Source organism: Artemia sp. Qi Xiang Cuo, chromosome 1 (genome assembly GCF_049724085.1).
Source record: "Artemia sp. Qi Xiang Cuo chromosome 1, ASM4972408v1, whole genome shotgun sequence".
Taxonomy (NCBI): Eukaryota; Metazoa; Arthropoda; class Branchiopoda; order Anostraca; family Artemiidae; genus Artemia; species Artemia sp. Qi Xiang Cuo.
The window spans coordinates 51,187,937-51,332,115 of record NC_142794.1 but is presented as its reverse complement, the minus strand read 5'-3'; the positions used below and the strand labels follow the sequence as shown (position 1 = coordinate 51,332,115).

The window sequence follows — 144,179 nt, the reverse complement described above, 5'->3', positions numbered from 1 at the left end:
TACACACTTAGAGGTGGGAAGACCCCCACTATGGTCAACACCATGAAATACGAGCTGATTCAGTAGTTTTTACTGCACCATATAATCAATACGGGTTTCAAGGAGTTCAACCCTATTTTCCAGGGCTAGGTTTGCGTTTTGAAGAGCCCGCAGTTTGTTTTCAATCTCATCAAACTTATCCGAATACTGAACGAGTATAGAGTCGTGAATCTGAGAAAAGATAGAGTTAACCATATCCGCACTATTTGACATTCCAACTTTTTTGCAAACTTCTTTTTTCAATATCATTCCGGATACTTTATTTAAGTGTGTCCAAGTCCGATAAAACAGAGTTTACTGAATTCACCGATGTATTTGGTAAACTCGAACCAGTAATCTCAAGATGCTTATGAGGAAAATCAGCTAATTCCAAAAAAGCGTTCGCAACGCCTAATTCATTTTTCTTCTTAGCCTCCTTTGAAATGCTAACAAAGTTCGAAAGCTGTGAGGCTGTTGTTGTCACGATTTCATGGCTTCCGTAACAAAATACAACGTAAGATATTTTATTGTTCTTGGCCTTAATTATGTCCAACACTCGGCAGGGCCATGGCGGATAACTTCTGAATTTTGCTAGAACAACAGCATCCTTTTCGAACTGAACCATTGAAATGTATTATCAAATAGACAAAAAAATTCAATATTTTCTCCATTGCTACAGCTCTTTGTAACTTTCTTATTTAAAAAGAACGATTTTCTTATCGCCCTGATCTTAAAATTCAGTATTTAAGGTCAAAGAATGAGCAAAACGTTCTCATTTCTGTCAAAACATAGAGTGCCATAATCAGACAGATGAGAGATTTCAAGTGAGTTTTATCACTTACAAAACTCTTTCTCACGCTTTATAACACTTATAAGCGCTGTTGGTGCTTTTATAAATACTTTGCATCGCTAAAGAAACTCTTACTGGTGGCTTATAACACTTACAAACGCTTTAGGTGATTTGATAAATGCTTTGTATCACTTGTAAACTTTTACTGATGCTTTATAACACTTACAAACGGTTTGGTGCTTTTATAAATGCTTTGTATCGCTTATAAAACTCTTACTGATGCTTTATAACACTAATTGACGCTTTTGCTGCTTTTATAAATGCTTTTTATCACTTATAAACTCTTATTGATACTTTATAACACTTAAAAATGGTTTGGTACTTTTATAAAACCTTTGTATCACTTATAGAACTCTTATAGATTATTTATAACACTTAAAAACGCTTGAGGCGATTTGATAAATGCTTTAAATCACTCATAAGCTACTACTGACTCTTTATAACACTTGCAAACTTTTTGGTGCTTTTATAAATGCTTTTTATCCCTTAGAAGCTCATACTGATGCTTTATGACACTTACAAACTTTTGGTGCTTTTATAAATGCTTTATATCGCTTATAAAACTCTTATTGATGGCTTATAACACTTACAAACACTTTAGGTGCTTTGATAAATGCTTTGTATCACTCATAAACTCCTACTGATGCTTTATAGCACTTATAAACTTTTTTGTGCTTTTATAAATGATTTGCGTCACTTATGAAACCCTTACTCAGGGTTTATAACACTGACAAACGCTTAAGGTGCTTTGATAAATACTTTGTATCGCTTATAAACTTTTACTGATGCTTTATAACCCTTACAAACGGTTTGGTACCCCTACTTATCAGGGCTAAAAATTTGGTAGCGTGTTGTTACTGAGGCGTGTTGGTAAGATTGGTACTCAGAATCCTATGATAACTGGAATTGATCATATAAGGATATAAAGTGAAAGTATTCTGAGCCAAATTATTTTGAATACTTCTAAGCCTCTCTTAGGTATGTTGTCTAATATTGTGTGGATGTGCTTGTTCAATCCACGTATGTTTACTGAAAAAAAGGATTAAATTAATTCTAGTCTAATAGGTAATAGTTAATAGCTATTATTTAATAGCTTATAATTCTAGTTAATAGATACACTTGAATAATCAGAAAAGGTTTGGGTACCAGTGTAATTAAAATTCTTTGCATCAAATTATTGTTTCTCGGAACCTAGGAACAATCTTTTTATCAGATCTCACATTAGTTGTGTAAATTAAACTAAGTTTCAGGTTTATATCCTGAAAAGGAAGTTATTATTCTTCGGAACTTTGATAAACTTCGTTTTCTAGAGAAAATTGGATCTCGGGACGGAAGAGATTGAAAATTTTAATCTAGCAAATTAATTCCTCTTTCTTCCCTAGCCGATCTGTAGAACATCAGGGCCGACTCTATATAAAAACAAACAGGAAAAAGCCTACGGTTTTTTCTTCTTTGGAGTAATAAGAGAATACTCTCAAAGAATCAGGCAGCTAACTAAGTCCAATGTATGCACTGGTTTGTTCTTCTAATGATAGTCTTTTAATATAACTTTAACACGAACTGTTTGATTGCTTCAAAAATCAAATATCTTTGAAAAGACTGCAGTATGAAAAGACATCAAAAATGCAGTTTTAGTGGAAAATTTATTCTGTTTTAAAAACTAATTTGTTTAAATTATAAAAGGTTTTTAACCCAATTAATTTCTTTCACAATGAGCTATTTTTGAATTATTTTGCTCAGTATCTAGAATATCGCTAGTAGGGCTATTGCACTAAGTGTTTCTGGCCTTATTTACGATGAACTTATTGTTCTTCAGCTCGTTGGGCAGGTGGAACAATTAATTAGTTTCAATTTTTTTTCGGCTCTAGCGAAAACAAGAGTGGACTTGCAGTTATGGAGTGCACCTTGATAAATTCAATTCAAAATCAACGTATCACTCATAAACTCCTACTGATGCTTTATAGCACTTATAAACTTTTTTGTGCTTTTATAAATGATTTGCGTCACTTATGAAACCCTTACTCAGGGTTTATAACACTGACAAACGCTTAAGGTGCTTTGATAAATACTTTGTATCGCTTATAAACTTTTACTGATGCTTTATAACACTTATAAACGGTTTGATACCCCTTCTTATCGGGGATAAAATTTTGGTAGCGTGTTGTTACTGAGGCGTGTTGGTAAGATCGGTACTCAGAATCCAGTGACAACTGATATTTATTATAAAAGAAAATAAAATGAAAATATTATAACTAACTAGTTTGAATGCTTCTAAGCCCCCTGTAGGTCTGATGTTTAATATTGTTTTGATCTGCTTGTTCAATCCACGAATATTTACTGAAAAAAAGGACTAAGTTAATTCTAGGCTAATAGGTAATAGTTAATAGCTATTATTTAATAGCTTATAATTCTAGTTAATAGATACACTTGAATAATCAGAAAAAGTTTGGGTACCAGTGTAATTTAAAATTCTTTGCATCAAATTATTGTTTCTCGGAACCTAGGAACAATCTTTTTATCAGATCTCACATTAGTTGTGTAAATTAAACTAAGTTTCAGGTTTATATCCTGAAAAGGAAGTTATTATTCTTCGGAACTTTGATAAACTTCGTTTTCTAGAGAAAATTGGATCTCGGGACGGAAGAGATTGAAAATTTTAATCTAGCAAATTAATTCCTCTTTCTTCCCTAGCCGATCTGTAGAACATCAGGGCCGACTCTATATAAAAACAAACAGGAAAAAGCCTACGGTTTTTTCTTCTTTGGAGTAATAAGAGACTACTCTCAAAGAATCAGACAGCTAACTAAGTCCAATGTATGCAATTGTTTTTTCTTCTACAGATCGTCTTTTAATACAGCTTTAAAACGAACAGTTTGATTGCTTTAAAAATCAAATATCTTTGAAAAGACTTAAATATGAAAAGACATCAAAAATGCAGTTTTTAGTGGAAAAATTTATTCTGTTATAAAAATAATTTGTTTAAATTATAAAAGGTTTTTAACCCAATTAATTTCTTTCACAATGAGCTATTTTTGAATTATTTTGTTCAGTATCTAGAATATCGCTAGTATGGCTATTGCACTAAGTGTTTCTGGCCTTATTTACGATGAACTTATTGCTTTTCAGCTCTTTGGGCAGGTGGAACAATTAATTAGTCTCAATTTTTTTTCTACTCTAGCGAAAAGAAGAGTTAACTTGCAGTTATGGAGTGCACCTTGATAAATTCAATTCAAAATCAACGTATCACTCATAAACTCCTACTGATGCTTTATAGCACTTATAAACTTTTTTGTGCTTTTATAAATGATTTGCGTCACTTATGAAACCCTTACTCAGGGTTTATAACACTGACAAACGCTTAAGGTGCTTTGATAAATACTTTGTATCGCTTATAAACTTTTACTGATGCTTTATAACCCTTACAAACGGTTTGGTACCCCTACTTATCAGGGCTAAAAATTTGGTAGCGTGTTGTTACTGAGGCGTGTTGGTAAGATCGGTACTCAGAATCCTGTGGTACTCAGAATCCTGTGAATGTGATATTTATTATAAAAGGATATAAAAGGAAAATATTCTAACTCTAATTATTTTGAATACTTCTAAACACCCTGTAGGTCTAATGTTTAATATTATTGTGATCTGCTTGTTCAATCTACGAATGTTTACTGAAAAAAAAGGATTAAGTTAAGTCTAGGCTAATAGGTAATAGTTAATAGCTATTATTTAATAGCTTATAATTCTAGTTAATAGCTACACTTGAATAATCAGAAAAGGTTTGGGTACCAGTGTAATTAAAATTCTTTGCATCAAATTATTGTTTCTCGGAACCTAGGAACAATCTTTTTATCAGATCTCACATTAGTTGTGTAAATTAAACTAAGTTTCAGGTTTATATCCTGAAAAGGAAGTTATTATTCTTTGGAACTTTGATAAACTTCGTTTTCTAGAGAAAATTGGATCTCGGGACGGAAGAGATTAATTCCTCTTTCTTCCCTAGCCGATCTGTAGAACATCAGGGCCGACTCTATATAAAAACAAACAGGAAAAAGCCTACGGTTTTTTCTTCTTTGGAGTAATAAGAGACTACTCTCAAAGAATCAGGCAGCTAACTAACTCCAGTATATGCAATAGTTTGTCCTTGTAATGATCGTCTTTTAATATAACTTTAACACGAACTGTTTGATTGCTTCAAAAATCAAATATCTTTGAAAAGACTGCAGTATGAAAAGACATCAAAAATGCAGTTTTAGTGGAAAATTTATTCTGTTTTAAAAACTAATTTGTTTAAATTATAAAAGGTTTTTAACCCAATTAATTTCTTTCACAATGAGCTATTGAACAACTCTCTACGATGTTCCAATGCCAAGTTATCTGTGGAAAAGAAAAAAAAAAAGAAAAAAAGATGCCATTTAGGCAGAATGCCATAGTAGCTGCCACTTTTCTTGATTTTCAAGGCAACATATTTCCCTTGCTGTTCAATCCAAGGGAGAGAATGTTTCCTATACAGGTATACAAGGCGGTTCTAATGTTTTTTTTTGTTTTGATCTGACTATTTTTTTTTAGGAGCTATGGGTTTTTATATTTCTTAACATTGGATGTGATCGTCTCTTACTTGGTTGCTAGCTACCGCTGCAACCCGGATTAGCACCGGTTGAAATGCAAAAATGGCTAAAACAGGAAACAGAGTCCCTCTTTCGTATAACGTCAGAGAATTCGTCAGGGGAGGAGTATAGTTTTGTCCTCTAGTTCCAATCTTCTTATATATAAGATTTTAATAAACGCTAGGTAAATTCCAAAGGTCACTAAGCTGGAAATAGGAGGCAAAAGGTCTTTAATTTATTCTGTAAGGTCAAGGGGTTTATCTTTTACTTAAACCTTAGGTTATTCGCAAGTTCCAGTTTCTAAGACACAACTAATTTTATTTGTATTTCAATCCTTAGAAAAGGCTGTATTTCATCTAAGGTCCTCAAGTCTTTCTTACCAAATATACCCCAAATCACCAAATTATAATAAAATGTCGTGCTTTGACTTCAGCACTAGTATATGTCTCCAATATACGTATTAAATTTGTTACATAGCCTGGTCTATCCAGGTGACATAAATCTTTCAGAAATTTACTTCTTATCTCAAGTTTATCCTCAAAGGGGAATTCAGAATCCAATTGATAACTTAATTCAACACGGAAATGGGATTTTCTCGCTATGGTCTAAAGTGACGAAAAGGTTTAATATTATTATTTTAACTTTACATTTAAAGAAATTGAACCAAGGCAGATACTTGCCATAATTCGCTAAAAGGTTACTTACAAAAAGTTCCTTTCTAGTCCCCTCTTCTCACAAGATAACCACTATTTTCTCTCCCCCGTACATTTTATTTATTTGCTACTTGATTCGTTTAGTGACCTTCCCTTGCTCTTTCAGCCAATAAACAACTTTTTGTTCAAAGGTAGTTTTTTTCCGGTATTTCAAGGCCTTGCGTTCTCTTTGTTTTATACCGAAAAATGGTCTAAATTAGGTCTTCAATATTTATCACGGGTTCAAAAGTCGTTCGATTCTTGAACAAAGAAGTGTCACTACAAGATTTATGACTAGTTACGCAAAGTAAAGTTGTTTTCAAATTCAAGCTAATTTGAAATTCTCGCTTTATTTCTGATCTATTGAAGCAAAGGGAATTCCAAATTTTACTGAAATTGAGTTACCAAATTTACACTAAAATAAGGCCTCCTTACAGTTTATATCACTTACAAACGCTTAAGGTGCTTTGAAAAATGCTTTGTATCACTTATAAAACTCTTACTGATGCTTTATGACACTTATACACTCTTTTGGTGCTTTGATAAATGCTTTGTAGCACTTATAAACTCTTACTGATGCTTTATAACACTTACAAACTTTTTGGTGCTTTTATAAATGCTTTGTATCGCTTGTAAAACTCTAATGCTTTGTAGCACTTACAAACGGTTTGGTGCTTTTGTTAATGCTTTGTGTCGCTTAAAAAACTCCTACTGATGCTTTATACCACTTATACACTAACGGTGCTTTTATAAATGCTTTGTATCACTTATAAACTCTTACTGATGCGTTATAGCGCTTATAAACGCTTTTGGTTCTTATATAAATGATTTGTATCGCTTATAAAACTCTTACTGATGCTTTATGATGCTTACAAACGGTTTTGCTACTTTTATATATGTTTTGTATTGCTTATATTCACTATACAGTTTTGTAAGTGATACAAAGAATTTATAAAAGCACCAAAAGCGTTTGTAAGTGTTTCAAAGTATCATTAAGAATTTTATAAGTGATATAAAGCATTTATAAAAGTACCGACTTGTGGTGTCTGACACCTCACTTGAAATGTTTTATATGTTTGATGATAGCACTCTACATTCTGACAAGAATAGGAACCTTTTCCTCATTCTTTAACCTTAAAGACCGAATTTTTTAAATAAGAAAGTCCCAAAGGGCTGTGGTAATAGAGAAAATGATGCATTTTATGATAAAACCAAGGGCTATTGTTTCTCACATAATAAAAACTCTCTTTTGGACATAATAAGCCACAGCAAGGCCATTATCCGTTTTTTTGTAAGACAAGGATTTTGAATTTCATAGAAAACTTCATTTGGTAACTAAATTGAATTCAGGCTTCTTAAACACGGTAAGACGTATATATTATGAATCAGAGAAAAAAGAGAAAAAAGGGCTTTAAAATGAGCTAGTCAAGCAGATATGGTTTAGTTTCAAAATATAGTATCTGACCCCTTAGAATCTCCTCTGTTCTGAAGTAATTGTGTTTTTTAATAAACACAAAATACTTTTAATAAGCACAAAATACTAATAAACACAAAAGTATTTTTAATTGTTCCTTAGGCTATAGGAGACAAATTTGGCAACACTGTAATCAATTTGAAAGATTGGGCGATCGGCGAATGGTGTTTTTTATTTTAAATTTGCCAACACTGAACATAGCGCGATCGCCCAGGCGATTGGCTGTTACTTCAGGCTGGTAAGCTCTCAATCATCGTCCATTCAAATGATTTTTATTTGAACTGGAGAGTGAGTATGTTGATCGTCTGCTTCATAATAAGGTAGGCTAAGTTGGTTATCAAGAAGGAACATTTTAAATGCGTCGCGTCCCTTTCTCCGAAATTAAAGTTTTGTCCATGAAAAGGACATTCACTATCCAGAACTGACTGAAGATCATTGGATTCAAATCTTGTATCTCATGGTAGACGTTATGTCTCATCTAAACGAGCTTAGTATTAAACCACAAGTGTGAGGAAACTTAAATGCTTTTGATATTAGAAGAAATAGTAACATTCGGACAGAAATTATACATTTTCGCTCAGGATTTTGAGAGGGGAAAGTTTTTTTTCATACTTTTTTCATTGATAAACACAATTTGCAAATAATAATCTTAACTATAAGGGAAGCATTCCTTGGCAGGTTTCGGGAATTTATAAACAGCATAGCAACTTAATGTTCGTCAAAAATCCTCTCAATGTTACGATTACAGGGTTGACATTTTCTCCTTTGAAATTGACATAGCTTTTGAATAGCATGATATTGACATTTGAATTTGAATAGCTTTGAAACAAAACTTCTGGATGAAAAAAATAAGAGATATGGGGCTCTAAATTTGAAAATCTTTGCTTTGAAATGGAAATATTGGAGAAGAAGAATTATGATCTTAGTTCACAACACAAGTGATTTGCTTCTAATGGCCTGGAGAAGGAAGAGATAACCATTTTCAACGCTCAGAATACTATTCCTAGCTCTTATTATAAGCTGAAACATCTAGTGTATATAACTTTTGCTGTTATTTCCCTTTTCGATTCTACACATATCTCTGAACAGCCTTTTTTCAATTATGAGCATTACTAAGTGTAAACTGAGAAGTGGCCTTAACTAAAGCTAAACTAAAAACAACAACATACAAACCTGACTTACTCAAACCTTCTAGTGGGATGGATACAAGGACATTTTTAAAGTAAAAAAAATTATTAAGCATGAGATTTAGTTTTATTTATGTATATTACTTATTTGGTGTAATAAAAGTTTACTAAAGCAGATTTGGATCCCATTTATTTATTTTTGTAATAGAAATACTGCTGGATAATGCTGATATGCCCTTTTGATAACCTGCTTGTACAGAGAACTTTTTAACCTGTCCTTAGCCTCAGTAATAAAGTAGTTGTTGCAGCAGTAGTAGTAGTTGTAGAATGCAGAGTGCTCCCTGAAAGTTTCAGCCTTATATCCAAAACTTCAGCAGAAGTAGTAGTCTTATCAGTCTTAATGTAAGCAATAGTGGCAACATGCACATACTGCCTTTTGGCTTTTTTAACATCCCTCCAAATATGCTCTTGGTCAATCGGTCACCCCCCTCATCATTCCCCTAAAGTTCCAACTTAATAGCCTCAGTCACTCTTCAGTTTCTCTCTTTGACAACCAGTATGCCTGTATCAAACTTTGATTTAGTTCAATTCTCCTCTCAAAATTCTCTGAATTTTGTGATGCTGGAAATGTCAACCCCCACAGCCCTTAGAGCAAGGGATATAAGCTATGTAATTTGCCCATTGTATATATAAAGTATTTGTTATTGGGAAAGAGGGCACACACTTTCCCAATAAAAAACACTGGTGTTGAAAAGACCAACAATAACCTCTTCCCCAATAAGAATACTTCACATAAACAATGGGCCAATTGCTTAGCTAATAGCCCTTGCTCTGAAGGTTGTGATGGATTGATACCCCCAAAATTTAAGCTACAGATACGTAGTTACTAGACTTCAGCTATGCTGAATAAAATGGCTGTCTCAAAATTCTCACTGGATGTCTTTTGAGAATTAATTGACTGCAAGGGCTTCAAGCCGTCCAATTTGTTTAATCTTAAAGAGGGAACTAGAACTTGACATTTTCAATCGAATTAGCTTCTTTAAAAGTTTATATAATAGTTCTTTCTATGATTTTGCTTATATGTCCTTTTGAAAAACTACAGATAGTTGTTATAGTAGTAGCGCGCAAATACAGCCTATTTTGTTCATTGGTCTTCCCCTTATGATTTCCTGGATGTTCCAAATTAATATATTCAGTTATTCCTTAGTTACGCCCTTTTGACAACATATATATGCATAATATGCTTTGATTTATTACAACACTCCCCGCAACATTTTCTGAAAGGGTCACCCAAAAGCTTTTCATCTTTTTGGACACTAAAGGTACCCAAAAATACCCACCTTTCCCAATAACACATACAATATGAAAACAATGGTCAAATTGCATAAAAAATGCAATTGCAATTGCCTATAATAATTGCAATTGCCTATAATAAATTATCTATGTGAAAAATTGACAAATTATACAAATTATACCTCTCTCCCTAGGGGCTAGGGCGGGCACGGCATCCCCGGACGGATATTTATGGGACCTTTTGACACTGTTGGACATAAGGCTATTTCATAATTTTTCAAGCAATGAGGGAGGAAGCCATCTAAAAAGGACAAGGGGAGCATTTGGCCTCCAAGCACTTTCCAACATCTCCACCAATATTCCCTGAGAGTTTCAGCTTAATACCCTCTGCTGTTCCTAATATATTGGTGATGCTTCCTCTGGATAACCAGTATGCAAATTATTTGTTTGGATTTTGTTCAACATTTCCTTCAATATTTCCTGAAAATAGTTGCAATTGGTCGCTGATTCAGACAGTCACTCTCAAAGTCATGAGTTGTCATAGCTACAAGCAGTTATAGTCAAAATCATAAGTAGTCACTGTTGCATGTAGTCTTAGTTGCAAGTATTCCTAGTCACATTTACAAGTAGTCGTCGTTGCAATCGCAAGTAGTCGTAATTGCAGTCACTGTAGTAACAGTGTAACATTTCCCGATGTGTCACTTAAATACCCTTTGCTTTTTTGGACTAACCAAGGATATTTACAATCCTGTTATTGGGGCTCTAAGGTGGATGAAATTTCTGGAGGCATAGTCTTATACCTTTTGGCTGTTTTAAACAAAATGCCTTTTTCAAAATTTCGATCAGTGTCGAGCAGTAGAGTCATATAAAAAGGGCAACAAGGGGGAGAATGATTGGCCTCAAATCTTTCTTTGACATCACCTCTTAAATAATAAACATTCTCAAACTAACATAGATACTTTTTTTGATAGACTGGATGCCTATAGTGCCTTTTAATTTAAAATGACATATCCCTCAACATTCTCCAAAATTTCACCCTAATACCCTTAGCCTTTTTTGGGTAAACCCAGAATCCAATGTTTCTCGAATTCTAAACGATAAAACCTGTATTTGAATCATGGGAAAACTGCATAATTTCTAATTCTTTCCCTGGGTCTATCGGGGGCATTGCATCCTGAAAGTGTAGCAATTAGATCTTTTGACCAGTTAGGAGAAAATGATAGTTTCAAATTTTTATCAATGTTGGGCCAACGGCGTATGCAAAAATGACAGGGAAATGGGAGAGGGTCCTGGTTGCCTCCCATCTCCCTTCAACATCTCCTATAACATACCTTGAAAGTCTTGACTTAACACCTTACTTACTCATTGTTCAGATATTGCTGATACTACTGAGAACGAATTATATTACAAATATTTTCCTTTATATTTATGACATTGAAAAATATATATTGCAATAAAGTAAAACCTTGAACGTCTGAGGTTTCAGTAATTAATATCCTTGTGTATCAAATATCCAGTTTAATTTCGCAAGTTCTTTCCAAGGTCTGTTCGAGAAACATGTAGTTTTCATTAAAAAGCAAATGACTCAATAGGCTAATAATTTTACGGTTAGGGGAGGGGAAAAAGAGTAGTAGCCAAACTTTTCCTTGTAGTGATTTTTGTTCGTTTTAAATTGAACTTAAATAGTCAATTTAAGGTTTACTCGAGACTTACTGATTCATTTATGCTATCAATTAAAATCTTTTTCCACGAAATAAGTTTTTCAAAAAAGTAAAGAACTCAATTAAACAAAAATGTTGCAAAAATAAAATGAAATAATCTACCAAGCGTGAAACTACCACAAATCAGTATCGATAAATGAATGAAACCCAAAACGAACAGAAATCATAGGCAGCGCAATAGCGCAGCCTAAGTAAAGAACAATGTTGGCACAATGTATTATTTTTTTTTTTTGGTTTCCATACCCGGGCACTTCTTATCGAAGGAGTTGTCGTAGAAACTTCGAAAAGGCCTTATTCGATTGGAAATTGGAGTGGCTAGTGCCCTTTTTAATAGTCGAAAGTGATTGGAGGGCAACTAACCCTACTTTTTTGCCCACCTTTTCCCCAAACACATCCAATTAAAATTTTTAGATAGCCATATTGTACAGCGTTGTTGATTTCCAGATAGAAATTATGTTTTTGAGGAGGACACTCCCCCACAGCCCTCATGGCATGGGTTGGAAGTTATGCCCTGGGGGCATATAATGTTTTTAAAGAGCGCTTTGTCGTAGAAACTTCAAAAAGGGCTTATTGGATTGGAAATTGAAATGGCTAGTGCCCTATTTAATAGTCGAAAGTGATTGGAAGACAACTAACACCTTTTCTACGCCCACCATTTCCCCAAACATATCCAATCAAAATTCTGAGATAGCGATTTTGTTCCACGCATTTTAAAGTTCAGGAAATTATACCGTCGAGCAGGACAATCACCCACATTCTCCAGGGCAAGGGTTAAAAGTTATTCCCTGGGGACATACAAGGTTTTTATTGAAATCTTTGTCGTAGAAACTTGAAAAAGGGCTCATTCGATTGAAAATTTAAAGGGCTAGTGCCTTTTTAATAGTCGAAAGGGATTTGTCTCAAGCCCACCTTTTCCCCAAACACATTCAATCAAGATTTTTAGATAGCATTTTATTTAACGTAGTTGAAAGTTTTGGAAGTTTGGTCTTTAAGGATGACAACCCATCCCCCTCACAACCCTCAGGGCAAGGAATGTAAGTTATGCCCTTGGAGCATGTAAGGTTTTTATAGAAAGCGATGTTGTAAACATATCAAAAAGGACTCATTCAATCGAAAATTGAAAGGGCTAGTCCCTTTTTAATAGTCGAAAGTGACTGAAGGGCAACTAACCCCCCCTCTCACTCCAACCATATCCCCAAACACATCCAATCAAAATTTTGAGATATTGATTTTGTTCAACGTAGTCGAAAGTTCTGGAAATTAGGTATTTTAAGATGATAACCCCCTCAGAGCCCTCAGTGCAAGGGTTGTAAGTCATGCCCAGGGCACATATAAGGTTTATATAGAAAGTTGTCGTAAAAATTTCGAAAAGGGTTCATTTGTTTGGAAATTGAAATTCCCCTTTTTAATAGTCGAAAGTGATTGGAGAGTTATTAACCCCCCTCTCACGCCCACCATTTCCCCAAACACATTCAATCAAAGGGTAGAGATAGCCATTTTGTTCAACGAAGTTGAAAGTTCTAGAAATTATGTAGTTAAGGATGATGACCCCCTCAGAGCCCTCAGTGCAAGGGTTGTAAGTTGTGCCCTGAGGGCATATAATATTTATATAGAAAGTTGTAGTAAAAATTTTTTGGAAATTTAAATTGCCCTTTTTAATAGTCGAAAGTGAGTGAAGAGTAATTGACCCCCCTCTCACGCCCACCATTTCCCTAAACACATTCAATCAAAGTTTAGAGATATCCATTTTCTTCAATGTAGTTGAAAGTTATAGAAATTGTTTAAGAGAGCCAAAAGGTCTAAAGACTATGCCTCCAGAAATTTCTATTTGTATCCAGGTTATCCAAAAAGCGTACATACAATATTTTAGGAACAGCTAAGACCATTATCTTGAAACATTCAATCAAACATATTCAATAAAAGTTTAGAGATACCCATTTTCTTCAATGTATTTGAAAGTTATTGAAATTGTTTAAAAGAGCCAAAAGGTCTAAAGTTTAGAGATGTCCATTTTCTTCAATGTTGTTGAAAGTTACAGAAATTGTGAAGTCTAAGAGCTCAAAATTGTATTCTATGGCCAAAAAAAATGTATTCTTTTTCTTTTTAATTCTCATATAGTAATTCTTTTAAAAAAATTCTTTTTAATGTTTCCACTTTAACAACTTTAAGAAATTAAAAATTAGCTAAGATTTTAAGGAATAAATAAAACTAGAGTATATTAAACTGACAATGCAGATTTTTGTCAGTAAATTTATTTGAATTTTTTTCAGTAAAGTACAAATTATAGTCTGGATTTTTGAAGGCATAGTGTTTAGAACCCTATTCACATTAAGTCTTGGTTACATCATGTGTTGGTTAAGCCTGGGCATAAATTTAAAAAACGATCGAAATTAAATTAAAAAAAAATTATTTTCAACTATAACTGGGGGAGGGGGTAATTTTCCTCGGGGAGTATTCTTAATGGGGTTGGAGAATTTTCCAAGAGAAAACACCTAAACCTATAGATAATAAATTTTACTCTTATAACTACTCTTATAAATACTTTGTATCACTTATAAAATAATTAATGATACTTTATAATACTTAGAAACTCTTTTTGTGCTTTAATAAAAACTCGTATAAAACACTTACAAAACTCTTATTGATGCTCTATAACGCTTATTAACACTTTTCGTGCTTTTATAAATGCTTTGTATCACTTACAAAACCCTTTCTCGCGCTTTATAACACTTATAAGCGCTGTTGGTGCTTTTATAAATGCTTTGCATCACTTATGAAACTCTTACTGGTGGTTTATAACACTTACAAACGCTTAAGGAGCTTTGATGAATGCTTTGGCTCACTTGTAAACTTTTACTGATGCTTTATAACACTTACAAACGGGTTGTTGCTTTTATAAATGCTTTGTATCGCTTATAAAACTCTTACTGATGCTTTATAACACTAATTGACGCTTTTGGTGTTATTATAAATGCTTTTTATCACTTATAAACTCTTATTGATGCTTTATAATACTTACAAATGGTTTGGCACATTTATAAAAGCTTTTTACCGCTTATAGAACTCTTATTGATTATTTATTACACTTAAAAACGCTTAAGGTGATTTGATAAATGCTTTGTATCACTAATAAAGTACTGCTGACGGTTTATAACACTTACAAACTTGTTGGTGCTTTTATAAATGCTTTTTATCCCTTATAAGCTCATACTGATGCTTTATGACACTTACAAACTTTTTGGTGCTTTTATAAATGATTTGCGTCACTTATGAAACTCTTACTCATGATTTATAACACTGACAAACGCTTAAGGTGCTTTGAAAAATACTTCGTATCAGTTATAAACTTTTACTGATGCTTTATAAAACTTACAAACGGTTTGGTACTTTCGTAAATGCTTTGTGTCGCTTACAAAACTCTTACTGATTCCTTATAACACTTATACAACCTTTGGTGCTTTTATACATGCTTTATGTCACTTATAAAATTTTACTGGTGCTTTACAACACATATACACCCTTTTGGTGCTTTTTTAAATGCCTTTTTATCACTTATAAACCCTTATTGATGCTTTAAAACTCTAAAAAATGGTTTGATGCTTTTACAAATGCTTTGTATCGCTTTTAAAACTCTTACTGATAGTTTATAACACTTAAAAACGCTTATGGTGCTTTGATAAATGCTTTGTATTGCTTATAAACTCTTACTGATGCTTTATGATATTTAAAAACTTTATAACACATGCTTTATAACACTTACAAACGGGTTGTTGCTTTTATAAATGCTTTGTATCGCTTATAAAACTCTTACTGATGCTTTATAACACTAATTGACGCTTTTGGTGTTATTATAAATGCTTTTTATCACTTATAAACTCTTATTGATGCTTTATAATACTTACAAATGGTTTGGCACATTTATAAAAGCTTTTTACCGCTTATAGAACTCTTATTGATTATTTATTACACTTAAAAACGCTTAAGGTGATTTGATAAATGCTTTGTATCACTAATAAAGTACTGCTGACGGTTTATAACACTTACAAACTTTTTGGTGCTTTTATAAATGCTTTTTATCCCTTATAAGCTCATACTGATGCTTTATAACACTTACAAACTTTTTGGTGCTTTTATAAATGCTTTGTATCACTCATAAACTCCTACTGATGCTTTATAACACTTACAAACTTTTTTGTGCTTTTATAAATGATTTGCGTCACTTATGAAACTCTTACTCATGATTTATAACACTGACAAACGCTTAAGGTGCTTTGAAAAATACTTCGTATCAGTTATAAACTTTTACTGATGCTTTATAAAACTTACAAACGGTTTGGTACTTTCGTAAATGCTTTGTGTCGCTTACAAAACTCTTACTGATTCCTTATAACACTTATACAACCTTTGGTGCTTTTATACATGCTTTATGTCACTTATAAAATTTTACTGGTGCTTTACAACACATATACACCCTTTTGGTGCTTTTTTAAATGCCTTTTTATCACTTATAAACCCTTATTGATGCTTTAAAACTCTAAAAAATGGTTTGATGCTTTTACAAATGCTTTGTATCGCTTTTAAAACTCTTACTGATAGTTTATAACACTTAAAAACGCTTATGGTGCTTTGATAAATGCTTTGTATTGCTTATAAACTCTTACTGATGCTTTATGATATTTAAAAACTTTTTGGTGCTTTTATAAATGCTTTGTATCGCTTTTAAAATCCTTACTAATGCTTTATAGCACTTACAAACGGTTTGGTGCTTTTATAAATGCTTTATATAGCTCATAAAACTCTTACTGATGGTTTATAACACTTAAAAACGCTTAAGGTAGTTTGATAAATGCTGTGTATCACTCATAAACTCCTTCTGATGCTTTACAACAATTACAAACATTTTGGTGCTTTTGTAAATGCTTTTTATTACTTACAAACTCATACTGATGCTTTATGACACTTACAAACTTTTTGGTACTTTATAAGTGCTTTGTATCACCTATAAAACTCTTACTGATGCTTTATAACACTTAAAAACGCTTAAGGTGCTTTGATAAATGCTTTCTATGACTCATAAACTCCTACTGATGCTTTATAACACTTATACACCCTTTTGGTGTTTTTATACATGCTTTGTATCACTTATAAACTTTTACTGATGCTTTATAACACTTACAAAGTTTTTGTGCTTTAATAAATGCTTTGAGTCACTTATGAAACTCCTACTCAAGGTTTTGTAAAGTTGCCCCTACTTATCAGGGCCAAAAATTTGGTAGCGTGTTGTTACTGAGGCGTGTTGGTAAGATCGGTGCTCAAAATCCAGTGATAACTGGTATTTATTATAAACAGAAAAAAGGAAAATATTCTCACTCTAATTATTTTGAATACTTCTAAACCTCTTCTAGGTCAGTTGTTTAATATTGTGTGGGTCTGCTTGTTCAATCCACGAATGTGTACTGGAAAAAAGGATTAAATGAATTCTAGGCTATTGAATACTTCTAATTGAAAATAGATACACTTGAATAATCAGAAAAGGTTTGGGTACCAGTTTAATTAAAATTCTTTGCATCAAATTATTGTTTCTCGCAATCTAGGAATAATCTTTTTATCAGATCTCACATTAGTTGTGTAAATTAAACTATATTTCAGGTTTATATCCTGAAAAGGAAGTTAATTTTCTCTGGAACTTTGATAAACTTATAGTTTTCTAGAGAAAATTGGATCTTAGGACGGAAGAGATTGAAAATCTTAATCTAGGAATTCAATTCCTCTTTTTTCCCTAGCCGATCTGTAGAACATCAGGGCCGCCTCTATTTAAAAACAAACAGGAAGAAGCCTTCGGATTTTCTTCTTTGGAGTAATAAGAGACGACTCTCAAAGAATCAGGCAGCTAACTAAGTCCAATGTATGCAATGGATTGTTCTTCTAATGATCGTCTTTTAATATAACTCTACCACGAATTGTTTGATTGCTTCAAAAATCAAATATCTTTGAAAAGACTGCAGTATGAAAAGACATCATCATTTTTATAAACGCTAGGTAAATTCCAAAGGTCACTAAGCTGGAACTAGGAGGTAAAAGCTCTTTAATTTATTCTTTAATGTTAAGGGGTTTATCTTGTACTTAAACCTTAGGTTATTCCCAAGTTCCAGTTTCTAAGACAAAACTAATTTTATTTCTATATCAATCCTTAGAAAATGCTGTATTTCATCTAGGGTCCCCAAGTCTTTCTTATCAAATATACCCCAAATCACCAAATTATAATAAATGTCGTGCTTTGACTTCAGTACTAGTTTATGTCTCCTATATACGTATTAAATTTATTACATAGTCTGGTCTATCCAGGTGACAGATATCTTTCCAAAGTTTACTTCTTGTCTCAATTTTATCCTCAAAGGGGAATTCAGAATCCTATTGATAACTTAATTCAACACGGAAATGGGATTTTCTCTGTATGGTCTAAAGTGGCGAAAAGCTTTAATATTATTATTTTAAATTTACATTTAAAGAAATTGAACTAAGGCAGATGCTTGCCATTATTTGCTAATAGGTTACTTACCAAGAGTTCCTTTCTAGTCCCCTCTGCTCACAAGATAACCACTAGTTTCTCTCTCCCGTACGTTTTATTTATTTGCTACTTGATTCGTTTAGTGACCTTCCCTTGCTTTTTCAGCCAATCAACAACTTTTTGTTAAGAGGTAGTTTTTTTGCAGTATTTCAAGGCCTTGCGTTCTCTTTGTTTTATACCCAAAACTGGTCCGAATTAGGTCTTCAAATATTTATCATGGGTTCAAAAGTCGTTTGATTCATGAAAAAAGAAGTGTTATTACAAGATTTAGGACTAGTTACGCAAAGTGAAGTTATTTTCAAATTCAAGCTAATTTGAAATTGTAGCTTTATTTCTGATCTATTGAAGCAAAAGCAATTCCAAATTTGACTGAAATTGAGTTACCAAATTCACACTAAAATAAGGCTTCCTTACAGTTTATAACACTTACAAACACTTAAGGTGCTTTTATATATGCTTTGTATCGCTTGGAAACTCTTACTGATGCTTTATAACACTTAAAACTTTTTTGTGCTTTTATAAAAGCTTTGTTTCACTTATAAAACTCAAATACTTTATAGCACTTACAAACGGTTTGGTGCTTTTATAAATGCTTTGTGTCGCTTAAAAAACTTTTACTGATGCTTTATACCACTTATAAACTATTGGTGCTTTTATAAATGTTTTGCATCACTTATAACCTCTTGCTGATGCTTTTTAACACTTCAAACGGTTTAGTGCCCTTTACAAATGCTTTTTATCGCTTATAAAACTCTTACTGATGCTTTATAACACTTACAAACGCTTTGGTTCTTATATAAATGATTTGTATAGCTTATAAAACTCTTACTGATGCTTTATAATACTTACAAACGGTTTTGCTGCTTTTATATATGCTTTGTATTGCTTATATTCACTATACAGTTTTGTAAGTGATACAAAGCATTTATAAATGCATCACAAGCGTTTGTAAGTGTTTTAAAATATCATTTAGAATTTTATAAGTGATACAAAGCATTTATAAAAGCACCGACTTGTGGTGAGTGACACCTCACTTGAAATAACTTACAATAATAATTCTTCTCATGTTAAAAATTACCTTATTAGCAGTCATGTTAAAATTACTGGGAATTAAAAAGTTGAATCGGAGCTCTCAGGCAGGGATGTAGCTTCAACATTTTATTAGGGGGGGGGCAAGATGGATCTCAATCTGACAAGTCAAGAGCATCGGCTATAGAATAATTTTCTTAGAATCATTACCCGGCTGAAACAACGCCACTGCTTTCAAGGTTATTTTTAGAAATAGAATTAATTATGAATACATTTTTCAGTAGATTACTTTGAGTTTTTTTCAGTTCTTTACTGACTTTAAAAGCTCAAAATCTTATTCTATGGCAAAAAAATCGTTCTTTTTCTTTTTAATTCTTATATAGCAATTCCTTAAAAAAAAATATATTTTTAATGTTTTCACTTTTGTAGCTTTAATAAGTCAAATATTAATTAAGATTTTAAGGAATACATATCAGCATATATATATATTAAACTGACAATGCAGATGTTTTTTCAGTAAATTCATTTGAATTTTTTTCAGTAAAGTACAAATTATATTCTGGCTTTTAGAAAGCATAGTGTTTAGAACCCAATTCAGATTAAGTTTTGGTTACAGCCTTGGCATGAATTTAAAAAAAAAATCGAAATTAATTTAAAAAAAAAACTATTTTCAACTATGACTGGGTTAATTTTCCTCAGGGAGTATTCTTAATGGGATTGGAGAATTTCCCAAGATAAAACACTTAAACCTACAGATAATAGCCTAAGCAATTAAAGTATTTCTGAAGAATAGATTGTCTTTGGACTCATCAAATTATCAATGTTTAAGCTTTTATAGACGAAAAACACGCCGAATCTAATGAACTAGCTTTGCTTATTTTTTGTACCGTAGTAATTTAGACGAAAATGTAGCATTTCCCTTTAAAATTTTGAATAAAAATTCTGTGAATGTGGAATAAAAACAAAATTGAAAAATTAAAATGAAAAAGAAAAAGATTAATACCGTTTTTGACACATTTTCTTGACTAATTATAAATACATTCATAGTGGGCGTGTAGTAATAATTTAATCTCGAAAGATGACTAACTTACAATATTAATTCTTCTCGTGTTAAAAATTACCTTATCAGCAGTTAAGTTAAAATTACTGAGAATTACAAAGTTTAATCGGAGCTCTCAAGCAGGGGTGTAGCTCCAATACTTTATTAGGGGGGGGCAAGAAAGATCTGCATCCGAAAAGTCAACAGCAGGTGCTATAGAATCCTTTTTTCTCCAAATCATTGCCCGCCTGAAACAACGCCACTGCTTTCAAGGTTATTTTTAGAAATAGAATTAATTATGAATACATTTTTCAGTAGATTACTTTGAGTTTTTTTCAGTTCTTTACTGACGTTAAAAGCTCAAAATCTTATTCTATGGCAAAAAAATCGTTCTTTTTCTTTTTAATTCTTATATAGCAATTCCTTAAAAAAAAAATCTTTTTAATGTTTTCACTTTTGTAGCTTTAAGAAGTCAAATATTAATTAAGATTTTAAGGAATACATATCAGCATATATGTATATTAAACTGACAATGTAGATGTTTTTTCAGAAAATTCATTTTAATTTTTTTCAGTAAATTGCAAATTATATTCCGGCTTTTAGGAAGCATAGAGTTTAGAACCCTATTCAGATTAAGTATTAGTTACTTCATGTCTTGGTTATGCCTGGGCATGAATTTAAAAAAAAAATCGAAACTAATTTAAAAAAAAAACTATTTTCAACTATGACTGGGTTAATTTTCCTCAGGGAGTATTCTTAATGGGATTGGAGAATTTCCCAAGATAAAACACTTAAACCTACAGATAATAGCCTAAGCAATTAAAGTATTTCTGAAGAATAGATTGTCTTTGGACTCATCAAATTATTAATGTTTAAGCTTTTATAGACGAAAAACACACCGAATCTAATGAACTAGCTTTGCTTATTTTTTGTACCGTAGTAATTTAGACGAAAATGTAGCATTTCCCTTTAAAATTTTGAATAAAAATTCTGTGAATGTGGAATAAAAACAAAATTGAAAAATTAAAATGAAAAAGAAAAAGATTAATACCGTTTTTGACACATTTTCTTGACTAATTATAAATACATTCATAGTGGGCGTGTAGTAATAATTTAATCTCGAAAGATGACTAACTTACAATATTAATTCTTCTCGTGTTAAAAATTACCTTATCAGCAGTTATGTTAAAATTACTGAGAATTACAAAGTTTAATCGGAGCTCTCAAGCAGGGATGTAGCTCCAACACTTTATTAGGGGGGGGGGGGCAAGAAAGATCTGAATCCGAAAAGTCAAGAGCAGGTGCTATATATCCTTTTTTCTCCAAATCATTGCCCGCCTGAAACAACGCCACTGCTTTCAAGGTTATTTTTAGAAATAAAATTAATTATGAATACAAATTTTTGGCCATAGAATAAGATTTTGAGCTCTTAGTGTCAAACGTTTTCAGTAAAGAACTGAAAAAAATTAAAGTGAATTTACTGAAAAAAAATATGCATTGTCGGTTTAATGTACATATGCTGATATTAATTCCATAAAATCTTAATTAATTTTTGATTTCTTAAGGATAGAAAAGTGAAAAAATTAAAAAAAAATGAATAAAGAACAAATTATATTCTGGCTTTTAGAAAGCATTGGGTTTAGAACCCTACTAAGATTAACTTCTGCTCGTTTTGATTTTGACATGTTTTAATTTCTGTTTGTTTTGAGTTTCATTTATTTATTGATATTGATTTGTGGTAGTTGTATGCTTGATAGATTATTTGATTTTATTTTGTTCATTAAACTGACCATACACATTCTTTCAGTAAATTTATTTGAATTTTTTTCAGTAAAATGCAAATTACAATTTAGCTTTTAGAACGCATGGGGTTTAGAACCCTACTCATTAATTTCTGCTCGTTTTTAGTTTGACGTATTTTAATTTCTGTTTGTTTTGGGTTTCATTTATTTATTGATATTGATTTGCGGTAGTTGTATGCTTGGTATATAATTTGATTCTATTTTTGTTCATTTTTGGTTTAATGGAGTTCTTTACTTTTTTTTTAAAAACTTATTTTGTGGAAAAACTTTTTTTAATTAATTGAAATAAACAACCGAGTCAAACTCAAAATGAGCAAACATTAACATAAGTTGGGCTCAAAACCCCTATGCCTTCCCAAGGCCAGAACATAATTTGCGCTTTACTGAAAAAATATAAATGTTTTTACTTTTATAACTTTAATAAAACATGTAATATTAACATTTGGATTACTAAATATGAGTATATGTATATTAAACTGACAATGCACATTCATTTGTTTTTTTCAGTAAAGTGCAAATTATGGTCTGGTCTAGGGAAGGCATAGGGGTTTTGATCCCTACTCATGTTAATTTCTGCTCGTTTTGAGTTTAACTCGGTTGTTTATTGTAATTCCTCTTCGTTTTGGGTTCCATTTATTTATCGATGCTAATTTGTGGCAGTTTGACGCTTGGTAGATTATTTTATTTATTTTTGCTCATTTTTTGTTAAATGGAGTTTTTTACTTTTCTTTGAAAAACTTATTTTTTGGAAAAAGTTTTTTTAAGTAATTTCTGTTCGTTTCATATTGACATAGTCTTTTCAGGGAAAAAGAAAATAATACTTCAAATCTTTTCGTTTTTTTATGACTTTATAGTTTGGCCTACTATTTTATGCTGGAGAAAAATTTTCAGCAATTTTTAATAACATACACCCTTTTAAAAATCTGGACACAAATAGTGGTGTTTAATTTACTTTCATACCTCCTCTAGTTGACCTAAAATAGAAAACTGGATACTATTCGCAAAAAAATCTGTTTACTTTCTTTGATAGCTTGGATATACTTACGCTATTTTGATTTGGTTAAACTTTAAGAGCAGAAGTAGCCCCGAAAGTTTGAACAGAATACCCTCAGATGTTCTTGGGATACTGCTGAGATGCCTTATTGGGAATTAGCATTTACACAGTGCATTTTGATTTAACCTTAAGGCAACATTTAGTTTTCAAACATGATGGGCAAATAGGAGGGTGGGCGTGGGAGGGGGATTATTTGCCCTCAATTCGCTTTGTAATATTGAAAAAGGCATTAGTCCTTTCTATTTTCTATCAAATGAGCCCTTTTCGAAGTTCTTAAGACAACTCCTTCAATACAAAGTGCTCTGGTCTAAACAACAACAACAACAACGAAATAATACATTATACCCATATCGATCTTTACTATGAAAAATGTCAAGCCTTTCAATCACTTTCGACTATTAAAAAGGGGACTAGGCCTTTCGATTTCCAATTGAACGAGCCCTTTTTGAGTTTCTACGACAACACTTCTATAAACACCTTGTATGCCCCAAGGGCATAAATTACAACCCTTACCCTATGGGCTGTTAGGGTGGTTGTCATCCTCTCACATCTTATTTCCAGAACTTTCAACTACGTTAAACAAAATGGCTATCTCGAAATTTTGATTGGATGTGTTTGGGTAAATGGTGGGTGTTAGAGGGGCGTTATTCCCTTTTCAATCATTTTCAACTATTAAAAAGGCACTAGCCCTTTCAATTTCCAATCAAATGAGCCCTTTTGAAGTTTCCACGACAACGCTTCCACTAAAAAACTTTAAATTCCCCCAGGGCACAACTTACAACCCTTGGCCAGAGGGCTTGGGGGCTTTAATAAATGCTTTGAGTCACTTATGAAACTCCTACTCAAGGTTTTGTAAAGTTGCCCCTACTTATCAGGGCCAAAAATTTGGTAGCGTGTTGTTACTGAGCCGTGTTGGTAAGATCGGTGCTCAAAATCCAGTGATAACTGGTATTTATTATAAACAGAAAAAAAGGAAAATATTCTCACTCTAATTATTTTGAATACTTCTAAACCTCTTCTAGGTCAGTTGTTTAATATTGTGTGGGTCTGCTTGTTCAATCCACGAATGTTTACTGGAAAAAAGGATAAAGTTAATTCTAGGCTATTGAATACTTCTAATTGAAAATAGCTACACTTGAATAATCAGAAAAGGCTTGGGTACCAGTGTAATTAAAATTCTTTGCATCAAATTATTGTTTCTCGCAATCTAGGAATAATCTTTTTATCAGATCTCACATTAGTTGTGTAAATTAAACTATATTTCAGGTTTATATCCTGAAAAGGAAGTTAATTTTCTCTGGAACTTTGATAAACTTATAGTTTTCTAGAGAAAATTGGATCTTAGGACGGAAGAGATTGAAAATCTTAATCTAGGAATTCAATTCCTCTTTTTTCCCTAGCCGATCTGTAGAACATCAGGGCCGCCTCTATTTAAAAACAAACAGGAAGAAGCCTTCGGATTTTCTTCTTTGGAGTAATAAGAGACGACTCTCAAAGAATCAGGCAGCTAACTAAGTCCAATGTATGCAATGGATTGTTCTTCTAATGATCGTCTTTTAATATAACTCTACCACGAATTGTTTGATTGCTTCAAAAATCAAATATCTTTGAAAAGACTGCAGTATGAAAAGACATCATCATTTTTATAAACGCTAGGTAAATTCCAAAGGTCACTAAGCTGGAACTAGGAGGTAAAAGCTCATTAAATCATTCTTTAAGGTTAAGGGATTTATCTTTTACCTAAACCTTAGGTTATTCACAAGCTCCAGTTTCTAAGACAAAACTAATTTTTTATTTCTATATCAATCCTTAGAAAATGCTGTATTTCATCTAAGGTCCCCAAGTCTTTCTTACCAAATATACCCCAAATCACCAAATTATAATAAATGTCGTGCTTTGACTTCAGTACTAGTTTATGTCTCCTATATACGTATTAAATTTATTACATAGTCTGGTCTATCCAGGTGACAGAAATCTTTCCAAAGTTTACTTCTTGTCTCAATTTTATCCTCAAAGGGGAATTCAGAATCCTATTGATAACTTAATTCAACACGGAAATGGGATTTTCTCTGTATGGTCTAAAGTGGCGAAAAGCTTTAATATTATTATTTTAAATTTACATTTAAAGAAATTGAACTAAGGCAGATGCTTGCCATTATTTGCTAATAGGTTACTTACCAAGAGTTCCTTTCTAGTCCCCTCTGCTCACAAGATAACCACTAGTTTCTCTCTCCCGTACGTTTTATTTATTTGCTACTTGATTCGTTTAGTGACCTTCCCTTGCTTTTTCAGCCAATCAACAACTTTTTGTTAAGAGGTAGTTTTTTTGCAGTATTTCAAGGCCTTGCGTTCTCTTTGTTTTATACCCAAAACTGGTCCGAATTAGGTCTTCAAATATTTATCATGGGTTCAAAAGTCGTTTGATTCATGAAAAAAGAAGTGTTATTACAAGATTTAGGACTAGTTACGCAAAGTGAAGTTATTTTCAAATTCAAGCTAATTTGAAATTGTAGCTTTATTTCTGATCTATTGAATCAAAAGGAATTCCAAATTTGACTGAAATTGAGTTACCAAATTCACACTAAAATAAGGCTTCCTTACAGTTTATAACACTTACAAACACTTAAGGTGCTTTTAAAAATGCTTTGTATCACTTATAAAACTCTTACTGACGCTTTATAACACTTATACACTCTTTTGGTTGTTTGATAAATGCTTTGTATCACTTATAAACTCTTACTGATGCTTTATAACACTTAAAACTTTTTTGTGCTTTTATAAATGCTTTGTATCGCTTATAAAACTCAAATACTTTATAGCACTTACAAACGGTTTGGTGCTTTTATAAATGCTTTGTGTCGCTTAAAAAACTTTTACTGATGCTTTATACCACTTATAAACTATTGGTGCTTTTATAAATGTTTTGCATCACTTATAACCTCTTGCTGATAAAAAGGCACTAGCTCAAGGGGCTGTCATCCTCAAAGACCTAATTTCCAGAACTTTTTACTACTTTGAACTTAATGGCTATCTGAACATTTTGATTGGATGTTGTTGGGGGAATGGTGGGCGTGAGAGGGGGGTTAGTTACGCTCCAATCACTTTCGACTATTAAAAGGGCACTAGCCCTCTCAATTTCTAATTGAATAAGCCCCTTTTGAAGTTATTACGACAACTCTATCTATAATAACCTTATATGCCCCCAGGCCATAACTTACAACCCTTGCCCTAGGGGCTCGGGGGGGGGGGGGGGTTGTCATCCTTAAATACATAATCTCCAGGATTTTCAACTACGTTGAACAAAATGGCTATCTCTAATTTTGATTGAATGTATTTAGGGAAAGGGTGGGCGTGAGAGGGGGTTAATTGCTCTCCACTCACTTTCGACTATTAAAAAAGGCCCTAGTTTCAATTTCCAATAAAATAAACCCTTTTTGAAATTTCTAAAACAACTTTCTACATAAACCTTATATGCCCCAAGTGCAAAACTTACAACCCTTGCACTGAGGGCTCTGAGGGGTTATCATCCTAAAAGACCTAATTTCCAGAGCTTTCAAAAACATTGAACAAAATGGATATCTCAAAATTTACACTGGATATGTTTGGGTAAATGGGGGGGGTGAGAGGGGGGTTAGTTGTCCTTCAACACTTTCGACAATTAAAAAGGGCACTAGCCCTTTCAACTTCCAATTGAATAAGCCCTTTTTGAAGTTTCTACAACATCGCTTTCTATAAAAACCTTATCTACCCCCAGGGGATAACTTATAACCCTTGCCCTGAGGGGTTTGCGAGGGGGAGGGGTCGTCATCCTTAAAGACCTAATTTCCAAAACTTTCAACTACGTTGAATAAAATTGCAATCTAAAAATTTTGATTGTATGTGTTCGGGAAAAATGTGGGCGTGACAGGGGGGTTAGACGCCCTCAAGTCACTTTCGACTATTAAAAAGGGCAATAGCCCTTTGAATTTCCAATCGAATGAACCCTTTTTCAAGTTTCTACCGCAAAGATTTCAATAAATACCCTATGTGTCCCCAGGGCATAACTTATAACCCTTGTCCTGAAGACTGTGTTGGGATTGTCCTGCTCAAAGGTATAATTTCCTGAACTCTATACTGCGTGGAACAAACGGCTATCTCAAAATTTTTATTGGATGTGTTTGGGGAAATGGTTGGCATGGAAGGGGTGTTAGTTACCTTCCAATCACTTTCGACTATTAAAACGGACACTAGCCATTTCAATTTCCAATAGAAAGAGCCCTTGTTAAAGTGTCTACGCCACCGCGTTAAATAAAACCTTAAGCGCCCCCGGGGCATACTTTACCACCCTGGCCCGGTGGGCGGTGGGGGGGGGGGGTTGTCATCCTCAAAGACCTAATTTCCAGAACTTTCAACTACGTTGAACAAAATGGCTATCTCAAATATTGACTGGATGTGTTTGGGGTTATAGTGGGCGTGGAAGGGGTGTTAGTTGGCTTCCAATCACTTTTGACTATTAAAAAGGGCACAGACCACTCCAATTTCCAATTGAATGAGCCCTTTTCGAAGTTTCTACGATTCGATACGAAGTGCCCTGGTATGAAAAAAAATATTATTACATTGTGCCAAAATCGTTCTTTACTTAGACATCGTGATTGCGCTGCCTATGAGTAACTGTTATCTTTAGGTTTGCTGTGATTGTTTATTTAATTTCTGTTCGTTTTGGTTTTTACTTATTCTTTAATAGTGATGTCTGATCATTTTTATTTTGAATTATTATAGGAATTTATTTCGAATGGTTTTAAGTTTTATATGGCTCTTTATTTTTCTATAAAAACTTCTTTTTCAGAAAGTTTTTTAATTAATATAAACAATAGGCAAAAAGTATAATTTACAACCCTTGACCCGGAGGTTTTAGGGGACATGGTCTCTTAAGAAGCATAGTTGTCTGGCGTTTTTACTATTTAGAATAAACTGGCTTTTGAAGTTTCAATCAGTGTTCAAGTGGATATAAGAAGGACAGGGTGGCTGTTGGCCCTTCAATCCCTCTTCAATACCCCCCTTAACATACCGTATAAGTTTCAACTTAATGCCGTCAGCTGTTCCTTATGTATGGCTGATACAACTTTTCGAGAACCTACATGCACATAGTTTATTTTGGTTTTGTTCGACATCCCTCTCAACACTTAGTGAAAGGTTCACTTTCATACCCAAAGTATTTTTGGAGAACCAGTGTCAAACATTCCCACTTTTCCCAACAACATACCGTACATGTAAACAACGGGTAACTAGCATAACTTACAGTCCTGGGGAAGTGGCTCTGGAAAAAAAATATATTAAAGCCTTTAGGTCGTTTACTATAAACAACGCTGACAGGAAACTTTGTACTTTAGACTTTTTATAATCCCCCAGATTTCATTTCTGGGTATAGTGTAAAAAAGTGTCAATAAATAGACTGGCATGGCAGAAGGTCTGTACTAAAGACAATTGAATAGGTAACGCTCGAGCGTTGCCTATGAAAAGCGAACAGGAAACTTCGTGGGTTTAGACTGCTTCTACTGCAAGAGTTTATATTTCTTGGTATAGTATAAAAAAATTTCAATAAAAAGACTATAAGCAAAGCAAACTGCTTGCCAAAAGAAATCCAGTGAAAATTGTAACTCAGGTTGGAGTATATCAGAGACTAATTTAATGAAATAAATCCCAGAAAAATTGATACGGCAAGGGGGAATCAAGGTACTACAGATTTGAAGTTTTATGCCGGTTTCATATTGGCTAATTAGTCCTCCCGCAGTGGTTCACTTATGATATGGAAACCCAATAAAATCAGTAGTATAAGCCACGTGAGCTCCGTAACTTAAGCCGAAAACAAAGTTGAAAAATTTCAACTTATGATCCGTAACGTAATCAATAAAGAAAATTGAAGGTTATTTGAAGAATTTGAGCCGAAAACGGATGATTTACATATCATAATAAGAGATTTTATGAAGAAATGAGCTCACGAGTTTGCCTCACTGTGGGTCATTAATTTGATAGTTTCGTGAAAATATTTTTTTTCATTGATTAATAAAGAACATGAACTTGCGCAACTTGCCTTACCTAGACTACTGCTACCATAGACTTCTACACATTTTAAATTTTCATTCAGTCAATGAAACAGCCAGCAGAAAAAAGTCTTCATCAATACCTAGAGTCATAATAAAAAAGCCAATTGTATTTCTTCTTTCAGAGGCTTCTCTTTTGTCAGATAAAACATACATTATAGACAATTTTTTTTTATCTTAGATAATTTCGGAGACCACACTGCCTTTCCATGACGATAAAATAAAAGATCAAAATAGGGATAAAATCCTTTTTAATAGACAGTGTATAATAAATTTCACAAAAAATAGCAGTTATTTCCTTCACATATACAGTGACCGTGACTAAAACTAAACTAAAACAATTTAAAACAAAAGTTTATATACTAAATCAAATAAAACTACATATTGTCTAAATCCCTAATTCTTTTCAAAGCAAAGGCGGAAGCTAACCTCTTTGAACTTAGTAGAACGCATCTATGGAATTTGCTTGCTGCCATAGGAATTACCATGCTATTTGCTTGCAGCACGTTCCTTAGTACCTCGTCATGCTATTCTAAGGGACCTCTACACCTTTTCAAATGAGTGAGTATCCTCTCACACCTATGTTCCCTTGGTACCCTTCCAAGCAAAGTGATCAAAAGCACGTCTTTAGCAACTTCGTTCATCATAACATGTTTTTTTTTTTAACCAAAAACTAGAAATTGTCAAATTGCGTAATCAAAGAATGGTCTCATTGTAGAAATACCGGTTTACAGCTACTTATAATCATGTTTTTTTTGCTATATATATCGAACAAATTGATCATTCTGGGATATTTGATTAATAGAAGTTGTAATAAGCTTATAAGAATCACTTTATCGACTCGTTCTAATGGACACTAAAAGAATTAAATTGGTAAATAAATATACATTATTTGTAGACAAATATAAAAAATATCCTTTTTTTTATTCCTATCTATCATTACGAGTTTCTCACAGACTTATCTATCATTTTGAGTTTCACATAAAAAGGGAACTTCTGTATTTATGTAAGCTCTTGGAGCTATGACAAAATTCACATGTTCATAACAGCTGTTTAGATATTTTTGATTAGAAGGCTGTTTTCTCGTGAGATTATATGTCACTGCACTTCTTAATTAAGCCAAATTAAACAATCGTTGTTTACTCGGCTAGTAATTTCTAATCAGCTACTTGTATGTATGCGTGTGTATTTACTAAAGAGGGTAATGATGGAAGGGAAAAAGATAAGATGGGGGAAGGGGCACCCACCATTAATATTCTGAATAAATTTGAAATTTAGCTATTAGTTGAAATTGTATTTTTTTTCATGTATCGTATTTAAAAAAGTGCTTTATGACATTCCGGTGGCTCATTGTTGTGGCATTGTTGGGGGGTGTGTGACTGATGCGTCAAAAACTGCACTTTTATGCCTATATGCATTCATAGCTTAACCGAACTTAATAATTGGGGTTGAAAATAATACAAGGAGGGGGGATTTAGTTTTGAAGAATGTGTAAAAATGATACTTATTTAATACCCAGTAAACATCTGACTTAAAATACTTCGGACCGTGTAGTTGTTGCAAGTTTCAAAGAAGATGGTCAGGTATAAGGATATTTTGGTAAAATATCATTCGCAACAATGACTATTTTTAACTCAACAGATAGCAATCATCTTCCTTGTCATATATAATTGAGAGACGATCATTGTTTACTCGGCTAGTAATTTATAATCAGCTAGTTGTATGTACGTGTGTCAATTTACTAAAGGGGTTTTTTTCTATGTGTTTTAGGATGATTTAAGCCTATAAGAATACAAGCTACCTAGTGAATAACTAAAAATTGATTTTTATTTCCAGGACTCTGATATTCAAGCGTCAAGTCAAAAACGACGAAAACTCAATGACAAAGAAGAGTTCAATTTCGAAGATATTTTAGGGGAAGGTGGCATACCATCTCCTGATAATTTGGATATATCGACATTAGACGATTTATTGGTTATGCTAGAAGATATTCAAAATCCTCAAGAATTCCATTCGTCCCACAAGGACCCATCGCATAAAACACAAAAGCACGTTGGGGGGACTAGCATGAATTTGAGGAGAGATAGCGTTATTCACTATGCCCCACGAGCGGTTTCTACCGAGCTAGCTGGAAGTTCCACTTTAAGCACCATTTACCAGAAAGCATTCAACTTTATAGCGCAAATTGATCGGCATTTTACCCGCCTTTACTTCGTGTATCCTTTAATGGAATAAGGACCTTCTCGTGAAATTTTTTGTCGATATTTCATTTGAAGTCTTAATTTAAGCAAAATTAAACGATCATCGTTTGTTCGGCTAATAATTTATAATCAGCTACTTGTATGCGCGTGTGTGTATTTACTAAAGGGGGTAATTATTGAAGAACAAAAAAATGGGGGGAGGGGGCCAAAAAAACTTAATCGGATAGTGCTTTAGTATTGATACATGACTTTAGTAGGTGGTAAGCATCTGACTAGACATGAAATGCTTCTTTCTGAACCAATGGCAAATATTTTTATAATGCACTTGTTACCATTGGCTCTTAGCTTTTTTACTGCCAACACAACAGAGCTCATAACCTGTTGTTTTCGGACGTGGAGACTTGTCGATGTCATAATGATATTTTCATCAGGTGCTGAAGGAAAGGTTTTTCTCAAAATGAAATTCGACGGGGCCCGTTGCAACTTTATGTCAATCTTGACTTTGGGGGGTAACCATTGGGATATATTGAATATCTCATGATTGAATTTTCCAACTAGATGATACTCCTGGGTCACTGCAGTAGTCAACTCACCGTCAGTATCAACACCTGGTCGATATTCATAGCCCAATGACTGTGCTCTCAACTCCTTATATGCCTTTGGTGTCATCCTCATAAATTGTATATAGCTTGCATAGTTGGATAAGTTATTGCTACTGCTTACCAATGTTCCATTAATAAATAGGCCTACATTAATTTGTTTGAACAGGTTTTGTAGAATACAGTTTTCGTAGGACAGACCATCGGCAGCAGTTGGAGTTGTATTATCTGACTTTTTCTTCACCGCAACATTTAAATCAATAAATGTTGATGACAAATCAATGAGATAGTCTTCATTTGAAAATGTTTGAAAGTGTATATTTTCCGAGAGGGGTTGCTGGGGATGAAATTGTTCATAGTAGCCATACTTGACTCTGACATCAACATTTTCAGCATTGAACAGATCCAATGAGGAACTGATTGATGGGTGTGATTCCTTGTGAGGGAGATAAGTCATCTTAAGAGAAGAAATCCTTCTTTGATCTAACAATCTTTTTCTTTTTCTTCTTATTGGTCTTCGTTGTTTTCTTCCTCAAAGTCCTTATTGATGTCCTTCGCTTCCCGCCTGGGTAGAGACTGATGAGTGAATGACGCACACGCATCCTTTTCAATCCCTTCCCATTTTGCTGAGATTTTAATTGCTCACCAACGGCTCTGGCTGAGAGATCTAATATTTTCCTTAACGCTCTCGATGAAATTTATGCCCGACCTCCAGTCCTGTAGTGTGGAGGCAGCAAAATTTGATGCAGCCGGTACAGTGTATTTTCCTTGCAAATGGTAGTGAAGAACCAAATGGCCTAGTAAACCAGCTACCAAGACCATAGCTAGACATTTTAGTACGCCCCTTGTAGTTGTCTAATCCATTGCCTATTTGACGTGGACTCAGAGCACCAACATAGCAATTGATATTGGGACAGACAAATGGAATTCTTCTATTGTTCATTTTAGGAGGTGGTGTCGCCAACAATGGGTCGAAAATGACATGTAATCACTGCTAAGCCTTTTGTTATTGCTAGAGGCTCGCCCAATTCAATTCTTAGTGTTAACTGACAGTGTTCCAAATATGAAGTGTTTACAGGAACATACTGACGATGCTTTAAATTATAGTAATGAACAAGTTCATGAGTTGTTTTTCTTTCAAGAACACGTAGGAGGGGGACATTTGAATTACCAACTCTCGATGTTTCCACAAAAGATGCATAGAGAAATCTGCAAGAGTCCGAGGCGAAACCAGGTGGATAATCAGCAAAAATCACTTGATCCATCCCGTTAACAGTGCCAGCGTTTTTCCCATTGATCATATTCTGTTTAAAACCAAGAACGTGTCTCAGATTATCATTCAGAATGATCATTTCAGTGTCAACAGGTGAGGTAATGTAAATCCTATCGTGTTCCATTGAATAATTAAAATGGAATGTACCATTCCGACGATATGAGATTTTTCTATTGATTGTACGACACAAATCTGTCATATTATCATATTCAATATATTTCAATTTGGCATGTGGATATTCGCTAGATTTATGTGCTTCAACCCATTCATAGCAGAAAAAGATTAAATTCTTAGATTGTATGTTTTTGAAGTCAAATAAGCGTTTCTGTTTCAGGATATCATAGACGTTTCTGAAACTACAATCAAAAAGAGTCACTTTCCGTGTATCGTCTTCGCCAATAATGGCGGGGGAGAGTTTTGCCCATAAATCGTTATTCTCAATAGAATCATTGTAGAGAGGGTCTCAGACATTGGAAATAAATGTTGGATAGACTTGATTGGGCATTATTAATGTCTCCACAGCCGATTCAAGAATCAAAGTCAGAGGTGTATCCTAGCCATCGAACAAGTAACTGTTTCCAACCCCTGTGAGTACGAGTCTTTAATATCTTTTCCATTTGATAGATTTCAGTATTATTTTTAACTTTTTGTAGTTAATAGTCATAAAAACCGCCGAGAATCTCTTCATCTTTGGTATCACGCGAACGATAAGTTATGGGTTTAGTGTCTAGGATTTTTGCCACTTTAAAAAGTTCTGTGGACAACAAGTAAATACCCTTTTCAAAAACATTAGTTGTTCTATTAATTCGAACAGTATCGCCAACATTAAATATTTTCTTCTTGACAATCGTTTCATTGGAATATTGTTTAAGAAAGGTATCAATTGTATCATGATCAGAATGATGAATGATGTATCATGATCAGGGGTTGAGTTGGACAATGATCGATGAGGTCGTTGATTATAAATCAACATGATTTTATCTAAATCATGAATAAAACCAGATGTATTTTTCAATGTAAAATATCTTGAAATTAAAAGTCGAATAGTTCTTATCAATCGTTGGGCCAATGCAGCCTTTATACGACTATGACTATGATAGAGCAGTGTATTATATTTCGCTAGTACTTTTGCAACATGGGGAGTAACAAATTCACTACCGCGATCCGTTTGAATTTTTTTTATGAATCCTGTTCGAGAATACTTTCAACGGCTTGAGCAACTTCAACACCTCTCTTCGAGCGCAATGGAATGGCATATGCATAGCGACTAAAAACACTGATTGCAAGTAGAATGTACTTGTACGGTGTATTGTGACGTCTTTGAATCTCATCTAGAGTTAAGAGATCTGCTTGCATTATATGCAATTGGGAAAAGGCTTTAGTTTTTCGATAATGATAAGCACGAAGCCTATGATTTCTATGCAGAGTGTAACTTAATTCATTTTGTAGATAGTCTTGTACACTTTTAGCGTGAACACCAGTGACTTTGGAAAGAGTGGTGGGGGACTTAAACTCCCCACTTCACCAATATTTTCATAAACATGTTTCAGAACTTCAACCATTTTGAATGTGTCACGTAGTGTAATGTCCGCTACCCTTTTGTATACTAGTGGTTGGCGGTGGTTGTGGTGACATTGACTTGATACGTCTTCGCTTTTGTCTAGCTATCAGTGGTGTGCTGCTCCTCCTCCTCACCATTGTCAAGTTTCCACTAGATGTACTAGTATTTTCGAGGATTGAGTTAAAATCTTCTTCTTCATCTTCTTCTTCTTCATGTTCATATTTTAATGGTGTTGGGGGTGCATGTTCATTTAATTTTTTTAGAATTTGCCTATTACTAATAAGGCTTTTGGGGAAGTTTAATGTATTTAGAAAGTTGTATAGATGAGCGTCAAATGATAATAGTCCTTTACGATTTGTAACCATATCATAGATTAAATCAAGTAGATTATAGCTCTTGCCCTGAATTATAATCCCCTTCCCACTGCTATTACCTTGAATATGATCTTGACCACTTTCCATGTGATATGTTATGAGTCGTTTACTTTGTTAACGATATGAGTGGGGCATTAGATTTCCAATGCTCGGCTCAATTGAATACAATTCCTCCTTCTTTAATTGTGTTCCAGCAGCAGCAGCAGCAGCAGAAGAAGAAGAATCCCGAGGTGATGGTGCTTTTTTTTTATCAACACCACCGGTCTTCGCAAGATAGGGCTTATATTTGTCCATTCGACGAAGTGCATCTTGAATTAAAAACAGTTTTTTATCATCCTCAATATTCTTGTTGTCAATGAATTTACTCAGATTCTTCTCAAAGTGTTCCACGGGTGAGAGAGCGAGTTCTATTGTAGTCAATATATAGGGTTTGGCCATTCTCTCTCTCTAGAGAAAACTATATACAAGTCCTGCAATTATCGATAGTAAAAGTGTGAAAAAGCGACCGCCCGCCTGAAGAAGACATTTCCTTTTAAAATTCTTTCCTTTGTTTTTAAAGGCCAAAGTACCTACAATGGAACGATGTTGCTTTGCCTGTTGCTTAACTACTTCTGGCAGTTGAACATTGCCCTCGGTCAAATTTAAACAAAGTTTGGATATTAGATTAATGAAATCATTGTCAACAGTATGTTTGAGTATGGCTTTCCTAAGTGGGGGTTTTGAAGTGCTTAGGACTGAAAATAAATGTCTATTTTCATGTAGTTTCTTCAGTGTCATGATAGGAATTAATAGGTATTTTTACTGTTCACGGGGAGATATACTGTACTTTCATTGTCAAAAATATCTGTGACTACACGCAAATCCTCAGGTGTATTTTGATTAAGATCCAATAGGATGTAGCCTGATTGTAAGCTGAGAGCAGAAATTTAGGGGCCCCGGGTATATTTGTTTATTGAGGGTTATTAGCGATCTAGAATCACGAACAACTCTGTAGATGATATAGTAGATGCAGTTCAATGCAAGTGTTCGGATACATTTGCTCTGATGAAAGAGGTTGTGTAGAACCAGAGTAATGGAAATCTGTTTATGATGAGAGCGAACGATGAACAATTGCAGCATTTCCTGGAACCATTGTTCAATAGATTCAGCCAGATCGTCAATAATCAGTCAGGAGTTTGGTTCAATAATGTTGAAAACATCAAGTCCCTGTATGAATTGTATCTGCACCAATCCCGCTATGCCAATTGTTTTTAATTTATCGTATGAATCCTGCCAAAAACTGTAACAATAGTAGATTTTTTTTGGCTTTTCCATAAAAATTTTGCCGCAGTTTTTAATAATTTTGGTTGAGAGTGTCGTTTTGCCTGACACTGATGGTCCACACAGAAACGATCTGAATGGTGTTTTAAATTGATACATGTTCCCTTCGACAAATCACCTACAACTAACTGTAGACTATAGTTGTCTAATGACTAAATAATTTCCCAACTAGTCCGTTCAAGAATAATGAGAAGAAGAAGAAGAAGAACAAAATCAATAAAGAATCATATTTCTTGTATTATTAACATAAAAAAAACAGCACTTTACAAATAATACATTACAGAAAAAAAAGAAAAATACACTTAAGATTTTTTAAAATTTATTTATAATAAAAAACATTTATTTAAAAAAATGCACTAAAAAAAGCACTTTAATAAATATTCTTTATTTATTTATAAAAAAAATTAATGAAAAAATACACTTAGAATAATATCACTTTTTTTACATCATTTTTTTTATTTTGAATGCAAAAACAACATGTATATTTACCAAAAAAAATCTGCTCTAAGTAAACAAAATAGATACCGTTCGTCGTGGCGGCGCTCCCCACTGACGGCCGAGCGCCCCCTCCCCCAGAACGCGAGCCCCCTCCCCCCCCCCAGGCCGCGAGCCCCCCCCCCCAAGGTTTTGGGAAATTTATTGGACTTTACTCAAACCGAGACTTTCCCTATGGCTAACACATTCGGCTTAGTCGTAAGTTAAATAGTGCCCCAAGGGGAGGGTAGTCACACCGTCTTGACAAACATAGACCTTGTTGGAAATGGTACTTATGGCAATTTTTTCTATATTTACAGTGAGGTTCCTGTAGTTCAGCGAACGAATTGCCAACAATTATGCTCGTGGAATTGTATTTTCAACAATACAATTCCTATAGACGTCCATGTCGAAATTCTTATCCACATAGCGCGTGGGTACTCCTTTGCAACGTTTGTTGACTTCCTCGTCGTGTGTCTGTATAAAGTACACCTCCGGACTTACAAACATACCACGGGAAATCATGTCACTTCCCGTTTCTGATTTTAAAAATAAAAGCTGATTTAGCGCCCGAAATTTCACTAGCTTTGGGTAAAGCCCACCCCAGTTGGTGTAGTTCTTCTGCGAGTTGATGATTCACCGTTCGCCAAATCATCAAATAGGTTTGGAGTTTTTCTTTTAGTCGTAGAGAATTTGTGTCCCCGTAGCAGACCTCTACTTGCTCCTTCTCCGGCCACTGTACCCTAGCCACATTGTAGTAGAATTCCAACATGAGGTTTTTAGAGATCTCCAAGATGGCACTGCCTGCAGAAATATTTTTATTCAGGACAATGCTTCTTTTTTTCCTATTCAATAGTACCATGTCCGGGCCAATGATTGTAAAGGAAGTGTAATTTGGATCAGCAATAATTCGAGCACATTGTTCAGGATCGGTCACGACGTCACAACGATTCCTATTGCGAACACTTTCGCACATTTTACCAAAAGCCGAATTCCAAATGAGCTTATAGATTTCTTTTTCGGCTTTTGTCTGCATTTCAGAACGTTTCTTGACAAAAGTGTCAACAAACCTTTTCAGATAGGGTTTCTGACTAAACTGGAGGGCTCTATGAACCTTTGTGACGTTGAAACCGTTGTTGATATCCATTTTAAAGCCACATGATGTACAACAATATTTTTCTTCGGCAGAAGGCCGGCAATAAGTTTTTGTTTTGAAGGTGACCAATGTAATCCCTCCACCTCGACCAAACGTCTGTTGCGGGGACTCAAAGAGTCCCTAGACACAGGTCTATTGATGCATGGAAAAAAAATCCTTTACCGATTCGTGAAGCTCAACTGGTATCTCCCCATCAATTTCAAAAAACCATCCAATCGGTCCATTCTCCTCAACACTGTCAATGTTGGGGAAATGGGAGGCTTGAGGGTCATTGAGCCATTTATAGTCATCGCAGGGTAGTACATAATGGGACATGGCCGAGGGGTAGAGGGAATTCATATAAAGGAAAACTGCATCTGATTTTGTCCCTGTCTTCTCTCCAGTTGGATCAGTTTCCAACATACGATCCCCGTGAAAAACGTATACACCCCTCATTGACCTCTCGATGAACAGGTACTGATCGATGTCGGTGATCAGCCCAATTTTTTCCCCGCTAATTTTTAGGATGAGGTCCATTACCAGATGAGGAGATGAAAAATAATATCCTAAACCAAGATTAAATTCCCCATTAATTTTGTCCGTATTTTTACACACAATGTCTAACAAAGTTAACACATCACTCGACAAATACAGCTTGCAGTAGTCAGACCCATTTTTACACCCTCCCTCTGTCCATACTTTTTTGGCAAAACTGTATTCATTAGGAGTACACCTACGTCGTGTAGACTGTCGTAAAACGATTCGATCGAGGGAATAGTTTCCTCGGTGAATCTTGACATGGAGCAGTAATAATAATAAGGATATATGCCATTGACCGTCAGCAAATCATATAAATCATTTGGAAATTGTTGCTTGAGAAGGGGGAAAGCGTTGCAGCCGTCATGGTTTTTCTGCACTTTAATTAATTCGCTCAAAGATCTGGGGAAAAAACTGTAGGAATCTAAAAAGTGAATTTTATTCGTGTAATCAACGTCGTCTTCAACATATCTCCACATAAATTCCAAAACAAGCGACTTTTCCGACGATTTAGGAATGATTTTGTAGGAAAAGCTGTCTATCACCCATGCATCATTCACAGCTCCATTTCTTTGAAGATGTGCCATTGCTGGTAACACATACTTCAGATCGTAGTTAGAATTATGTATAAAAACCGGAAGAAAGAGTTGCTGTTTAATTTTTAAATTACATGAATTGTTAGCCCACCCCTAAAAGTTACTTTTTCCCGTTGAATTAGGGTCAATAAGATGATTGTGATTCTGGACAGCGTCTTTTGGAACAAGAGCACCCCTACAAACCCAAAAATTGTCCCCTTTTCTAGTGCCCGTTGCTCCTTATCTGATAATGACATTGGGTAGTTGGTGTGACGCAAACGTGAAATAGATTTATTTGCTGTTTTTATCATACACGCCAATAACTTCTCCATGCTACACTCCTCATCCATAGTAAAAAAAACTCTTCCAATTGCTTTTTATTATTGGAATCGTGTCGGGCATGCGCATAGGAAAACGCAACGAGTTTGTGTTCATTGACTATATTCGGCATTGATGGGTCCAATACCTCCACAAGTCTAGATTCACAGTCCTAAGATACTTTATCAATCTGTAGCCGGGAATTTAGGAAGTTTTTAAATTGTTAAGTATCTTTGCCTTCTGCCGGCATTTCTATTCTCCGATTGCCATGAATTTTGCAATATCATGTGTGATCCGTGAATGTTCTTCCAGATCTAAATGAGGAAAGGCACATGGGGCAATAGTGACATTCCCCTTTGTCCGTACCTTGAGATAAGAGTCGACTTATTGCCGTAACGGGGAAAAAATGACCAAGGGAATTTACTTCTTTGGGAGGCTCATAGATAATCCAAACCCAATTTTTAACATTATCCACCAACGGTGTCCTAACTGAATATAAAACCTCTTTTTTATTTGGTTTCTTTCCCCCATTTTCAAATTCTGTGTCATACTGGAGAACAACCACCCCCAACCCGAGATTTTCATTTGCTTTTTCAAATATGGTTATTTCTTTTAAGGACACCGGATATTTTCCCTCTAAACAATCAAAATTTACTTAGGGAAATTGTCTCCACCGTTACGTGCAAGTCCGTCAAGATTTTTCATTGATGAATCATTTTTCAATGTTTTATGGGCTGCTGCTAAAAATGCATATTTAAAGCTTTGCCGCCAATTTTAAAAATTGAAAGCCTGAACCCCCCCCCCCCCCGCTGTAGCCAACAAATCTGGGTGACATTTTATTCGTCAATTACTACCCACATCTGTTAAAATAAAGTTTTTTTTAAATCTATTGAGATTCAGATCCATATATTCAATGTATAAAATGGTGGACCTGCTCCCTCTCTCGTTGAACGCGTCAAAAGTTGATATTAATTTATTGACCCAATTGCAAAAGTTACCCTCAAATTGTCTTAGACCAGGGTAAAAGGTTTGGTTGCCAGTTGAAAACTGAAAATCAAAAATGTCCCCAGATGTCCCCTTTTGTAAATAAACTTTTTGATTGACCGATGCCTTAATCCCCCCTGACTCCCCCAATTCTGAATCTGAATCTTAATAAGCGCTCGAATTTGTTCGATGTAGGTGTGAAGAACATTTAAAGGGTCTGTTAAAATGAAACTCCCAACAACCAAGTTTTTCTCAGGAGGATTAAAATTTACCCAATGAGTTTGTAAGTGTCCTAGAGCAGATTCTAACAAATAAAATTACGTAGTTCCAAGGACGCGACACTATTTTCATGTCCTGCACCTATTTGCACAGGACCCAATTCACTAATAATAAAGTCATCGTCAAAAATGTCCCCGAAAACATTAGATCCAACAATTTCCATATGGGTATTCATTTCTTCCATTGTAAACTGGAAATCCGGGGAAATAGTAAACGACGTACCTTCACTAACATCATCCGATTGTTCCGGCGACAGGGGACAATTACCCATGATATTCTGAAGTCCTGGACAAGGGAAGGCAGTCGTTTTTGTAGCTTCCCCCTGAAACTAAAATGAATGGATTGAATTTTTTTCTTTGAGGAAAGTTTTATTACAATTATAACACATTATTTTTTTTCTTAGTCGGATTTGTATTCATATTATTTATCCAACAAATGTTTTTTTTTAATTGGATTCGTATTTATCGAACAAATGCATAATAAATTACAAATTTTGCTTATAGCATTATTTATAAAAAAAGTGCATAATAAATTACAAATTTTGTTAACAGCACACACACACACACACACGCTAACGCGCACGCTCACGCACACACACACACACACACACACACGAACACGCGCACACGCACACACACACACACACACACACACGCACACGCACACGCACATACACACACGCACACGCACACGTAAACGCTCACACACACATCGCAACGTTTGACTAATAGCAATAAACTACAATAAAAAAAATCAACTCCATTCTTCTCTTAATACCCCATTAAAAAAAACTGAATCTTTTTCCTACAAATTTAGTCGTCCATAAGACCTAGCGGTTAGACTAGAAGCAGATTCCTTTTCCTACAAATCCACCCGTTTACAAGTCTACTATTTGTAATAGCAATCAAGTAAAGTACATTATAAAAATATTTGCCATTGGTTCAATAAAAAGCATTTCATGTCTAGTCAGATGTTTACCACCAACTAAAGTCATGTTTCAATATTAAGGCACTAACTGATTAAGGTTTTTTTTTTCCCCCTCCCCCATTTTTTTCTTCAATAATTACCCCATTTAGTAAATACACACACGCGCATACAAGTAGCTGATTATAAATTATTAGCCGAACAAAGAATGATCGTTTAATTTTGCTTAAATTAAGTCTTCAAATGAAATATGGACAAAAAATTTCACGAGAAGGTCCTTATTCCATTGAAGCATACACGAAGCAAAGGCAGGTAAAATGCCGATTAATTTGCGCTAAAAAGTTGAATGCTATCTGGTAAATGACGCTTAAAGTGGAACTTACAGCTAGCTCGTTAGAAACCGCTCGTGGGGCATAGTGCATCACGCTATATCTCCTCAGATTCATGCTAGTCTCCCCAACGGGCTTTAGTGTTTTATACGAAGGGTCCTTGTAGGAAGAATGGAATTCTTGAGGATTTTGAATATTGTCTAGCATAATCAATAAATCGTCTAATGTCGATATATCCAAATTATCAGGAGATGGTACGCCACCTTCCCCTAAAATATCTTCCAAATTGAACTCTTCTGTGTCATTGAGTTTTCGTCGTTTTTGACTTGACGCTTGAATATCAGAGTCCTGGATATGAAAATCAATTTTTAGTTATTCACTAGGTAGCTTGTAGTCTTATAGGCTTAAATCATCCTAAAACACATAGAAAAAAAACCCTTTAGTAAATTGACACATGTACATACAAGCAGCTGATTATAAATTACTAGCAGAGTAAACAATGATCGTCTCAATTATATATGACACGGAAGATGATTGCTATCTGTTGAGTTAAAAATAGAAATTGTTGCGAACGATATTTTACCCAGATCTCTTTATACCTGGTCATCTGCTTTGAAGCTAGCGAAAAATATACGGTCTGAAGCATTTCAAGTCAGATTTTTACCTGGTATTAAATAAGTACCAATTTTACACATCCTTCAAAACTGAGTTCCCCCTCCTAGCTTTATTTTAACCCCAATTATTAAGTTCGGTTAAGCTATGAATGCATATAGGCATAAAAGTGCAGTTTTGACGCATCAGTCACAAACCCCCCAACAATGCCACAACAATGAGCCATTGGAATGTCATAAAACACTTTTTTTAAATACGAAGCATGAAAAAAAATACAATTTCAACTATTAGCTACATTTGACATTTATTCAGAATATTAATGGTGGGCGCCCCTTCCCCCATCTACTATTTTTTCTTCAATAATTACCCCCTTTAGTAAATACACACGCGTACATACAAGTAGCTGATAATAAATTACTAGCCGAGTAAACAATGATCGTTTAAATTGGCTTAATTAAGAAGTGCAGTGACATATAATCTCACGAGAAAACATACTTCTAATCAAAAATATCTAAACAGCTGTTATGAACATGTGAAATTTATCGTAGCTTCGAGAGCTTGCATAATTACAGAAAGTTCCCCTTTCTATGTGAAACTCAAAATGATAGATAATTCTGTGTGAAACTCATAATGATAGATAGGAATAAAAAAGGTTATTTCTTATATTAGTCTACGAATAATGTATATTTACTTACCAATATATTTCTTTTATTGTCCATTAGAACGAGTCGATAAATTGATTCTTATAAGCTTATTACAACTTCTATTAATCAACTGGCCCAGAATGATCAATTTGTTCGATATATATAGCAAAAAAACATGATTATAAGTAGCTGTAAACCGGTATTTCTACAATGAGACCATTCTTTGATTACGCAATTTGACAATTTCTAGTTTTTGGTTAAAAAAAACACGTTATAATGAACGAAGTTGCTAAAGACGTGTTTTTGATCACTTTGCTTGGAAAGGTACCAAGGGAACATAGGTTTGGGAGGATACCCATTCTTTTTGAAAAGGTGTAGAGGTCCCTTAGAATAGCATGGCGAGGTGCTAAGGAACGTGCTGCAAGTAAATAGCATGGTAATTCCTATGGCAGGAAGCAGATTCCATAGACACATTCTACTGACATTCTTGGAATGGGTTCATTTGCGTTCAATGATATAACATTTGGACAAAGGTCAACTACATTGGCCGAATTGAACTTTACTCTGTCAGATTTTAATAAATTATCATAGATAGAGTTCAGCCCATATTCACCTGTATCCCGATTCAAAGCAATATTCTTGAATAAAAATATTTTATTACAAATGCCTGCCAAGCAGTTCCTTGTGCCCTAAATTATATGTACTTCCCAAAATTCATAAGCCTAACCTACCATTACGACCAATTGTGTCAAGTGCAAGGTCACCAACAAGTGTTTTGAGCAAATGGTTAGTGTCAATCAGTAAACCACTTTTGTCTACACAAATTTCATATATTAAGAATTCTTCGAATTTGGTTGAAAAACTGAAAAAAGTAGAAATTTCTTCGAATTCTTTGCTTTCAAGCTTCGACATTGTATCAATGTACACAAATATTGATGTAGAAGCAGCCGAAACTCTTCTAGAAGGAAAGCTGTTAAGAAATTTGGACTTAATTAGTGACAAAACAGATTTGGAATTTTATGTACTTATGAATTTAGTAAGGTGCTGCAATAAGTTCTCTTATTTTTTTTCAATTTAGAGTGGAGTATTTCGAACAAATAAATGGTTTACCCATGGGGACCCCTTGATCCCAGTTATTAGATAATATTTGTGTGGAGAATATTGAAACAATTTAGTTGGATTCATAATTTTTAAAACATATTTTCTGGGGCTGGTATATGGATGACATTATTTCAGTATGGGATTATGGGGAGGAGGAATAAAAAGAATTTTTGGAACATCTTAATTGTTTGGGGGGGGGGATTTAAATTTTACTGTTGAATTGGAAGATGATGGAAAACTTCCTTTTCTTGATGTTCTTCTTTTGAAAAATCAAAATAGTCTGGATTTTAAAATTTACAGAAAACAAACAAATAACAATAGATTTTTGTCCTATAGTTCCGGTCACGCTCGCAAAGTAAAGATTGGTTTGATCATTTCTTTAACTGATCGGATCTTTAGTATTTGCTCTCCAAAACTTGTTGAGGAGGAGTTGTCTTTTCTAAGGAAAATACTAATAAACAACATGTATCCAGAATGGTAAATTAACCAGACTGTTTCAAAAAGAAGAAAAAGGTTTCTAGAGATTTCTAAGGAAGTCTTGGAGACAACTCAGGAGAAGGATGTCTTTTGTTCCTTACCATATGTACCCGGGCTAAGTTAAAAACTTAAAAGAATTTTACAAAGCATTGGTCTAAGGGTAGTTTTAAATAGTAATAATACTTTGGGTAGTTTTCTAAATTCTGGGAAGGATCTAACTTCATTGGGGCAACAAAGTGGGGTTTATCAGATCCCATGTACTTGCGGAAGCTCATATGTGGGATGTCTTTTGTTCCTTACCATATGTACCCGGGCTAAGTGAAAAACTTAAAAGAATTTTACAAAGCAATGGTCTAACAGTAGCTTTAAAAAGTAATAATACTTTGGGTAGTTTTCTAAATTCTGGGAAGGATCTAACTTCATTGGGGCAACAAAGTGGGGTTTATCAGATCCCATGTACTTGCGGAAGTTTATATGTGGGACGTAATAACCAGAATTTGGAAATGAGAATGTTAAAGCATAAGGATTCTATTCCTTCTGCTTCAAAGCAAGATTCTATGTCTGAAGATTTCACTTCAGCACTTTCAGAACATATTTTTAATTTTCCAGACCATTTTATTTTGTTCAAGAATGTCTCTTTGATTTCTAGGGATCGGGGTTTAAAGCGAAATTTTCGTGAAACGCTTGAAATAAAGAATATCTTATTCAAGAATATTGCTTTGAATCGGGATACAGGTGAGTATGGGCTGAACTCTATCTATGATAATTTATAAAAACCTGACAGAGTAAAGTTCAATTCACCCAATGTAGTTGACCTTTGTCCAAATGTTATATCATTGAACGCTAATGAACCGAATCCAAGAAGGTCGAAGAGGCTAGCTTCCGCCTTTGCTTTGAAAAGAATTAGAGATTTAAACACTATGTAGTTTTATTTAATTTAGTATATAAACTTTTGTTCTAAATTGTTTTAGTTTAGTTTCCCTACTGAGGACGGTCACAGCATGTGGGACCGAAATATCTCGTATTCTTTGTGAAATTCATTATACACTGTCTATTAAAAAATGATTTTATGCCTATTTTGGAGTTTTATTTTATCGTCATGGAAAGGCAGTGTGGTCTTCGAAATTATCTACGTCATGTTTATGGGGATGATTTGACCAAAATTGTGTATAAATATATAAACACTCAGAAAAAACATGCAAATGTTGTCAACCAACAGGATTTTCTTCTACGATGTAAGAAGATGAAAATAGTGCCACCTTTACTAAAATTCAATTTACATTTGGGCACTTTCAAGGAAGAAAAGTTTGAACGAAGATTATATTTCACGACTTTAAATCACATTATTAAGGATAAAAGTCTAAAAAGAGCTTTAATAGTGAGAGATAAACTTTCCGTGGAAAATCTTGTATAAAGAAACGTTAGTGTAAGTGACTTTTGTTTTATTCAACAAATAGGAAAAAATCACTTCAATCATGACTTTCGCCTTTCCAGAGAAAGATTGCTAAAAATTTTTCGAAATTATCAACAAATAAAGTGGTAATACCTTCGTCAATTCTTGGACCAGGTGTGGTTAATTTTTCATCAAGTACTTTAACGATACTAGAACAATCAGTGCTTGAAAAGGGTCCGAAATTTCGTTTTAAACCGGATAAAGTCCCCGTGGAAGATATTATCTCTTCAATAAAAACATCTTAGCATGAAAACGCAAATCTAATAAAAGATGTTAGCTTAGTAAGAGCTTCTCCAGTAAAAACCCTGTCTAATTTTGTATTGAAACCGGAATTTTTTAGTACGACCATCAAAGACATAAGAATTCTTAAAAACTTGAAAAGGGATGGTTCAATTACCATAAAAAAAGCAGATAAGAGTAACACTTTAGTTTTGATGAATACTGAGGACTACGAATCAAAATTAAGAAGTTTACTAAATGGTGAAAAAACATACAAGAAGCTATCGTATAGTCCAACAGACACTTTTAAAAATAAGTTTAAGAACGAATTAAAGTGCTTAAAGGATGAAGGAAAAATTACACCTCAACTTTATTACAAATGCCTGCCACGCAGTTCCTTGTGCCCTAAATTATATGGATTTCCCAAAATTCATAAGCCTAACCTACCATTACGACCAATTGTGTCAAGTATAAGATCACCAACAAGTGTTTTGAGCAAATGGTTAGTGTCAATCTGTAAACCACTTTTGTCTACACAAAGTTCGTATATTAAGAATTCTTCGAATTTGGTTGAAAAACTGAAATAAGTAGAAATTTCTTCGAATTCTTTGCTTTCAAGCTTCGATACTGTATCAATGTACACAGATATTGACGTAGAAGCAGCCGAAACTCTTCTAGAAGGAAAGATGTTAAGAAATTTGGATTTGATTAGTGGCAAAACAGATTTGGAAGTTTCTGTAAATATGTATTTAGTAAGGTTGTGCAATAAGTTCTCTTATTTTTTTCAATTCAGAGGAAAGTATTTCGAACAAATAAATGGTTTATCTACGGGGGCCCCTTTATCCCCTTTATTAGCTAGTATTTTTGTGGAGAATATTGAAACAATGGCGTTAAATTCATATTTTTTAAAATATTTTTTTGGGCCAGTATATGGATGACATTATTTCAGTATGGGACTGTGGGGAGGAGGAATTAAAAGGATTTTTGGAACATCTTAATTGTTTGGGGGGGGGGATTTAAAGTTTACTGTTGAATTAGAAGAGAATGGGAAACCTCCTTTTCTAGATGTTCTTCTTTTGAAAAACCAAAATAGGCTGGATTTTAAAATTTACAGAAAACCGACAAATAACAATAGATTTTTGTCTTATAGTTCCGGTCGCGCTCGCCAAGTAAAAATTGGTTTGATCATTTATTTAACTGATTGGATCTTTAGTATTTGCTCTCCAAAATTTGTTGAGGAGGAGTTGTCTTTTCTAAGGAAAATACTAATAAGCAACATGTATCCAGAATGGTTAATTAACCAGACTTTTTCAAAAAGAAGAAAAGGGTTTCTAGAGATTTCTAAGGAAGTCTTGGAGACAGCTCGGAAGAAGGATGCTTTTTGTTCCTTACCATATTTACCCGGGCTAAGTGAAAAACTTAAAAGAATTTTACAAAACAATGGTCTAAGGGTAGCTTTAAAGAGTAATAATACTTTGGGTAGTTTTCTAATTTCTGGGAAGGAACTAACTTCATTGGGGCAACAAAGTGGGGTTTATCAGATCCCATGTACTTGCGGAAGCTCATATGTGGGACGTACTAACCAGAGTTTGGAAATGAGATTATTACAACATGAAGATTCTATTTCTTCAGGTCTAAAGCAAGATTCTAAGTCTGAAGATTTTACTTCAGCCCTTTCAGAACATATTTTTAATTTTCCAGACCATTTTATTTTGTTCGAGAATGTCTCTTTGATTTTTAGGGATTGGGGTTTAAAGCAAATTTTCGTGAAACGCTTGAAATAAACAAAAACTTATTCAAGAATATTGCTTTGAATCGGGATACAGGTGAATATGGGCTGAACTCTATCTATGATAATTTATAAAAACCTGACAGAGTAAAGTTCAATACACCCAAAATAGTTCACCATTGTCTTAATGTTATATCATTGAACGCTAATGAACCGAATCCAAGAATGTCAAAGAGGTTAGCTTCCGCCTTTGCTTTGAAAAGAATTAGAGATTTAAAAAGTATCCAGTTTTATTTGATTTAGTATGTAAATTGTTTTAGTTTTGTTTTACTACTGATGACGGTCACTGTATATGTGACCGAAATATTTGGTATTTTTTGTGAAATCTATTATGCACTGTCTATTAAAAAGGATTTTATCCCTATTTTGAACTTTTATTTTTTCTTCATCTTTATTTTTGAGACTTAAATAATGCATACAAAAGCTGACGTTATGGAACTTATGGGAACGTCAGTGTGATTGACATAATTTCAGCGTGAAAGCAATTTCAAATCTGGGGCGTAATCCACTTAGTGTAAGTGATAAAGTGGCAATGTGAACCGGCACTACTTGGAAATAGTGGAATTTTTGGGTGAAATTCCTCTGGTAGGTCCAAAACCTTATTTTAAAGCCTGACCATCATAAAAATATCACACAGCTACATTTTGATGTCCTGAATTTGTATGGACTGCAACAATTCCCCTCCTTCTCTTGTTTTCGGTGGCCGGTGTTTACACCCCCGGTGTTTACCCCCCCCCCGAAAATATTTTCCCCCGGAAAATACCTCCACGGAAAATGCCCCTTCGAAAGATACACCCCCCCTGCGGAAAACACCCCCAGGAAAATCCCCCCCGGTAAATATCCCCCCGTGGACAATAGGACTTTCCAAATTTGCGAACTTTATTTGACTTTAATTTTTTTAATTTCCGTTGAGGGAAGGAATTTTGGTATTTTGTATTATGCACAACTCACTTAAGTCTACATTGTGTAAAACTCAAGAATAAACCTGTTTCTTTGTTAGTTTTTTTTCAGCTTAGCAAGAGACAAGACAAAGACAAGTGACAGAATAAATGGGAAATATTTAATTTGGGCTCTATATTTGCACATAAGGGGGCGGGTAAAGTATTTGGACAGTTAGAATTCAGAAAACAGTTTTTTCTAGGTATATGGCAACTAAGAAATTACAGAAGAATTGTGAGGTGTCTGGAAATTTTATTAACTGAAAAAAAAAACAAAAAAAAACAAATCCCAGTATAAAGTGAATGTAGTGTTTCATTTCAGTGTTTTTTCCAAGCGTTAATTTTTTTTTTCAATGACCGTATTTCCAAGTATTACGTACTAATATCAGGTTAATTTAGTGTTTTATTTCAGTGCTTCATGATGATCGCTTATCAAAGTTTTTGTTATTTATATTATTTTCCAGTGTTGATGGTCGTATATTTGGCTTTAAAGTACACTTATCTATTTATCTATCTAATATACAGAATAATTGTACCAAACACATTTTGCATGCGGACCCGCTATACTTTACCCCCCCCCCCCCTAATACGCAAATCTATAGGCCAAATTTATTTATAAAGTAACGAAGAAACTAACATAAAAACTGGTCTGTTCTTGAGTTTTACACAGCGCAAACTTGAGTGAGTGGCGCAAAATACACATGTACCAAAATCCCTTTCCCCTACCTAAATAAAAAAAAACTCCAATAAAACTCTCAAATTTGGAAAGCCTTATTCTGTACGGGGGGGGTGTTTTCCACAGGGGGTATTTTCTGTGGGGTATTTTCCGTGGGGGAGGGGGGTATTTTCCGTGGGTGGGGTATTTTCTGGAGGGTGTCTTCTTTAGGGTTTTTTTTCGCAGAGGCACTTTCCCGGGGGTAATCGCCAGGGGAGAGGGTAAACGCCTAGAACCCTTGTTTCCTATCCCGAAACGCCGAATGAAGTTTGCCCGACAACGCAGACCGTAAATGCGGCATAATGCCCTTTTTGGCAGAAATTTTGAATTGTTGATGTATCCTGTAAGTTGATGATACTCTGATTTATAACTTTTTATGTATATAAAGTAACAATTTTGTTGTTTAAATGTTTCCTTTAGGCCTAGTTTTTTCATATAGACCTGTGCTAGGCCATTAGCTGGGTATAAAAGGTTGTTGATGTGAGAAGGTTTGGAGTCTCTTCTGTCATAAGTTCCTTTCCTATCCCCGACAGGGAAATGCTTGCTTACGTGGCCTCAGTGTGGAAATTTCACCTGTTTTTCTTGCCTAATAAAACTCTGACTGTTAACAGTAGCCTACTGCAGGCTGATCTTGAGAAGTGGTGCTGCTTGAGGAGATGGTAAATTTTTACCAAATCATATTATTGGCTTAGCCTACAAATAAAGTGAATATACCACTCAATGCCTTTTTTTATACTCTTTCCAAATGTAATAATCATTTGATAAATTTTTACCAAATCATATTATTGACTTACAAATAAAGTGAATATACCACTTGATTCCTTTTTATGCTCTTTTCAAATATAATAAATTTTTTTCAGAAATGAATTTTACCCCCACCCCTACATACCAATTCAGGGTATATATTTGCACATTAGGGGGGTGAGGGTAAAGTTTAAACTTACCTCCCATTTTGGTAAAGTTCTGCCAAATCATATTATTGAGTTAGGACTAAAGTGAATACACCATTCAAAGCCTTTTTTATGCTAATTACAATTATAATAATCATTTCTATCAGAAATGAATTTCAGCCCCCCCCTTATATATGCCAATTCAGGGTTAGGTTAGGTTAGGTTGGGTTAGGTATATATAAGGGGGGGGGCTGAAATTCATTTCCGATAGAAATGATTATTATATTTGTAATCAGTGTAAAAAAAGGCATTGAATGGTGTATTCACTTTATTCCTAACTCAATAATATGATTTGGTAGAACTATACCCCCATTTCCATTACAAATAAAATTTGCCTCTAGCCCCCCTAATGTGCAAATATATACCCTGAATTGGTATATATAAGGGTAGGGGTAACATTCATTTCCAACAAAAATGATTATTATATTTAGAAAGAGCATAAAAAAAGGCATCAAGTGGTATATTCACTTTATTTGTAAGTCAATAATATGATCTGGTAAAAATTTACCAATCATTTTTGTTGGAAATGAATTTTACCCCCACCCCTATATATACCCATTCAGGGTATATATTTGCACATTAGGGGGGAGGGGGCAATGGAAAATTTTATTTCTGATGTAAATGGGAGGTAAGTTTAATCTTTAACCCCACCCCCTAATGTGCAAATATATACCCTGAATTGGTATATAGGGGTGGAGGTAAATTTCATTTCTGGCAAAAATGATTATTATATTTAGAAAGAGCATAAAAAAATGCATCAAGTGGTATAGGCCTATTCATTTTATTTGTAAGTCAATAATATGATTTGGTAAAAATTTACCAAGGAGATTATAGCTTAATAAATGACAGCATTTGGACTGGATTCTGATTAATGTCCAATTTTTCTAGGTTTAGTTTTTTCTGGTAGACTTTCTTGGGCTGAAAAACTTCTTCCTAGCTAATTTATCTATTATGGATTGCCCCCCTGTGGTAGGCTAGCATAATAGGTATAGGTCTAGATTAGAGGCTATTGAGAAGGAAATACATCAAGAAAACAATTCTTGGTAAATTTTTTGCAGTTTATATTATTGACTTGCAAATAAAGCAAAGATACCACTCAATGCCTTTTCTTATGCTCTTTACAAATATAATAATCATTTTGTTGCAAATGAATTTCATCCCCACCCCTATATATACCAATTTGGGATATATATTTGTGGATTAGGGGGTGGGGGTAAAGTTTAAACTTACCTCTTATTTGCATCAGAAATTTTTTTTACCCCCACACCCCTAATGTGCAAATATATAGACTACCCTGAATTGGTGTATATAGGGGTGGGGGGTAAATTCATTTGCAACAAAAATGATTATCATATTTGGAAAGAGCATAAAAAGTATTGAGTAGTATGTTTCCTTTATTCATAAATCAATAATATGAACTGTGAAAAATTTACCCAATTCTTACTTCTTAATACACATAATATTTTTAGCTAAAACATTTTGCATGCAGCTCTTCTAAAATTTACCCCTCCCCCCTAATATGCAAATATATTTGCAAAATTAGATATTTCCTATGTATTCTTCCAAGATGTTTCTCATGGTAAAATTCTACTTTAGCAACTTTTGACTATCTTGGAAAGAGGTTAGGTTAGGAGTGGATGGGTCTACAATCTAAAGTATGTCCTGGGAAGGTATTTTGAAGTACCTTCCTCCACTCCTCTCTCTAGAGGATCCTGACCTTTGATGACTTTTAAAAATCTATGTGTTATAAAAGTGAAACTTTGCAAAATAGATCTTCTGCTTAAATGAAGTAGAACAAAATTGTTTTCAGCTTCATAACTTTGCTCAATCCTAATTTATAAGGTTTTAAAGATATGCAAATACATTTAATAAATTTTGAAAAAAAAACATTGATATAGCTTAAAATTGTACACAAATAACAGGAATTGCATTTTTCAGAACTAAAACCAAAGAAAAAAAAACGGATAACTAAAAATTAAAGTGAAATGTTGTTTTGTCAAAATTTTAATAGGCATAGACATGTCATGTAGGCAAGTTTCAGGACCCTCTAGGGGGAGAAGGAGTGGAGGTAGGTACTTCAAAATACCTTCCTGGGACATACTTTAGCATGTAGGGTAAAGGCACCAATGATTTGACAGTGCTATTTTGGAACCACTGTCAAACTTTTCCTTCAAAACAGGATAACTCTGCTTAATAGTGACTTGGAACACCATCTCTTGAATTTTTCATTACATTTTGACAATGCAAAATGTGGTCACTATATCCAATACACCCAAATATGAAAAGACTATTCAATTCAATCAGTTTCTTGTTCTCGACACAAAATGAGCTCCCAACAATTTTTTAGCTGTGTAATGTTCAAACTGTCATTACTTAATTATTTTTTGGTAAAAAAAAAGTTAGGATCAGCACCACTGCATCAAGATATATCTAACATTCTCTAAAATGTAGCCATATTGGCTTTTTCTTGATAAAATTAAGTTAAAATGGCAGCTAACATTATATTGATGAAACTGTGTTCCAAGTGTCTCAAATGTAGATAGGCTACTGGCTTCTATTACAATATTCATTCTTTTGAGAATATCTTGTAGTAATCTTGTTGAAATTTTTGACATACGGCAACAGGCCCTGTTGAAATATAGGCAACTCTGTCAAAACTTCACTGAACATGTAAAACAGATGAGAAACAGTTGGTGTTGAAATTCAAGGGTCCTCTGACAAAAACATAGTTGTCACATTTACAGATACTTTCTCAACAACAAGAGGTTTTGATGATTATTATTTTTAATAATATTTAACATGAAAAAAATATTAAAAAAAGTTGTTTTATTATTGTAGTTTTACTGGTTTTATGCTAGATGCTAGATTATTCAATCATGTGAGGAACTGTCGCTTGGCCTCATGCTATGTTCATATTTTTAAGCATTTGACTTGGTTGATCACAACACCCTAATTCATTTATAACTGAATAAATTTGAAGTACACCCTCTTTTAGTAAATTTTATAGGCTACATGTTTTCTTTCAAATATACCCCAAGCTGTAAAATACGAGAGATTCTCTCTGAACCCCTCCCTAATTAAAATGGAATTCCTATCCCACCCAATCCCACCCAAAATGCTAATGAAACATATAACACTCCTTGGTGTTACAAACTTCTAATAATCTTAAGTAGGACATGCATATTTCAAGAATTCTGGACTTTCCAAACAAAATTTTTTTAAAGTTTATTAAACTGGTAGATTAACTTTTAAATGGCCAAATATTGACAACACTTTATCTGTGAACAACAAAGAAATATTTGCTGGACCATCAAAGCTCAGACAAAGTGAGCTATTCCAGGTACCATCTATAACGAGACCTATATAACACTATTATATCACACAATATATTATAGAGACCTAGGTCACACAATTACACTCCATATAATTATCCAATTTTGTCCCTATACTTGAGGCAATTTTTTAGTTTTGCTGAATAGTATTTTATATATATACACATTTAAAAAAGTTGAAGAGAAACAATGAAATAAAGTAAAAATAGGCATGTCAAATCCACCAGGATCTGCCCACAAGTATTTCAACACGTGTTCAGTAGGGTTCTGACTTACATTGAAAACAGGTAACTTTTTTGTTCTGTTGAATTTGTAGGTGAAAACACTCCAATTTAAGAAAATCAGAGTTTTGTACCCTTCTCTGATAAAACCTCAAACTTCTAATAAAACAGTTAGATTTGTAGTTATTTTTTCTACATACTGAAACCCTTTTTAAACCAAAAGTCTTTAAATTAAGCCTTCTGGAGTAGAAAAAGTGCTTTTTTACAAAAACTGTTCAATCATCAGTACCTTTCACCTAGACCCATCTCTGAAAGTTTCATTTTTCTAACCTAACCCCTTTCCAAGATAGGCCAAAGTAGAATTTTACCCTTGCTTCAACCTTTGTACCCATAAATTGAATCAATTGTGACAAATAAGAACCAGAAAAAATAAGTGATGGGTCATGGATTACACTAGGAATATATAATTTGGACTATAGGATATATTTGTATGCTAAGGGGGGGTGTCAAGTATAGCAGCACTGAATTCAAAATGTGTTAGCTACAAATATAATGCTTATTATGAAATAAGAATTGTTTTTCTTAACATATTTGATTCTCAACAGCCCCTAATCTAACCTGTACCTCATAATATTTATAGGTATAAATATATCATGAGTTAGAGGTAATAGATTTTGTAGCATTCCGCTTAATTCCCGCTTAATACTTGTGCTTAATTCCCTGTTTGTGCCTATACCATGCTTGTGCTTACTTAATGCTTGTGCAGTGCTTAGATGTTGCTTTTCTTTGTAGTCAGTAAACCTTTTCAGTAACGTGTTCAGTAAACGTGTAGGTAGCCTGGGTCAGTAAACCTTTATACTAGAAAAGTATTACATGGTGTCAGAAGTGGGATCTCATGGATGTACTACAGCCATCAATCAGCTGGGAAGTCAGCTCCCTAGTGGAAGAATGGGACCGTTTCCAAGAGCATGCCCAACTGATGTTTGCAGGCCCACTGGCAGGTAAAACAGAGAAAGCTCTCTGTGCCTACCTACTTATCTAGGCTGGAGCGAAAGAACAAGAAATATTCAACACCTTCACCATTGCAGACGAGGAACGGAACAAAATCGAACGATACCTTGAGAGATTTAAGCAGTATGCATCACCAAAGAAGAATACAGTTTTTGTACGGTATCTGTTCCAATAACAAGACCATACTAAGGCAAAAAGCATAAAAAAATATATTACAGAGCTTAAGATACTAGTGAAACCATGTTGTTACTCGGACCCAAACGAAATGGTCTGCAATTGCATAGTTTGCGGAATACTAAACCAAAACGTGCATGAGAAGCACTTGGCTGAAGGTGATGAACTTACGCTTGAAAAAGCATCCATCATGTGCAGAACCCAAGAAGCGATCCAGGCACAGCTTAAGACATTCCATGGAACTAAGTCTATTCCCATAAAGCAAGAGATTGATGCCATCTCACGCTACCCAAACTGGAACAGCAGCAGAAAAAAACAGGAAGCCAGTGGCTTAAAGAGCAAATCATGCTACTTCTGTGGCGGAACATACTCCCCCTCCCATATCTGCCCAGCAAAGGGGAAGTCATTCTCCATCTGCAAAAAGCTCAACCATTTTGCACAAGTTTGTCAAAGTAAGACAGTAAATGCAGTGGAAGAAGACACCATCAAAGCAGACTCTGGTGATGAAACCATATTCCTGTACTCCATCAAACAAAGCAAAAACAAAGACAAAGCAGTGATACCTTTGATCATCAGCATTCAGTTCCCTGTCCTGTTCAAATTCAATCCAGGGGTCCAGGTCAATATCTTTCGAAAGAAGTACTTAGACTTCATCAACCCAAAGCCCACCGTGAAACCCACTAGCCAGCGCCTCACCAGCTACTGTGGAGCAAGGATCCCTGTAACTGGAGTCTGTGAATTATCATGCAGCTACAAAGATAACCTCAGCAGCAGGCAACAATTCTTTGTAGTAGAAACTTCAGCTGCCCCCATCATAGGCTACCGTTCAAGCCTTGATTTGGACCTGATTAAGCAGGTACTGAACGTAAGCTCAACATCTTCAAGAGTACCATTCCTGAAGGACAAACACAAAGAAGTGTTTAAAGGAGTCGGGAAACTCAAAGGAGAATGCAACATATATCTGGAAGACAATACCACCTCAACTGTCAACCCAGCAAGACAAGTACCCCCAGCCATGCAGGATAAACTCAAGCAAGAACTCGGCCGCCTAAAAGACCTAGGGATTATCGAAAAGGTCGTTACCCCAACGGAGTGGGTCAATTTGATGGTTATGGTTGAGAAGAAGGACGGGTCCATAAGACTGTGCATAGGCCCTGTGGACCTAAACAAGTCCATCAAACGGCCCCACTATCCCATTCCCACTCTAGACGACGTCACCTCCAAGCTATACGGAGCGAAAATATTCACAAAACTTTATGCCCATTCTGGTTACTGGTCACTTCTGCTCTCCGAAGATTCGTCTTACCTCATAACATTCAGCACAATATATGAAAGATATCGTTTCAAGCGAATGCCCTTTGGAATCATCTCAGCGCAAGATGAGTTTCAGAGGAGGATGGAAGATGCCTTTGAAGGCCTGGAGGGTTTCTTCATCATCATCAATGACATGATCATGTATGGTGCAACGCAAGAAGAGCACGATGAACGCCTAGCAGCGATACTCGAACGTGCCCTAGCTAAGGGTATCCATTTCAACAAAGATAAGTGAGAGTTTTTGGCCTCCAGTGTCAGCTACTTCAGACACATAATCAGCTCCACGGGCATGCAGCCAGATCCCAAAAAGATTCGCGCCATTAACCACATGCCAAACCCATCATGCCGAGAAGAACTGCTAACCCTCCTTGGGATTATCAACTATCTTGCCAAATACATACCAAGCCTATCCACAAAAAAAAAAAACCACTCCATCACCTGACCAAAGCAAAGCCATTCATCTGGTCAGAGGAACACACCCAAACACTCAAGGACCTGAAACGCTCTATAGTGTCAAACACCCCTTTCTTCAACCATCAGAGCAAGATCGTCGAACTCATTGTCGACGCCTCCAGGCACGGACTCGGCGCCCACCTTGTTTCGGAAGGGCAGGTCACAGCGTATGCATCATCGTGTATGGCTGTAAACACTTCCACCATTATCTGTACGGTCGCCACGTTGACGTCACAACTGACCACCGCCCCCCTGAATCCATTGTAGCAAATCCTATTCACAAAGCTCCACCACGAGTGCAACGATTAATGCTTCAGCTCCAGCCTTATGACCTGAGTCTGAGGTTCCGACCAGGATCCGAAATCCCAGTTGCTGACGCTCTATCACCCAATTAGCGATACAGATTCAAAACTGGAAGAAGATCTGGATATCTATGTACATCACGTAGTACGGAACCTTCAAGCCAGTGACCAGAAGCTTGAGCAGATACGGACGGAAACAACACAGGATGAAACCTTGAGCACCCTAGTCAAAAGAATTCAAAAGGGCTGGCCGAGTACTAGAAAAGAGTGCCCAACCAACATCCTAACCTAATGGAATGTCCAACACAAGCTGTCTTTCACAAAAGGCATTCTTCTCAAGGGAGAAAGATTGATCATTCCCAACAGCCTGCAGTTAGCCACACTCCAGCCGCTACATGTAGCCCACCTTGGAACCGAGAAAACCAAACAGCGAGCAAGGATGTTATTGCACTGGCCAGGCCTCTGCGCATACATTGAACATTACATAGCAAAATGTCAAACATGCTCCAAGCACATGCTGAACAACTTGAAGGAGCCAATGATCAACCACAGCATAGAAACGCTCCCTTGGCAAAAGATCGCTACAGATCTGTTCGAATGGAATGGCTCCAGTTTCCTAGCAACTGTCGATTATCACAGCCATTTCTTCGAAGTCGACAGACTTACGACGACATCGTCCAACGCGGTCAGAACGCGACTTAAGGCCCACTTTGCCCGGCATGGCATACCATCACAGTTAATGTCTGACAATGGCCCTCAGTTCACTTCCAGGGAATTCATCAATTTTGCCTAAGTCTGGAGTATATCACTGAGCACATCCAGCCCTGGGTATCCCAAATCCCATGGACTTGCCAAGAAAGCTGTAAAGATTATAAAAAAACATTATGACCAAGGCAACAAAAAACAGAGAAGACCCTTTTCTGGGTCTACTAGAATGCCGGAATACACCAGTTGATGGGTTTGCATCTCCTGCTCAACTCCTTATGTCTCGCCAACTAAGATCCATCCTACCATGCACCACACATCACCTAAAGAAGAAGATCGTCCCGCCCAAACAGTTCACTCAGCAAAGAACTGAAATGCACAAACGCCAGAAAATTTACCACAACAAGTCAGCCAAGGCTTTAAATCAGCTCAACCCCGGCGATGCGATCCACATTCAGAAAATGCCCGACGGACCGTGGGAACAGGCCGTTGTAGTTTCTCATGCAAAACAGCCACGATCGTACCGGAAGCAGACAAACGAAGGTACGATTCTGCGGAGGAACCGCAAGCACCTATCAGCCCGCCCACACGAAAGTCCGAAAGGAACGAGTTTGGTTCGCGAAGGACTTGACGATGCCATAGCTTCATATGCAACTGCCAAGCCACCACCCCTGCCATTGCAGGCAGACCAGTTCATGTCCCCGTTGCCAATCCAGGATCGGAATCACATCCCTAGCCCCCGCCAGAGCGCTACCGCGGTGCCGCCCCTAGAATCAAGCGCGACACCAACGACAGCATGCACAAGATATGGCCGACTTGTAAGAAAACCCCTGAATATGAACCTGTAAAGAGTGATTTTAAAAGTAGACCTGTAAATAGAGACATTATGAGAGGAAGAAGAAGTGAACTAGTTAGTGAATATGTAAGAAGCATTTCCCCCCTCCCTGGCCAAGATCCTCCCTCCCAAAACTTAGGAATTTACCTTAAAATTACTCCTACTACCCCCTTTGAAATAAAAAAGATTACTGTAATAAGAGTTGCAATTTTCAAATTGATAAAATCGATGTTCTCTCTTAATATTCACCGTGATGGATCTCTGCTAATAGCTGTCCAAGATCAGAAATTATCAGACACAATAATTAACCTAAAAACCCTTCTGAATACCCCAATTAATGCATCTAAATGGAACCCAAAACAATCACCAACAAAAATAGTAGTTTATAATGTTCCCCCAGAAATATCCATTCAGGAGTTAAAAGAAGGGCTCTCAGATAGGGCCGGCAACACAATCCCAGTTGAAGATGTTACCCAACTTGGTAAACCTAACTCTAATGGCCTAAAAACAAATAGATCCTTCTTATTTACACTGAAGGAAAAAATTAATATCCCAGAAAGGTTGTTCCTATTTGGGCAAATCAAACCACACAAGGAATACAAACCTAAGCCTATCCAGTGTCAGAAGTGTCTCAAACTGGGACACACAACAAACAAATGCAATGAAATTCTCCTAGAGTGCAGTAATTGTAAAGCATACCATCCTAAAGAGTTGACAACTTCCAACAACACTCAGCCTACATGTATCAATTGCAAAGGCCCACATGAATCTACAAATAAATCACTATGCCCTACATATAAGAAAAGAGCTCTAACACTCCAAATAGCAACAGAGAAGGCCATCCCATACCCCTTTGCAGCAATGGAAGCAAATGATGCCCAACAATACCAAATAAAGCCTGTAATGAAACCAATCAAAACCCCCAAGTCAAACGCCCCCAATGCATCAAGTACCCCGTATAAAACACCATCTTCTAAGCCCTCTAGCTCACATCCCTATCAGAAGGAATCAACAAGTCAACAAGCCTCCTTGTCCGGTGAGATGAGGTCAGCCTGCCCCCCCCCTCCCATGAAGAAACAAACCAGAAACACTACCAGGAATTAATCCCTTAACTGACAAACAGGATGCACAACCAAAAATTGCAATCCCCAAACATATGCTTATTCATTCTAAACTGTAATGCAGTTCAGGCCATGAACATACATCAACAACAGAAAACAAAAATCATTGCAGAATTGGCAAAAATCTACATCCCTGATGATATGCTCATTCAAGCAAAAAAAGATCTTGCTTTACTTTTGACAAAGCTGAACATTGATACACAGTCATATGAAAAATAAATCAACAACACAACACATATCAATACTCCAGTGGAACATAAGATCACTCACAGAAAATAAGCTAAATGAACTAATATCTTTTATGAATAATAATTCCATTAATATTGCTTGCCTCCAGGAAACTCATTTAACCCAAAATCAACAAATTAAGTCTCTGGGATATACTATCCTGAGAAAGGATAGATCATCAGAGGGAAAAGGAGGTGGAGTAGCTTTATTAGTTAAAAATAATATAAAATTCCGTGGCATCAATTTTCCAGATTTCGCTAATGATGTTGTTGATGCAATTGGTATCAGTGTTTGGCTGAATAATATAAAACCTACATAATAAGCTCTTATAACCCTAATGGCCAAGCTACAGATGCCATGGATTTCTTTAATTATATAAATAGTTCTAATACGTTAAAAAATATCACTATTTGTGGAGATTTCAATGCCCACAGCCATTTGTGGGGGAATAAACCAGCAAATAAAGCTGGTAAATTGATTGAGCATATGACTTCAAATAATAATGAATTAGCTGTTGCTACCCCTCCAAACCTGAATACTTATTTCAACCCCAAAAGTGGCAGATTCTCCACAATTGACCTACAAATTGTGTCATTAAATATTTTGAATAAAATTTACATAAATAAAATTGATAGTCTATGTACTGACCACTTTGCTATAGTGTGCTCCCTAAATGAACCTGCTGGAACTCTACCACATACCTCCAAATATATCAACACTAAAGCAAATTGGTCTATGTTCCAAAATAAGCTAAATGATGAAATCACAAGTTTCACCCAAAATTCATACATTTCAAACACAACAGTTGACACATGCTGAAGTATTGACATCTTTACTAATAAATACAGCTAATCATGCTATCCCCATGACAACACCTAAGAAAACCTACCCTAAACACATCCCTAAAGCATGGTGGACAAATGAGTGCCAAAATAAATGGAGAATAAAAAAGGCAGCTAGGACAGAATTCATAAAAAAAACATCACCTATTGCATATTCAAAAAAATTACAAGCAGAATCTAATCTAAAAAGGACTATAGTAGATGCTAAATATAATTACTGGAATAATTTTCCAAATAATCTCTCCAGAGAAACACATGAGCCAATTATACATAAAATCATAAGCCACATCTGTGGGAAAAAGATTTTCCCCAACCCACTCCTGTATGAGCTTATACATAATAATACCCATTATGACAATGATAATGAAAAAGCTAAACTATTTGCAACTCTTTTTGTTAATAAGCTAACATCAAATAATCGAAGCAAAATGTCCCCAATTCCTATGAACCCAAGTTAACAACTACGTCCAGGATCCGAGTATATAACTAGTCCATTTTCAATCCAGGAAATGAATAATGCAATACATCATATTAGGACCAAAACTAGCGGCAGCTATGACAATATACACCCTACATGGATAAAGAATCTCACCCCTTCATACAAACAAGAACTGCTAAATTGTTATAATCACGCTTGGGCATCTTCTATGTTCCCCAATATATGGAAATGTTCGTCCCTCCTACCAATCCTAAAGAAAAATAAACCCAAAAGATAACCCTGAGTCCTATAGGCCAATAATGATTACTACTGTGATGGGGAAAATAATGGAGAAAATGATCTATCACAGACTCCTCTGGTCTGTTGAAAAAAACAATATGATCCCTCACACTCAAACTGGATTCAGGAAACACCACTCCTCAACAGATGCTTTCATTTTGCTAACAGATGCAATAAATGAATCTTTCTAAAAAAATAATGTCCTAGTTGCAGCTTCCCTAGATTTTGAAGGGGCATATGACAATGTGAACCACCAAATCCTTTTAAACAAACTTGCAAACCTTGGACTACCCCCAAGCTAATATCTTTTATAAAATCCTTCATAGAAGTGCGAAGTTTCATCGTTTGTGTTGGTTCAGCCACTTCACCCCAAAAGACAATAACCAAAGGCCTACCGCACGGACCAATCCTTAGTTTCCTCCTCTATGTTCTATATTTCTGGAACCTGAATCTCCCCCACACAAATCTAAAATATGCTGACGATCTGGTGCTATGGTCGTCTGGCTACACCTTTTAGATAGCATAGTCAAATCTGCGAAAGTCACTTTTCCAATTTGAAAAATTCTCTCAACATTCAGATTTACCCATTGCACCTACCAAGTCAAAAATAATCCAATTTCACCGGAAGCGAAACCATGTCAATGCAAAACTAACTCTAAATAAAACAACTATTCCAGAAGATAATCATATTAATTACCTAATCTCATGCTTGACCCAAAACTTAATTTCCAACTCCACATTTCAAACACAATAAAAAAATGCTATGAAAAACAAATATACTAAAAAGACTTCTTTCCACACCCTGGGGATGTAAGGAGAAAACCTTACTCCAGTTTTATAAATCACATATAAGACCCCATATTGACTATGGGCTCATCGTATATGGTGCATGTGCAAAGACCCAGATGCAAAAAATTTAAACAACACAAAATGATATAATACGTCTCATATTTGGTCTTAGGAAACCCACAAGCACCAAGTTTCTGCTTATGGAGAGTGAATTAACAACAATAAGGGAGAGACGTAGCTTTCTCTTGACAAAAATTGAATCAAATAGCTCACACACCCTACATAATTGGTTAAGAAATCCAGCCATGTATAGAGGCATTGCAGATGAGTATGCCAACATTCAAAAGAAGTTCCCCGTACCAGCAAAGTCTATTGCACCCACTTCCCCTCAATCCGCCCCATGGAATTGGTCAAGTCCCATAATAAATACTAATTTCTCAAAGTGTACTAAAGATTTAACCCCCATCGCTTTTGTCCAGAAAAAAATTCCTGAACTTAATACAATTACATATAAAAATCACTTCTAAATATTTGTTGATGGGTCAAAAATGAATGAGAAGGTAGCAAGTGGTGCTTTCCTTCCTCACCTGAAAATTGCAGTGGGCGAGAGAATATATAATAATTTATCTATAATGTATGCTGAGTTAATTGCGATAATCATGGCATTAGAACACCTTAAGGAAAACCAACCTTTGATTGCAAATTCAAATAATATTATTGTATATTCTGACTCTTTATCCAGCCTTGAGCTGCTGGCCTCAGCTCCTCAGTATAAGTTGGACATTGACACTTATCATTGTCTCAGTATTATTGATAATCTTGCTTCAAGTGGCATAAAAACTTATTTTCAGTATATTCCTAGCCACTCTGGCATAAGTGGTAATCATCAGGTTGATGAAATAGCAAAAAATGCTATAAATATTGACCAGCCAAGTGGGAGACCAATCCCGATTAGAGATATTTACCGATGGAGGCTATCAGATATTAATTTTAATAAGATTAATCCTATCCTCTCCCCCTTTCCCAATAAGTATCTTTCTAAAATTTATCATAGAATTCGTTCTGGAACAAATGGACTAAATTTTCTTGCATTCTCAAATAAGTTTTCTAATTCAAGTGGTTCAATTCCCCTGCCCCCTCTTTGCAAGCATTGTAATATGAATAATGAAACAATTGATCATTGCCCATTTGAATATAATATGCTGACGTCTGCACAACATACCTTGCTTTGCAAACTGTTAAAATGCTTCAAACACCACAAAATCTCACTATCAGCCAAGAGCCTAGCCAACTATACCTGCACACAGAGCAGAGAAATTAACATCTATCAACTCATAATTGAACTCCTAGAGTCGAAAGATCTACTGAAAGATATCTGAAAATATCTAATAATCATGAGGCAATCAAGCAAGTAGCTCTGTAGCCCACAGAGTGAAGCAAAAGGAAAAGGGCTAAATAGTATCACTGAAAAGCCCGCCTGCAGTTAAATAGAAGAAGAAGAAGTGAGCCTAGTGCCTTCTTACACATACCTTTCTGAAGGTACTTATTACCGTGTGTGATTTCAAAAGCAGACCTGTAAATAGAGACAGTATGAGAGGAATAAGAAGTGAACTAGTCAGTAAATATGTAAGAAGCGAGCCTAGCGCCTTCTTACACATACCTTTCCGAAGGTACTTATTACAGAGTGTAAGCCCGCTCACAGTGGATGAGTGGGAGCGAGTGTGGAGTGTCGGTGTAAGAGGAAATGCAGGCAGCTTAAATGACAAAAGAAGGAAGATGTAGCATTCCACTTAATTCCCGCTTAATGCTTGTGCTTAATTCCCTGTTTGTGCCTATACCCTGCTTGCACTTACTTAATCCTTGTGCTGTGCTTAGATGTTGCTTTTCTTTGTAGGTAGCCTGGGTCAATAAACCTTTATACTAGAAAAGTATTACAGATTTAAGATTGTTTGAGCAGGATTTTGACTCTTAATGATAGAAAAGCATCACCAAGTGTGTAAAACCATATTGTGACCAAGATAGGCCCAGGATTGCTCAAAGCCTTCATTCAACTAGAGAGCACAGGTACTTCTTGCTAACCAGGTCTAAGCTAGCTTAAGTGCTTTTTGTAGACTTGAGAAGTTCTATTTTTGATCTTGTTGCTGGGAAAACTGAATACTATCATTAGGCAACTTAAAAAAATAGCTTCATCAGCAATGGTAAGAATCTTGCCAAGGAAATGAGGCACATGGTGGGTTATCTCTATCTTGATGGGATCATATGGGTTACCAAAGATGGGATTGTACTAGAGTAGAAAATAGGCAGTTCCTCTTATTTTTTTAACTATGTCCTGCAACAGATGGCAGATGTTGCAGAACCACCTACATGTTACCAGCAAGAAAGACAAGATTGAGGGGGGGGTGCACTGTGAAAACTTAAACCAGTTGTTGAACCTGTTCAACAAAATTGTTAGAGACTGGAACTCAAAGAAAATTTGAAATTGGATGAAGAGGTGATTCCACTCAAAGGAAAGACTAAAATGAGAAAATATATCAAATTTATTAAATAGCAAAAAAGCTCAAGAACATTTGCTCTGTGGTCTTCAGGGAATATGTTCAACTTCAAAAATATCAAGGAGTCTCTATACAGATTGACAAGAATCTGTGAGGAGATGGAGGAGCTGTGATTCTTCATATTAAAAGTCATGTTTGATGAATGATGAATTTTTGGGTGTGTTTTGACAGCTTTTTCTTGTTGCTTACCTTGATTGAGACTCTTAACACCTGCTGGATTTCTTGCAGGTGATACCATACAAAGCAATTGTATTGCAAATATTCCACTCCTTGAAGAAAAGCTGTTGAAGAAAAAAAAAGCAAAGGTGCAGCTGATGAAATTGTTGGAAGGAACAAAACAATTTTCCTTGTATGTTGGCATCACAACAGGACCATGACAGTTTTTTCAAACTTTCTGGGAATTGGGGATCACAAGGAAGTGAAACAATTGGACTAAGGAAAAAACACACACATTTTTGTGCCCAGATCAGAATCTGTACCACTTTACAATTTACATATTGCAGGCATTACCTTAATTACCTTACCTTAATTTGCATTTTGGAGTGAAATAAGGTCCAATGTTGGATCTGTTCAGCTCTGCTGTTGAGATGGCGGTTAAGACATTTTACACAGAATATAAAAGAACAGGGTTGTGACTGTGTTTATGGCCCGGTGACATGCCTTCCAACTAAGAGTGTGCTAGCATAGATGCAATTTAAGCCCACTTGATAACAGTGACCACACATAGGTATGATCAAGGGGATCATTCTTCTGCAGTTTAAAGTAGACACTGCCATAGCCCACAAAGTATACAATTTGGTTGGGTATGACAAGCAGTATCAGCATCCTTGCACAACTCTGTTGTATATACACATATATTAATTACTATTTATGAGACACAGATGATGGGCAGCTCCAGTTGTATCTTCAAGGTTTGGCCTCCCTGTCATTGTTAAGTCTCCTTTTAAAAACTTCTGCTGGTGCTGAAGACACTGTATCCTTGCTTAAACAGTTCCAATCATTAATGACCCTTTGGCTAAAGAACTCTTGTCTCATTCTACTGTTAACTCAGGTTTTATGAAGCTTCTTAGAATGATACTGTGTTTGTCTTTGGTTGAGCAACTGGGTAAAGAGCTTATTTTAGGGTTGGTTGACAAATTTACATGTGAGTAGTATGTTACTCCGCTTGCAGTGGAAAGTCAAAGATGGGAGTTTTAGGTTAGATAGCCTTTCACTATATGGCTTATCACCAAGTCCAGAGATTCACTTGATGGCCCTCCTTTGTACACCTTCAATCAACTGTATATCACCTTTGTAAAAAGGACCAGCAATGCAGGTTCCGAAGTCAAGAACTGGTCTCATAATTGCCTTGTATAGCTTCAAGAAAATTCCATGTGGTTGGCTAGTAAGTGTTCTTTTAATAAGTCCAAGGCTTGAATTTGCTCTGGAAACCGTTAGTGTGGAGTGTTCATGGAGCTTTAGAAGATTATCTATAGTGACTCCCAGGTCTTTGCCGCTGGTGCAAGTTGGGAGAGGAATAAGGGATGATGTCTGGTTATCATTCATGATGTATTGGTGCAGAGGATTATTGTGACCAAAATCAATTGTGATGCATTTTGATACAGTGAAAGAGAGAAGCCACCTATCTGCCCATGCCTGAATGTGTTCAAGGTCCGATTGTATTTATGATTTATCAGGTGCACCAAATAATTAGTACAGTTAGTATTGTAGAGTTAGTATACACCAAATAGGGAGTAGGTACATTTGCCATCTGTTGTGAAGAGCAGTACAGTCTGAGATCTACCAGTCAGGAAGTCTATTAGCCAGTCTACTATTTCATTGTGGATTCCTGCTGCTTTTAACTTAAAACAAAGCCAATTATATGGAACCTTGTTGAATACTTTGGCTAAGTCTGAAAGAATCAAATCCATAGAAAGGCCTTTGTCCAGTAACTGGGTAGCCTGTTCATAAGTGTCTAGAAGGTTAGTTTCTACAGATTGTCCAGGGAGAAAGCCATGCTGCCTGTTGGAGATAATTTCATTAGTAACAAGGTGTTGAAGAAGTGCATCATTAACAATCCTTTCAAGGACTTTTGCAACAGCAGATGTGAGGCTGATAGGTCTATAATTTTCAGTTTTGGGTCTATTCCCCTTTTTTAAGATAGGTGTGGTATAGGCTAGTTTACATCGGCAGGGGACATTCTTAGGATCAAGGGAATGTTGAAAAAGTATAGATAGTGCTGGGGCAAATTCACAAGCAGCTTCTTTTAGCAGACAAGGATCTCGTGTTCTCATGACCAGCACTTTTGTTGATGTGGAGGCTTTTGAGTTGTTTTACCACCATAGAAGCAGTAACTGTACTGCAACTCATTTGCTTCTGGATGTTGTACTTTAAATTGGGAATGGGAACATTATCAGGTTCATTTGCGAAGACTAATACAAATTGCTCATTTAGAAGATCAGCTATATTTTGGGTGTCAATGACTTCGTTTCTGTCACTTGTTGTTAAACTCTTTATGGATCTCTGGTTGTGATCTCTGCTTGATACATAGTTCTAGAGTTTCTTAGGGTTTAACTGACTTTGGTTGGCGAGTCTTGTCTCAAAATTACAGTACATTTCTTTGGTGAGATTCCTTAATTTATTTTGTGCTTTGACATATTTTTCATAATGCCCTGGTTTATCCTTTTTTCTCCGAATCTCTCCTACTGCTTGTTGATTCCACCCTGAAGGGTCAACTCCCAGTTAATCTGCCTCAATGTGAGCCTAATCACCTCTTAGTCTTTATATATATTTTTTTTGTTTCTATTTCTTGCTTGGTGTCTGTGGGTAACTTATTCAATGTCGAGGTGGTCACTTTTACCAATAGGCGGGAGATAATTTATCCTTTAGATCAGTTCACTATTGTTAACAAAGACTAGGCCAAGTAATGTTGGTTGCTAGTGGGAGCAAAAACATGTGGGTTGGTTGATTGCTTGGAAAGAAGATAGATCATGAATACAATCAATAAAGGGACTGATGGTGGATGAACTACAAGTAACTGGGTTATATGGAAACCATTCCTTCCACAAGAGATTGGGAAAATTGAAATCAAATCCTATAAGAAAATCACCTTTGAAATTTTCTGTGGCTTTGCAGAGCATATGTGAGAGTGTATACTCAGCATCAATGGAGGAGGGAGCTGAGGGACTACAGTACACACATTCAATCCTGGTTTGGCATAGGTCTTGGCCTTGGTCTGTGATATCACACCAAATGGTCTCCACGAATGGCAAGCTAAATCCTATATAAAATTCCTGGGCAGTATATGCTGCTTTTTACATTGATGGAATTGATCAGTTCATTTCTTTATACCGAATTGAAACCAAGATAAGAAAATGGATTGTAAAGACTTTTCTGTCTTATTGATATGATAGCTCGAAATTCATGGCTTGAATACTGTGGATTTGGAAAATCTCAAGACCCAAAGGTGGAACAAGTACCTTTGTTGGATTACCAAGACAAAATAGCTGAAGTCCTTCTTCTTCAGGAACCCCCCCCCCCCCAAGCAACGTGGTCATCCAAGGACAAATAACTGGAACGAACATGCTGTTGCAGTGCCCCAATCAAGGCCAATCCCTGTGACCTGGGTTAATGAAAGCATACACTATGATACTGTGAATAACTATTCACTCAATGTCAATGAATGGGAACCACATTGTATGCTGGAAGTTTTTAAGGAGTAGATTGCAGGATATGTTTGGAAAATGTGGCATGTCTTTGTGTCTTAACAAGAACCAAAACTGTTTTGAAATTTCATGTTCATTAAAATACTGTCTGACTGATTTTGTAACGGTTATCATAGAAATAAATGTTTTAATGATTAGTACTTTTTACTATGCTGCTGCTGGCTGCTGTCAAATTACAACGTTCCTGATTTCCGTATTTAGGTTTAGGCAAACTCCTGAAAAGATAGAGTAGATCTGGAACTCACAGACATTCAGAAACTCAATTATTCTGATTTTTTTGTACTGCCAAGAACAACTTGGATTGGAAAGGGATAAACATGTGTTAAATCAATGTACTAAAGAGGCTTGTTCTGTTAAATGCAAATACTGTTCTTTGGCGAAAAAGAACCATAAATTGTGGGAAGGTGGGTATAGCAGCTTAAAATAGAAAATGTTGAAAAAAGAGAATATGTTGAAATATGGTACTTTTGAAATAAATCCACCAACATCATGTTAAGAGTGGAGTTCTCATAAGATCTTGCTCACATTAACCCATGTTGTAAGTCTTAAAATGTAAACAGAGATTCATATGCCACAAAGAAAAGAGGAAAAAGATGCCAAACTTGGGTATACAGAAGTTTTCTGACAAAGAAATGACAAACGTTGTTTCAGTGTAGAACTCAGAAAATTAAACACACGCAAAATAGGAAAAACCAAGTTTTTTTTTACCATTAACCTTGTTCTAAACCTATCCAAGACAAGGGGATCCCCAGATAAATACATTTATTTCACGTGTTAAGTCTAAAAGAAATGGCAAGTTTCCACTGGAAGCAGATAGTCTTTTTCAGCTGCTAAATCAACACCCTTAATAAATATTTGTTTACTCCTGTCTAGTAGTTGATTTTTGCTAGGTAGTAATGGCTGATTACAAGGCGCAATGTTCTGTTTTAGGATGAGTAAAATGTCACCAGAACCAGGGCACTAAAGTTTAAATGGCAATATCTTTGCAAATCCAACCGTGTTCTTAAGTTTTTTATTGTTTCAATAAATTACCAAGATTTAGCTATTGTACTGCATTATTATTGGTTTTACTCGTGTTTATGTTTCATCATACAATAATTCGTTCCTTCAACTGTAAGGTTGATGATAGAATATACAATTATGCTTTTAATATAGCCTACTTTTTGATGCTTGTTAGCAATACAGCCCTTTGTGACATAAAATCGAAAGTCCTACCATATCATATTGTATGACAGAGTGGGTCCTGTCCAATAGTCTTACGGTACATTTGGCCTTGGACAGTGTTTTATAAAACTTCCTGTGTACTACCTTCTGAAATATAAAAAGAAAGACTTTGTATTAAAAAAAAACCATAAAAACTGGTACATTGTTAGTTGTTTTCTCCATAAATTAGAGCAAAATATTGACCTTTTGTTGCTGAAAGAAAATATTTTACACACTGTAGGCCGAAATTTAATTTTACGAGTGCTTTAAATGCCATAAAATTGACAAGACAAATGCCAATAATTTGATGTTCAATAAAATAACCAGGTCAGCCTATATATGGACGGAAGTGCACAGTGAGGGTTTTGTTTGTAAGGGAAACATTGTTAGGGAGTCGTAGGTGTGCAAGTAAATGATTCAACGTTGTTTTGAATCAGTTTTGCAGTAGACAGTCGGAAGATGGGGATTTGAGGGAAACGGCTACTTTCTATATTGTTTTGCACTTGCCCTATCCGAGCTCTACTTTTGACGTCTCTCTTTGCACTCATCTTATTGGAATTGTTTGTTTTTGATTTGACTAAATGAAGAATAAATAAATCAATGATATTGGTCAGTTGCGTATAAAGAGTAGGCTAATTGCCGCCACCAAGTTGTTGGCACAGGAACAATAACATGAGTTATAAATACTTTTTATATAAGTTGAAGCCAAAAGCTAGTGCTTTTAATTATTGTTCTTTACTTCAAATGATGCTATTTTTTTTTTCAGGGAATTGAATCAAGTCGCAATGCAGGTTGTACTTGTTTTTTCCTGCTTATAATGCTTTAGTGAAGAGGTCTGTTTGATCTCATCTTAATATACCCGACAGTCGAGTAAAATGAGTGTTGAATTGAATATATCTGATGATTTCCAAAAGTACCTTCTATCTAGTAAGCAGAGTGTTGGCTCAGGAAGTCTTCATCCAATGAAAAACAGTTTTCAAAACTTCTCTTCGAAATTCTCGTTTGGTCCAAAAGCTGGTGTCTTAGATTCTCAGCAGGAAAGCTTATTATCAAGTGATGGATCGTCTGCTGTAAGACAATATTTCACTATACCTCTCCTTTCAAATCTCTACTAATTTCTTTAATCATTTTTTTTGTATTTAATTGTAAAGCTTGGAGTTAAAACAGGAGTTGTTTTGCTGAAATCACGATTTTAAAACAGATATTAAGAGGAGAATATTTTGAAAAACTTCTGAGCAGGGACATCAGACATTGTCGTTAGCATGCGCCCTTTTGAATTATATTGACTGATCTTGCTTTAAAATATATTGTGAGATCTTTGCTAAAAATGTTACTTTTTATGCTGCATATCAGCATATCAGTAGCCTACATAAATCCTGGATTTTTTTTTCAATAAAGTTTTGTGAAGGAAGTTACTGTCAAAGTATAAACTTAAAATGAACAATACTATTGTTTCACAGCCTATGCAACACATATCCATAAAAATAGCTCAGGTAAATTGACTCATTAAATTTCCCTATATTTGCAGAATTTTGGAAAACTAGCGCTTCACTGAAAACAAAAAACTCGGGGAAAAACTGGATGTTGTCTTAGGATCTACGAAAATGACAGACTGATTTATAAACCAACTCATTGGTCTCACGAGCCGTACTATAAATATCTATCAATATGAATTTCAGACGTGGAATGCACTTTAGTAGTTTTCGGAATAGAGAACTAATTAAATTGTAATATGAATTCCAGAAACCTAATTATTTCTGCCATTAGTACAGAGAATTTCAAATTATAATGTGAATTTCTGAAGTTAGTCTAAGGCTCCCAAAACAACTGGAACCCTTCACTTCAGATACGTCTACCAAATAATAATCTATTTGACATACTAAATTAAGTGAAATTGAGATCTTATGAAAATATCCTAAATGCTTTATTTTCTATTTTAAAAGACATCATAAAGTTATTTTTTAAACAGTTGGTGGTAAGGAACTGTAATTAAGGAGCGACCCAGCTCAATAGTAACTGAAATTCTAAAAAACAGAATTTTGATATCAATAGATATTACACAAGAGTCGGCTTTTGATGCTGACTCCAAATATATAAGTTTAATCAAGTTTGGTCTGACCCATCAAAAACTATGATTCTAAAAAAATTTTCCTTATTTTTGAAAAGAGGGGAAAACACCCTCTAAAAGTCATACATTCTTTATGAAAATCATGCCATCAGATTCAGTGTATCAGAGAACCCTACTGTAGAGGTTTCAAGCTCCTATCTACAAAAATGTGGAATTTTGTATTTTTTGCCAAAAGAAAGCTCAAGGATGCGTGTGTTTAGAGTAGAGTAGAGTAGGGTAGTAGAGTAGAGTAGAATATTTTTATTTATAACACGTACATAAATAAATGTCACAAAACAGCGCACATCTTTATTTGTTTTTTTTCTATTTTGTTTTTCCCAGGTGTGATCTTATTGACCCAGGGGTCTTAGAATATCGGGAGAGGGCCATTCGAACGGAAATTAAAAGTTCTAGTGTCCTTCTTAAGTAACAAAAAACATTGGAGGGCAACTAGGACCCCCTCTCACGCCCTTTTTTCTCAGAATCGTCCGATCAAAATTTTCAAATAGCCATTTTGTTCAGCATAGTTGAAAGGCCGAATACCTATGCCCTTGGAGTTATCATGACCCCCACAACCCCTGGGAAAAGTTCTTTAACTTATAAAATTTGCCCATTGTTTACGTATAATATTTGTTATTGGAAAATATGCATTTATTTTTCGGGTGGGGGAGAATTTTTCATGGAAAGGGAAGTTTGCAGGGGGTGAATTTTTCAGAGGAAACATCACACTGGGGGTATTTTCCAGAATTCCTATAAGAAATTCTTCTTATGTCTTGCTGTCTCTGTGCTGACTAAATTTTTTGTGCAGAGATGTTACCAGGATTGAATTGTCTGGAGAAAATATCCGTGGGGTGGAGGGATTTTTCCGTGGAGATGGAGCCAGATTTCCTGGCATTACTTAAAAAACGATCAGAAGTAAAAAAAAAATTCAACTGAAAGTAAGGAGCAACATCTCGCGCTTTACGCCAAAGTTTGGATTTTTTAGAACGACTTCTAAAACATAAGGTTTGTTTATATTAGAACAATAAGAAGCTTTTTTTAAAAGTACTAAAAAACTTTAGCGTAAAGAGGGAGGTGTTGAGGAGAAGCAACCTTCTCATATACGTAGTAATTTCTATTCGTTTAATCTTACTAGGGTCCCAAAATCATACAATGTTTTGTGTTTTAAATAGTTCGTTGTAGCGTACCGCAAGTAAGGAGCGAAACGGCTCAATAGTAACCAAAACCCTAAGAAACAGAGTCTTGATAACAATAGATATATAAAGAAAATAATCAAATTTTTATGCCTGTTCAAAATATGTGAAATTCCTCAAGTTTAATGTCACCCATCAAAGTTACGAGCCTGAGAAATTTTGCCCAATACTCGAAAAAGGAGGGAAACATCCCCCAAACATCAAATGATATTAATGAAAATGACATTATCAGATTCAGCATACCAGAGAATCGTACTGTTAAGGTTTTTAGCTCCTATGTACAAAAATGTAGAATTTTGCATTTTTTGCCAGAAGAAAGATCACGAAGGCGTGTTTATTTGTTTGTTTTCCTCGAGGGTGATAGTATCGAGCCAGTGATCGTAAAAGATCGGAAGAGGGTTCATTTGATCGGAAATCAAAAGTTCTAACGCCCTTTTTAAGTGGCCAAAAATATTGGAGGGCAGCTAGCCCTCCTCCCACGCTCATTTTTCCCAGAAGTCGCCCGATCAAAATTTTTAAATAGCTATTTTTTACAGCATAGTCAAAAAATCTAATAACTATGTCTTTGAGGATGGCTTGGCCCCCCACAGTCCCGGGATAAGGGCTGCAAGCTATGAACTTAGCCCATTGTTTATATATAGAATTGGTTATAAAGAGTTTTTTTTTAACTTTTAAACGAGCTTATTATTCTAATTGAACGGCCTTTGTGATTCAGGAGTCATTCTTAAGTAACTTGGAAAAAAAAAAAAATCAAACTTTAGCGTAGAGAGCGAGGCATTGAGCAGTGGGCGACCCCCTCATATACGTAATAGTTTCTATTCGTTTCAAGTTTTAATGTTGCTCCTTAGTTTTAGTTGAAAAAACTGTTTTTTTATTTACTTTCCGATCGTTTTTTAAATAATGCTGGGAAAACCGGCTCCTCCTCGATGGAAACTCTTTTCAGTAATTTCTTTTTGTTGCAGATTGCACTTGTTTATTCACAGCAAACGAAACGAAATTTTGTAATTTCATACAATGTTTTGTGTTTTCAGTAAAAGACTAGTTTTTCATAATTCTACCAATAGCCTAGAAGGCAATAGCATGAGCCCTATCTGCCCCCTTTCGCGCCCCGTTTTTTGGAGTGGGGCTGTGCCCCAAAATTTTCTTGTACATTAAAATCTTCTTGGCCCAAGGACTTACAGCTATAAGTTTCAAACTGATCAGAGATAATAAGGTTCCTGTTCCATTTACGGGCCCTCTACCCTCTCCGGCAATAGAATGTTTGATCCTTCGTAACCAGAGAAGGATCCCGAAAAGTCCCAAGTCAATCACACACCCAGCATTAAACAAGCCCCTTGTTTTTACTATAAAACATGTTTAAACAATCGAAAATTTGCATTATTTATGACCCTTGTCCAAGGGACTGTGAGGGTCACATCATTCCGGAGGTATATTCTAAGGACCATTCGCTATTTTTGACGAAATAGCTATTTTTGATTGGACGTCTCCGGAGGTTACGGGGAAGGGGTCGATAGGACAAAAGGATACGGGGATCAGAGGGGACGGTTGCCCTCCAATCACTTTTGATTCTAAAAAATGGCACTAGAACTCCCAATCTTCAATCGAACAAGCCCCCTTCGAAATTTCTAGGACCAACGCTTCAATACCAAGTGGCTGAGGGACAACATACATTGCAGAAATATGGCTCTTAACTCTAGGCATCGCTATGGTGTTGTTTCTGAAAGTTTTGACTAGTGCTGTAATCAAAACATATAAATTAGCACATATAACCAGCTGGTTATTTAAACATTTTTGACCTACTTCCTTTCACACCATTTGAACTGAAAATTTGAAGAAATACTAGCTAAATTTGTCCCCTTCAATCTAAAAGTGCCAGTTGAACATTTTTATCACATTACCCTTGTGCTGTAGCATTTGTTCTTGAAGCATTGAAATAAAAATCAAACTTAAGCGTAACGAGGGGAGGGTTGAGATGGGAGGCAGCTTCCCTCATGTATAGGATGTTTCCTATGGCCTAAAACTATACTTTCCAGAGTTTTGGCCCCCTCCTCCTTCTTTACATAAAAATGTCGACTTTGCTGCTGCCTAAAATTTTGTGCCTAACTATGTAGTACTGTCACTTTTTACCGTAAAAATTGTCTATTTTAATTGTTTATTGAATGTGTGGGGACCACTAACTACCTTTATTGGTAAATGTGGGTACCGCACTTCAACATATATTAAGACCTCTCCTAAAATCTGCGTTCTCTTATATGCTAAAAAGCTTCCGCATATGATTGCCCGGCCATACATCGGCAAAAGAAAAACGCTGCTATAATATTCCCACCTCTCCCACCTCTACTTGGGGAATATCTTCGATAAAGCTCTGGTAACAATGCCCCAACCCAACTCGGGTGAAAGAATAATTTAACGTAATATATAGAAATAAACTCTCTTTTAACTATCAACTGATATAATCAGGTTACAAAATTCAGGGTAAACTCTATGGAAACTCAAGGTGAACTGTGACTGTAAACATTATTGCCTGGTGTTTGGCGTGAAGTTGCGCCATCCTAAAAGTGAAAATGAGCCGAGTAAAGGATCCCCCCCTCCCCCAAAAAATGCGTCGATTTGAAGAAATGAACGCACAAGTGCTCCAAACTGCCGCAAATGCGCCCCAGCTGGCCACTCTGACTGTAAAACGCAAACAAGTTAAGTAAGTTAATATGGTGGACCATATTTAAGGAATGTTCACAGAGAATGTTAATGCTATGAGCCAAAATATTTTTTCGATCAAAATAAGGCTTTGAAAAAGCAATGCATAAAATGGATGATATGTTATTTTATCCTACTCCGTTCATTTTGTATGACCTGTATAAACTTTCTGGGGCCAATATGCCACCATGTGGCAGTATAGTTCCTGAAAGTGGAAGGTAGCATAAATAGTATTTGATAGTTTTAACCATTTAGCTGCGATAATCTATTTGTTACTTATACATGGAAAAATTCAATTATTATTTGAAGGAGTCCCGTCCCGATGTTCTACGACCACTGGTTCAATACGATAATCCCTAGAAAAAAAATGAGTAGACACCTAGTTTCTTATGCAAATTCCATAAAAAGTAGACTGTTTTTATGTAGGCTATTCATGGTTAACAAAATTTTTCTAATGAAACTTCTTAGGTATTTTAAAGTTATCGTTTTCATATGTTATATTCTATGGACGGTATTTGGCACAATAGTGACCTGTCTCATTAGTTCGTTATTATGAAAGTATTTTCTTAGATACATCTTCAAGTCGATTCATTTTTTTTCTTATTTGATTATCAGATTAGTAATTTTAATTTCTGTTACCATTGCTCTCCACTCTTTTTTCCGTTTTTTTCCCTTTTTGAAGCGTTTTATCATTTCATGTAGAAGACCTTTGAGCTTTCTTAGTCTGACAACTCAGTCTATCTGTTTCTTTTCCTTGCAGGATGAAACAGATACTTCAAGCTATATTTTCTGGACTAGAAAGAAGGAACAATCTCCGTCTTTGTGTCCTTCTCTGGTAGGTCAATGTTTTTTTATGGCTATAAACGTGGGAAGTATTTTGAAAGTTTGACTATCTTTATATGCCAAAAAAAAAACATACCAGCCAGAGGCGTAGCTAAGGTTTTCAGCGCCTGGGCGTAATTTTGGTTTTTGTAAGGGCAAGTAAAAGACTGAACGTTTAGAATAGTATTTTTAGTGAGAAAACCTTAGGGTAAATTAAACTAGGAACAAGGTTTTTATAAATAAAAGCAATGAGTAACTTTAAAACTTAAGCGCCCCTTTTTGGGGACGTTTTCTCCTTTTTTTTGCATTTTTTCTCATGCTAATAACTTTCCATGTGTGAATCTATAATTAATGAGGTTTGTGTTTTTAAAATCAGCATAAAGACAAGTTCTTTTTTTATGTAGGTCTGTAATAATTTTTTATTTATTTTAGAATTTGAGTTTCATTTCACAAGCGTTGCTTTTAAGCTAGCAAAAATTACGATGATCCGTTTGGCAAAAAAAACTTTACAAATCTATATATTTAAAAATGCTAACATGCACAGGAAACTGCCATGCATAAAAGGTACCACCATACCTCAGTGCTATTTTTATCCATTGGTGCGTATATTTGTGTTCCAATTCAATTGTTCACAACAGTATAGATTAACCTAATCTTTTAGAATTAGGCAATTTTAATCTCAGCAGAACTAAACAGCAAGAAGAAAATTTACTATCTTACAGTATTCATAGAATTTACTATTCTACAGTATTTTTAATTTAAAATGGAACTGAAATAATTTGAAATACATATTTTAATTTTAAAACCGCTATAAGAAGCAAACATTAACAAACTTTCAGATGACGTGAAGCCAGTTTGCGCCTATAACGGCATCTACGACAAGTAATTCATTGGATTTGAATCAGAGACGCAATTGTTTTCTTATGTAAAAACTGGTGAACGCATCTTCTTCAACATTGCTATGAAATTGTGCAGGGGTGAGAATGTATAAAGCTCTTTTACGTGGTTTATTTAGATTTACTAATCAAAGGGAGGATATAGGAGAGGCCCGTACGCAGGGAGAGCCCACCTCCCGGCTGGTATCCTAAATTCTTTCGTATATCTTCTTCAAACTATCACAAAAATCTGTTTTTTTTATAATTCCCCCCCCCTAAAATAAATCCCGCGCTTATGCCTGGAATGTAACATTAAAATTTGAACAGCCAGATATAATTCTTATCTTGGGCCTAAAGGGATGGTATTCGCTTGTTCAGAGATTACGGAAGGGAGGCTGAAGTGGAGCTTTACTTTTGTGAATAATAGATTTATCTGAAGCTGTTCCGCTAGGGTGACGTTTCTCCAAGTCATATTTCTGATTTCAAGTGGAAAGTTCCGTAATAAAAGGCATGCTGGCAGGGACCAATTTTAAATTGAAGTTAAATTAAAGCATGAAATTGCTTAAGAAAAGGGGCCGTCTTGGAGCCCTATTATCAAACTTTTTCTTCTAGTAATAAATAGGAGGAACATTTTTTGACCAGAAGCCCTGTGGGGGGGGGGGTGATAGCTGAACTCGTGCAGTTTTTTTTCTGTTTTGGTGATATAAATTTACATCAAACCCTGTTATTCAAATTCATCAAGCTATTACTATGTAGAAACTTAAAATGTTTCCGAGTATCTTACAGTTTTATATATATATATATATATATATATATATATATATATATATATATGATACATATATATATATATATATATATATATATATATATATATATATATATATATATATATATATATATATATATATATATATATTTATATATTTATATATTTATATATTTATATATATATATATATATATATATATATATATATATATATATATATATATATATATATATATATATATATATATATATATATACAAAGAACAAAAAAAATGGGTGTCTAAAGCTGTGAACTTCCACTGACTTGATTCACGATAATTTTCAAGATTGTATGTTACTGAAATGCAAGAAATTTATTTTTGCTTCTTTCAGACTCGAATGCAGCGTATCACAGGATTCGTAACATGTTTATTTCTTAGTGTATTCTGTTTTGGCTTCGCTACTTTTTACATTCCGCTTTTGGTTTTCAAAGCTAGGAAATTTGTTGCATTATACACTCTTGGAAGTATTTTTTTAATGACCAGGTATGTTTTATTTTAACATGTTTTCTTCTATAATATGTTTAAGCTCGTCTAAAAATTAATCACTTGTTAATTTGGCGTTGCTGCCCTTATCAAATTCGTTTCATCGCGGTTTTAGAAGTTGGACTTGGGCAAGAATAACATCAAGCTTCACTTCTATTGGTAGTAGTATAAACATTAGCCTAGTTTTCTTTGTAAGGGGCTAGACTGCAACATTACTGCTGATCTTGGGTGTTTTTGCACATCAGAGGGAAAGCGTTGATCAGAGCAAAGGGATGTGGGGAAATACGATTTTGGCTTTTAATTCCTTATAGAAGTTGGGCAACAGAAAATGCTGGCATGATTTATTTTTTTGTTTATTCGTTTGTTGACAGGTTGAATGTAGATCGACAATGTTAAGAGCCAACGTCGGTTGTTAAATAAATGAAAAAACGGAGCGTGTTTAGTAAAGATATTTAGGTAATTTTATAATATTTTAAGGAATTTGTTCCTAAAAGACTTCAGTCTTAGCAATGCATTATTTCCGAATTTATTTCTACTGGCGAGATAAATCCAGGAATGGATATTTCGTTTGTACGTTTTCTGGATCTGCTTTAAATGAGGAACCCAGTTGAAAATTGACTCAATATTTTTAAACCAAATAAAATCGTATGATTATATCTAGAAAACAAAACGAAGTTTTCTGATCTCATGCTTAAGTGTTTGAAATAATTGAAGAAAAGAATAGCACATATGCCATAGATTGATGTATTGAGGAAACATACAAAGCTGACTGAAGCGTTTCTTGCTTTTGTTGATTAGTTACAAAATTATACCCATACAGTCCATCCGTCAGCATTAGCGTCTTCTGTTTGCGAAATATATTTTCAAGTCATATTAGTTTATCTAGTGTTGAGAAAAAAAGAAAAGAGGTTCTGGTACAAAAGGATTCTTTTTAATTATTCGGCGCGCACAGCCTATGTTAAAGAAGGTGGCTGGCGTTTACCCCCGGCGATTCCCCCCCCCTCAAAAAAAAATCCCCCGGGGAAAATACCCTCCGGGAAATAAAGTTCCCCCGCGGAAAATACCCCCGGGAAATAAATTCCCCCTCGTAGAAAATAAGGCTTTCCAAATTTCAGAATTTTATTTGATTTTTTTTTTTTCGTAGGGGGAAGGAATTTTCATACTTGTGTATTATGCGCCACTCACTCAAGTTTACGCTGTTTAAAATTCGAGAACTAACCAGTTTTTTCGTTAGTTTTTTCGTTACTTAAGAAATAAATTTGAGCTATAGATTTGCATATTAGGGGGGGGGGTGGAGGTAAAGTATAGCGCGTCTGCAGGCATAATGTTTTTGGTACAAGTATTCTGCATATTAGATAGACAGATAGAGAAGTGTGTTTTAAAGCCATATATGCGGCCACGAACACAGTAAAATAATATAAATGAAAGGCACAAATAACATAAACTTTGATCACCAATCATCATAAAATACTTAAATGAATCACTGCATTAACTTAATAATAGTGCTTAATACTTGAAATACGGTCATTGAAAAAAAAAAACACTTAGCACTTGAAAAAAAAAAGCACTGAAATGAAAAACTAAATTTACTTTAAACTGGGATTTTTTTTTTTTTTTTTTTTTTTTTTTTTTTTTTTTTTTTTTTTTTTTTTTTTTACTAAATGTCCAGATACCTGGACATTTTGGACAAAATGTCCTAAAATATCCTATTCTTCTGTAATTTTTTAGTGGCTATATACCTAGAAAGAATTATTTTCTGATTTCAAACTGTCCAAATACTTTACTTCCTCGGTAAATACCCCTCCTCGGAAAATACACCCCCCCCCCGTGGAAAAGAAGGTTTTCCAAATTTGAGAATTTTATTTGAGTTTTTTTTATTTCGGTAGGGGAAAGGAGTTTTGGTACTTGTTTATTATGGGCAACTCACTCAAGTTTACGCTATGTAAAACTCGAGAACAAACCGGTTTCTTCGTTAGTTTTTGCAGCTTAGCGCGAGACAGTTTTTGCAGCTTAGTGACAGAATAGATGGGAAATATATAATTTGGGCTACATATTTGCACATAAGTGGGAGGGGGGTGGAGGTAAAGTATTAGGACAGTTTGAAGTAAGAAAACAGTTTCTTATAGGCATGGCCACCAAAAAATTACAGAAGAATAGGGAAGTATCTGGAAATTTTGTTAACTAAAAAAAAAATAAATAAAAAAAAAAAAAAAAAAAATCCCAGAATAAATTAAATGTAATGTTTCATTTTTGTGTCTTTTCCAAGTGTTAAGTGTTTTTTTTTTCAATGACCATTTTTCCAAGTATTAAGTACTATTATTAAGTTAATGTAGTGTTTTATGATGATCGGTGATCAAAGTTTATTTTGTTTGTGCCTTCATTTATGTTATTTTACTATGTTCATGGCCGTATATTTGGCTTTAAAATACACTTATCTATCTATCTATCTAATATGCAGAATAATTGTACCAAACACATTTTGCATGCAGACCTGATATGCTTGACCCCCCCCCCCTAATATACAAATCTGTGGCCCAAATATATTTCTAAAGTAACGAAGAAACTAACTAAAAAACTGGCTTGTTCTCGAATTTTACAGAGCGTAAACTTGAGTGAGTGGCGCATAATACACAAGTACCAAAATCCGTTCCCCCTATGGAAAATACTTAAATAAAACTCAAATTTGGAACGCCTTATTTTCCACGGGGGGGGGGGGGAGGAGGTATTTTCCGGGGGGTAAACGCCTAGAACCGTTGAAGAAGGACGACAACCTTTGCAAATATGGATTTTTAATCTAAATGTTTGTGGGCCTATGAGAGAATCCCTGGCTGATTCTCCTAGTCGTACACGTATGTTTTCAGGTGTTTCGTAGGGTATGATTAAAAAGAAAAATATGTTGTCATTTTTTTGTCATTATCTCGTGACATCCAGGTTTTCAAAAATCTTATTTCGTGCTCCTTACGTCTCCCGCAACGTTTAACTCATCACCAAAAATTTAGGGGACCTTTTCCTTTAGACGTTTACTACTGCTAAAAATCCCTTGTTATAGCATTTCTGTTGTATATATATATATATATATATATATATATATATATATATATATATATATATATATATATATATATATATATACCAAGTATTTAAGTTGGTTACCTGCTTAACCCGATGAAGATGGCCAATACTCGACGATATTGCGCAATATTTCCTCAAACATGCCCTTTCCTTCGTGTCTCCACCTCCACAAAAACTCACACATAGGAGTCAAACAATGACCAGTGGTATAGGCTCAGCGTGCGTGTCGGTGCGAGTCTCGCTTTTGTCTCGCGCAGACAGATATAACGGTTATCAGAGCCATTGTAGGCATTCTTTTACTTAATCCACAGGTAAACGGCTAAAAATATATTTTAAATAGTGTTATACGTATATAGCGGAAAACTCCAAGTGAGATATGGACAAAGTTCACTGGAAATAAGCAAAAACCTTAGGTGCAAAAGCCTGAGCTTTAAAGAGAAAAACTTTAAAAATAGATATCCTACATTTATTTTCCAAAAGAATGATTACTGAGGATGTAACGTCATTTTTAATCAAACTAGAAAAAAATAGATGCTTTGTTGGACGCTAAACTTTTCTTTCTTTAGTATTCTTTAAAAATTAGTAAAAGTTGTACATTCAAAAAGTAGTCAACGAAAAAGATCTAGTCAAACAGTCCGTGGTAACTGTAATCAAGGAGCGACCTGGGCGAATAGTAATTAAAACTCTAAGAAAAGAATTTTAATAACAATTAATGCATCAAAGAAATTGGTTTTCAATCTGATTTTGATGCAAATATAAAACCTCGTTAAATTTAATGTTGCCCATCAAAAACTATGAAGCAGAGAAAGTTTGCCTGATTTTTGAAAAATGCGGGGAACACCCCCTCAAAAGTCAAGTAATCTCAATGAAGATCACACCATTAGATTCACCACACCAGAGAACCCTACTTGTTAGGTTGCAAGCTCCTATCTACAAAAATGTGGAGTTCCGTTTTTTTCGCTCAGAATAAAAGAAAACGTGGATGTGATTTTTTTTTTCTCGCTCCATGGATAATTATATGTAACCAATTGTCCTTGAAGGTTCAGGAAAGGGTTTATTCGAACGAAAGTTAAAAGTTCTAGTTCCCTTTTTCAGTGATCAAAAAGATTGTGCCAAAAAAAGTGGCGTTTCCTGCCATATTGTGGCACCAAACTATGATTTTGTTCCAAAGAGGACCAAGTTGCTATCGGTTGAAGATTCTGAAATATTCAATCGATCTAAAAGTGTCCAAACATTATAAAACTGAGCTTCCCAGTTGCAGAGGAAGTATTGCTGCACAATTTGCCTGAAAAGTCACGTAGCCCATACTAGATATGGTAATTGGTCATTTTGTTTGTGGGGGGGGGGTCGATGCCCCAAAGAGTGCTTTTCAATGCTTAAATATCCTAGCACTCATTGATCCTTCAGATTAGTATAGAGTGAGTTGGGGAAAGGGGGGGGGGCTAATCCCTCCTAGTTCCCAGATATTTTAGTTTACTTTATTATTGGCGGTAAGGGGGAGGGGGTGATAGTATCCCTCCCATTGTGACAATCTTTTTCTACGTAGCATGAAGTATTGCATTTACTCATCAGGACGGAGGTGGAGACTGTGAGGCGGGGAATCATAAGGGTACTCGGAAAATTTCTCGGAGGAAGAGGGAGAATGCGCTACCAGGAGTTTTGTTATCAGCCATTTTAAATGGGGTTTTGAGCCCAACTTATGTTAATGTTTGCTCATTTTGAGTTTGACTCGGTTGTTTATTTCAATTAATTAAAAAACTTTTTTCCGACAAAATAAGTTTTTCAAAGAAAAGTAAAGAACTCCATTAAACCAAAAATGAGCAAAAATAGAATGAAATTATCTACCAAGTGTAAACCTACCACAAATCAGCATCGATAAATAAATGTAACCCAAAACGAACATGAATTAACAAGAGTAGGGCTCAAAACCCCTATGCCTTCCCTAGACCAGAATATAATTTGCACTTTCCTGAAAAAAAAATACAAATGAGTGTGCATTGTTCGTTTAATGCACATATGCTGATATTTATGCCTTAACATGTTAATAATATTTGGTTTATTAAAGTTATAAAAGTGAAAACATTTAAAATTAGTTTGTTTTTTTTTTCAGTAAAGTGCAAATTATGTTCTGGCCTTGGGAAGGCATAGGGGTTTTGAGCCCTACTCATGTCAATTTCTGCTCGTTCGCTATCTCATAATTTCAATCACATGCGTTTAGTGAAAAGAGGGGTTGTCGGGGAGGGGAGGGGGGCTAAATGCCCTCCATCACTTTTGACTCCTAAAAGAAAACTAGAAATTCCAATTTTCAACCAATGAGCCTCTTCTAAAGCTAAACGACCATCCCTTCCGTAAATACCTTAAATGCCCCCGCGGCATAACTTACAACCCTCGTCCCCCGGCTCTGGTGGTTTGCATCGACCCCAAAAGCATTGTTATATGATCTTTGGACTATTTTGAATAAAATGATTGTCACAAAATCTCTATTGGATGCATTTCGAGAAAACACGACGTGTGTGTGTGTGGGGGGGGGGGGTAACTGCCGTCTGATCACATTGACTTTTAAAAATTGCACTAGAAATTCGGATTACAAATCAAATGAGTCCCCTCCGAAGTATGTACGACCACCCTTTCTATAAAAACCTTATATTTCCCCAGGATATAACTTACAACCCTTGCCCTGAGAGCTGTGGGGGCGGGGGTGTCTTCCTCAAAGACATAATTTCAGGACCTTTCGGCAACAATGAACAAAATTACTATCTCCAAGTTTTGATTGGATGTCTTTTAATGCACAGATTGGGGCACGGTTACCAGGTTTTCGGCAGAACGTATAGCCCAAAATCGGCGTAATCACTAGCCCCAAAAAATAGCGAACGCTATTATAAACCTATTATGCCGTATTATAGCGCTGTTATGGGTAAACCGAGGAAGAAATACAATTGGCATATCAGATAACCTACACATAAGCATAGGTCAAAAGCAAAATAGAGCTCTGTGAATGAACAAAAATGATGAGCGTGGGGGGGGGCTGGTTGCTCTCAAATCACTTCGAATCTTAATGGGGGCACTATAACTTCCAATTTCAAATCAAATGAGCCCCATCTGAAGTTTATACGACGACCCATTCTATAAAAACCTTGTTTGCCCCCAAGGGCATGACTTACAACCCTATCCTTAGGACACTGGGGGTTGTGTCAACCCTAGAGGCATTTTCATATGTTCTTTGGATTATTTTGAGCAAAATTACTATTTCACAATTTCAGTCAGATTCGTTTGGTGGAAAGAGGGGCAGTCGGGGTCCAGGGTGAGGCAGTCGAGCTACCCTCCATCACTTTTGACTCTTAAAAGGAAATTAGAACTTCCAATTTTCAACTGAATAAGCCTCCTATAATGTTTATGCAACCAACCACTCCACAAACACTCTAAATGTCCCAAAATCCCAATTTTTACCTCCTGCCCCATGCTCTGGGCTTTTGTAGCAACCCCAAAGGTCTTTTTGTACAACACTCGGACTATTTTAAATAAAATGGCTCTCTCAAAATTTCTATTAGATGCATTTCAGGGAATGCGACGTGTGTGTGGGGGGGGGCGCAACTGCCCTCCGATCACTTTGACTCTTAAGAGGCTATTGTGCTGCCTATGATAAAATGTTTCAATGCATTAAAAATGCGTATACAATGTATTTAAACATCAAAGAACCTCATTGTAGAAGTTGCTATCACATCAGCCGGAATAATTGTTTATGTGTGTATATATATTTTTTTAAACGGCTCCATTTCTTTTTTTTTTTTTTTGAAAATTCACACCCTGGCAGTTTCTGGCCTAAAAAAAACGGTCTAGATAGGTCACGAGTTTGAAAAAATCCGTTAAGAGACTTAATTTTTTGGGGAAAAAAATTCAAATGAGTGACATCATATTTATGAGCACCTTTCAAGAGCATAAATTACATCATATCTGCCCCAGGAGTGGTAATTTTTTTGTATCTATGACGCATGCAACATTGCACAAAATAAAACTGTAGCTGTCGGTTTCAACCTCAAAGGATACTCTGATAAATCCCTCCAACTTACTGAAACTTGTATCTCCCTCTCTAAAAACCTTATTTACCTGGGAATGCCCATTGGAAATTCAATTAAGGAGACTATTAAGCTTGCCATTCAAAATCTTGAAAAAAAGGCAAGGTTAGCTTATGTGTCAATGGTCTCTAATGTTACAAACCTTAGTCATTTCCCTCTTTACAAACTTTCTAATAGTACAACTGTGCCTCACATTCTTGCTCTGTATAATATTGGGCAAATTTTTCCTGTTTCAAAAAAAAAAACTTGCTAACCGTATTTTATTTTAAATTGGCTAAATTCCTTTACATGTTCCCCCTTGGACCAGTAACTCATTCTTGTCCCTAAAAATTAAGCTCATTTTCCCTTCGATAACTACTGATAAAGGAGTAGAAGATTTTAAACATTCCGCCAGTAAACTAAATCATGATTGGTGCTCTTTATTTTTATGAGTTTTTTTTTATGTCTTTTGATTTATTTCTTATCTTGTGATTATGATATATGATTTGTGATTATGTCTATGATTATTATTATTGTAAAAACTATTTGTTTTTGTTCAGTGTATAAGTTTTCTTGTCTTTTTTCTTTTGTTTCTCTTATGTACTCTGTCATTTAGGGGACTTGTGCCCTTTTCTGTTTTGACAGGTTATAAATAAATTGAATTGAATTGAATTGCACAAAATGACAAACTGCTTGACAAAAAATTACAATTTAATGAAGCACATGTTATTTTAGAGTCTGTAAAGGATAGAAGGAGGAATTAATATTTAGCATCTATGACACTTGTTAAATCACACAAAATGACAAATGACTCTGAACAGCTAAAGAAAAAGACACGGAACAAGAAACAGCCATATATCTCATTGAATTGCAAAGGAAATTGTGACTTTAAATTAAATAATAACACGATAATTGTGCTATTGTGGAGTCTAGATATTTCAGAAAATTACAATTGAATACTACTACTAACAACTCACCGCAGCATCAACCCGCCTGAGGCCAACACAGGTACGCACGCTCTGCCTCCATCCCAGTCTGTTCAAAGCATCCCTCTTTACACCCTCCCCGGAAGTTCCCATTTCACTTAAATCTTTCTTTACGACACCCTCCCATCCCAGCAGTGGATGACCTGCTTTCCGTTTAGCATTAGACGTGGTCATGCGTCATGCAACAATTTATGTATAAATTGTTTTATTCACAATTTTCAAAAAGAAATGGACTCTGCCAGCAGGATTGTATTAAATACAAGTCGTCGAGTTCTTTTTCTGAAAATAGAGCTTAAAAGTATTTTTCTGTCACTTGATGTTTTTTTTTTTTCAGTTTTATCTTTCTGAAGGGACCAACCACGTTTGCTAATTACATTTTTGCACGGGAAAGATTGCTATTTACATCTGTGTATGGAGGCTCACTAGTGGCAATCGTATATTTTTCCATGTTTCTTCAGTCTACTGTTTTTACTGTATTATTAGCAATATTACAAGTAAGTAGAACATCTTTAACTGAATATTCGCTTAGTTTTGATTTAGAGCAAGCATCATGTAAAGCTGAGCTACTTTATATTATGCATTACAGTCTAATGAGCGTGTGCGTAATAAAAGGTGATTGAGGCCACTTATTTACTTTTTTCCATTTTACTTAATATAAATTATTAACAAAAAAACTTACCATAACCAAATCCCCTCTAAATGCTCGGGAATGGTCTGGAGGAGGGATGATTAATGACATGGAGGAGGAAACCTCTCTTTACTGGTACTTCAATTGGCCACATCGCTCCTCATCAAAGTGTCCAAAACCGAGTAGGTCGCGCAGCAATTTCTAGCAACTCTGATGCCTAACCCCTGCAGTTGATCCTGAATCGTTTTTACGTTTCGTCTATGTTGATGTTGTACAAATACATGCATTGCCCTCCATCTGGGGAGGTTATCAGAACTGGTTCCAGATGGAGTAGAGCGTTTTCGATCAATTAGCAAAAATACATCACGGGAGGACTACTTTGTGGAGGGTACACGTCGCCAGGAATACTTGAAAGCGAGTTTCATCTGAAAATCCTTGTATCGAGGCGTTCAAGAGAAGGTATATTTAACACCTCAACAATAAAAAGCGGGGCAATTACCGGGAATAGCGGCATACCATTACTTGTGATGGAGCCGTGAAGCCTGTAATAATGAAAAAAAAATCTACAAGGTCGGAAAAATTAAAATTTACTTTTACCTCAGAAGGGGTTTAAAAAATAAAAACAAAACATATCTACAATATCATGTATCCTGCTATCACTAACGGAATACTCAACACTCAGCTCCTTCCTTAACACACATTAATGAAAATTAAAATACAAAAAATAAGAATACTAATACTCATGATTTAATACCATTTTATCAATTTTATATCCTATTAATTTTATCATTAAAATTCATTTAGAAAACAACTTATTTTTCAACAGCCTTTTTAATATCACTTACAGCACAACTACTTTTAATTTGCCCACTCTCGTTTTAATTTCAAAACAAGTGTGTATCATTTGCTTAAGTCTATATTGCTTTGTGACTATCTTATTAGATGAGGTCGTAGTTATCAAAGTAGAATGTCTTCGAAAAGTGTGAACACGGGATTGAAGTTGTCATCCTGTCTACTCCAAACTGACGATCTTCTGCTAGAACCCCTTTGAGGCTGAATGTTACTGATCAAATAACACAAATAGGATGCTTCTATAACTTGGGGAACAAGACCAACCGTAAACATTTATATCCGAGGAAACCTGTGATTAGATATTTATCCTAAATCAATGCAACCTTTTGCTTTTTTTTTATTCTTCTGTTTTTCCTTGTAAAAAGTGAAAACAAAGAATTCATCATTAGAGGTAAGCTGTATTAGGGCCCTAACCTACCTTTCTTACTTCTACGATTTTTTATTGCTATTATATTTACTGTCCCTTTAAGGCTAAAGTAGTACAATTCATGACATACAAATTCCTCAACTCCATATTACCAGTTTCTATTAAATCTGATTTTCCCGTCCTTTGCCTAGAATGTCATTTCATGGCCTTGAAGCTGTTTGGCGATCATGTTGATGATAATTTACTTATTGGTAAGATTTTAAATGACTTAGGTAGATCGTGATCATTTCTGTAAGTCCTTGCCAATGTGTCAAATTCCAAAATAGTTGCTTTAACTTTCTCCTAGTTTTCTGCGGGTTGTCGCATGGAGTCTAACTTGTCCTTTGTGTTGTCTTTAAAGAGCAAAGGATATTTTTGTTTACTGTTCCTTTCGTGTGGAATAGGTAATCATAAACACTTGACTGGTTTCCCAGCAACCAGTTGGACAGTTCAGTGCACCAAATGTAGTCAATGGTGGCATCCCAAGTGTGCAAGGATCACGCTTGGAGCAAAAGAGAAAGTACCAGTATGGTTGTGCTTAAATTGTGACTTCCCCACTTCACCTTCAATTACCAGCGGTATGAAAATTTCGGGCAAAGTTACGCCACGAGCGAGCCCTAGACCTAGATTCTTTGTCAAAAACACACCCATAGTCGCACCAAGGACTTCTAGTCCCCAAAATAAGACAGTAACTAGGCCCAGCAGTAAGGATAAAACCCCATGCACGAATTGTTCTGAACACGTTAGTGAAATCTCAGCTTTAACTAACAGATGTTCCGTTCTTGAGAATCAACTCTCAGCTATTCAGAATGATCTATTACCATTACGAAATGCCCACGAATCACTCCAATCTGATATATGTTACCTTCAGAAATTAATTGACAAAAAAAAACAGCTACTACTGACACCCTAATAATGTAGTTAAATCAGTTGCGAATCCTTTCTCCCGTGCCACCCGTGAAATTACGCTCGTCTCCTTTTAGCTCTGATATGAATAATTCTATACAAACCCCGAGCAATCAGATTTGTAACTCATTAAGTGACGTAAAATTAAATATAAAAAACAAGTTTTTTTAACTGAAAGTAAGGAACGACGTTAAAACTTAAAACGAACAGAAATTATTGCGTATATGAAAGGGGCTGTCCCCTCCTCACTGCCTCGCTTTTTAGCGCTAAAGTTTTTTGTTGTTTAAAAAAATAGAGTTGTGAGAAAGTCAAACTTTAGCGTAAAGAGCGAGGCGTTGAGGAGGGGACAGTCCCACTCATATACGGAATAATTTAAGTTCGTTTTAAGTTTTAACGTCGTTCCTTACTTTCAGTTAAAAAAAACTTGTTTTTTTTAATTTAATTTTTGAAAGTTTTTGAATTAATTGCAGGTTTGGATTTTGCCTCACCGTGCATGGATAATTAAAACAAAATTTGCATATTAATTTTACTTTTATTTGGTTAAATGGTTTTCTCGAAAGTTGTTTAATTTTATTTACGAATGTTTTTATTAGTAATAAATATACGTAACTTATGAATTAACTTACGTAACGAAATTCTTTATTCATAGAATTTGAATACGTATATTAGGGGGTTCGCCCCCTAGTCAATACCTTACTCTTTAAGCTAAAGTTCAAATTTTGTTCCAATTCTTTAAAAATGACCCCTTAATCACAAATACTGTTAATTAGAACCAATAACTCTTATGAAAATACAAAAAATCTTTGGCCTAAAGAGCGAGATATTGACTAGGGGGCGAATCTAATTATATGCGTAATAATATCTGTTCGTTTTAAGTTTTGATGTTGCTCCTTACTTTCAGTTGAAATTTTTTTTTTCTTTTAAATTTAATTTCGGATTTCTTTCTTTAATTATGCTGGGAAATCCGGCGCCCCCTTCATAGCAATGTCCCTTCCCCCATGAAAAATTCCTTCATGGAAAGATCCTCCCATATAACCAAAGCCCCACCCCACCCCCACTTACTATAAAAAATCCCCCCCTGAAAACGTCTGTATACTTCCCAATAACCAATACTATATGTTAACATTGGGTAAAGTTCATAACTTTCAGCCCTCCCCCCGGGGACTTCATGGGATTAAGTCATCCTAAAAGACATATTTATCACATTTTCGACCATGCTGAACAAAATGGCTATCTCAAAATTTTCATCGGGGGACTTTGGGAAAAAAATGAGCGTGGGAGAGGGCCTAGTTGCCCTCCATTTTTTTGGTCACTTAAAACTTTTCATCTAACGTCACTAGAACTTTTAATTTCCGTTCCAATGAGTCTTCCTACGATATTCTAGGACCCCTGGGTCGATACGATCAAACTTGAAAAAAAAAAAAAAAAAAAAAAAATTACGCATCCGTGATCTTTCTTCTGGCAAAAAATGCAAAATTCCACATTTTTGTAGATAGGTGCTTGAAACCTCTATAGTAGGGTTCTCTGATACGCTAAATCTGATTGATTGATTTTCATTGAGGTTCTATAATTGCTAGGGGGTCTTTTACCCTTTTTTCTAAAACAATGTGAAGTTCTGCAGGTGCGGAACTTTTGATGGGTAAGACTAAATATGATAAAACATTTATATGTGAGGTTAGTATTAAAATCTGACTATTTTGGTGTGTATATTTATATCGAAATTCGGTTTTTAGAGTCTTGGTGAGTATTGGGCCAGGTTGCTCCTTACTTACAGTTCGTTACCACGAACTGTTTGAAAAGTGCACACAGTGTGAGAATGATTCTCGGTGATGAGGTTCAGGAAAGTGTTAAACTAGCTGACGTAAGTGTAACTGACGGGAATAAGTATCGTGACCTTCAACTGACTGAAGATGAACTGCTGATTGTTTTCGAGAAAATAGTTCAACAAAAAGTTACGCGCAAGTCCTTTACCAATAAAGTACGAAATATTATATGTAGGTTTTTCGAGCGTGGTTTTTATAGGAAAAAGAATCGTTGTCAGTATTTAAATGTTTGTAGGTATTTTATCTCAGGATGTTACAAAAATAATACCTGTTCTTTCGATCATCTTAATTTATGTGCAGATTTATCATGTGTCGACAGTGCTTGTATTTTGGCCCATGCTTCTAGGTCTCGATCCCACTTAAGAATTTAAATTCGTCAAAAAACAGAAAAGCTACCCTGACCGTGGGCCAGGCTACGTCCCCATCGCTCCCATGTCGATCCCTGAATCGGTTCCCTGGTCAGTCCCGGTAAACAAACTTCAAAAACCTATCAAAAACGATTTGCATCAAACCTTCCCACCTTTCCCACCATTACATCAAAGGTCCACCCATTATTTGCCGAAACAAACCCGACCCCTCCCCTCTCAGACACCCTCCACTTTACTTCCCTCTCCCAGTATCATCTTGCCTTCCCATCCCCCCTGGCTACCCTACCAGTGTGAGTCTGGTTTGAGAGTTCCCACATGCGAAAATTATCCTGTAATAAATAGTCCGTCCCAAAAATTATCCGCTCCATCCAATCGACCAGTTAAAGCTTCGCTCTTAAAGTCCAATCATAAACCAGTGAATGCTTCACTGATCACCCATGATTATTCAGATAAAAGATATGGTTTCCCCTCTAATAGAAGAAAATTTTACAAAAGACTAAAGTTTTACCCGCTGCTCTCTCAATTTACCCCCCAACTTTTAAAAGTGAACCTCTTCCCCTCCCACTTCAAAACCGGTTTAATAGTCTCTCTGTTCAGGGTGTTGAGTTTGAGCCTTACGGCAAACCTCCCTATAATAACACGAAGAATAATATTTCACTTTTGGGGGACGTTCGCCCCACTCCCAGTATTAATTTTAATATTTGCACCCCGACAAAGTTGTCTCAAGATATAGCTTTTTTGAAGAAACCTGTGATTAAAGAATTTGATAAAAAAAAAAAACGTCACTGTTTCCCCGTTTTATTCCTTACAAACGCCGAAAATTTAAATTTTAAAAAGTTAGTTGAGTTAGAAGCAACAGCAAAATTGTTGTTGTATACCAAATACCTCACCCCCCCCCCCCTATGTGCAAATATATAGCCCAAATTATATATTTCCCATATATTCTGTAACTTGTCTTTGTCTTGTCTCGCGCTAAGCTGAAAAAAACTAACGAAGACACCAGTTTTGTTCTCGAGTTTTACACAGCGTAAACTTGGGTGAGTTGCCCATAATACACAAGTACCAAAACTCCTTCCCCCTACGGAAATTAAACACAATAAAATTCTCAAATTTGGAAAGCCTTCATTTCCACGGGGGGGGGGGGGGGTATTTTCAGGGGGGGATGTAAAGTATTTGGACAGTTTGAAGTCAGAAAACAATTCTTTCTAGGTATATGACCACTAAAAAATTAAAGAAGAATAGCGAGGTATCTGGAAATTTTGTTAACTAAAAAAAAAAGAAATAAAAACCCAGTATAAAGTAAATGTAATGTTTCATTTCGGTGTTTTTTCCAAGTGTTAAGTGTTTTTATGACCGTTTTCCAAGTATTAAGTAGGCTACTATTGTTAGGTTAATGTAGTGTTTCATTGAAGTGTTTTATGATGATCGCTGATCAAAGTTTATATTATTTGTGCCTTTCATTTATGTTACTTTACTGTGTTCATGGCCTTATATTTGGCTTTAAAATACACTTATCTATCTATCTATTTAATATGCAGAATAATTGTACCAAACATATTTTGTATGCAGACCCGCTATATTTTTACCCCCCCCCCCCCATGTGCTTATCTATAGCCGAAATTTATTTCTAAAGTAACGAAGAAGCTAACGAAAAATCGGTGTGTTCTCGAATTTTACACAGCGTAAACTTGAGTGAGTGGCGCAATACACAAGTATTAACACAAGTACCAAAATTCCTTCCCCATGCGGAAATTAAAACTCAAATAAAACTCTCAAATTTGGGAAGCCTTATTTTCCACAGAGGGGGGGGGGGGGTAAACGCCTAGAAGCAAATTATACAGCACATGTTTACAATTTTTCATTATCTCTTTTCTTTTCAGGTTGGCATCGTCTTCTGGTTCTTATTAAGTTACATACCTGGAGGAGCTACTGGACTGTCTTTAATAACGAAACTTTTTTCTAGTTCTGTATCGCGTACTTTACCTGTTTGACTTTTAAATTATATGTTGGTACAAAGGTGTCAAAAACGGAATATCAAAATCAAGTGATTCACATGTTTTCCTATTTTACTTCTTTGTTTAATCTGACATTGTGTCAAACACTCCAATGACTTTGTCTTGAAAGGCAGCAATTCTTAAATCAGAAAGAAAGAAAAAATTATGCTTTATATTATCTGTAACAAAATCGTATAGTGAATACAACATAATATAGTCAAATATAGGAAGGCTTTATCCAGTAAATTCACGGATTTAAATTACTGCCGGTTTTCAAACTCGTTTTTGCTTTGGCTATATTATAAACGAATCAACACGAAGAAAGATTGGAAAGCAAAAGTAAAAATGGATCTCCGACTCTATACTCAATGTATTCGACTCCACATTCTACAGCATTCGTTCGACTCCACCTTCTACAGATAACTCTACATGTGATAAGCGTTGCGAGTGGATACAAGCTGAAATCTTGAAAAAAATAGAAATTTCTTAAAATAAATTAATACCGATTGTGAGTCCAACCTTTCATATTATGAAAGCAAGGCCAAACTGAAAGGAGTAATTTGAAATACCTAAATATTACATATGTATCCAATCGGATATTTTGTGTACACCGTTTTCTAGATGTTTTAGCTATATACGTGAATAATAAGTTTCAATTCAACACCTGGATTAAAACAAACGAATAACGATAATAAGTGAATAAATAAATAAATAACTCCCTTATTTTCCATAATAGCACAACTTAACTTTTGAAGACCATTCGCCCGGGTAAGCTGTTTGGCACAGGGCTTCAGTCGTAAATCTGAAACAATACTATTAACAACTTCCTGTAGCACCAAGCTGCTTAAGGCCAACACAGCCACGCATGCTCCTTTCCATCTCAATCTATTCAATGTCTCTCTCTTCTCATCCTCCCAAGAAGCTCCAATTCCTCTCAAGTACTTCCTTAAATCTTCTCCCACCCCATTCAGGGACGACCTGCTTTTCGTCTGGCCCTAGATGGTTCGCCAAAAAGTACGATTTTTGGTAATCTGTCATCCGTTGTTTACAGAACGTGTCCTAGCCATCTCTACCTTTCTCTCATGATAGCCTTAAAAAGCGGGATAGAACCACATTTTGTACAGCTTACTGTTTTAAATACAGTCAGTCAGACGGGTCCCCAAAAAAATCCGTAGACAATTCCTCCGTAAAACTTCTAGCAAATCCTCCTCCATCTTTTGGAGCCCCCCCCTCGTTCCAGAACTATACTTGACCATTGTCATCATTGCAGTTTCCAATATTCTAATTTTGATTTTCAGAATTATTTTCGTACTTTTCCAAACTTGTCGGATGCGAAAAAATACCATCGACCTTGTCTATTGTACTTTTAACATTCTCAGTACATCCACCATCTTTCTAATAATTAATTCTAAAAACTTTTTACACAAAGGGAGTTTTTCAAAGAAAGATAAAGAACTACATTAATCCAAAGACGAGCAGAAATAAAGTCACAGCGTAAAACTGTCATAAATCAACATCAATAAATAAACCCAAAACGAACAGAAATTACAATAAATAACCAAGTCCAACTCAAAACAAACATAAACTATCACCAAGAGGAGAAGGGCTAAAGCCCACGTGCCTTCTGAAGATCAGAACATAATTTGTAACCTACACGCACTTATAGCGTTTTGATTTAGTTCAACACTTATCACCCTGACACACCTAACACAACTGTTAGTTAAACACCTAACACTTTTCAACTTATCACCCTGAGCAGTCCCTGGGACATTACTGATACATCTTTTTGATAACTTGTATGCAAATAGTTTGCTTTGATTTAGTTCAACATCCTCTCAACATTCCCTGAAATTCTCACCTTAACAGTAGTAACGAAATTAGCAGTAGCAGCATGCAAGTATTACCTTTTGGTTATTTCAACATCACAACATGTCCTGCAAGTTTAAACTTAAGACTCTAATCCATTCCTAAGATATTGCTGATACGCACTTACGACAACCTTCATGCACATAGTGTGTCTTCATTTAATTCGAATTCATCCTTAGTATCCCCCTTAATTTTCACCTAACCTAAGCTATTCCTAAGATATTGCTTTGACACCTTGCATTCACATAGTGTAATTTGATTTAATTCAACACGCCCCTCGGCATTCCCTTAAAGTTTCACCTTAATGCCCTTGGCCTCAGTAGTAGTATTAGTCATAGTAGTAGCAGTATGCACATAGCGCTTTTGATTTTTCCAACATACTCTGAAAGTTTCAACTGAATACTCTAAGCAATTCCTAGGACATTGCTGATACGTCCGTTTGACAACCTGCATGCAAATAGTTTGTTTTGATTTTGTTCAACATCCTCTCAAAATTTTCTGACATTCTTCCCCTAGCTTTAGCGGTAGTAGTTACAGTTGTGGTAGTAATAGTAGTAGTAGCAGTAAAAGTAGTTGTAGTAGCAGCATGCAAATATTATCTTTTGGTTAGTTCAATATCCACCATAACATGCCCTGTAAGCTTTAACTTAATACTCCAATCCATTCCTAAGATATTGCTGATACGACTTTTTGATAACCTGCATGCACATAGTGTGCTTTGATTTCATTCAAATTGCCCCTCGATATTGCGTATAATTTTTACCTTCATAGCCTTCGTAATAGTAGCCGGTGCAGTAGTAATAGTGGTAGCAATAGTATGCCTATTTTGCCTTTAGGTCAGTTGAACACCCCCCTCATCATACCCTGAAAGGATCAACTTATTACTCTAGTCTGGTCCTAAGATATTGCTGATATACCCATTTTAAAACCTGTAGCACAAAGTGTGTTTCGATTTAGTTCTACTTTCCCCTCAACAGTCCCTGAAGTTTCCACCTTAGTACCCTTAGCCTTAGTAGTAGTCGTAATGGAAATGGTAGCTGCCGTAGTAGTAGTGGTGGTGGTGGTAGTAGTTGTAGGGTGCGCATATGGCATTTTGGTCAATTGATCATCCCCGTCACCGTTCCCTAAAAGTTCCAACTTAATACCCTAAGTCATTCCTGAGATAAGCCCTTTTGATAACCTGCATGGATATAGCGTGTCTGGATTTAGTTCAATATTCCCTGAAAGCTTCACCTAAATGCCTTCGGACTTCTTGGATATCAAAGGTCAAAAATGTACCCATTACCCGATAATAAATGTAAAAAATGGACGAATTGCATAACTGATAATCCCGAGGACTCTTGGGGGGAGGGGGTCGACATCCCAGATGCATAGTTATTGAACTTTTCAACCATGCTAAACAAGATGGATATCTGAAAATTTTGATCGGATATCTTTCGGAAAAAAGGTGCGTGGGAGGGGGGCTGGTTCCCCACCAATCCTTTTTGGCTCTTAAAAAAGGCACTAGAATTTTCAATTTCCAAGCGAATGAGCCCCTACGGAAGTCTCTAAGACAACTCTTTCTATACGAAGTTCCTTGGTGAAAAGAAAATAATACATTATATCTGCTTCACTCTTTACTTAGGAAGCGTTATTGCGCGTCCTATGGTACTACCTAGGTAAGTAAAGCTATCCACTTGATCGATCTTCTTGTTACCCAACACCACGTCGTCAACTTCACTTATTCCCAGTGTAAACAACTTCATCAAAGAAAATATTTCGGTGGGCGCCAGACGACGACATTTGAAGCCGAATTTCACCGTCAGATCATATTTTCTTCCTTTAAGGGTCGGAAGAAATATTGCCCAGATATTATCTTCATAAGTATCATACTGAGCTCCTAAAATGATTTTAACATGCTCTTATTCTGTAGTCTATCCCTACAGAATCTTCCTTGGGAGAAAGTTTTTGCTGGAGGAATTTTTCGTCGGGGAAAAATTCTCTGGATGAAATTTTCCACGGTGGGGGGGGGAGGGAGTCAGGCATGATATGAAAAAAACAATCAAGATTAAATACATAATTAATTCAGCTGAAAGTACGGAGCAACATTAAATCTCGAGAATAACATTAATTATTCCATATATGAGTGAGGTTTTATCCTCCTCTTCCCCTCGATCATTACGCTAAAGTTTTTAGTTCCGACTAGAAGGCCCTTTTATTTCAGCCATCATTCCTAAAGAATCAGGAAATAAGTCAAACTATGGCGTAAAGAACAAGGGGCAAAGGAGGGAGCATCTTCCCTTGATACACGGAATAATTTCTGTTAGTTTTAAGCTTTAATGATAATCCTTACTTTCAGTTGAAAAACTCGTTTTTTATTTAATGTCAATTTTAGCCAGCTGTGGTCATGAATAAAGGGTCATTTTTTTATCCTGTGATGTTCAAAATTTAGTTTTAGCTGTTTCTCTGGAACCAGAGGACCATTACGGCCAGTTTCAGAACTGAAAGTTACCTTTCTGAACCGAAAACCTTATACGAAACACAACTCTGTAAGGAAATAATAGCCCAAAATTTTATTCGTTGCTTGAGCTGAATAATTTTCAAAATCCGTGATCTGCTTTCTGTGTTTACTAGATTTGAATACACCAATTGCAATTTTGCAGTCCTTACTGCTTTTCTTTTAATCTACATACTGCTATTAAAACAATCTCAACCATAAGGTATACAAAGTCCTTTCTGCTTTTACACACTCTGTCTATTGATCACGTTGAAAACAAGAAGGGCAAAGTTCAAACCTAATTTTTAAGTAACTTGGATGGGCAAACAAGCAGAACGACCTATGAAAATGCACCTACTGTCTGCTTTATGAAGGAATTCATTTGATGGAAGTTGCTTCATCTACTTTGAATCAGTACGGAAAGGTACAGATTATCTCCGATATCTGGAGACACACTGTCTTTAAAAGCCTTATTATCTCCTTAAAGATTATTTCTCACCATAGGAGAGCCTCTTCCATATAGAGGAGGTTCCAGAAGTCAAAGACTACTCAAACCAATGCAGTAGCTATGACTCTATATTAGTCCCCGAAGCCGCGCCACGCCGAAATGACGGCGGCAATTGTGTAATTCAGGGCGCCGAAATTTTTTGGCGGCGCGCCGCCGTTTTAACACGGGGGCCCCGCCACGGCGCGCAGATTTTTCTGATTAAAAATAATAATAACAATTCCACTTCACCAAGCACGTTCAACCTCGATTTTAGTAAGGAATTTTAAATGGTTGGCTAGAAACATACAAGACCAATGTGACAAAACAAGATTTTTTTGGGCCGTGCGGAAAGTGTTTATGTTCATCGTCGATCAGACCAAGTAGAATTCTCATTTTTAGCCACTAGACCCAGGGAAACCTATGTTGTTAAAGGAGAAGTGAAAAAAAACAACAAATAACAACATCGAAAAAACACTGTATACAAATCGGATACCATGACTTAACAACACCAACAATTTTAAATCAGTGGTTACATCACTTCAGTTAAAATTGATGTAACAAAAGTGAGTTTGTTTACTCTGCCTGGAGCCTTTTTTCAGACACTATCAGTCCTGTCGTGCTAAAAAGCCGTTTAGCTGGGGCAATTGTGTCTGGTACAGCCAGAACTTGACGATCATAAACTGCCACTTGCGGGATCTGATACTAGTACTGGACCTTGGGGTCCCACAGAATGCTGCAAATGGCCTTCTGCTTTGTATCTGCTGAAATAAGTTGTTTTATAAGGGAGAACAAACCTGCACCTTGACCATAGGGCTCCTGCGCACTACACTACAGGAGGAACTAAACTGCACCTTTACCCTCTTTTCTTATCAACACGGAATAACCCTCCGAAATTCTTTTCTGAAAGAAGTGGTCAATATATAACGTTTCAAGTCAAAGTTTAAGGCTACTTCAACTTCAGTGTGCTCTGCTAACTGCAAAAAAATGTAATTCATTTCTATAGATATATTTCTATACTAGCTCTAGATAATCTACCAAGCGGGAAACTACCGCAAATAAGCATCGATAAATAAATGAAACCCAAAACGAACAAAAATAACTGAGTCAAACTCAAAACGAGTAGAAATTAACATGAGTTGGGCTCAAAACCCCCTATGCCTTCCCAAGGCCACAACATAATTTTCACTTTACTGAAAAAATATAAATGTTTTTACTTTTATAATTTTAATAAATCAAATAATATTAACATTTTGATTACTAAATATCAGTATTTGTATATTAAACTGACAATGCATATTAATTTGTATTTTTGTCAGTGAAGTACAAATTATGTTCTGGCCTTGGGAACGCATAGGGGTTTTGAGCACAACTTATGTTAATTTCTGCTCGTTTTGAGTTTGACTCGGTTATTTATTGTAATTTCTGTTCGTTTTGGGTTTCATTTATTTATCGATGCTGATTTGTGGTAGTTTCACGCTTGGTAGATTATTTGACTTTAATTTTGCTCATTTTTGGTTTAATGGAGTTCTTTACTTTTCTTTGAAAAAACTTATTTTTTTGAAACACTTTTTTTAATTAATTTCTGTTCGTTTTATATTGACATATTCTTTTTAGGGAAAAAGAAAATCATACTTCAAATCTTTTCGTTTTTGTAAGAATTTATAGTTTGGCCTGCTATTTGTATGCTGGAAAATAATTTTCAGCAAAATTTAACAACATAGACCCTTATAAAAATCTGGACACAAATAATAGTGTTTAATTTAGTTTCATACCTCCTCTAGTTGACCTGAAATGGAAAACTTGATAACATCCGCAAAAAAATTTGTTTACTTTCTTCGATAGCTTGGATACACTTACGCTATTTTGATTTGGTCAAATTTTAAGAGCAGAAGAAGCCCTGAAAGTTTGAACAAAATTCCCTCAGTCGTGCTTGAGATACTGCTGAGATGCCTTATTGGGAATTAGCATAAACACAGTGCATTTTGATTTAATCTTATGGAAAAATTTACTTTTTAAACATAAAGGCAATGGGGGGGGGGGGCGTGGGAGGAGGATTAGTTTCTCTCCAATCACTTTCGACTATTAAAAAGGACATCAGCCCTTTCTATTTTCAATCGAATGAGCCCTTTTCGAAGTTCCTACGACAACTCCTTTGATACGAAGTGCCCTTGTCTAAACAACAACAACAACAAAAAAATGATACATTATACCCACATCGATCTCTACTATAAAAATGTCAAGCTTTCCAATCACTTTCGATTATTAAAAAGGGCACTAGGCTTTTCGATTTCCAAACTAATGATCCCTTTCTGAGTTTCTACGACAACGCTTTCTATAAACACCGTATATGCTCCCAGGGCATACATTACAACCCTTACCCTAAGGGCTGTGAGGGTGGTTGTCATCCTCTAAGACCTAATGGCCAGAACTTTCAACTACGTTAAACACACTGGCTATCTCAAAATTTTGACTGTATGTATTTCGGGATAGGGTGGGCGTGGACGGGGTGTTAGTTGCCTTCCAATCATTTTTGACTATTACCAAGGGCACAAGCCAATCCAATCTCTAATTGAATGAGCCCTTTTCAAAGTTTCTAAGACAACCTCTTCGATATAAAAAGCCCTGTTCTAAAGGAAAAAATAATAAATAATACGTTGTGCCAACATCGTTCTTATATACCTCCAGGGCATAACTACAAAACCCTTTCTCTAAGGGTTGTGGGGGAGTAACCTCCTCAAAAAACATATTTTCTCTCTGAAAATCAGTTACTCTGAACAAAATGGCTATCTTAAAATTTTGAGTGGATGTGTTTGGGGAAAGGGTGGGCGTGGACGGGATGTTAGCTACCTTCTAATCACTTTCGACTATTGAAAAGCGCACTAGTTTTTCCAATCGAATGAGCCCTTTTTGGAGTTTCTACGACAACTCCTTCTATACGAATTGCCCTGTTATTGAAAAAAAAAAAAAAACAAACAAAAAAATAATACATTGTGCCAACATTGTTCTTTACTTAGACCTCTCGATTGCGCTGCCTATGACAACAAACTGAATTACCTACTGCTCTTTTCCCAATCTCTGTTAATGCGAAAAATAAGAAAGAAACATGACCAGACTTTTTTAGTGGAAGGTAGAATTTTTGTTTCAAGAAAAATTCCTTCTTCTCCTTCCTATGAACCGATATATATGGCGAGCCCAAGATGACAGTATTTATTTTTAAGAAACAGATTAGCCGGGATGACGGTTGAAGCCCGGAGGTCGCTATCGATAACCAAAAAAGAGAAAAAACGGCGGCGTATTAGTGACGCCACCGCCGATAGAATCAGCGGCGGCGTCAGCGCGCTGATGCAAGTTCGGCGGGGCGCCGCCGTTTTTTTTCGGCGCGGCTTCGGGGTCTACTCTATATAATTCTACCAAAATCCTACAAATAATACCAAGTCTGAATACATTAACTCTTCTTTAAAATCAGATATTATAATTTTTTTTAAGACAAGAGGAAAGCTATGCATCAACTTTAAATTTAATGGTATTTACCTCCCTAGTGGGCAAACGAAGAAAAGCACAAAGTAAAGACCCACGTCTACTTGGCACAAAGCCTAACATAAAATATACAAAAATGATAACTGCTATACCTCTTATTTCGTGCGCTCAACGAGGCGAGTGACCAATGTCAGCATAGTAATGGTCGCTGCCCAATAACAATGAGATAAAATTAACTAACTAGAAAAAAGCAAACGAACAGGATGAATAATAACCGCATAGCTAAAACATATAGGCTGATAACTCATGGCTTGTCACGTCTTCGTGTTTAAGAAATTTATAAAAAACAAAAAGGAGATTTAGCTGACAAATAATTGGGGGACATAAAACACCCAACAGGGACTATACCTCAAGAATAAAATTTTTTAATAAAATAGAATCTACATGGCCAAGGACCTCCAAAGAAAATGTGTAGTTACTTAGCCCAGCAACGCTAATCGGAAAGCTTCAAGCTAATCTGAAAAAATGGATTTATTTTGAAACCACAATTTTGAAAGGACCAATGCCTCCAAATTAAAATTACTCTTGAGCATTAGGGCCACTTTGCCAGAGATAAACGTTTCAAGTTTTAAGGCATTGAGAAAAAAGTTTGTTGGCCTTTTTTAGGGCCCCAACTTTATAACCCTTGTTTTCGATTTTTCTTCGTTTTTTGTGAGTAGAGTTTGACCCAAGGACTTTGAGACATGAATGGTAAGTCAATCGAAAAGAAATCTGGTCCCAATTTTGGGGAGGACACTAACCTAATTTTTTTGGTGAATGAGGGCTACCTTGGCCCAAGAACTGACGAGTGTAAGTTTCAAATCGTCCAGAGAGAAAAAAAGAAAAAGTTTTCTGCCCTATTTGGGGGAGGAACCAATTTTTCTCTTTTTTCTTGTGTATGGGGGTTCTCTTGTCCCAAGAACTTAGGAATATAAGTTTTGAGTTGTTCAGAAAAATATTTTGGCCCTTTTTGAGCCCCTTTTTCTTTGGGGAAGGGGGGCATGCCCCCAGATTAACGTCCTTTCGAAGTTCTTCTTGGACCAGTAACTGCCAGCTGGAAGTTTTGAAGTGATCAGGTACAAACAGTCTTTGGATCATCTCAGGCCCCGCGATCACCCTCCCCCCCCCCAACAGAACGTTTTATTGCTTAGCCGAAGATCTTAATTTTGGGTGAATTGAGTGTCCCATTTTCAGGGAACTTTTTTTATACTGGGGTCCCCAAGGCCAATGGGCTTAGATATAAGTCGTTACGTAAAATAATGTACTGAAGCATAATCATCCCTGTGGGTTGGAGAGAGGTGGATGCAAACAGACAAAATATTTACAAACAAAACCAGGACACAAAAAACACTGACAAAATGTTTTCCCAGCAAAACATTATAGAACCAGTAAAAAGCGTGATTAATAGTTATGATATCACTTCAATATCAACGCACTTATTAACAATTTTTAACATATCTTTTATTTTCAGTCTGGCTTCCTGTTCAGGTGCTCATTGCACCTGAACCTGGCATGCCAGGGCGAAGATTTCTGTCGAAAAGCAAGTACTGCCTGTGTTTTGGCTCAAAGAAATAGGGCTAAGTCGGCAGGAAGTGTGTCTAAGTGGGCACAAAACAAGTAATCTTAAGGTAGCTCATCTCCTCTTTCACCCTCAAAATCTATGATTTTTTCACCAGATTGGCATTGGTCCTGGTTGTCCTTAATAACAAAACTCTTCCCCAATTATTTACTACTTGCTCTAACGGTCTTACTTTTATATTATATTTCGGTACAAAAGAGTCAAAAGTGAACTTGGAAATTATTTAAACACGTGTAGTTTCCTATAATACTTGCTTCTTTTCTGATTCTGATATTAAGTCAAAGCAGTCTGATAACTTTCTCTTGAAAGGCAGCAATTCTGAAATAAGAAAGAAAAACAATTAAAACATTGTACAGCATTATTTGCAATAATACAGAGATAGTAAATATAACATAGTTTAGCATAGGCAAGAGTCGGGAGGTACATAGTCAAGTATCAATTCATAATTAAAGAAGTTTAATTATGAAATTGAACAGTACTATACTGCTTAACCTAGAATTCCATTATAGGCAACCAAAACTAGTTGGTTTTTGGTCAGTGTAGACACATCTCCAATACACATTACAGAGAATATTGTTTAGGGTAAATTATTAGTTCGGCAAAAGATACAAAGATCACATTTCACCATTAAATGTAAAATTTCTAATAGGTTAAGCTTGCATAACAAATTACATTAGTTTTTCAAAGATATTTCTTTTTCCTTTTCATAAAAAAACGTTAAGACATGGAAGAAGTTATCATCCATGACTGCAAACAGGCAGGCATATAAGAAAGGGGTACATGTTGCAGCCTCCAACACCAGCTAATCATGGCTTATATAAACATTCTTGGATATTCATAAATGAATATCCCTATAAGTGTCATGCAATTCGCCTGCCTCGTGGTCTTTTTTTGTATGACACCCCTTTATCTAGAAATGAAACCCCTTCCTCAGCAAATGTCAGCGTAAGAGGCTGATAAGGCCCTATTAGCTGGCAGAGAAAAAAGTTTTGAATAAGGTGAACCGTGGGCCTTAATCAAATTTTTTCGAGGGAATGGATAGGCCTTCAACAATCTTTTCAGTTATTTGAGCTCTGGTAAACAGATTAAAGCTCTATGTTGTTCCAAATATTACGAATTTGGCCTCCGAGAACTGAAACTTTAGCCTCTTTGCGTCAATAGAGAATATAGGGGTGCCCGCGAAGAAAAGCAGTTTAAATTCCCCCTCTTATAAACCCTCTAGAAAAAAGTCGACAAAAACGAACTGGAAAAGGATGAGAGTTATTATGATTAAACTTTCAGAAAACGAGGAAAACATTTTGATCTTATTTTAAGATAGATGATATCTTACGAAAAAGAAATTGTAGTAGGGATTAGTGCAAAAAGTTAAACTAGGTTATTAGAGTAAAGAGTAAGCATTAACATATATTCATAACATAAATCCATGTGTTCATAAAAAAATTATTATTTGCCCCGCAAAAGATATAAAAACTAAACATGGCCAAGTATTGTTCTATTCTAAAAAGCCGAAAAAAAAATCAGAAAAAGATAGAAAAACAACTTTTCACAGGCTCTGTTACAAATACTGTTATGGTAACCCTGTACAACAAAACTATTAATTATTCCAGTATAAATCTTCTTTTCTTTCCTTGTCATAACAGACACCATTCTCTCCCCAATGTGGTTACAGATGACAGTGCACAGGCAATTATATACAAGATGGGTACAAGGTGCAGTCCCTAACTAACAATAATCATTTTATATACATGTACATAAGCTCCAACAGTTCTTGTGTAATTCACCTATTTTGTACAGTTTAAACAGTCCACCCCCTTCTAAAATGTGTTTCTTCTAGACAATTTTCTGTTTATTGGGCTGACAAAGCCCCATAAAAGTTTCTTACCTTTTCTTTTATGTGCACACACTATCCTATATAATTTGTTTCTTAAGACATTAGTAAAAAAAAAACAAAAAAAAAAAACATGAAACTATTAAGAAAGGTCCTGGTAGGTAAGCAGGTTAAGGGAGCTTTCTGGGCCCAGTATTCTCCCTAAGTCTTATGGTTTTTACTGTTTTCTACCTTATTTCAATCTTATTTCGTGAGAAAATTCAAATTTTAAGCTCATAGAAGAAACAAGTGAATTATGTAAAAAATTTTAGAATCTTAGGCAAGACCATAAAAAATTTTGCTATGATCCAAAGACTGATATCTGAGGATGTACATGCATAATATATCTAGTCGCTAACTAACACCTCTGTTGGGGTTTGAAACGAGACAACTGCTGATTTTCAATATATGTTGTTATCCTATTTAAGTTTTAGATTATAAACTGTGGCAATATTGGTGCTAGTTTCAGGATGTTCTTCATTTTTATTATTCGAGTTCTACTGGAAATCCATACAGGCTATTATTCATAGTTTATCTGTGGAAATATCGTTTATTTCAAGCTCATTTGTAACGCTTAGACTACTTAATAAAGCTTCTCTTGTTCGTAATGCTTAGATAACTTGATAAAACTTTCTTTGACAGTCCCTGTTTCAAAACGTAAAGCAATTGCAAAATACTCGTTAAAAAAAGACCTGTAAAAGATGAAGGAACAAGAGGGGAGCTAAAAACCCCATATTATAAAATTCACGCGGTTTCCAACACAATTTGAACCAGTTCTCAAGTAAATATTATTTTCTTCAGTATTTTGTAAATGCGGCTTCTTAAAAACTTTGAGAAGTTTTGAACTCCCTCCATAAAACACGATTTGGGACAGCTTTAGTGTAGCCAGCTCTTACTTTACTCTTAACATCAGCGAGCTCGGAATAACGAGTAGCTACCACAGAAGAGAAAATATTAATACCAAGCTGCCGCAGCTTATAGAACCAACTTAAAATGAGAAGGAGCCAAAATTAAATTTGCCACTTCGGGAAAAAAACAACAAAAAACTGTAAAACATGATGGTACAAATGCGTCGGAGCATGGAAAAAGACATGCACTAAAAAGATGCAGTCTTTACCAAACTCCAGACCGAATTTTGATGTTACCAAAAAGGTATCTTCTAACCGTGGGATGGTAGTCGAATATTCGAATTAGCATATAAAAAAACGATGGACGAATACCACACTCGTATCAAACAGTTCCTGGTAACAAACTGTAAGTAAGGAGCGACCTGGCTCAATGGTAACTGAAACTCTAAAAAACGGAATTTTGATACCAATAGATACATCAAAAGAATCAGATTTTAATTCTGATTTCAAATATATAAGTTTTATCTAGTTTAATATTACGTATCAAAAGTTACGCGCCTGAGAAAATTTGGCTGATTTTCGAAAAAAGGGAGAAAGACCCCCTAAATGCTAAAGAACCTTAATGAAAATCACACCATCATATTCAGTGTATCAGAGAACCCTATTGTAGATGTTTCAAGTTCCTATCTACAAAAATGTGGAATTTTCCATTTTTTGCCAGAAGAAAGATCACGGTGCATGTTTATTTTTTTTTTCCCCAGGGGTGATTGTATCGACCCAGTGGTCCTAGAATATCGTTAGAGGGCTCATTCGAACGGAAATTAAAAGTTCTAGTGCTCTTTTTCAGTGACCAATAAAAATGGAGGGCAACTAGGCCCCCTCCCACGCTCATTTTTTTCCCAAAGCCACCCAATCAAAATTTTGAGATAGCCATTTTGTTCAGCATGGTCGAAAATATTATAACTATGTCTTTTAGGTTGACTTAATCCCTCGAAGCCTCCAGAGGGAGGGCTGAAAGTTATGAACTTTACCCAATGTTAACATATAGTATTGGTTATTGGGACCCGGCTCAATGGTAACCGAAACTCTAAAAAACGGTATTTTGATACAAATAGATACATCAAAGGAATTGGATTTTAATGCTGATTTCAAATATATAAGTTTCATCAAATGTAGTCCAAGTTATAAAAGGCCGCATGGCTGACGAAAGTTTGCTGATTTTGTAAAAAAGGGGGAAAGACTCCCTAAAGATTCTAGAATCGGCATGAAAATTTCCACAATTATATTCAGCGTATTAAACACCTCAACTGCAGAGATTTCAAGCTCCTATATACAAAAATGTGGAATTTTGCATTTTTTTTTCCAGAAGAAAGATCACGGGTGCATGTGTATTTGTTTTTTTTTCCCAGGGGTGATCGTATCGACCCAGTGGTCCTAGAATATCGTGGGAGGGCTCATTGGAATGGAAATTAAAGTTCTAGTGCCCTTTTTAAGTGACAAAAAATGGAGGGCAGCTAGGCCCCCTCCCACGCTCATTTTTTACCAAAGTCACCCGATCAAAATTTTGAGATAGCCATTTTGTTCAGCATGTTCGAAAATACTATAAGTATGTCTTTTAGGATAACTTAATCCCCCGAAGTTCCCGGGAGGAGGGCTGAACGTTATGAACTTTACCCAATGTTAACATATAGTATTGGTTATTGGGAAGTGTACAGTACAGACGTTTTCAGGGGAGATTTTACCTGGTAGTGGGTGGGGGGGGGGTCGGGGGTTATGTGAGAGGATCTTTCCATGAAGGAAGTTTTCATAGGGGAAGGGACATTGCTATGAAGGGGACGCTGGACTTCCCAGCATTATTTAAAAAAGATCAGAAATTAAATATAAAAAAACAAGTTTTTCAACTGCAACAGCAGCAGCATAAAAACTTTAAACAAACAGAAAATATTACATATATGATTGGGTTCACCCCCTAGCCAATACCTCACTCTTTAAGCCAGAGATTTTTTAGTACTTTCATAAGAGCTATTTATTTTAATTAACAGCCTTTGTGATTAAGTGGTCATTTTTAAAGAATTGGAACAAAATTCGAACTTTTGCTTAAAGAGCAAGGTATTGACTAGGGGGCGAACCCCCTAATATAACGTATTAAAAATATATGAATATAGAAGTTCGTTACGTAAGTTAATTCGTAAGTTACGTATATTTATTACTAATAAAAACGTTCGTAAATAAAATGAAACAAGTTTCGAGAAAGCCATTTAACCAAATAAAAGTAAATTAATAGTAAAATTTTGTTTTAATTATTCATATACAGTGATCGAAGATCAAAACCTGTATTTTTTTAAAAACATTCAAAAATTAAGTAAAAAAAACAGGTTTTTTTTAACTGAAAGTAAGGAGCAACATTAAAACTTAAAACGAACATATATTATTCTATATATGAAAGAGGCTGTCCCCTCCTCAACGCCTCGCTCTTTACGCTAAAGTTTGCCTTTCTCACAACTCTATTCTTTTAAAACAATAAAAAACTTTAGTGTAAAGAGCAAGGCGTTGAGGAGCGGACAGCCCCTTTCATATATGGAATAATTTCTGTTCGTTTTAAGTTTTAATGTTGCTCCTTACTTTCAGCTTAAAAAAACTTGTTTTTTTTTTATTTAATTTACTACAAGCTTGGTAACTCGTATTACTACAAGCCATGACAAAACGAAGCAAACTCTTTTGTAAGGCCCAACAAACAAAAATACACTTCAGAACCAAATTTCTATGCTTCTAATAATAATAGATAAGTGTCAATAAGAATGTTAGCATCCAATTTTTCATTTAAACCCAGATTTGATGACACAAATCTATTGGAAGAATTTTTGGAATTGAATCATATTTAAAATTTTGCTTAAAGTGCAAGCAGCTGTGACAGGTCTATATGATGGGCTTTTAGTTGGATCCCTATTGAGTTTCAGACAAAAGTGACACACCAATTGAAAATTCATGTTTCCTCTAAACAATAAAACCTTCAGTTCAATTGTTATAGTGGCTACATTTATTGCACCCTAAATTGCTTTTTAAAACACTACATGTGCAGCACTATAAAATGCTTTCATTTATGCACCAGTTAAACTTTTAGCTTAAAGAGTGGTTGGGGGAGAGAAGAACTCCTTGTATACAGGATAGTAGGACGCTTAAAAAACGTTGGGTGTACACTAAATATCATTGTTGGGCAACACAAAGGAAACCAAACAAGCATAATACAAGTGATATAAACAGGAATTTTGAGGATACAGTCAAAATGAATTGTACTTACCTTTAAGAAAATCAAATTCGTCTTTCTCTTGTACCACACTAGCTAAATTTTTGTACTCTAGGTCTTGGCCTTCTTGGTAAGCTAATTTTGTCAAATGCACAATAAAGATTTCCTAAAAGTAAAAGTATCTTTAAGCAAGCACCATTACAATTCAAAGAAAACTTGGAGTATGAGGTAGAGAGTAATAAGCTTAGTTGGTATATATAGCACGTTTCCACAGGGTTAACATTTATTAAATGTGAAGCATATCAAGGACATAGATAGTGGGAGTGAACAAAACTGTGTGGGGATAAAACCAAAGTAAATATGCTGGGCCAATAATGAAAACTAAGAAAAAAAATATCTAAAATTTTTAGGATAGTACTCTTTTAAATGATGAGGATGTCATTATCCTTTTGGAGTGGAGATATGTAATTACATAGGAAATGGTGCCTTCAATAAAATTTTAAAGAAAAAAGAGGGATAATGAAGAGTCAAAAATTAACTTACAAGCCGAGTTCAAAATTCATACAAAAATCATGAACGTTTACCTTAAATTTACCTTAAATCGCATTGTCCAGCAAAATAAGGAAAAACTCCTGTAGAGTTGCTGGTTGCTGGTCAGTGATGATGGGGAGCCATTGGTTTGGCAGCATCCCATTCTGTTGTTTACCATGGTTTGGTGGACCCATTCTTATCAATGGTGAGCTTGAATGCATCAAGAGAGGAAGTGGTAATAGCTGCATTGGGAAGACTGTTCAGGGGGGGGGGGCATTACTCTATTGGAGAAACAGCGGTTGTGGAGTCTGATGTGAGCTCCCTTCTGGAGCAGCTTCTTACTATGCCCTCTTGTCCTGGATGATTTGTCAAGTTGGAAAGGCTTCTGAGAAGAGGAATTGGCAAGCAGTAGCTTGTAAGCCATTATGACATCACCCCTCTGTTGTCTGTAGACAAGTGTTGGGAGCTGTAGTTTGTTCAGGCAAGATGGATAGTCAAGGTTCTTGCATCCATCAACAGCTTTGGTTGCACACCTTTGAACAGACTCTATTTTCTGTTGGTCACCCTTATTCAGGGGCATGGCAACACACATCCCAAATTCCAGCAATGGTTGCACAAGACCCTTGAACAGCTTTATCATGACCTTGGATGATCTACTATGCACTATATTACCTTAAATCGCACTTGCTAGCGATAGGACGAATCCTGTGTCCGCCAGCTTCAGTGATGATAGTTAATCATCATTTGTGGCGTCCCAAATGGTGCACCACGGTTTGTTGAGCCACTCTCTATCCACTGATGACTTGAACGCATCCACGCTGGTAGAGGTTACTGTTTTTTCACTAAGGGAGTTCCACAAGCTGACAACTCTATTTGAGAAGAACTTGTTCCTTAGTCTGGTGTTGGCTCGTTTTCGGAATTGCTTTTGAGAATGACCACGAGTTTTGTTTGAATTGTCCGGTTGAAAAGGCCAGGAATGGTATCCTCAGCATTTAGGAGCTTGTATGCTGTTATCACATCGCCTCGTTTGCGACGATATGTTAGAGATGATATTCTAAGCTTATGGAGACGGGATGGATAAGGGACATCATAGAGGTCTCTAATACATTTCGTTGCCCTCCTCTGGACTGATTCTAGAGCTGCTTGGTCTGTCTTATTGATTGGGCATGCGATACACATTCCAAACTCTAGCCTTGGTCAAACTAGACTCTTGTATAGCTTGGTCATAACAGTTGGAGATCTGCTAGTGAACGTTCTTTTGATTAAGCCAAGAGTCTGATTAGCCTTCGCAATAGTCGCTTGTGCATGAATATGAAATTTCAATTCGTCGTCTATATGCTTAATTATTCCAAGGCTCTGAGATGCTTTGGCAACTGCTGTTTGTGTGTGTTTGTCAGGGAGAGGGTATTGTCCAAAATAGCAGTGCCAGCACTATAAGATTGATTAATTCTTAAGTTTACTGAACTTGATCATTTTTAATCAATGCATGCTGAATGTCTCACTTGGGAAGAATTGACTTATAATTGTTTGGCATATTTTGACCATTTTCTAACACCTTTTAAAATTTTGCTCAAAAAGAGCTAAAATACAATCAATTGAATATTCTGAGATAGCCAACTGATTTCAAATTATTGAAAAATTATGTGTTGAATTTTCCAGTTTCAGTGGTAGGAATCTTGCATGTCGTGTTTTTGTCATTAAACAGTGATATAGTCCATACAGAATAAACAGTTAATACAGGAAACTGTTTTAAAGCTTATTTGAGTATGCTGATCAAAATGAGACTTAATAAAATTATGTAGAGTAGTGTATAATTGGCACCATTTATGTTTGAGGAGGGTTTGATGGATCCTTCTTGGTTAGGGTGAGCCTAAATAATTTTTTAGACCACACTACTTTTCCATTTATAAAAAAATAAGCAAGAAAAAACGGGTTTTAATTTCAACAAAGCAGTGACACAAAAAATAAATGTGCCTATAATAAGGAATTAGGTGTCATTTTAAATGTCCATTAAAGGGGTTTAAATTGGATCCACAAGTGAAACAATTATTAAATTGAAAAGAACATAAAAGGCATTGAGTAGGATGCTCACCATGTCCCTACCTCAGTTATGGAATCTTATAGAGATTCACCTTTTTTTTAATTTGACATATATCCTAAGGATATATATGGGACTATCAGGAAGGGCCTTGTATTGTCATAAAAGCAACTATGTAAAATTCCTTCTTTTATGCTCATTCCAAACATAATGATCAATTCACTTGCAAATGGCCCAGTCACATGCCTTCTGACAGGAGGATACTTGATAGATGCAATTTAAGTCCACTAAGTAGCAATGACCATAGATAGGTATAATTCAGAGATTATTCTTCTGTGGTTTAGAGTAGACACAACTGTACAACCTGAATTTGCAATAGAGTATGCAAGTTGGTTGGGTATGACAAGCAGTATCAGCATCCAAGCCAAACACCTTTACACATAATTACATATATATTTATCACTATCTGTAAGACATGAGTGATAGGTAGCTCTAGTTGTAACTTGAAGGCTTGGTCTCTGATTCTTTGTCTAGTCTCCTTTTGAAAACTTTGATGTCAAAGACATAGTTTTCTCACTTAACAATTCCAATAATTGATAACCCTTAAGCTAGAAAAAAACTTTGCTTAATTCTGTAATTAAAAGGAGGCTACAAAGCTTCTTGAAGAGACCTTGTGTTTGATCTTCATTGGCTAGCTGAGTAAAGAAATAGCATTAACTGAAAATTATATTTGCAAATAGCATCAAAAAAGAAATCAAGCTGTGTGTTCATCTTGTCTCTATGTTAGTTATGGCTCATATATATTGAACATAGATATTATTTAGGCTATTTCTTGGGCTACATCTGGGATGATCAGAGAGGGGGTTTGGTAATTTGTGGCAGTTTGAATTACTGACCTACAAGTAAGGTGAGCATACCTCTCAATGCCTTTTTTATGCTCTTTCCAAATATAATAATAGCTTTACTTAGAAATTTAATTTCAAGCCCATTATGGACCCTCAAAGTTGATACCCTTTTCTCTTATTTTAGATACTGTTCATATACCACTGCTATTATAACTCTTGTTTAAACTGGTTTACCTCTAAATTGCATTAACCATGACAAAATTGAGAACCAAAAAACATATGAGAAATATATAATTGAGAACCAAAATTATTCTGCATATAATTAAGTAATAATTGTTGTTTTTGACCATTTTATATAGCCAAAAATAAGACAGAAGGCTATCATCTTTGAGGGTCTGTAATGGACTTGAAATAGAATTTCCAAGTAAACTAATTATTATATGCTATTTGGAAAGTAAAGTGGAGCAGTAGTTTAAACATGTTAACTACAATTATTCTGTACATAATGAGATAATCATTGTTGTTTTTAACCCTTTTGTATAGCCAAAAATTAAGATTTTTTTTTATGTAATATCTTAAACTAGGTATTTTTTTCCAAAGCCACACTGTTAGTGTCATTGTATTAGTGTCAATCTTATTAAAACCAGTTAACCTGTACATTTGTATCAATGGTGACAAAATCAAGAATCAATAAATGCATAGGAAATATATAGTATGGGCTATATAGAGAGGAAAGGTTAAAACTGAATTTACAATGGAAACAAAAGTCACATTTGGATTCAGGATGAAATTCTGATTCTGAAGTTAATTTAGTTTCTTATCTATCTGAATACTCTGTTAATCAATATAGCCTATTTACCAAAAAAGGCATTAACTGTTATATTTACCTTATCAATTAGGTCAGCAATATAAAGTGTCCCAAATTTACCAGGGGTGCATTTGTAAGTAAATTGATTATTATATTTGAATAGTGCATTTAAAAGGAATCAAGCAGTAACTTTATTTTGCCCCTAGGCTAAGTCAGTTACAGAGGTTTTCAGGTTATATACTGATCAATATATGAAATTTAATGGAACTAATTTTATCTTATTAAGACATTTTCTCCAGAAGAGCATACATTGTTACCTTTTTCATTATCAAGTTTCCTTTTGAAGAGCTGCAAATCTCTAGCAACATCAAAATTTTGTGAAGGAAGTGATTACTCTACTATAATTGGAAAAACCAATAAGAGTCATTGAATGATGGGTAAAATTCAACTTTAGCTACTTTTGGCTATCTTGGAATGGAGTTAGGTTAGGAAAATGAAACTTTCAGGGGTGGGTCTACAGGCTAAATTATATCCTGGGAAGTATTTTGAAATACTGACCTCCACTCTTTCTCCCTCTAGAGGGTCCTGAGATGTGCCTACATGACAGGTTTATACCTATTGAAATTTTGACAAACAGATATATACCTATTGAAACTTTGAAAAAACAACATTTTGCCTTATTTCTCAGTTATCAGTAGGCTATCTTTTTCTCTGGGTTTAGTTATGAAAATGCAATCCCTGATATTTGAGTAGAATTTTAAGCAATATCAATGCTACTTCATTTAAGCAGAAGATCTATTTTGCTATGTTTCACATTTTTGACACATATTTTTGAAGGTCATCAAAGGTCAGGACCCTCTGAGGGAGAAGGAGTGGAGGTAGGTACTTCAAAATACCTTCCCAGGACATAGGCTACTTCAATGTGTAGACCCATCCCTGAAAGATTCATTTTCCTAACCTAACTACTTTCCAAGATAGCCCAAAAGTAGCTAAATTGAATACACCATTCAATGCTTTTTTTTTATGCTGATTACAAATATGACTATATTTTAATTCAGAATTTAATTAACGCCCCCCCCCCCCTATAAATGTCCACTCAGGGGTGGGTTGTAGAAGTATATACCCGGAATTGGCCTATATAGGGGGGCTAAAATTCATTTCTGATAGAAATGATTACTATATTTGTAATCAGCATAAAAAAGGCATCAAGTGGTATATTCACTTTAGGCGTAAGTCAATAATATGATTTGGTAGAACTTTATGGAATTTTACTGAATGGTGTTTTTAAATTCATCTATAACTTAGAATTATAGTTTTTTCCTGAAAGCTTCATTCACCTGACTTGTGTAACTGTTCATGGGTGCCCATAGCCTAAGCTGAATTCCAGGGGGAACAAACCTGGTCTAATTGGCACTTTTAATGCTATAAAATAGAAATCTCGGAACAAAAATATAAAACTAAGGCAGCATCATTCAGCCAGGGGGGGGTGCCCCCCCCCTTATGGACACCCATGTAACTGTTGGTCTATTTTCTCATTGAAAGAAATTCCTTACCGCAGCTTTAGCAGCCAGGAATAGAGCATCTTGGCCAAGGTTCTCCGCCTCAGGGCATGCCTTCATTATTGTTCTAACTTTAGAAATTGGGATTTGAATCTGCTCTTTCATTTTTGAAAAAAAATGTGTTAGGCTACTTTTTTCGTCTTCTTCTTACAATTCCAAGAGAAGGATTAATTTATCAGAATGGAAACTAGAGGCTATTATCAGCAGAAAAGACCATCGACGCTATCTAGCATTTAGCGATAAGTGGCATTTTTTAATGCAATAATAAGAATAATTAATACAATTTGGGTAATTTGTAAATTTAGAGTTTAAACAAGTATCTCATATTAGTTCCTGACAGAAAAACGATTACGAAGCTTGAGAAATGCCGAGTGTCACCTTAAAAAAAAAATCGATTTTTCAGTCGCTTTTCAGTCTCTGACCTTTTAAGACATATTTATTCTTTTAAAGGATTAAATCCCAGTTTTTGAACAGGTGTGAATTAAAAGGATTATATTCGGACTTAATTAGAGACTAGACTTCATTTTATCCTAAACCCCAAGAATGACTAGGAGAGTATGCCCCGAATGTCGCTGCAGGGCAATTTTAAACTGTTTGATATGTAATGACTGTGGATCATATTTCCACGAACAATGTGCTGGAATTGAACGTTTCCAATGGAATAAAAGTTGGATATGCCTAGATTGTTCTGTGAAAAAGGATAGTTTGAACAAAGATAGTCCAAAAAAGGTAATTACTTTTGCTGATACTTGTTCCAGTCAACCCCAGCCTCTCCCACTTACTCCCCCTCGTCGTCTATCGGGCAATGACCTAGCGAACATTGTGATGGAAATTCGATCATCCCCTCTAGTTCCAAACCTTCCAAGTAATAATGACCATTGCGAAGTCAACAAATCTAATGCCTCGTGCCAGACTGAAACTACTACTTGTGGCACTTGTTGTTCTAATCACCTATCGGACTTATCACTCCTTTCCCTTGTAGAAATGAGAGATAAGTTAGAATTAATAAGCAAGGAAATATCTGCCATCATAGACCTTAGGTTGCCTCTAAATGAAATCCCTCCAAAGTCGTCTGATGTTAATGAGGATCAAAATCAGGAAATTATCATTAGTAAAAACCACCCGGATAAATATTCAATTGTTTCCTGTAACAAAGAGGTGAAAAAACAAACTTATATTGTTCAAAAGTTCAGTTACCTTGGGGATAATATAATTAAGAGTTCATCTGACCTGGAGAACATGAAGTTGAATACTAATGAATGTGAACTAAAGGTCAAGTCAATCAAGATAAGCGGTCATGAACTGACTACACATAAGGGTGTGTGAAAGTTTGACTGGAATGATCTTTGCAAAAAAGGCAAAAAAAATAAATATCTGAATGTTTGCAAGAATTTTAATGTTGGGAGTGAGTTTAAGGTCTCTGACTGCCAACTATTACACCAGAAAGTTTGTTTTAAGTTTAGAAGTGGTCGTTGTTTTGGTTGTGACCGGATTCGTTTGAATCATGGCTATGGCGCATTCAAAAAACTTTTTAATAATACCAGAAAGAGTTATCATCAAATGTCAAACCCTCTCCTGTGTTTTTATCACTATGAATATTAATCAGCCAAAAAACGAAGTTCGCCATTCCAGCCCACTGTTCCAACCAGCCCTCAAAAGCAGCATGACTCCAAATTATCAATAGCACCGAACAAACCCATTCAGAAGACCTCCATGTCACGTTCCAGCTCCCTCCCATTCAAATTGCAAAATCAGTCCATCTCCTCAGTCCCGTTATTTACATCAAATGAACCCAAGAACTTACAAAAAGTCTACAACAACAAATCAAGAAACCCTGGTTCGATACATTGCTCCTACTCCTACACATTTCCCAGAATCCTTCTAGCGAATGTAAGGTCACTACTAAATAAAATGGATGAACTTCAAATTAGTCTTGACAAAAACCAGATATATATTGCTTGCCTTACCGAAACATGGTCTGCAACTTAAGACTTTTGTTCCATTCAAAATTATGTTTCCCATTTTAAACCCAGGATAGACAAAGATGGTATCCCTATATCTAATGTTGGAGGATTTGCTTCTTTTTTTTTGTCGATCTAACCATCCTAATTGAATTCTTTAATTTTCTGAAATAGTGAAAAACTCCAAAACCGAAGTTCTATTGCTATGGACCAGACCCAAAAACCCCAAAACCTCCCAAAAGAATTATCTTGCATGATTTTTTGTATTATTTATTACCCTCCGCGTAGTGGATTTAAAAAGGAGCTGACGGCATATCTGCAACTTTATACTGACAGAATTCGCTGCAAGTATCCTTATGCCGCAATTACATAATGTGGTGATTTTAATGAGCTAGACCAAAAGTGGCTTAGCTCTGCTCTTAGCCTTGATCAAGTGGTCAAGTCGCCTACACGCGGTGATAAAACCCTAGACTTAATTTTTACCAACATTGAAGATTACTACTGTGTCCCCAAAATAGCCCCTCCATTAGGGGCAAGTGGCCATCTATGCATTTTTCGGACCCCTTTATCTTCCTTTTCCCCTAAGTAATTGATCAGTTATTCTTATAGACCCATTACAGACGAAAAGGTCACCCATTTCAAATTAAAACTTAGTTCCAAATCTTGGGCCAATATCCTACGTCTTACCACTGGTAATGAAATTGCTTCTAAGTTTTCAGCGGAGCTTTTCCAGTTATATTGTGACACCTTTCCAGTGAAAAATTTCACTCGCAAATCTAACTAGCAAACCATGGATAAATAAAAAAATTTTGTGCCTAATAAATGAACGTTATAAACTCTTTAAGGAAGAATTTTTCCAAGAATCTCGAAAACTTAGAAACATCGTTGTTAGCGAAATCCGTAAAGCAAGAAAGGAGCATGGTGCGCACGTGCTCAATAAGTTATTGTTTTCGGAGCCTAAGAAATTCCACAACACTGTCCAAGATCTCATGGGAAAGATCTCTTCAAAATTTTTCTTACTGGACAGTAATTGTGACCCAGTGGGTGCGGATGTCACAAATGATCATTTTGCTTCAATTTGTAAAATTCACCCGCCACTCCAGCATATGCCGGCCAACACTGCAGTGAGTGACATTCCTGTGATTGAAATTCATCAGACCCAACTTAAACTCGAAACTCTTGTCACAAATAAGTCAGTATACCCAGGTGATATCCCTACCAAATTGATTGTGGAATGTGCCCAGTATTCAAGTGTACCTCTAACTGTTATTTTTAGCAAATGTTTTGTAGATGGTATTTTTCCAGTGTGTTTTAAACGAGCTATTATATCTCCTGTACCAAAAACTAAGACCCCAAAATTTCCCTCTGACTTAAGACCAATATCGAAAACCCCCATTTTCTCTAATATCTTTGAAAGTTTTATTTGCCATTTCCTTTTTGACGATATTCATGATAACATCAACCCAAATCAGTTTGGCATTAGGCCGAATCATAGCACTACGCATTGCTTAATTTACATACTTGATACTATTTTCAAACATCTTGAGTTGAATAGTTCCTACGTTGAAGCTGTTTTTGCTGATATTAGCAAAACCTTCGACAATTTGGATCATCAGACAGTTATAGATAATGCAAAGGTTTTAGGTGCAAGAGATTTTGTTTTAAGTATGATAGCTAGCTTTTTGTCTGGCCGTGAGCAATGTGTAGTCCTCCCCAACAGGGATTCATCAGGTTTCCTCGATTTCCTGTCGAGCACCTCAAGGGACTAAGTTAGGTCCTTTAGCATTTTTAATAGTTTTTAATAATGTTTTACCAAGTTTTGACAACTCTTTTAAATTTGCGGATGATTTGACATTACTGAACCTTTTTCGAACATCTAATATTTTGAATGTTACACTCGATTCACTAATTAACGATTTAAAGAATGATCTTGATAATGTTAAACTCAACTTAAGCATACCCAAAATCAGTTTCATGTTATTTTCTTTTTTTTAAATATACCCCCTATCAATAAATACCTTTGCATACCAAATTTAAATACTGTTAAACTGCTTGGTGTGCAGTTGGACAACGACCTTAAATTGAACTCCCACATTTCCCACTTATTTAAGTCAGGTTGTTTTCTCCTTAAATCTTTCTCCCTTCTCAAACGGCTGTCCATATCAATCCTAAACCTTAAAATAATTTATTGTTCTTATATAAGACCCTGTCCGGAATATGCTTGTCCTGTCTGGCACCCTGGGTTGACCAAAGACCAATATTCTAAAATTGAAAGTATTCAAAAAAGAGCAATAAAAACTATTCTGGGGATGGCCTATGCTACATACGATGAAGGCTTGGCTAAACTTGAACTTGCTACATGGGAATCACGACGTCACATCCTTATCATGAACTTTAGTCACAAGTGCCTTAGTTCTGACTATCATCGATGTTTTCTCCCTCCTTGTGAAGAAAACCCCCCAATCCTTTCTAATACAAGAATCGCTGCTTATTGAGCTCCGAATATTCAACTTAACCTGCATCCCCAAAAGACGGCAGCGAGGTGCCAAAACTATTTTGTACCCTATTTTGTTTCCCATTTTAATAGTTGATATAATTTTTTCTTCTTGTTTATCCCCTAATATCTGTTTTATTATTGATTCAATTTTTTGTTTTATGTTTATCCCATAACATTTGTTTTGTTATGGTAATTCTGACGTGCTTATGCTAGCTTTTGTGCTATTTTAGCCAATAAATCATATTCTATTCTATTCTAAAAATTACCTTAAATCGCGCTTGCCAGCGATAAGGACGATTCCTGTAGACGCCGGTCAATGATGATAGTGATTCAGCTCATCGGGCACATCCCAAACTATGCGCCATGGTTTGCTGCACCAATCTCTGTCAACAGCTGACTTGAAGGCTCCGGTATTAGGGGACATGACTGCATTCTGGCTAAGGGAATTCCATATGCCAACCGCGCAGTTGGAGACAAATTTGTTTCGCAGCCTGGTATTAGCACGTTTCCGGTAGAGCTTCAGGGGGTGCCCTCTTGTTCTTGACCAACTATCTAACTGGAATAAGTCAGGGATGATATCGTGGTTGCAGATCAATTTTTATGTCATCAATCCTTCCCTCGCTTACGTCGGTATGTGAGAGATGGTATATTGAGCCTCTGGAGTCTGGTAGAATATGGCAAATTATGAAAACCCTTCATGCACTTTGTTGCTAACTGCTCCACCGATTCCAGAATCGATTGGTCAAGCTTGTTAACTGGCGTGCAATGGACATCCCAAATTCTAATTTTGGTCGGATAAGGCCCTTTAGGAGCTTAGTAACCACTGCTGGAGATCTACTGCAGAACCTTCTCTTTATTATAACGAGAGTTTGGTTGGCTTTGGGTACTGCAGACTGCGTGTGTAAGTTGAATTTAAGCTTGTTATCAACCAAAACTCCCAGATCTTTTTCGCAGTGACTGGTTGTAAGTGGCTGTTTAGAGCCACCATTGGATTCCATAACATACTGGCTGAGAGGGTTGTTTGCTCCAAAGTGTATGACCTTGCATTTCTGGATATTAAATTCTAGTCGCCAGGTTTTTGCCTACGTTGAGAGTGCGTCGAGATCTGTTTGGATATATTTGATACTTTGGGGGTCATAAATCGGACCGATTATTTTGGAATCATCAGCATATAAGCATATCTTATTCTTTATGATTGAAGATTCATCATTAATATATATGTTGAATATAGTTGGGCCCAAAACCGTGCCTTGGGGTACTTCGCTTTCTACTTCCGCTGATTCTGAGAAGAAAGTTGATCCACCGTCCCCAAATACTCTTACCACCTGCTTCCTGTTGGTAAGAAATTGCATCGTCCAATTTATGACTTCATCGTGGAGGCCTATTGCGTGGTGTTTAGAGTTTAGTCTCCTGTGACACACTTTATCGAACGCTTTCGCTAAGTCTAATAATATCATATCAACTGGGGATCCCGTGTCCATAAGTTCTGTGACATTCTCACAAGCATCGATGAGGTTAGTATCAACTGATCGACTGGGGTGGAAGCCGTGTTGGCTAGGAGACAGTAGCTTGTTCTCATTTAGGTGTTCAATAATGGCTGTGTTAACTATGCCTTCAAGAAGTTTTCCACTCCCGAGGTGAGACTAATTGGTCGATTGTTGCTGGCTTCATCTCTGCTGCTTTCTTTATGAACAAGTATAATGTAAGCTTCCTTCCAATATTGTGGGATAGATTTAGTATTTAGAGACTTTTGGAATAGTAGGATGAGAGGATGTGATAGTACTGTATACGTTTCCTTTAAAAGCCGAGGGGGCACTCCGTCAGGTCCTGTTGATTTATTTGGGTTAATCTTCTTTAGTCGAGTCTCTACATCTACTTTAGTAATATTGATGGGCGGCATACTTTTTTGAATTTCGTACTGTGGGGGTCTGGAAGTGGGGCATTATTTGCAACTATGAATACTGAAATGAACTGCTTATTTAATGCATTAGCTATCTCCCTTGGGTCACAGATTTTTGATTCACCTTGTACAAGTTGAGTGACAGAATGCCTTCCAGGCTTACCCAATGACACATACCTCCAAAATTTCTTAGGGTTAGTTTTTGTTGTAGCTGCCACTGATTCTACATACTTCTCGGTGGTATTTCTGTTGAGACTTCTCAGCTGGTTTCGCGCCTGTTTATATTTCGTGTACTAGTCAGTCTGGTTTTGATTCTTTGTGTACAGCTTCCAGTATTTCTTTTTTCTGTTCCTGGCCTTTTTAATTTCTTTTGTGATATACGGGAGCGTTTTTTGTTTCCTTTTCCATTTTGTAGAAGAGTGATTTTCAATAGCCTTCAATAATATTCTTTTCATAGTTGTCCATTGCTCTTCCACATCTGTATTATCAATGAAAGACCAATCACATTGAGTCAATTCCTGACTAATTAGACTGTAATCAGTGTACACGTATTTTGTAAAGTCTAGTCTTTGGGGATACAGTCTAAAACTGCAACTTATGACAATGTGGTCACTAGTTCCAAATGGTGGTAGGGGCTCGATGCTTATTATAGAATCTTGGTCTTTTGCTAGTAGATGATCAAGTAGCGAAGGGTTCTGACCATTTCTATGTCTTGTCGAGAAGTTAACTGCCTGGTACAAAGAATGACTAAATAGGAACTCCAGGAATGATCTTACTAATCTATTTTCAGAAAAACTGAATCCGTTAACCCATTTAATATTTGGGAGATTAAAATCACCAACAATAATTATGTTTCCTCGTAGCTTCATTTTAATATCAATTGAAGTACTCATAGCAAGTAGGGAGGATTCAATGCTAGGGGAACTGGGGCGTCTATACATGCAACCAATGTAAAATAGCCCACAAGGCAGGAGGACAGATATTCACACTTGTTCAATATATGGATCATAATCTGAATTAATATCTATGCTTCCTACCTTCAGAGAGCTTCAGATGTACACGGCTATTCCTCTTCCTCCTTCTATAGATAAGTTGGTGACAAGAGTATAATCGGGTATCTGGGTATCTCCAAGAGGAGTATTGGTCCATTTAGGTTTAATCTCGCAGAAAGCGTAAACGTCCGCTTTTTCTCGTCGAAACGGCATATTTTATCTAATGGAGCTTTGACGTTAAACAATCTACGTTACAGAAGACGACTTTCAGACCATTGTTCATGCAATGCGTGCAACTTTTATCCGGGCTGTGTGCGTTATTATCCAGATCATTACATTCCCCATGCTCTATGCTGCTGTGGTTTGAATCATCACTCATGAAAACAGTCTGCTCGGAAAGAATACAGCTTACTGATCTCGCACTGTAAAAAGATTCACTTGATTCATCAATAATACTTATTTCAACATTAGAAGACACAGGGCTATTTACACTACTATCTATATTTCTTTTAGAATCCTCTAGCTCGTGTCCATCGCAGCTGGGGCTGCCGAGGTGGGCACGTTTTTTGGAACAATTCTGTTGCCGCGAATGACTAGGTTTTCTTCACCATTATTTCGTCGCGCATGAAGTACTTCATACAGCTTCGTCCTCTTTATACGGTCGGCTTTCGAAACATCATTTCCAAACTGAATTTGGTCGGTTCCTTTCCTCTCATATGACTTTTGCAGGATCACTTTCTTAATTTTTAATTCATCAACCAAAAAAATAATGGGGCTCGCCTTATGCAAGTCATTTTCATTTCCGGAGTTATTGAGACTGACGAAGCGGCGAACATTTTTTACAGCTATCCGTTGTAGGCCGTATTCGTTACATAAGAAGTCACGAATGAATGTCTCATCATTGGGTTGCGACAATACTCCGAATACTAGGACATTGAATTTGCGTCTTTGTTTGTCTCTATATTCAGCAATCAGTATTCTCACTTGGCTCTCGAGCTGCTGGTTCATTTCATCTTTAAGAGATTCTACTTGAGGTTTGATTAGCTTTTGTAACAGATCAGGATTACTAGCAGCCCCCGGAGCTTGCTCAAGCGAAGTAATACGAGTCTCCACATCCTTGAACTTGGCATCAATGTCTTTCTTGAACTCTTCTTTGAATTCACTAAATGACTGTTTAACTGCATTCCTGATTTGAATATCTAGGTCCTGTACAGCAGTTATTGCAGGTTCAAGTGGTTCAAGTGTTTCGTTAACTATGGCTTGTATTTCAGCTGCACTAGCGCCACTATGGGCGTTACCTTTACAAACAGGACACTTCAATTCGCAACCTAATCTCCTTGTCATTTTTGTCAGAAGAGTATACTCGGGTTTGCTAATTTCAAGGCAATCGATGCAAAGCCATTGTTTGCAAATGTCAAAGTTCATTGCACTAGATTCTTCATCCAGGTTCTCGTCAGAAGCAACGAAAATGTCTTTGCCTTTTTTGGGGCTTTCTCGATGCCTTTTTGGTGGCATTCTGCAACTTTCAAGCACTGATATCAAGGCAACACCAAATAAAACGCAACTCCGGTAACAGGTAACAGAATGCAACTTGGATAACAGAACACAACCAGGAACACGAGAACGCAGCGCCGCTAGGTAGCGTTAGTGTAAGGTCCAAACTTTAGGATAAATTCTAGGAAAAAACCAGAGAATCACACTATTCTAGCATGATACACGTATTTTTCTCTTATTAGTTCAACATCATCACAACAAATTAATCACTTGTAGCCACAGTTTTCACAATTTTTTCACAGTCAAGCTAAACTAGGTGTATCTTATCCAGATAGAAAATCACGAAATCACCGTCACAAAACGTTAGATGGCGCAGATGATTTTTTGCCGACGCTAGCGTCAGTTACCACTCTTTTAAGGTACCCATAGTTTCTAGTTCTAGCAGTTAGCCCTTGACATGCAATCGTTTCAAGACGTTTTTGCTATGGCAGTCAAAATCACATACATCTGGTTTAATAACATCTTTGCTCAAATTTCTGATAGGAACTCAGTGGCTTTTTGAAAACTTTCTTGTCCATTTTACTTGAAATGCTGCAGTTGAGACTTATGCTACTTTGTGGGCTTTGACTAGATGTCTTCTAATAGAAGAAACAAGCTGTTTTATTAGTGGCAAGATGGGGTGGAAATTAAAAAGAATATATGTTGAATGGGCTCTTCCTAAACCTGGAAGAATCTGAAAAATGGAGCCCCTTATTTCTTCATAAGATGAGTTCTTCAATCAGCAAAATTTAATAGCACAAACAATTTATGTCAAGAGATATGGAGGTATGCTTTTAAACGAGATTGTAACAGTCAGTTTCCTTGGGAGAGAATAAAGTGTTGCTAATTTCGTAAATTGTTTTTGTATTTCTTATAATTTTGGTGTGTGTTTTTGAGCAGGATGTAGCTCCTTGGGAGTTACATAAAATCAGTTCCATAGAAAAAAGACTTTTTTGTGGGCCTATAATCTAATCTTGTGGTATGTGTGGTAGACCCCAACAAGACGCCGATTTATCAGCAGTGCGCTGCTGATGAAGAACGTTCCGGTGTGAAGAAAAATCTCTGCAGTGCACCTCCGCTCTCTCTCTTTATTTCTTACAGCATAGTTTGATATTTTATTTGAACTGGTTCACAGCGATAAAAATTCCTCTCTGTTTTCAGATGCTATTTTGCTTTTATAATTCTATTAAGATAATCCAACAGTTTGTGGTAACGATTTGTCAGGAGCAACTCGAGCATATAATAACCGAAAATCTGAAGAACGGAATTTTGATAACAAGAGATACATAAATAAAATATTGGCTTTTTATCCTGACCCCAAATATGTAAAATTCACTGAATTTATTGCTACCCATCAAAAGTTATGATCCTGAGAAAATTCATTTAATTTTTCAGAAGAGGAGGAAACCCAAGAAGTCAAGGTGTCATAATGAAAATGTCACCATCAGGTTTAGCATATCAAAGACCCTATTATTCAGGTACGAAGCTCTATCTGTAAAAATCTGGGTTTTTTTTCGCAAGAATGATCACAGATGCGTCTTTATTTTATTTTTAGTTGTTTGTTTTTCAGAGAGGTTATCGTATCGACAAAATAGTCCTGGAAAATTGGGAGAGGTGCTATTCGAAAAAAATACTAAAATTTGTAGTGCCCGTTTTAAGTGACCAAAAAGAAAGGAGGGTACCTAGCCCTGTTTACACGTACCTTTTCCTCCGAAGTAATCCAATCAAAATTTTGAAATAGCCATTTTGTTCAGCATAGTGTCAAGATCAAATAACTATGCCTCTGAGGATGACATAACCTACCCACCCCCCAGCCTCTTGGGAAAGTGCTCTAAGATATAGAGTTTACTTATTATTTACATATGCTAGCTGTTATTTGATGTTTGCAGTTGTTTTCTGATATTTTCCGCATGGGGATTTTTCAAGGCGAGACCTTTCTGTAGAAAGGGCAGTTTTAGGGGCAAGACTTTCCTGGGGAATTTCACATGGGGGAATGTGCTAGAACCCGTATAGGAAGTTCTTTTTATGTGACTCAATTTTGCATGTAGAGATGTTGTGGAGAATTGTCCGGGGGATAGTTTCAGTGCGGTTAGAATAGTCTGTTCTTTTCCCATGGGGAAGAGATTTTCCACGGGACAAATTCTCCATCGAGGAATCCTCCGCGGCAGAAGTTCCCTATTGGGGGATTTTCTACAGGAACACCTTTCCATCGGAGGAAGGGGGGGGTCGATTCCCGGGAAAACTTTCTACGGGGGGATTTACGATAAGATTTAAAATGATCAGAAACTAAATATACAACAAGTTCTTTCTTTCAAATGAAAATAGGCTAGACAAAATTTTTTAGGCGAAACTGTCCAAGAGAATTTTCCGCGAGGATGGAATTTTCCAGAGGAATTTGTCTGGGTGATTGTACACAGGAAAAACTTTCCATGAAATAATTGTTTCGTGGGGGGATTTTCCGTAGAGGGGAGAGGCGGATTTCCTGGCATTATTCGATAAACGATCAGATATTATATTAAAAAACAGTTTTTTCAACTGAAAGTAAGGAGCAAAATTACAATTTGAAACAATCAGAAAATATTCCGCATAATTATTACAAATTTTGGTTAAACCCATAGTGGGTTTCAATTTAGTTCAATAAATTTTCAATATAGCCCAAAAATTTTCTCTTAATACCCATAGCCTTAGTTGCAGTAGTAGCAGAACCGGTAGTAATAGTAGTACCACTAGTATTAGTAGTAGTGGAATTAATAACAGTTGCCTTAGCCTTAGTAGAAGTAGTAGCAGCAGCGGTATCAATAATGGTAGCAGTGGTAGTAGTATGGTATGATTAGAAGCAGTAGTGATAGGATGCAAATATTGTCTTTTGGTTAGTTCAACATCGCCAACAAGAAACCCTTTAAGTTTCAACTTCACACACAAAACTGTTTTTACGATATTGCTGATAAGCCCTTTTGACAACATGCATGCAGACAGCGTGTTGTGATTCATTTCATCTTCCCCTAAAAGTCCCCTGAAAATTTTATTTTCATATCCTTCGGCATAGTTGTAATAGTGGTCACAGTAGTAGTATTAGTGTTATTACTACTAGTGAAAGTATTAATAATAATAGGACTAGTACTAGTTGTTTCAGTAATATTAAAATATTGCCTTTTGGTCAGTTGGACATCCATCTTATCAATTATTTGAAGTTTCACCTTAATAAAATTAGCTATTGCTATGACATTGCCGATATGTCCTATTGATAACCTGTGCATTCATATACTTCTTGAAACTTTCATCTTAATTCTCTTAGCCTTACAAGTAGTTGCAATAGAAGTAGTAGCTAGAGTAAAACTTTTGCTCTAATTTTACTTTACTCCTTTACTGTAGAATTAATAGTAAAAGTAGAACTAGTAGATTTAGCAATGCTAATAGTATTAACAGTAGCGTGCACATATTGCCTTTTCGTCAATGGATCTTCCCCTTTAAGCATTCTCTGAAAGTTCCAACTTAATACCCAAATCAATTCTTGAGACAGGCCCTATTGACAATCTGAATGCACATAGTATCTTTGATTTAGCTCAGTTTTTCCCTCAATATTCTCTAAAACTTTAATCTTCATGAACATAGCCTTAATAGTACTATTATCCCAGTGTTGTGGTGGTAGTAGGAGAAGTAGTAGCAGTATTAGTGAGGCAGTAGTAAAAAGGGTGCCAGCATAAAATTTTCCAGGGGTAGGGGGCAGACACCAAAATAGCAGTGGTGTTTGGGTGACAGGGAATATATTTCAGAGTATTTTTTTTTAGGAATAAGTTTATTTTTAAATACTTTTAGAAAAAAGCTCAAAAAAAGAGCAATGAAATTGCTTGCAAAAACAAAAGAATATACATTAAATATTGAACGAAGAGGATTCCTGGCAAAGGTATCAATCTATCTAATAAATAATATATTAAATTATTATGCATTTAATCTTAAAAGAAAATCAAACTCAAACCAAAACTACAAAAATATTTATTGCTTTGGTAAATTATAACAGATGTAGACTTGCTTTGCAACGTTTTGATTTTATAACGGTCATGTAAAATGTACCTCTTTCATATCAGGACAATTCTCTTCCTCGAACTTAAATCCCTTATATATTCAGACATTAAAGAAAAATAGAATAGCGGAAGAAAAAAAAATTTAATCCTAACAATCCAGCTGTCAAATTTATTTCTTTTTCTTTTTATTTTCTTGTGCAACTAAATAAAATGAACAGGTTCAAAAAAAAATCGGCACAAGAAAATCTTTTCAAATAGTTTGGAAGTAAAAACAGACGGGGGCCAATATTCACCAAAACTGAAATGGAATTCTCATGACAATTGCTACACCGGCAGTTTTGGTTTTTTATGCTGATTCTAAATATACACAATTCTTTCAGTTTATTGTTACCCACCCAAAAAGAAAAATCTGAGAAAATATGCCTGATTTTTGAAAAAAGGGGAAGCACCCCAAAAAGAGCAAGCGACCTCATTGAAAATCCTTTTATTAGATACATCAGATAAGAGAACCCTACCGTAGAGGTTTCAAGCTCCAATCTTCAAAATGCAGAATTTCATTTTTTTTTTGTTTTTTTTTGTCAGAAGAAACATCGTCGATGCATGTTTATTTGTTTTGTTTTTCCCAGGGGTGATAGTATCTAACTGAAGGTCCAATATCATTGGGGGGAGAGCTCATGCAAACGTAAATTTAAGCTCATAAGTGAGCATACAGATTGGGCCAGGGGAAAGTCTTATTTGGTGCCAAATAAGGCACCAAACTACGACTTTACTCTAAAGAGAGACGAATTTGCAATCAATTTAAAATTCAATTTAAAAAGCTGATTGATTTAAAAGTGTCAATAACTATATTTTAGGCTTCCCAGTTGCAAAAGATGTAATGCCACGCGGTGGCAGTACTGGATTCAACCAATTGAATTCACTTTAGTTGTAATGAAATTAGGTTACGTTTGGCGATCTTTAATTGTGTATCAGCTATAATGCGGGGGGTGGGGTGAGATTTTAATTTAGGTGGAGATAGGGTAGATTCCTAAAAAAGTACATTTTAATGGACAAACTAATTACTCTTCATGAGGCTTTAGATAAATGTTGAAAGAAGTAGGGGGATTAGGAATCGATTAAAATGTTTCTCTACACAGCTAAAATGTTATATTCCTGTTATCTACAAGCACAGAGATAGAAAAGACAAGGCAGACCATCATCAACCCCACCAGGAATTTTCTTTGGAATGGCAAATACTGCTAGGAGCTTAGCTTTCAGCAATTTTAAATGGTAGTATTTTTCTTCCTTTACTTATACGAAGTACTTCAATGTATTTTAACAAATGTCTATAATATATTTATCGATAAGAAAATACTATTGTAAAGGTTGTGATGGCTTCAGTTATTTAAAAGATCGAAAGCCTCACAGAATTTCCATTCATAAGTAGTAGCCTATCTATATATTTCAACCATACATTCACGCCTACAAGAATATACAGTGTGGTTTCACGTGGACATTGCAAAAAGCGACAAATTTTTTACCTATAAATTGGTCAAACATGTTTTGAGAGTATGGTTATGATTGTATAAGACAAGCAGACTGGTTATTGCTATATATTTCAACCATACATGGAATTGCACAAGAATGTGCAACACACTTTCACGTGGACATTTTAAAAAAGCTGGGAAACCTATCAATCTTTGGAAATGGTTAACGATAACAAACATGTTTTCAAGCAGATGGGTTTTTGAAGCACATTCAGCATGGCGTGTTTTATTTTTTTTCTTTCTTTTGGATATTGACGTTTTTTCTGATAAGAAGTACCATTCATTGCGATCATAGCTCTAAAAAAAAGAAGGGGTCTAGCATTTGCGAATTGTATCGTATGAAGGTGGAGAAAAAAAAGGGTTTAGCATTTGCGAATTGGACTGTACGAATGATCTTATTTGAATAATAGGGAAAAAACAGAGCTGGATAACATTTGCGGAATGGATCGTATAAAGGTTGAGAAAAAAAGAGTTAAACTGATTAGCAGTTAAGGAAACCCCGAAGGGCTTGTTAACTCAGGCACTTTATTATAAATTTGAGACAACATCAATCTATGAAAATGGTTAACGATGATAGAATGATATTGTGAGTTGACCTAGCTTTACCTCACCAATGTGTTCTGTATAATACACAAGTGGGGTTTGAACAGTGTTGTCAATTTAAAATAGGGTCTAACGTTATTGTATACTAAAAAGATGACACTAAGAGAGATGTAGATGGCAAGAAAAGAATTTTGATAACGGATAGCTTTACTTCTTCGATGTGTTCTGTATAATACACAAGTGGTGGGGTGATGGCAGCGGGATGTCTTAGAGTACTTATAGTGCTGTACTGTAGGCCGAATCGCTTGCAAAAAAACCCGAATGAATTAGTTGAAATAAAATTTTTAACTAGAAATGGCTGAAAAGTGTTTTGGTGGAGATGGGTTGATGTCAGAAGGATGTCTTAGCGTAGTTATAGTGTGATAGTGGGGGGCGAATTGCTAGCGAAAAACCCAAATGAATGAGTTGAAATAAAAATTTTAACAAGAAATGGCTGAAAAGTGTTTTGGGGGAGATGGGTTGATGGCAGAAGGATAGGTGTGTGTTGTCTGAAACCTATGATTTCGGATGGGCAGTTTGCTATTTTTGGACTTTTCTGAGCTAGGTTTCTTAGTATTTCGTAGGTGTGCGTTGTCTGAAACTTGTGATTTGAGATTTGTGGTTTATTATTGAGGACTTTTATTATCTATGTTTCATTCTCTTTCGTTGGTGTGTGTTGTCTGAAACTTATGATTTGGTATCTTTAGTTTGCAATATCCTGCTTTTCTGAGTTAGGTTTCATAGCCTTTTGTAGGTGTTTGTTGTCTGAAACCTATGATTTGGGATGCTATTTGGCCTTTTCAGAGCTAGGTTTCTTAGTCTTTCATAGGTGTGTGTTATCTGAAACCTACAATTTGGGGTGGGTACTTTGCTGTTTCTGGCTTTTATGAGCTAGGTCTCCTAGTAATTCGTAGGTGTGTGTTGTCTGAAACTTGTGGCTTGGGATATGTAAAATACTATTTTGGGCTTTTCTGAGCTAGATTTCTTATTCTTCCTTTGGCGTCTGTTAGCTAAAACCTATGATTTGGGATCGTTAATCTGCAATATTCAGCTTTTCTGAGCTAGCTTTCCTACTCTTTCGTAGGTGTGTGTTGTCTGAATCTTATGATTTGAGATGTGTAATTTGCTATTTCCGGCTTTTATGAGCTAGGTCTCCTAGTATTTCGTAGGTGTGTGTTATCTGAAACTTATGTTTGCGGTATGTAAATTACTATTTAGGGCTTTTCTGAGCTAAAGTTTCTTAGTATTTCGTCGGTGTGTGTTGTCTGAAACTTATGATTTGGGATGGTTAATTTGCTATTTCCGGCTTTTTATGATTTCCGTAAAATATGAGCTAATAACGTAAACTCTAGTTTTTTGTAAGAAAATTATGGAAAATACAATTCTCTGGTTCAAATGTGAAACTTAGGTCCATTTTGGATTGATGAGGGTTTTTGACTGTAAACTCTAGTTTTGTGTAAGAAAATTATGGAAAATACAATTCTCTGGTTCAAATATGAAACTTAAGTCTATTTTTGGATCTAAAAATAAAACTATTTCCGTAAAATCTGAGCTAATAAGGGTTTTTGACCGTAAACTCTAGTTTCTTGTAGGAAAATTATGGAAAATATAATTCTCTAGTTCAAATTTGAAACTTAAGTCCAGTTTTAGATGCTCATAATGATAAGGACTGATGGTTGTAATTCAATATTGTTTTCATAAAAATAAACTATTTTTTTTAAAACCTCGAAATTATTTAACTTTATTTTTTTATTATTTTTTTTTTGTACGTATCTTAAAATAACAAAATATGATTAAGGCTCTAACGATTGTACTTTATGATTGCTCAGAGACACGATGTGGCTTTCCCACTGGCATTCTATGTCCGGTTATCGACACTACCTAGTCTATTGCATGTATTAAATCAGTATTTTGTACGCAGTGGAACGATAAACACATAAGTCATATCTTTTAAAGAAAAATTGAAGATGGAGCATTTTAATAAAGTATGTTCACATAACAAGGTTATTGTAGCATTGAATGCCGACAAGGAGAAGTATTTAAACTATGAAACAAGTACAAGTGGTAGTACTATTGGAAATGTATGCATGCATTGTCATGACAGTAAGGAATTAAATTTCTTTGGAATAGCGAAAAAATTCCACTCTTATGTTGCTGGTTATGCGAGATTGAGATGTCCAGAGATAATTGCACTCAAAGAGAATGCCAACATAAAAATAATCGTATATGATAGAGGACAACTCCTTGCTACTGTTGCAGGTAACACATTACCTACTGATACATCCAATCGTCAGCTTTCGGGTATTAGCATTCAACGGAAGGTCAATAAAAGAAAGGCCTACTCTTCTACTAATATCGTAAACCATATCTTGTCTACGTGCCGAAACTGTTACCTGTGTAAAAATAATGTGATAATAGACAGTGAAATTCCCAGAAAAAGAAAAAGGGCATTGTCAGAAAATATCACTATGGAATATAAAGATGAATCGATGAAAAACAAAGCACCAGCAAACGTTACTGCCATTGATCAAACAGTCAATGAACCAAATAATACCAAAGACGAAAAGCATATTGAGCCTGTTGATGAGGCACCATTAAAAATTGTGTATGACTCAAAATGGAATAATGATTGTTCTACTGATTACGAACTAAGAGAAGACAATAGCTACAATATCAAGAGAGAACATGGTGAACTATGTTATGGAACAGATTCAAAATGTCCAAAGTTAATCATTGATATTAATAATGTATCATAATATATTTTTGTATTAATATTCTACATAGCATTATTTAATTAGAACATTACATTGTTATGTGTTCATTATTTTTAGAGTATGCTAGCATATCAAACGTTTAGAATGTCTATTAAAACATCGGAGATGTAAGAAAAGGAATTTGCATACATCTATTGTCAGACACATGGGATAACATTGACAAAATCTAGGTATCAGAATGAATAAATTCTTTATCAACATCCTTTGTTGGATATGTCATTATGTCATTATGAAAAAATTGTAAGTAAGTAAGTAACAAACTCTTTCTTGAATTCACCACTTGGATACACAATACAGAAATTTTATTCAGGAAATTATGAAAAAAAAGAATTGAACAAATTCTTTATTAACATTCATTATCGATTGAAGTCACTTCCTAGACAGACAATTCAACAATTTCACAAAATCTAAGTATAAGAGTGATTTAATTCTATGTCAACATCCATTTCTCGGATACATAGGAAAAAGATGACAAAATCTAAGTGTTAGAGTGAATAAATTTTATTTATCAACATCTTTTGTCAGATACATCGAATAAAATTGACAGAATCTAAGTGTCAGAGTGAATATTTTTTTTTATGAACATCCTTTGTCAGATAAATCAAATAAAATTGACAAAATTTAAATTTCAGAATGAATAAATGCTTTAACAACATCCTTTATCGGATATGTTGGATAAAATTGACAAAATCTAAGTATCAGAGTGACTAAATTCTATATCAGCATCCGTTTCTCGGATACATAGGACAAAATATCGGATAAAATTGACAAAATCTAAGTATCAGATTGATTAAATTCTATATCAACATCCATTACTCAGATACATGGGATAACATTGACAAAATCTAGGTATCAGAATGAATAAATTCTTTATCAACATCCGTTGTTGGATATGACATTATCTCATTATGAAAAAATTGTAAGTAAGTAAGTAAGTAAGTACGTAAGTAACAAACTCTTTCTTCAATTCACCTCTTGGATACACAATACAGAAATTTAATTCAGGAAATTATGAAAAAAAAATGAACAAATTCTTTAAATAAAATTGACAGAATCTAAGTGTCAGAGTGAATAATTTTTTTTTATCAACATCCTTTGTCAGATACATCAAATAAAATTGACAAAATCTAAATTTTAGAATGAATAAATGCTTTAACAACATCCTTTATGGGATATGTCGGATAAAATTGACAAAATCTAAGTATCAGATTGATTTTTTATCAACATCTTTTATCAGTTATAACAATTATAATTAACAAAATCTAAATATCAGAGTGAATAAATGCTTTTTCAGCATCCTTTGTCAGATATGTTGAATAAAATGTTCACAGTCGACAGCTTTATTTAAATTTTCAAGGTTAGTCTAGAAGAGGTTACGTGCCTGCACATAGCCTTGTCTAAACTAACCTTAAAAAATGAAATAAAGCTATGTCGACTTTGCATATTTTATTCAACATATCCGACAAAGGATGCTGAAAAAGCATTTATTCACTCTGATATTTAAATTTTGTTAATTATAATTGTTGTAACTGATAAAAGATGTTGCTAAAAAATTAATCTGATACTTAGATTTTGTCAATTTTATCCGATATTTTACCTATGTATCCGAGAAAAGGATGCTGATATAGGATTTAGTGACTCTGATATTTAGATTTGGTCAATTTCATCTGACATATCCGATAAAGGATGTTGTTAAAGCATTTACTCATTCTGAAATTTAGATTTCGTTAGTTTTATTTGATGTATCTGACAAAGTATGTTGATAAAAAAATTATTCAGTCTGACACTTAGATTCTGTCAATTTTATCCGATGTATCTGACAAAAGATGTTGATAAATAAAATTTATTCACTCTAAGACTTAGCTTCTGTTAACTTTTTCCTATGTATCCGAGAAATGGATGTTGATATAGAATTTAATCACTCTTATACTTAGATTTTATGAAATTGCTGTATTGTCTGTCTAGGAAGCGACTTCAATCGATAATGAATTTTAATAAAGAATTTGTTAAAAAAAATTTCATTATTTCCTGAATTAAATTTCTGTATTGTGTATCCAAGAGGTGAATTCAAGAAAGATTTTGTTACTTAAGTACTTACTTACTTACTTACTTACTTACTTACATACTTGCTTACAATTTTTTCATAATGATATAATGAAATATCCAACAATGGATGTTGATAAAGAATTTATTCATTCTGATACCTGATTTTGTCAATGTTATCCCATGTACCTGAGAAATGGATGTTTATATAGAATTTTATCAATCCGATACTTAGATTTTGTTAATTCTACCCGAACTTTATCCTATGTATCCGAGAAAAAGATGCTGATATAGAATTTAGTCACTGTGATACTTAAATTTTGTCAATTTTATCCAACATATCCGATAAAGGATGTTGTTAAAGCATTTATTCATTCTGAAATTTAGATTTTGTCAATTTTATTTGATGTATCTGACAAAGGATGTTGATAAAAAAGAATTATTCACTCTGACACTTAGATTCTGTCAATTTTATTCGATGTATCTGACAAAAGATGTTGATAAATAAAATTTATTCACTCTAACACTTAGATTTTGTCAACTTTTTCCTATGTATCCGAGAAGGATGTTGATATAGAATTTAATCACTTTTATACTTAGATACTGTGAAGTTGCTGTATTGTCTGTCTAGAAAGCGACTTCAATCGATAATGAATGTTAATAAAGAATTTGTTCAATTTTTTTTCATAATTTCCTGAATAAAATTTCTGTATTGTGTATCCAAGAGGTGAATTCAAGAAAGAGTTTGTTACTTACTTACTTACTTACTTACAATTTTTTCATAATGACATAATGACATATCCAACAATGGATGTTGATAAAGAATTTATTCATTCTGATACCTAGATTTTTTCAATGTTATCCCATGTGTCTGACAATAGATGTATGCAAATTCCTTTTCTTACATCTTCGATGTTTTAACAGACATTCTAAACGTTTGATATGCTAGCATACTCTAAAAATAATGAATACATAACAATGTAATATTTTTAATGAAATAATGCTATGTAAAATATTAATACAGAAATATATTATGATATATTGTTAATATCAATGATCAATTTTGGACATTTTGAATCTGTTCCATAAAATAGTTCACCATGTTCTCTCTTGATATTGTAGCTATTTTCTTGTCTTAGCTCGTAATCAGTAGAATAATCATTATTCCATTTTTAGTCATACACAATTTTTACTGGTGTGTCATCAACCTGCTCAATATGCTTTTCGTCTTTGGTATTATTTGGTTCATTGACTGTTTGATCAATGGCAGTAACGTTTGCTGGTGCTTTGTTTTTCATCGATTCACCTTTATATTCCATAGTGATTTTTTCTGAAAATGCCCTTTTTATTTTTCTGGTAATTTCACTGTCTATTCTCACATTATTTTTTACACAGGTAACAGTTTCGGCACGTAGACAAGATAAGGTTTACGATATTAGAAGAAGAGTAGGCCTTTCTTTCATTGACCTTCCGTTGAATGCTAATACCCGAAAGCTGACGATTGGATGTATCAGTAGGTAGTGTGTTACCTGCAACAGTAGCAAGGAGTTGTCCTCTATCATAAACGATTATTTTTATGTTGGCATTCTCTTTGAGTGCAATTATCTCTGGACATCTCAATCTCGCATAACCACCAACATAAGAGTTGAATTTTTTCGCTATTCCAAAGAAATTTAATTCCTTACTGTCATGACAATGCATGCATACATTTCCAATAGTGCTACCACTTGTACTTGTTTCATAGTTTAAATACTTCTCCTTGTCGGCATTCAATGCTACAATAACCTTGTTATGTTAACACACTTTATTAAAATGCTCCATCTACATTTTTTTTAAAAAAATATTACTTATGTGTTTATCGTTCCACTGCGTAAAAAATACTGATTTAATATATGCAATAGACTAGGTAGTGTCGATAACCGGACATAGAATACCAGTGGGAAAGCCACATCGTGTCTCTGACCAATCATAGAGTACAATTGTTAGAGCAGTAAGCATATTTTGTCATTTTAAGATACGTAATAAAGTTGAATAATTTCGAAGTTTTATGAAAAAATAGTTTGTTTTTATGAAAAAAATATTGAATTAGAATCATCAGTCCTCATCATTATGAGTATCCAAAACTGGACTTAAGTTTCACATTTGAACTGGAGAATTGTATTTTCCATAATTTTCCTACAAAAAAATAGAGTTTACGGTCAAAAACCCTTATTAACTCAGATTTAACGGAAATTGTTTTATTTTTCGATCCAAAAATAGACTTATGTTTCACATTTGAACCAGATAATAGTCTTTTACATAATTTTCTTACAAAAAACTAGAGTTTACGGTCAAAAACCCTTATTAGCTCAGATTTTACAGAAATATTTTATTTTTCGATCCAAAATGGACCTAATGTTCCCATTTGAACCTGAGAATTGTATTTTCCATAATTTTCTTACAAAAAAACTAGAGTTTACGGTCAAAAACCCTTATTAGCTCAGATTTTACGGAAATAATTTTATTTTTCGATCCAAAAATAGTCTCAAGTTTCACATTTGAACCAGAGAATTGTATTTTCCATAATTATCTTACAAAAAACTAGAGTTTACGGTCAAAAACCCTTATTAGCTCAGATTTTACAGAAATAGTTTATTTTTCGATCCATAACTGGACTTAAGTTTCACATTTGAACCAGAGAACTGTATTTTCCATAATTTTCTTATAAAAAACTAGAGATTACGGTCAAAACCCTTATTAGCTCAGATTTTATAGAAATAGTTTATTTTTCGATCCATAACTGGACTTAAGTTCCACCTATGAGCCAACGAATTGTATTCTCCATAATTTTCTTACAAAAAACTAGAGTTTACGGTCAAAAACCCTTATTAGCTTAGGTTTTGCGGAAATAGTTTTATTTTTGATCCAAAATGGATCTAAGTTTCACATTTGAGCCAGAGAATTGTATTTTCCATAATTTTCTTACAAAAAACTAGAGTTTACGATCAAAAAACCCTTATTAGCTCAGATTTTACGGAAATAGTTTTATTTTTCGATCCAAAACGGACTTAAGTTTCACATTTGAACCAGAGAATTGTATTTTCCATAATTTTCTTACAAAAAAAAATAGAGTTTACGGTCAAAAACCCCTATTAGCTCAGATTTTCCAGAAATAGTTTATTTTTCGATTCATAACTGGACTTAAGTTTCACACTTAAACCTGAGAATTGTATTTTCCATAATTTTCTTACAAAAAACTAGAGTTTACAGTCAAAAACCCTTATTAGCTCAGATTTTATAGAAATAGTTTATTTTTCGATCCGTAACTGGGCTTAAGTTTCTCCTATGAGTCAACGAAATGTATTTTCCATAATTTTCTTACACAAAACTAGAGTTTAAGATCAAAAACCCTTATTTGCTCAGATTTTACGGAAATAGTTTATTTTTATTGGTTTCAGACAACACATACCTACGAAAGACTAAGAAACCTAGCTTATAAAAGCCGGAAATAGCAAATTAACCATCCCAAATCATAAGTTTCAGACAACACACACCTACGAAATACTAAGAAATCTGGCTAAGAAAAGTCGGAAATAGCAAATTACACATCCCAAATCATATGTTTCAGACAACACACACCTACGAAATACTAGGAGACCTAGCTCATAAAAGCCGGAAATAGCAAATTAAACATCTCAAATCATAAGTTTCAGACAACACACACCTACGAAATACTAAAAAAAATAGCTCATAAAAGCCGGAAATAGCAAACTACACATCCGAAATCATCAGTTTCAGACAACACACACCAACGAAAGACTAAGAAATCTAGCTCAGAAAAGCCCGAAATAATAATTTACATGCCCCAAATCACAAGTTTCAAACAACAAACACCTATGAAATACTAGGAGACCTAGCTAATAAAAGCTGGAAATAGCAAACTACACATCCTCAATTTTAAGCTTGAGAAAACACATACATAAGATAGACTAAGAAACGTAGCTCTCAAAAGTCAGAAACAGCAAACTACCCACCCCAAATTGTAGGTTTCAGACAACACACACCTATGAGAGACTAAGAAACCTAGCTCTGAAAAGGCCAAATAGCATCCCAAATCATAGGTTTCAGACAACACACACCTACAAAATGATATGAAACCTAGCTAAGAAAAGCAGGATATTTCAAACTAAAGATCCCAAATCATAGGTTTCAGACAACACACACCAACGAAAGACTAAGAAACATAGCTCCGAAAAGTCCAAAATAGTGAATCACACATCTCAAATCATAGGTTTTAGACAACACAGACCTACGAAATACTCAGAAACCTAGCTCAGAAAAGTCCAAAATAGCAAACTGCACATCCGAAATCAAAGGTTTCAGACAACACACAGCTATCCTTCTGCCAATCCACCCATCTCCCCCAAAACACTTTTCAGCCCTTTCTCGTTAAAAATTTTATTTCAACTCATTCATTTGGGGTTTTCGCTAGCAATTCATCCCCCCCCCCACTATCACACTATAACTACGCTAAGACATCCTTTTGCCATCAACCCATATCCACCAAAACACTTTTCAGCCATTTCTAGTTAAAAATTTTATTTCAACTCATTCATTCGGGTTTTTTCGCAAGCAATTCGGCTCACAGCACAGCACTATAAGTACTCTAAGACACCCTGCCGCCATCACTCCACCACTTGTGTATTATACAGATCACATCAAAGAAGTAAAGCTATCCGTTATTAAAATTCTTTTCTTGCTATCTACATCTCTCTTAGTATCATCATTTTAGTATACTATAACATTAGACCCTATTTTAAATTGAGAACACTGTTCAAACACCACTTGTGTATTATACAGAACAAATCGGTGAGGTAAAGGTAGGTCAACTCACAATGTCATTTTATCATCATTAACCATTTTCATAGATTGACGTTGTCTCAAATTTATAAAAAATTGCCTGAGTTAACAAGCCCTTCTGGGTTATCTTAACTGCTAATCTGTTTAACTCTTTTTTTTCTCCATCTTCACACGATCCAATTCGCGAATATTTTCCAGCTCTGTTTTTTCCCTATTATTCGAATAATAACATTCTTGCAGTCCAATTCGCAAATGCTAAACCCCCTTTTTTTCTCCACCTTCATACGATACAATTCGCAAATGCTGAGCCCTTTTCTTTTTTTTTAGAGCTATGACCGTAATGAATGGTACTTGTTATCAGAAAAAACGTCAATTGCCAAAAAAAAAATAGAAAAAATAAAACGCGCCATGCTGAATGTGCTTCAAAAACCCATCTGCTTGAAAACATGTTTGTTATCGTTAACCATTTCCAAGGATTGATATTGTTCCAAGTTTATAATAAATATCTCGCTTTTTAAAATGTCCACGTGTAACTGTAGTGTCTCAGGCGTAGGTTTTCTTGTCCCGTTTCTTGTACCGTTCAAATCTTATACAACCTTGACTATAGTTTCAAAACGTGTTTGGCCACTTTATAGGTTTGCCAGCATTTTTTAAATGTCCACGTGAAAGTGTGTTGCACATTCTTGTGCAATTCCATGTATGGTTGAAATATATAGCAACAACCAGTCTGCTTGTCTTATACAATCACAACCATACTCTCAAAACGTGTTTGACCACTTTATAGGTAAGGGATTGGTCGCTTTTTGCAATGTCCACGTGAAACCACACTGTACATTCTTGTAGGCGTGAATGTATGGTTGAATGTACGGTTGAAATATATAGATACGTTACTACTTTCATACAAACAATAATACTCCTTTTCATCCAACCGAAATTCTTTAGTAGTAATATTAACAAGGACTTTTTACCAAAATTGCTATTAAACGCCAGTTTTTAAGTATATTCAAATCTTAATGTAAATTAAACTGGAAAACAGAAAATGCGAATTCAAATGTACGGCGGTACTAATCAACGCACAATTATTGATTTACACATTTTAAAAGCAATTAATTAGAAATTTATGGGACCGGTACCTCAAATTATATCTTGGTTAGGCCTGGGTATGATTTTGAAAACAGTCAGAAATTAAATAAAAAAAGATTTTCTCAATTGAAAGCAAGAATTAAATTTGAAATCTATTTGAACAGATTATTCTTTATATGAAGGGACCTGTCTCCTCCTTAGCTCCTTACTTTTTACTGTGAAGTTTGAATTTTGTCAAAATTTTAAAAGAAAATTTGCAATTGGAAAAAAAAGATTTTCCAAAGTACTAAAAATCCTTGTTTAGTGAGCAAGGGGTTGAGAAGGGGCAATCCCCCTTATATACAGAGTATTTTCAATATGTTTTAAGTTTTAAACTTGCTCCTTACTATGTTTGGATTTTGATGGGTAATCAAGCAGTTCCTAGTAACGAACAGTGAGTAAGGAGAGACCCGGCTAAACAGTAACATAAACTTTAAAAAACGGAATACCGGTTTTGATACCAATATATATATCAAAAGAACTGACTTATTGTGCTCATCCCAAATATGTAAGTTTCATCAAGTTTATTCTTACCCACCAAAAGCTACAAGCTTCAGAAAATTTGTCTGATTTTCTAAAAAAAAACGGAGAAAGACCCTCTAGAAGGCATAGAATTTTAATGAAAATACATCATCAGATTCAGCGTATCAAAGAACCTTACTGTAGAGGCTTCAAGCTCATATCTGCGAAAATGTGGAATTTTGTTACTCTTGCCAGAAGAAAGATCACGGATGCATGTTCATTTGTTTTTTTTTATTCCCCAGGGGTGATCGTATCGATCCAGTGGGTCTAGAACGTCGGGAGAGGGTTCATTCTAACCGAAACGAAAAGTCTCAGTTTTTTTTTAAGTAACAAAAAATCGGAGGGCAACTAGGCCCTCTCCCATGCCACTTTTTTCCCAAAATCTTTTGGTCAAAACTTTGAGATAGCTATTTTGTTCAGCATAGTTGAAAGACCCAATAACTATGTCTTTGAAGATAAAATGACCCCCTACAGCCCCTGGGGAAAGGTTTTTAAGTTATGAAATTTGTCCATTGTTTACGTATAGTATTTGTTATTGGGAAGTACATACATTTTTCGGGCGGGGAGGGGAGGCTGAATTTTTTGCTGGGAAGATTTTGCACGGGGACAATTTTCCATAGAGAGAGAAGTTTCAAAGGGGTGATCTTTCCAGGGGAAATTTTACACTGCGTGAATTTGCCAGAATTCCTTTACGAAATTTCTTTATATGTCTTGCTTTCTTTTTACCGATTCCATTTTACGCGTGGAGATGTTAAACGTAATTGTCCGGGGTAAATTTTCCCCAGGATTGGATTGTCCGAAGGACATATTTCTGTGGGGAGGGGAATCTTTCCGTGGAGGTGGAGCCAGAAATCCTGGTATTATTTAAAAAAATGATCAGAAATTAAATAATTAAAAACAATTTTTTCAACTGAAAGTAAGGATCAACACTAAAACTTAAGAAGAACAGAAATTATTACCTATATGAGGGGAGTTGCACCCTCCTTAACACCCCGCTCTTTGCGCTAAAATTTAAATTTTGTTCCAAAACTTTAAAAACGACTCCTGAAATACAAAGGTCGCTTAATTAGAACAATAAGTAACTTTTTCTAAAGTGTCGAAAAACTGTGGCGTGAAGAGTGAGGTGCTGATGAGGGGGTAACCCCCTCATATACGTAATGATTTCTGTTCGTTTTAAGTTTTAATGTTGCTACTTACTTTCAGTTGAAAAAATTTGTGTTTTTATTTAATGAAACCTAGATACAAACATTTTCCTAAAGGCAATGGAAAAAGTATTTCCATTAAAGTAAAAGTATATAAAAATTAACAAACGTAAGTAACTACAAAAAATACACAAAAGCAATAGCCTACTTACAAAAACTAAGATATAAACTTCCAGCATTCAGTTCTGTTGAACAATGCCGAAGCGCTGGACGGATATCTTTTTTAACAATATTGACAGTTCTGACCTTGGTTATCAAACACCAAAATATTCAATGCCTTTAGACTCAGTGTTT

The 144,179-nt window shown here is 35.3% G+C and overlaps 2 protein-coding genes across 2 annotated transcripts; one reads left to right on the top strand and one right to left on the bottom strand.

Moving 5' to 3' along the window:
• The first annotated feature begins 50,496 nt into the window (after positions 1-50,496).
• Positions 50,497-96,943, top strand: LOC148956446 (uncharacterized). The gene is made up of 6 exons (XM_089095358.1): positions 50,497-50,522; positions 71,400-71,703; positions 77,388-77,462; positions 79,468-79,619; positions 88,064-88,223; positions 94,593-96,943. The coding sequence occupies exons 2-6, from the start codon at positions 71,509-71,511 to the stop codon at positions 94,701-94,703; spliced, it is 693 nt and encodes a 230-aa protein (XP_088951484.1). The 5' UTR covers positions 50,497-50,522; positions 71,400-71,508; the 3' UTR covers positions 94,704-96,943.
• Positions 96,944-104,790: 7,847 nt separating this feature from the next.
• On the bottom strand, positions 104,791-116,521 carry Chrac-16 (chromatin accessibility complex protein 1). Its single transcript, XM_089095346.1, has 3 exons — positions 116,365-116,521; positions 110,644-110,755; positions 104,791-104,948 (listed from the first exon to the last, which is right to left on the bottom strand). The coding sequence occupies exons 1-3, from the start codon at positions 116,473-116,475 to the stop codon at positions 104,872-104,874; spliced, it is 300 nt and encodes a 99-aa protein (XP_088951472.1). The 5' UTR covers positions 116,476-116,521; the 3' UTR covers positions 104,791-104,871.
• Positions 116,522-144,179: the final 27,658 nt, after the last annotated feature.

Bases quoted from the DNA above. Each gene is read 5' to 3' on its own strand.
- LOC148956446 (XM_089095358.1), top strand. From the start codon at position 71,509: ATGAGTGTTGAATTGAATATATCTGATGATTTCCAAAAGTACCTTCTA. The intron at 71,704-77,387 runs GTAAGACAATAT...TTTTCCTTGCAG, and splicing joins CAAGTGATGGATCGTCTGCT to GATGAAACAGATACTTCAAG. The intron at 88,224-94,592 runs GTAAGTAGAACA...TTTTCTTTTCAG, and splicing joins TATTATTAGCAATATTACAA to GTTGGCATCGTCTTCTGGTT.
- Chrac-16 (XM_089095346.1), bottom strand. From the start codon at position 116,475: ATGAAAGAGCAGATTCAAATCCCAATTTCTAAAGTTAGAACAATAATG. The intron at 110,756-116,364 runs GTAAGGAATTTC...TTTTACTTTTAG, and splicing joins TCCTGGCTGCTAAAGCTGCG to GAAATCTTTATTGTGCATTT. The intron at 104,949-110,643 runs GTAAGTACAATT...TTCTTATTTCAG, and splicing joins CGAATTTGATTTTCTTAAAG to AATTGCTGCCTTTCAAGAGA.